The sequence below is a fragment of the Astatotilapia calliptera genome, chromosome 9 (genome assembly GCF_900246225.1).
Source record: "Astatotilapia calliptera chromosome 9, fAstCal1.2, whole genome shotgun sequence".
NCBI lineage: Eukaryota > Metazoa > Chordata > Actinopteri > Cichliformes > Cichlidae > Astatotilapia > Astatotilapia calliptera.
In genome coordinates, this window is record NC_039310.1 from 34,389,349 (window position 1) to 34,518,575 (window position 129,227).

General features: G+C 41.0%; 9 protein-coding genes and 2 pseudogenes across 10 annotated transcripts; 6 read left to right on the forward strand and 5 right to left on the reverse strand.

The window, feature by feature from the left end:
• Positions 1 to 25,036: 25,036 nt before the first annotated feature.
• Positions 25,037 to 26,167, reverse strand: LOC113029687 (GTPase IMAP family member 8-like). 2 transcript variants are annotated; one of them, XM_026180661.1, is made up of 3 exons: positions 26,064 to 26,167; positions 25,876 to 25,926; positions 25,037 to 25,746 (listed from the first exon to the last, which is right to left on the reverse strand). In XM_026180661.1, the coding sequence occupies exons 1-3, from the start codon at positions 26,095 to 26,097 to the stop codon at positions 25,175 to 25,177; spliced, it is 657 nt and encodes a 218-aa protein (XP_026036446.1). In that variant the 5' UTR covers positions 26,098 to 26,167; the 3' UTR covers positions 25,037 to 25,174. The 2 variants fall into 2 exon arrangements, with proteins under 2 accessions (XP_026036446.1, XP_026036445.1); XM_026180660.1 differs by having other exon boundaries at positions 25,876 to 26,167.
• Positions 26,168 to 31,717: 5,550 nt separating this feature from the next.
• Positions 31,718 to 33,622, reverse strand: LOC113028862 (GTPase IMAP family member 7-like). Its single transcript, XM_026179297.1, has 2 exons — positions 33,613 to 33,622; positions 31,718 to 32,301 (listed from the first exon to the last, which is right to left on the reverse strand). The coding sequence occupies exons 1-2, from the start codon at positions 33,620 to 33,622 to the stop codon at positions 31,718 to 31,720; spliced, it is 594 nt and encodes a 197-aa protein (XP_026035082.1).
• An 84-nt stretch (positions 33,623 to 33,706) lies between these two features.
• On the forward strand, positions 33,707 to 34,618 carry LOC113029685 (GTPase IMAP family member 4-like; annotated as a pseudogene).
• A 9,606-nt stretch (positions 34,619 to 44,224) lies between these two features.
• Positions 44,225 to 45,375, reverse strand: LOC113028863 (GTPase IMAP family member 7-like). The gene is made up of 2 exons (XM_026179298.1): positions 45,357 to 45,375; positions 44,225 to 45,062 (listed from the first exon to the last, which is right to left on the reverse strand). Exons 1-2 carry the CDS (start codon positions 45,373 to 45,375, stop codon positions 44,470 to 44,472), a joined length of 612 nt encoding a protein of 203 aa, XP_026035083.1. The 3' UTR covers positions 44,225 to 44,469.
• Positions 45,376 to 46,152: 777 nt separating this feature from the next.
• LOC113028864 (GTPase IMAP family member 7-like) lies at positions 46,153 to 46,994 on the forward strand. Its single transcript, XM_026179299.1, has 2 exons — positions 46,153 to 46,171; positions 46,271 to 46,994. The coding sequence occupies exons 1-2, from the start codon at positions 46,153 to 46,155 to the stop codon at positions 46,981 to 46,983; spliced, it is 732 nt and encodes a 243-aa protein (XP_026035084.1). The 3' UTR covers positions 46,984 to 46,994.
• A 9,211-nt stretch (positions 46,995 to 56,205) lies between these two features.
• LOC113029686 (GTPase IMAP family member 7-like) lies at positions 56,206 to 57,014 on the forward strand. The gene is made up of 2 exons (XM_026180659.1): positions 56,206 to 56,224; positions 56,317 to 57,014. Exons 1-2 carry the CDS (start codon positions 56,206 to 56,208, stop codon positions 57,012 to 57,014), a joined length of 717 nt encoding a protein of 238 aa, XP_026036444.1.
• Positions 57,015 to 70,803: 13,789 nt separating this feature from the next.
• LOC113028865 (NACHT, LRR and PYD domains-containing protein 1b allele 3-like) lies at positions 70,804 to 83,381 on the reverse strand. Its single transcript, XM_026179300.1, has 2 exons — positions 83,282 to 83,381; positions 70,804 to 72,002 (listed from the first exon to the last, which is right to left on the reverse strand). Exons 1-2 carry the CDS (start codon positions 83,379 to 83,381, stop codon positions 70,804 to 70,806), a joined length of 1,299 nt encoding a protein of 432 aa, XP_026035085.1.
• An 11,898-nt stretch (positions 83,382 to 95,279) lies between these two features.
• LOC113029400 (NACHT, LRR and PYD domains-containing protein 1a-like) lies at positions 95,280 to 97,554 on the forward strand. The gene is made up of 3 exons (XM_026180256.1): positions 95,280 to 95,297; positions 95,739 to 97,048; positions 97,158 to 97,554. The coding sequence occupies exons 2-3, from the start codon at positions 95,755 to 95,757 to the stop codon at positions 97,175 to 97,177; spliced, it is 1,314 nt and encodes a 437-aa protein (XP_026036041.1). The 5' UTR covers positions 95,280 to 95,297; positions 95,739 to 95,754; the 3' UTR covers positions 97,178 to 97,554.
• Positions 97,555 to 97,788: 234 nt separating this feature from the next.
• LOC113028866 (uncharacterized) lies at positions 97,789 to 98,960 on the forward strand. The gene is made up of 3 exons (XM_026179301.1): positions 97,789 to 97,840; positions 98,051 to 98,797; positions 98,929 to 98,960. The coding sequence occupies exons 1-3, from the start codon at positions 97,789 to 97,791 to the stop codon at positions 98,958 to 98,960; spliced, it is 831 nt and encodes a 276-aa protein (XP_026035086.1).
• Positions 98,961 to 112,680: 13,720 nt separating this feature from the next.
• Positions 112,681 to 114,175, reverse strand: LOC113028867 (uncharacterized; annotated as a pseudogene).
• A 5,329-nt stretch (positions 114,176 to 119,504) lies between these two features.
• On the forward strand, positions 119,505 to 120,748 carry LOC113028869 (NACHT, LRR and PYD domains-containing protein 1b allele 3-like). Its single transcript, XM_026179302.1, has one exon. The coding sequence runs from the start codon at positions 119,543 to 119,545 to the stop codon at positions 120,746 to 120,748; it is 1,206 nt and encodes a 401-aa protein (XP_026035087.1). The 5' UTR covers positions 119,505 to 119,542.
• Positions 120,749 to 129,227: the final 8,479 nt, after the last annotated feature.

The following is a 129,227-nucleotide window of genomic DNA, read 5'->3' on the forward strand; positions in this document are numbered from 1 at the left end:
CAGCAGCAACCAGCAGGAGCCCCAATGGAGCGAGTAGCTGTGGACGTCATGGGCCCATTTCCTCGCACAGACAGAGGAAACCGCTATGTTCTTGTGGCCATGGACTATTTTACCAAGTGGCCGGAAGCATACGCCATCCCAGATCAGGAGGCTGAGACTGTCACTGATGTATTAGTGGAGGGGATGTTCAGCCGCTTTGGAACAGCAGAGACCCTCCACAGTGACCAGGGGCGTAACTTTGAGTCCAAGGTATTTGCTGCCATGTGTGAACGCCTTGGGACTAAGAAAACCCGCACCACCCCACTTCACCCCCAAAGCGATGGGCTGGTGGAAAGGTTTAACAGGACGCTGGCCCAGCAGCTAGCCATCCTTACCTCAGAACACCAACGGGACTGGGATTACCATCTTCCCCTTACCCTCATGGCCTACAGGTCGGCAGTGCAGGACTCCACCCAATGTACGCCTGCCCTGCTCATGTTAGGGAGAGAGCTGAGAACTCCTGCAGAGTTGGCTTTTGGGAAATCCCCGGACGCGCCAGAGGCACCACCGGGCCGGGACTACGCAAGGAAGCTGCAGGACCGGCTGGATTCTGCACATTCCTACGCCCGAGAGCAGCTGGCGAAGGCAGGCCTGCGCCAAAAGAGGAATTACGACATCACCACTACGGGGAGGCACTTCCGTGCTGGGGAGCTGGTGTGGGTCTACAGCCCAAAGAGGAAGAAGGGACGGTGTCCTAAACTGGATAGCAGCTGGGTGGGGCCTTGCAGCGTCCTAGAGCGAGTGGGGGAGGTTGTTTACAGGGTGCAGTTGCCTCCTAGGGGGAGGATAGTAGCGCTGCACAGAGACCGGATGGCCCCCTACAGAGGACAGTCCCTCCCCTCCTTTCCAGAGGGACCGGGGCTGCGTTCCCCTCCCTCGGACTCTTCACCCCAAAGTCCCGAAGCTCCGCGTCCACCTCAGGGGCTCAGGAGGTCAAGGAGGGAACGTAGGCTACCACCCCGCCTCAGAGACTGTGTCGTTCCCTCGGGGACGAGGAACTTATTGCTGGGGGGGCAGTGTAACGATGTTTAAGTGTTGTTGGACAGTGACATGTTAGTTATCTCTGCACACTGTTGTTGTTCCTTTAAGATTCATGTTTGGTTGGGCTGCAGGAAGTAGTGAGGGTGGTGTACAGGAAGGGGTGGGGGGACCTGGTTGTTCTGTGTGTGTGCCAGGCTGAAGAGAGGTGTAATACGAGGGCGCTCTCCCCTGAGTTAGCAACCCGCTTGCTTATGTGCCAAATAAACGGACAAACTGAGACCCCAACCGTCTGGTTCTTGTGAATGTTACAATATATTAGAAAATCATTACTTGTTAGTTGAAATAAGAAATAAGAAAAATAAAGATGCAGTTTAAAACTATATTTGTGATCTACAAGCTTCATCATATTTCTATCTTTAGAAAGGAAATCACTTCTAAAGACTTTACTCCTCTGATCTGAGACATGAAATTATTTTATTTTCTTACTTCTTGGATCATCCTAATCATTAAGTTCATCCTCTGTTCTCATATGAGCTTGAGCTGCTGTTAAAAAACACACCTGCAGCCATGACTTTGAATTATTTCTTTAAGATCAGGTTGGTATCAGGTTATCTCCTCAGGTAAAGAGGGAGCTACTGATTTGTTGGATATATAAATGATTTTAAAATATATTTCACTAATTTTATTAATGCCAATTTTAGCTCTATATCAGCTTCCAATTAATGTTCTCAGAGAGGATGTTCCAGAAGTGCTTATTGCTTATTCCCCTTGCCAAGTTCAGATTTTATACATAAACGGCCCAGTAGATGGCGATATATCTCCACTTACTGACTGATGAAGTGACGCTGCATCTGGATACACATCTGGCTCTTTGATGGCCTAGGGCAAGCTGATGGCATAAGATGTAAGTACAACTCCTCCGGTTTCATATGCAAAAAAAAAATCTTTAGTCTGCTTCTTAAACCAGGCAAAGATCTTACACCCAAGCAGTTACCACACAATCTCACTCATAAATTCAAACCTTAAAATACTTTGTCAGAAGATTATTAAAAATCACCCCATACATAATCCATGCTGACCGAACAGGTGTGTAGACACTAAACCAACAATACATGCAGACTACTAAATGTAATAGATTATGGTTCCATCAACAAATTAAAAACCACAGTTGTCTCTTTAGATGCAGAGAGCGCATTTGAAACTAGAAATTTTCAGCAGCAGTTCTACACAAATTTAGATTTGGGGATGAATGTTGATTTGTGTTGATTGTTCCCAAACAAACACACACGCACATGAACTTTTGAAAATGTGATGACAAACAGCCACAACACCTTCTATGCCAGGTTTGACAGGCTGAATACAGACACTCCGTCATAGGCCCCTGTGACCCCTCTGAAAAAAGCTGTCGGACTGATGGAAAAACAAAAACACTGAAAACTTAAAAAAACACAGTACGACTTTACCTCATTTCGAATGTACAATGGGATAAATCACTCATTAATGTGCAATACTCACAGCTGGATAGTGTTGCAGCTGGATAGTTTAGTGGTAAGACTACACACCTCGGGAGTGGGGATCACAAGTTCAATTCCCACCTGTTATTCAGTAAGGGTCCTGTCTACACTCCCTATGCTAAAAACCAGCCCCAGAGTAGCAGCCTGTCCGCAGTTCAGGACACAAGCTGTTCACTGTATGTTGTACTGTGTATGTGACAAATAAAATTTGAATATACTCAGTGAAATGTGCGATGCTATTACACTATTTATATATAATATACAATTAGAAGTTTCACCAGCAAGTACTGTAAGAATCACCACCCTTAAGAGTTTTTTTTAATATCTTTTAAAATATCACACACACGTTTTTGTGTCACCAACGCAACAGCGTTTTATTTCTAAAGGCTGAATGTGTACTCTGTTTAAAAACTGACGTGCTCTGTCTACCTATTGATCACGATTCCGAAATTCAGATTTTTAAACTCTTATGAACATTCATGAAACACAAATTTTCCCATACAGAATAAAGTCATATTAGAACCGTTTATTTATTTATTTCTTAAAATAAAATGATCAAATCACCTAGAGATAGGAAACCCTCGTAGATCTGTAAAATGAGGTGTGGTTAAATTAAATCAATTAAATTTTTAAAATTAAATGACTGGTGAGACATTGTTACCAGCCAGGATTTGGAAACACATTTTTTTGACCAGTTGTAGATAAATGTAAAAAGTCATATCAGCATTTCAGGGTTGTCAAGGCATCGGTAAAACAACGCATTACTTTTAAGAGCACATATGCCTTAAGCACATAATAGACTACTCATGCGATAAAAACATCGAAACCATAATATTATCTCTAGATGCAGAAAAAGCATTTGACAGAGTTAACTGGAAATTTTTATTCGAAACTTTACACAAATTTGGTTTTGGAAACTCTTTCATAAACTGGATAAGAATATTATACAATTCCCCAACAGCTCGTATCAGAACAAATGACCAGACATCCTCCAGCTTCTGTCTCCTGAGGGGCACCAGACAGGGATGCCCACTCTCCCCTTCACTTTTTGCAATTTTTATCGAACCTCTAGCAGCAGCATTTAGACAGGCTACAACAATTAAGGGCATAAAATGTAAGAACATAGAACATAAAATCAGTCTCTATGCGGATGATGTGTTGCTTTTTCTGCAAAACACACAAACCAACCTCTCTGAGGTAATTACTTTAATAAACTGGTTTTCAAGAGTTTCAGATTACTCAATTAACTGGCCAAAATCTACAGTTCTCCCCATTAACTGCTCCTTCCATAATTCTTCCTCTGCCCCACTGCAATCCGGAAATATTAAATATTTAGGTATTAATGTCTCTCCTAAGCTTTCAGACTTAACTAAATTAAACCACATCCCACTTCTAAAGAAAGTAGAAGGCGATCTGACTAGATGGAAATCTTTACCCATATCACTCATGGGAAGGGTCGCCACTATAAAAATGATGATCTTGCCAAAAATAAATTACTTATTTTTGATGATCCCTAACAAACCATCACAAGATTGGTTCAGATCTCTGGATTCATATATTTCCAAATTCCTTTGGAAAGATAAACCCCCGCGTATCAGCTTAAAAACGCTACAAAGAACCAAGGATAGAGGAGGATTAGATCTGCCTAATTTCCACCAATACTTCTTAGCCAACAGGCTTCAGTTCATCTCAGAATGGTTAAAACATACCTTCTCAGTTGAGCCCTGGCTAGATGTTGAACAGGCACTATGCAAGGATCTAGAGATTTCAGACCTACCATTTATTAGCTCAAACATCAAAAGACATGAATGCTTTAAAAGTATCAACATCAGCTTTTCTCTGACAGCATGGTGGGAGTTTCTAAAAATAACGGAGTCTTCATTAATTCCATGCAAACGTACACCTATCTGGAATAACCCTGACATATTACAAAACAATAATATGATTAATTTCCCAGAATGGAGTTGTAAAGGAATTAAATACTTAGAACATATATTAGAGGGAACAGAATTTATTCCATTTGACAGACTAGTTACACAATATGGGATCAACAAGACAAGATTTTTAGAATATCAACAAATTAAATCCATAGTAAAAAAGAAATTTAACCTCAGTCAAGTTGAATTACAAACACCACTAAGTGCGGCACATTTTCTTACTCTTAAATCCCCCAAATTATTATCTAAAATATACAGAACACTTTCTAAATTAGATGAATCAATATCCCTTCCTACTGCAAAGTGGGAAGCAGATTTATCAGTCAGCTTAGACCAAAACGTCTGGTCTGAGATTTGCTTAAAAACCTTTAAATTAATTAAAAATCCCAGTCTGCAATTAATACAATACAAAATACTACATAGAGTGCACTATACAGGTCATCGGATGTTCAAGATGGGCTTTACATCTTCCAACAACTGCTCACACTGTCAAGGCAATACACCAGACAATTACATCCACGCTCTTTGGTTCTGTCCACCAGTTCAGAAGTTTTGGCGCGAGATATGTGAAGACTTATCAAAGTGTCTGAAATGTAACATTCCAACTTCCCCCTTAGTGTGTTTGTTGGGCAGCTTAGATAATGTCACTTCAGAAAAGAATATAGCCCATATGATTTTCACTGCCCTATGCATAGCCAAGAAAACAGTCCTCATGAACTGGAAAAATAAAAATAATCTTAATTCTAACCAATATATATCTATTAGATTACATTAGTCTTGATACAGCCTCTGCCACCACATCAGATCAATTGCTCTGGACTCCTTTTATCAGCTCCATCACCTAGTGGGGGTGGGGGGTCATAGTTTGGTCCCGCCTTCACTGTTGTGATTGGTGTGGGGGTAGGGACAGGCTTAGGGCGTCGGGGGGTTCCCCGGAGGCATGTTCCTTGGGGGGCTCAACCCGGGGTAGCGGTCATGTCCGGTTGGGGGCTCTGTTGGCTCTCAGGTGACTGTTTCCTCGCGGCTGCGTGCAGCGGGGCTAGGGGAGGGTATGTGCTGACGGACGTGGGTTACTGACCTGGTAGCCTGGCTGCCCCTGGGTGGGTCCGGGATGGGCGTGAGGTTCTGGGGGTGCTCCGTCTCCGGGCTGGGGCCCGGGCCGGGCCTCGGGGGCTTGGGTCCTGGTTGGTGTGTTGCCGGGGTTGTGGGCGGGTGGGTGCATGGGGGCCCAGCCCTGGAGCAGGGTGCCGCCGGTGCGTCGAGCCACCTGGGGGGCTCTTCAACTGGTGGGGGAGATGGTCACATCTTGCAGGAGCTTTCCTCTCTTTAGGGACTCTCTCTGCAGGAGGGGGAGATACAGGAGAGGTGGAGGAAGATCTCAGCCTGGGCGTTTACTGTCTTATGTAGTCTGGAAGATGAGTGGATGGTGGGGTGGGTGCAGTTTTCTCTGTGGTGGGGTTGGGTGAACTGTCCCGGGCTCTGAGGGGCCGGGAGGCGCTGCTGCACTGGGCCCCGGTCTGGATGGGCCTGGGCCCTCTTTCTCTGGCGGGTCGCGGAGTGTGGGAGTGCCTACTGGGGTCAGCGGGGGAGCTGGCCCCAGGGAGGGGTTACCTGCCCCTCCCTTCCTTCCCTCCCCATCTCCAGCTGCCTCCCTCTTCCCGCTCCACCACAACCACCCACACATGCAGGGCCTTGGAGTAGGGGTATGTCACCAGGGTGCAGAGGAGGCTACCCCCCCCCCCCCCCCCGCCTCTGTCCCCTTCTGGCTGCCTCTGCCTCAATTTTATCCCACAACTTAGACATTCACATTATTCACACTCTCATTAGACATACATATAGGATCTTAGGGGTGGGCACAATCACGGAGTCCATATTACCATCAGGGTGTACACCTCACCCCTGGCGTCGTTGCCCACCTCTCAATTTTAAATACACTTAGACATTGAGGGCTATCAGGAGGGACTATGCGCTTACCTGCTGCTCTCTGGCAGGTAGCTCCATGCCCTCCTGGGTTTTAATTGCACCTTAGAACACACATGCATCAACACTACAATGAGCGGGTGGAGGGAGGTTTGGAGTCTTCTCCCACCCCCATTCTCTGCGGCCTGCTGGAGCGGGAGGGCTAGGAGGAGTTGGCCGTCCGACTGCGGTCTGGAGTGTGGGGCCTCCCTGCTGCTACGGAGTCGGGGTGGTCTGCCTCTCCCCACCGCAGGGAAAAGGGTAACACCACCTGGGTCTGGGTGCAGTTCCCCCCTCCAGGGGCAAGGGTACCTAGACCCGGTTTGTAGAGTACGCTTGGGGAGTGTGATCGTGTGTACAGCGTCTCTTTATGTCTGTCTCCACGTTGGTTGAGTGTGGAGTAAGTGTATATGAGAGCATGAGGGGGGGAATGGATGTTTGTGTCTGTGTGTGCCTGTATGTCTGTGTCTATATGTCAGGTTGGGTATCAGACACCACCTCTCTGGGGACACCTCAGGCCCTCCAAGGTTTGGAGGCCTATCTCCACCCACCACCACTTCCCCTGCCGGTGGCGGACTCCCTCAGGTGTCGGTGCGTTGGTGGTTCTTTGTGTCTGGGGGTGGGCGCCCAGGTACACACCGGCTCACTCCTTGGCGGCCGCTTATCGGGGCCTGGAACCTGGGGCTCGCTCGGGCCACTTCGGAGGTGGGGTGCCCCCGGCCTCTCGGCCTGGGGCTCGGTCACTCAGGCACAGCTGGCTGCCGGCGGAGCTCACGGGCGCGTCACTGCAACTCCCCCTGGCTTCTGCTCCGCGGCTGCTGAGTGAACCCTCATCTGGGACTCTCCTCAGCTCTTGCTGGGACAGTGGCGCGGCTGCCCCTCTGTTGGTTTTCCATGGTCTCTTGTGTTCTGGGGGCCTCTGGATGTCTGGAGTTTTGATCTCCTCCATACCTGCTTCATACCCTGGAGGACGGGGCTGTGCCCCCCCCCCCACACTCCCTAGCAGATCGTTACATGGAGAAACCTTTGGAATACAAGCGCGCTGATCCACACAGGTATGCACACGGGTGTTCACTGCTCGTAGACTTAAATTACACCTTTCTTGGCTACTACTTCGAAGCACATCTGTCCTGCGTGCTGCACAACAACATTGAATATTTAGTATATACTGCTGTTTACACTTAGCTAGATTAATGCGATGGTGTTGTGTTTAGTATGTTGCTTTGTTTTTTTTGTCTTCTATTCTTCTCTCAACAGGTGATCCAGGAGATTTTTATTTTTTTTCTCCCCCCCTTTCTCAGTGTCCCTCTCCCCTTCTGTTTTTCTTTTCCTTCCTCTTTCTTTCTCCCTTTCCTATCCCTCACTGATGTCTGTCCCGTCTGTAACATCTGAAAATAAAATATAATAAATAATAAAAACAAAGATCGACCAAATGGACCAATACGGCAATGCCACGAAGATCCATTTGGCAAAGTAAATCCATTGGGTATCCTTGTTGGTCTTCAGACAACAATTCTGATGGCTAAAGAACCAAATGGGACAGGCAAAAAAAAAAAAAAAAAAAAAAAAAAGAGCACATATGCCTGTATAACTGTTGCAGAGACACATGCAGAATCCATAAAAAGTAGTTTCATTAAAACATGATTGATTGATTAAATTAATACATGGGTAAACCATATGAACCCTAGTGAACCCAGGGACTCACATGAACTAGCAAAAGTGCCTTGTACAGGGGTAGGTGCAGGCGTACACGGACGCACATGAACCCGCACCGCAACAAAAGTGCCTACATATTACTACTCACATTTTCTTAGAAAGGAACAACGATGTTGTTGTGAGACTTTTTTCACTGATACTTGTGTTGATAAGATCACGATGAATCACAAATGTTCAGGAAGGTTTGTTGGGAGGAAATATCCTAAATGTTTTATCAAAGAAATAACAGTGGTTTCTAATCTGTTGATGGAAGAGTACTACTACAGTAATATTACATGTACCAGTCTGTGTGTACTACTGGCTGAGTGTCTACCCTTTTTCTAGTTTTCTGGTAAGGACTCTTCTAATTATTTTTTAGGTCAGTGAAGCAGTAGCTGGATGGGAGTGTAGGGTCTTTGGCTGGTTTAGGTAATGCTGGCAGAGTTGACGTTTGGAATTGCTGTGTGATCACTCTGAATTTGAGTAATTGACCCTGTGCACGAGAAAATGCTAACTTCCTGGTTTGAGACTGTATGTGGGGTTGTACATTTCCGGTAGCTTTACTTTGCAGTCAATCACTACTGCGAAGATATCCTCCAAAATCATGTCCAAAACTCGAAAACGGAAAGATCGCGTTGAGTTGCAAAGAGAAGGTGGGAACACTCACCGCTGTTGTGTCATAAAAAATCTAATGATCAGTTTTGACATTTAAAGAGTTTAGATCGATCAGTTGTTTACATCACTCAACACAAGCAGAACTGCATCACTGCAGCAGAAGACACATCGTCCACACTCAGAAGCACATCTCTGTATAGTGACTGGTCTGATGATCTAAACAGGCAAATGTTCAGCATTCAAACTACAGGTGAAGAATAGTCAAACCAGATGTTTCCCCGTTATGTCGAGATCAGCTAGTCAAGTACACACCTACACAGCATGTTAACATGCTGTTAGCATGTTAAAAAACCCACACAAAAAATGAATGATTGCTGGTAACGGTTTCTATACGTTAGTATTTACGAAGGGTATGTTGTGACTGGGACAGCTGAGAAATATAACATTTGAATCCCTTTTCTCTTTTGCTCTGAGGCGCGGGGAAAAAATATCGACAAGTCGATGAACATCATTTACAGATATATTGGGTAAATGCCCGAGACATCTATAGAAATGTAAATCGCCGCTTGATTCATTCATTTGCTTAACTTGTTTTGGACCGTAAACAAGGTGCGAATAGGACACCGTAAACAAAGCTCCCCACAGGAGTTTCCGCACCGGAAGTAGCATATGCTAACGTGCACACAGTCAATTGTTCTGAAAAATAGCGGATGTTAGTGTTGGACACAATTCTTTACAAAAGTGCTGGAAAACCATCCGGACCTGGAACTTTATTAAAGCCAGGCCTGAAGATTGACGACAACAACTGAAGGAAAAAATATGAGAAGCAGAGGAGAAGCCTAAGTGGATGCAGAAAGTGAGTTTCTATTTTTATTTCATATTTTATGCAGAGTTGTAATACAGCTACGTCAGGTTGGAATGCGTTCAAATAAACTTGTTTTAAAGTAGTCTTGAAGTGAAGCAATGACTCAGAAGCACTGAGCTGTTGATTAAAAACAGGGAACTTCCTGCTTTCTTTTCTTTAAGAACATTTCCTTCTATCAAACCTTCCTGGATGTTTGTGATTCATTACAAGCTCATCAACACAAGTGTCACTGGAAACATGCACCGAAGACACCAGTGGATTTCAACCTACAAGTGTTACAGGTATTTCCACATCAGTATTCAACTTTCTGTCATATTTGTTCCAGCCTTACAGCAGCATCCTTGTTCCTTTTGGACTCTCATGATGGAGATAAGAGAGTGGTATTCAAAGATTAAAGATCTTACTTGGCTGAGCTGGCTGTTTACTCACAGGCTGATGTCCAACAGAGGCATCCAAAGCATCTCAGGGGAATATTTTCTTATTGAAAGGTGTGACAGCTTTACTTCCCGCTCAGTGATCTTGACACTATACCATTTTTTTCTGAATTCTTACTTAAATTTTCTGAACTAAAGTAAATTGTCAGAATAAATCAAACAGTAATTCCCACAACATGCAGTGCAGATAAAAAACATTTACTAAATGTTTTGTCTCATTATATTTTCTTATTTGAATGCAGAATCCATCGTTGAAGCTGCTGAGTGGACCCATTTTGGTTTTACTTTATACTTTTCTGCTTGTGTAGAGCTGTAAGATCACCACATGTCATTTTAAATGGTTGAACACCTCAAAACATTAAATTCAGGTCAATTCAGCTTTATTTATATTCCCCCAAAATCATACGAGTCAACTTAAAGTACTAGTCAACTGGCTCCTCTTACAATGTAAGTGAGCAGACTCATCATTTACATTTTTGCCAGACCATTTTCTACTAACATTTACATTTATAATAATAGATTACACAACGTTGGAGGATAAATTGCATTACAATGGTTGTCTTTCTGAAATTGCGAAGTCATTTAGAAGACTTTGGTTGGCATGGATAGTGCTATAAAAAAACCCTCTGTAAAGAAAGAACAATCCCTGACTCAGAGGTCTACTGAGCCAAGTATTCCGTTAGCTTTGACTATTACCGCTTTATGATTATGAATTTCTATCTTTAGACAGTAAATAATTTCTAACCACTTTATTGCTCTGATCTGAGACATGAAATTATAAATTCTGCCCTTCTTGGATCATCCTGGTCATTGTGTCCATCCTCATATGAGCCTGAGCTGCTGTTCAAAAACACACCTGCAGCCACGACTTTGAATTATTTCTTCAGGATCAGGTTGGGATCTTTCTGTCCAAGGATTGTGTTTCCACTGGCAGTCTTTCCACTCCCAGACATTCCCAGAAGAACAAGGTTCACTTTGATGCCAGTGTGCTTACTTGAATAACAAAAATTATGTTATACATATTATAATAGATGACAAGTTTAGGTGTAAGTTCAGATACATGAACACAGTTCTGAACAATGAGCGTTTAGTGAACTGTCTCTGAACATAAGGTGTTGTATGGATTATGATTTACTTGCTCCTCTCAGCTCAGTGTACGGTGTGTAAAAATGGGTAACAGGATCAGTGCACCTAAAGTACAAACAAAACCATATTTAGTTCTAGTGTTGAAGCAACCCTTCCCTTGTACACAATATTTACAACATACTGTAAAGCAGTGGTTCCCAAACTTTTTTTGCTGGGCCCCCCTTATGTTTTACAAGAAAAATGTTCGCGCGCACGCGCACACGCACACACACATCCTCCAACCACACACGCCCATATTTTGCTCCATTGCGGTTTATTTCACACCTCAAACATTTAGTAAACAATTAAGCAAATACAAGTAATCTGCAATAAATTACAGGTAGTATTAAAATAAACTACTAACTCTTTTACGCTGCGTCCACACCTACACGGGTATTTTTGAAAACGCAGCTGTTTCGTCCATGTAAACGGCTTTTCGAATCACCGAAAACTGAGATTTTTTTAAAAATCCTTTTTTGCGTTTACATGTGGACGAGGAATACAGAGTTCGTCACACAACGTCAAAGGTATGTGCCTTTTTCCACGTCACGCTGTGCGCCACGTTATTGTTTACATGAGATGAATTGCAGATAGATAGAGACAAAATACTGTTAATCTGGCTATCTGCAGGTTTTACACGCTTACATACACATACATAACTGCAGGTAACAACTTTACATGTGACAAATAAAGGATTGATTGATTGATTGATTGATTGATTGATTGATTGATTGATTGATTTTTTTTTATCACAGTTCACTGAAGCTGATAATGAACCTGATGTTTCAGAATATAATAAACCATATTATGCATAGCTTAAGAAAATAATTTACATTTAATCTCTGGCTGGTAATGACTCCATGTGACCAGTGATTTTGTAACAAAATCACCCCAACATCAGGAAATAACATTAAAAACAGTCTTTCTATTATTAAAGGCAAACGTTAGTCCAGTCATAATTATAAAGAAGCAACGTCATGTAAAAATAAAACAATATGATTTTTCATGCTTTAATATATAAAAATATTTACCCAGAGTTACAACAATAAATGTTTTATTCTTTTTTATTCTTTTTTTTCTGTTGTGTTTAAAGCTACCTTCACTGTGTGAATCAGCTTGTCCAGTCAGTGGTTTATTTAAAAAAAAAGATGTAAAACTGCTTCAAGTAACCATATTTTAAAAATGCATTTCTTCTTGTTTAAATGATAATGTAGTAAATGGCATATAGAAGGCAATTATTTTATTACTATCTTCCAGTTCAATATACAGAATAACTTTCAGACTCTAAATTATTTTTTTTTATAATTCAAGTATTTATTAGATTTTGCATTTTATAACAGCAAATACAAAGATGCAGCAACCGAAAGGAAGAAGCAAACAAACAAAAAAAACAAACAAACAAAAACCAACAACAACCCCCCCCCCCCCCCCCCCCAAAAAAAAAAACAAACCGAAAAAAAAAACCCCAAACAAAACAAAAACAGTGAGGTTTTAACATATGTTGTATTAAGCTCAAATGTCCAAGTCAGGTAGACATGTAGGTGCAAAAACTGTCCCACTGTTCCACCGCAGCTTCCGTCACATGATGTATTTTTCCCAGCATCTTTTCGCACGCAACATTCCCAATCATTCTTTCTTTCCACATTTTAAGCGTTGCAGTATGGGAGTCCTTCCAGATTTCCAAAATGACACAGGCACATGTTACCAATGGAGTACTTAACACTCTAAACTGGTGTTTATTTAATTGCGGCACCTCTCTTTTGTCTCCTAGTAGACATAATTTAGGTGATCTGGGTAGGTTACGAAGTGTCCACCCCTGCAAATAATTCAGTACAGTGTTCCAAACTAGAAAAACCAGCGGACATTCCCAGAGGGCATGTATCAGAGTACCTTTGGCTTGTTGGCATTTCCAACACAAGTCATCTCTACCAATCCCCATTCTATACAGCCTTGAAGGAGTATAATCATATCTGTTAAGAATTTTGTATTGAATAAATTTTCCCCTGGCTTCCCTAATGTATAATCCATTGTTCGACAATATAGAATCCCATTACTACCAGACTCTAAATTATTCATAGCTCTACAGAAAAAGGCCAAATGTCTAAGCACGTGATTTTAACTCATACATGAGGTAATGTTGTCTGTTATTCTAACAGCCCGGTCACTGTGTCAATCAGATTTTTCACTTGCTGTGAACTCGACTTTCTGTTCTCAAAGAGAACACACCTGTTTCCACACTGTTTAATAATTTCCCTCAGACCAGGATGGCCCTTATGCAAAAACTCCTCAAAGGTTATTTCTCCCTGCTGCAGGTCGTCTCCTCTGGTGAACAGTACCACTGTTTTTTCTTTAACTTTACTCCCAAAAGCTTTTTCTAATTTACCCACTATGTCTCTCTCACCATCTGTAAATCTGCTCACATGCATCACAACTAAATAGACACAAGGTTCTGACTTGCAGAGCTGTTTGCATTTTTTAACATGTTTGCTCTTAACTGATGATTTGATTTCATCATCAAAGATATCTGGAGTATCAATTACAAACAGGTGTAGGCCATTTCTCCTTGTTTCTGCCGCCTGGCACTCTGTGGTGATCGGCTTTGAACTCGGTTTAGAAATGAAGCTCTTCTTTCCAAGGATGGTGTTCCCACTGGCGCTCTTTCCACTCCCGGCCATGCCCAGAAGGACAACGTTCACTTTGGTCTCAGAGTGCTTTCCTGCATTGATGAATAACAAATCGAAAAAAGTACTTTTTCAGAGTTTGTATGTATCCTTAAATTTCATATTCAGTAATAAGCACCAAAATTAAAATTATAGAGAAAGACATGACATAAATTACTCCATTTCAAATATTATAAAGTCATTTTTGCCCCAGTACTGTGTAATCACTTATAGCAGCCTTTATATTTAAACTAACATATATGCTTTCCTAGCTTGTTCTTCTTCAGCAAGTTTGTGTAGTTCACTGAAAACCTGCTGCATGATGCAAGAATTGAAGAGGAAGAAATCTATTGAATTACACCTACACCAATCAAAGACACAGGCCTGAAGACAAACTGCTGTATAAGTTTGTGTCTCACCTTTAGTCTCAGGTTGATCTTGTAACTCAGGATTTTTATCAGAACTGTAACAGAAGTGTTGAACCTCATGAAGTGATTAGAAACTGTGTTTATATCATCAGCTGATCATCTTTTTAAATCAGTGAACATCATTAAAGAATATTTCTGTTCAGTGTGAACTTCACATAAAGTTTTGTCAAATCCAGAATCTAGAAGTCTCCATGTTCACATTTACCTGTTGTTCCTTTGTCCTGCTCCTTTAGTTTCATCCATGTTTTCTGGTGTGTCAGTCTTGTGATCAGTGTTGCTGGACTGGATCTGATTTTCTTCTTGATCAGGGTGGTCTGTCATGTCTGCTGAAGCTTTCTCTGTGTTCTCACTCAGATCTTCTTTCTGTGGCTGCACAGGTTCAGGTGAAGACTCGTCCTCTATGATCATTAAAGACATGTTGTGTTTTATTCTTTGATAAAAACTCTCTGAAGTCTGCTGCACATGTGACCTCATTTATTTCTACTTTGTAAATTATGTTCTTCAAATAAAGACCTCAGCTTGGCATTGTTCCCACACAAACACACACACTAACAGTTTGATGTAATCACTGCATAAACACACATAAACACATACACTTTTGAAAATATGGTGACAAACTACGTTTAAAGTTTGTGTCTCACCTTTAGTCTCAGGTTGATCTTTTAACTCAGGATTTTCAGCAGAACTGTAACATAAGAGTTGAACCTCGTGAAGTGATGCAGTAACTGTGTTTATATCATCAGCTGATCTTTTGTTATCACAGTAATAAAAAACATTTGTGTTCAGTGTGAATTTGAAACAAAGTTACATTAACTCCAGAATCTAGAAGTCTCCATGTTCACATTTACCTGTTGTTCCTTTGTCCTGCTTCTTTAGTTTCATCCATGTTTTCTGGTGTGTCAGTCTTGTGATCAGTGTTGCTGGACTGGATCTGATTTTCTTCTTGATCAGGGTGGTCTGTCATGTCTGCTGAAGCTTTCTCTGTGTTCTCACTCAGATCTTCTTTCTGTGGCTGCACAGGTTCAGGTGAAGACTCGTCCTCTATGATCATTAAAGACATGTTATGGTGTGATTCTTAGATAAAACCTCGTTTGTCATCACATTGTGTTTTAAAGTCTGCTGCACGTGTAAACCAATTTCTTTGAATCTCAACATTTGTGAATCATTTTCTTCACATAAGGATCTCAGTGTGGGATTTCTTCTGTGGTTCTAAATGTCGCAGAACAAAAAGTTCACATTTAAAATCTCACACAAACACACACATCCTGGTCCAAATTATTCACATATGGGTTTTCGGAGCCCTCCTTTTCACATTTTTGGCTCAGTTTGAACTTATGACTCCACACACACACACACACACACACACACACACACACACACACACACACACACACACACACACACCTGAAGTATGAAGACAAACTGCTGTATAAGTTTGTGTCTCACCTTTAGTCTCAGGTTGATCTTGTAACTCAGGATTTTTATCAGAACTGTAACAGAAGTGTTGAACCTCATGAAGTGATTAGAAACTGTGTTTATATCATCAGCTGATCATCTTTTTAAATCAGTGAACATCATTAAAGAATATTTCTGTTCAGTGTGAACTTCACATAAAGTTTTGTCAAATCCAGAATCTAGAAGTCTCCATGTTCACATTTACCTGTTGTTCCTTTGTCCTGCTTCTTTAGTTTCATCCATGTTTTCTGGTGTGTCAGTCTTGTGATCAGTGTTGTTGGACTGGATCTGATTTTCTTCTTGATCAGGGTGGTCTGTCATGTCTGCTGAAGCTTTCTCTGTGTTCTCACTCAGATCTTCTTTCTGTGGCTGCACAGGTTCAGGTGAAGACTCGTCCTCTATGATCATTAAAGACATGTTGTGTTTTATTCTTTGATAAAAACTCTCTGAAGTCTGCTGCACATGTGACCTCATTTATTTCTACTTTGTAAATTATGTTCTTCAAATAAAGACCTCAGCTTGGCATTGTTCCCACACAAACACACACACTAACAGTTTGATGTAATCACTGCATAAACACACATAAACACATACACTTTTGAAAATATGGTGACAAACTACGTTTAAAGTTTGTGTCTCACCTTTAGTCTCAGGTTGATCTTTTAACTCAGGATTTTCAGCAGAACTGTAACATAAGAGTTGAACCTCGTGAAGTGATGCAGTAACTGTGTTTATATCATCAGCTGATCTTTTGTTATCACAGTAATAAAAAACATTTGTGTTCAGTGTGAATTTGAAACAAAGTTACATTAACTCCAGAATCTAGAAGTCTCCATGTTCACATTTACCTGTTGTTCCTTTGTCCTGCTTCTTTAGTTTCATCCATGTTTTCTGGTGTGTCAGTCTTGTGATCAGTGTTGCTGGACTGGATCTGATTTTCTTCTTGATCAGGGTGGTCTGTCATGTCTGCTGAAGCTTTCTCTGTGTTCTCACTCAGATCTTCTTTCTGTAGCTGCACAGGTTCAGGTGAAGACTCGTCCTCTATGATCATTAAAGACATGTTATGGTGTGATTCTTAGATAAAACCTCGTTTGTCATCACATTGTGTTTTAAAGTCTGCTGCACGTGTAAACCAATTTCTTTGAATCTCAACATTTGTGAATCATTTTCTTCACATAAGGATTTCAGTGTGGGATTTCTTCTGTGGTTCTAAATGTCGCAGAACAAAAAGTTCACATTTAAAATCTCACACAAACACACACATCCTGGTCCAAATTATTCACATATGGGTTTTCGGAGCCCTCCTTTTCACATTTTTGGCTCAGTTTGAACTTATGACTCCACACACACACACACACACACACACACACACACACACACACACACACACACACACACACACACACACACCTGAAGTATGAAGACAAACTGCTGTATAAGTTTGTGTCTCACCTTTAGTCTCAGGTTGATCTTGTAACTCAGGATTTTTATCAGAACTGTAACAGAAGTGTTGAACCTCATGAAGTGATTAGAAACTGTGTTTATATCATCAGCTGATCATCTTTTTAAATCAGTGAACATCATTAAAGAATATTTCTGTTCAGTGTGAACTTCACATAAAGTTTTGTCAAATCCAGAATCTAGAAGTCTCCATGTTCACATTTACCTGTTGTTCCTTTGTCCTGCTCCTTTAGTTTCATCCATGTTTTCTGGTGTGTCAGTCTTGTGATCAGTGTTGCTGGACTGGATCTGATTTTCTTCTTGATCAGGGTGGTCTGTCATGTCTGCTGAAACTTTCTCTGTGTTCTCACTCAGATCTTCTTTCTGTGGCTGCACAGGTTCAGGTGAAGACTCGTCCTCTATGATCATTAAAGACATGTTGTGTTTTATTCTTTGATAAAAACTCTCTGAAGTCTGCTGCACATGTGACCTCATTTATTTCTACTTTGTAAATTATGTTCTTCAAATAAAGACCTCAGCTTGGCATTGTTCCCACACAAACACACACACTAACAGTTTGATGTAATCACTGCATAAACACACATAAACACATACACTTTTGAAAATATGGTGACAAACTACGTTTAAAGTTTGTGTCTCACCTTTAGTCTCAGGTTGATCTTTTAACTCAGGATTTTCAGCAGAACTGTAACATAAGAGTTGAACCTCGTGAAGTGATGCAGTAACTGTGTTTATATCATCAGCTGATCTTTTGTTATCACAGTAATAAAAAACATTTGTGTTCAGTGTGAATTTGAAACAAAGTTACATTAACTCCAGAATCTAGAAGTCTCCATGTTCACATTTACCTGTTGTTCCTTTGTCCTGCTTCTTTAGTTTCATCCATGTTTTCTGGTGTGTCAGTCTTGTGATCAGTGTTGCTGGACTGGATCTGATTTTCTTCTTGATCAGGGTGGTCTGTCATGTCTGCTGAAACTTTCTCTGTGTTCTCACTCAGATCTTCTTTCTGTAGCTGCACAGGTTCAGGTGAAGACTCGTCCTCTATGATCATTAAAGACATGTTATGGTGTGATTCTTAGATAAAACCTCGTTTGTCATCACATTGTGTTTTAAAGTCTGCTGCACGTGTAAACCAATTTCTATGAATCTCAACATTTGTGAATCATTTTCTTCACATAAGGATCTCAGTGTGGGATTTCTTCTGTGGTTCTAAATGTCGCAGAACAAAAAGTTCACATTTAAAATCTCACACAAACACACACATCCTGGTCCAAATTATTCACATATGGGTTTTCGGAGCCCTCCTTTTCACATTTTTGGCTCAGTTTGAACTTATGACTCCACACACACACACACACACACACACACACACACACACACACACACACACACACACACACACACACACACACACACACACCTGAAGTATGAAGACAAACTGCTGTATAAGTTTGTGTCTCACCTTTAGTCTCAGGTTGATCTTGTAACTCAGGATTTTTATCAGAACTGTAACAGAAGTGTTGAACCTCATGAAGTGATTAGAAACTGTGTTTATATCATCAGCTGATCATCTTTTTAAATCAGTGAACATCATTAAAGAATATTTCTGTTCAGTGTGAACTTCACATAAAGTTTTGTCAAATCCAGAATCTAGAAGTCTCCATGTTCACATTTACCTGTTGTTCCTTTGTCCTGCTCCTTTAGTTTCATCCATGTTTTCTGGTGTGTCAGTCTTGTGATCAGTGTTGCTGGACTGGATCTGATTTTCTTCTTGATCAGGGTGGTCTGTCATGTCTGCTGAAGCTTTCTCTGTGTTCTCACTCAGATCTTCTTTCTGTAGCTGCACAGGTTCAGGTGAAGACTCGTCCTCTATGATCATTAAAGACATGTTATGGTGTGATTCTTAGATAAAACTCATCACATTGTGTTTTAAAATCTGCTGTGGATGTAAGCAGATGTTTTCATGTCCTTAAGAAAAAGGTTTTCTTTTTCTTTTTACAGGAAATTCTTGACCCATGAGTCGAGCAAAGGTTAAAACTCAACATTACTTTTTTAAAATCTGAAATTCAATTATAAACCTTTACATTTAAAAATATTTTCCCGCTATTCACATACGTATTAATACAAAGCAAAGATTGTGATGTTAATGTGAATACAAACTTTTTATTACAACTCACTCTGAGACATGGTTCCTCAATCCAGAGACGGAAGACCTGTGCGGTGTCTCCAAGCTCTGCTGCTCTGTGTCTCTGTTATATGAACCTGTTATGCAAATACTGAAGGTGTGCCTATTGTAAAACCGCTCATAAAGAACGTTTTGAAAAGAGGCTCTAACATTCATCTCTCTCACCTGTGTAGTTAGAACAGTGAAAACAAAGTATGACATCATCTACATCAGGTATACATTATCTTTAAGCTTCTCTGTTTCTGATATTATATGAAAAGTCACATTGTCTTTATTTTCATTCATATGACATTTGAGAAATATTCAACCAAATTTTGGAATTGTGTTTCAGGGACATGTTCACGTTCATCACATGACTTGGTATTGTCACTATTTTACTAATATTATACCAGTTTAAAAACAGTCAAAATAATAACGATATTGAGAGTTAATTACACAGTACATTAAAAAACTGGAAACGATGTGTTCATGACATCCAACTCTAGCTTGTCCAATTCCACAGGGGTGTCTTACAACTCTAAAAAACCCACAAATTTTTGTTGTAAAAACAGAAACGTTCCCTCTCTTCAGTCTTCTTTCTATTTCCAAAGTGATGTTAATATGTAGTGTTTCTATATGTATTATGTATCTCATGGTAATTATTGTGCCATACTGTAATTTACTCAATGTTGGATTCAGAAAATGAAAGTTGTTTGTTTTGAAACTAGAAAAAACGCTGTTAAATCACTATGCAGGAAGTAAATTGGGAGGCTCAGCTGTCACACTTGTCATAAAGAGAAGAACGTACCTTGGATACTCTGGATGTTTTTTTGTTGTTGTTGTTGTTGTTGGTTTTTGGGGGCGGCGGGTTAACCAAAAACAACCAACTTCCCTGAGTAAAACCTACTGTGATCATCTAAAATTTGCCCCAATCAGTACTTAATCCTATCTCCAAGTAGTAAAATACAAAGAATCCACAGCATCTTAGAAAGGAACAAGGATGTTGCTCTGGGACTTTAGCAAATATGACAGAAAGTTGAATAGTGATGTGGAAAAACCTGTAACACCTAGGGGATTTCACCCCAAATATTTTTTAGTGACACTTGTGTTGATATGATCATAATGAAACACAAACATTCAGGAAGCTTTGTTAGGCAGAAATTCTTTCTGTCTTTCTGTCTTTCTTTCTTTCTGTCTTTCTTTTTTTTTATTTTTAAGAAATGTTGGCAGCCAGAAGCAGGCACTTCTCTGCAAAGATTTTAATCAACAAAGGTGCCATTGCTTGTTTTCAATTCATGTTGACTTTGTTTTTCACCATAGACAGTTCAGTACTTCTGAGTACAGTTTCACTTCAGTATTATTTATAGATTATTTAAAATCTAATTTAAATATTTTTTTCCCACTTTTGTGAAGATAGTTCTTGAAATCTTAAAGTGTTGAAGTATCTCCAAAAAATCATAAGTGATGTGCCATCGATTAAGAAAAGTGATAAAGTAGTGACTAATATTTAAGCATTTACACTTTGAATAATAGTTTTATTAGAGTATTGCACACTACTACATGTATAATATAAGATATGCACAACATAGAAGAGCCACCTCGACGGGACAAGACTTAGCGGTTCATCTGTGTCTAAAGGACAAAGGTCAATGTTTCGAGGATGTTTACATTTTGGACCGAGAGGACAGATGGTTTGAAAGAGGAGTGCAAGAAGCCATATATGTCCACTGTGAATGACCATCTTTGAACAGAGGCGGTGGGCTGCAACATCAACTGTCTGCAATCTTATAATCCAGTTTTGAGATCCCTTTCCAGACGCCTTAACGCCCACTAAAACCTTGGCCCTTTGACCTCAGTAAATGACGATATGGTGGGGCTAGGTTTCACAATGAATTGACTGGAAACCTTTGCTCTTTGTGACCCACACCCATTTTTACACCTTGACTCGTTTGATTCGATAGAGGATCATTAGGGGGTTCATGACCCTCTTGGGGACACTGCCATAGGGTTTAAAATCTGGGACTCTCCACCATTTGCGGTTAGAACGGAAGAAGCATCTCGGATGAGACGCAAAGCATCTTCAAGAAACCTAAAGAAGTCCAGACGCTTTTCTTTCCAATCTCCTTAGACTACGATGACCTGGATGACTGAGAACCTTCACAGACATTCTGAATAAGAGTTACCATTCTGAAAAATAGTGGTTTCTAGTGTAGGCCAAAATTATTTATAAAACTGTTGGAAAACCAGCTGGACCTGGAGTTTTATTAAAGCCTGCCTTGAAGATTGATGCCAACAATGGAAGAAAAAATATGAGAAGCAGAGGACTAAGATTCAGAACAATAATTTCTGAAAAGAAAATGAGCCACTACAGTAGACCATGTTGTTGTAAATGAAATGAGAAACCTTTTAAAAAAATGGAAACACTCTTATTATAACCCTTTTATGTGGCATAGGTAGGAGCTCAATTTCTATTTTTATTACAAAGTTGTAATGCAGCCACATGAGGTTGGAAAGTTTAAAGTATTAGTGAAGGGAAAGAATGACTCAGGAGTACTGAACTGTGTGGACCAAAGAACAAGATAAATATCAAGTGAAGCCAAGCAATGACAGTTTTATTGATTAAATCGTTTACAGGGTACTTCCTGCTTTTCTGACATTTCTTTCAGAGTATTTCCTTCTATCGAACCTTCCTGGATGTTTGTGATTCATTGTGTGCTCATCAACACAAGCGTCACTGAAAACATATACATAAGACACTAGTGGGTTTCCACCTACAAGTGTTACAGGTATTTCAACATCAGTATCCAACTTTCTGTCACATTTGTCCCAGCCTTATGGCAGCAGCCTTATTCCATTTGAGGAAGCTCTGGACTGTCATGATGGCGTTAAGAGAGTGTCAAGTCAAGTCAACTTTATTTATATAGCACAGTGCTGAACAGAGGGATAGTATGATCAAATTAAAAGAATTAAAATAGATAAGATAAAAAAAAACATTTTCAAATGTAATGTATAATGTATAAAACAAAATCCCTTCAAGCTTCAACCTCGGGTCCTCTACCAGAGGCCTGGGAGCTCGAGGGTCCTGTACAGTATCTTAGCTGTTCCCAGGACTGCGCTCTTCTGGACAGAGATCTCAGATGTTGTTCCCGGGATCTGCTGGAGCCACTCGCCTAACTTGGGGGTCACTGCATCGAGCGCTCCAATTACCTCTGGGTCACCCTCCAATTCTTCTCCAGCTCTTCTCTGAGCCCTTGGTACTTTTCCAGCTTCTCGTGTTCCTTCTTGCTGATGTTGCTGTCATTCAGTATCACTACATCGATCACTACGGCAGTCTTCTTCTGTTTGTCTACCACCACTATGTCCGGTGTGTTAGCCACCACCATTTTGTCCGTCTGTATCTGGAAGTCCCACAGGATCTTAGCTCGGTCATTCTCCACCACCCTTGGGTGCATCTCCCATTTTGACCTCGGGACTTCCAGGTTATACTCGGCACAGATGTTCCTGTACACTATGCCGGCCACTTGGTTATGGCGTTCCATGTATGCCTTGCCTGCTAGCATCTTGCACCCTGCTGTTATGTGCTGGATTGTCTCTGGGGCATCTTTACACAGCCTGCACCTGGGGTCTTGCCTGGTGTGATAGACCCCAGCCTCTATGGATCTTGTACTCAGAGCTTGTTCTTGTGCTGCCATGATTAGTGCCTCTGTGCTGTCTTTCAGTCCAGCTTTGTCCAGCCACTGGTAGGATTTCTGGATATCAGCCACCTCCTCTATCTGCCGGTGGTACATACCGTGCAGGGGCCTGTCCTTCCATGATGGTTCCTCGTCTCCCTCCTCTTTCTTGGGTTTCTGCTGCCTGAGGTATTCACTGAGCACTCGGTCATTTGGGGCCATCTTCGTGATGTATTCTTGGATGTTCGTTGTCTCATCCTGGACTGTGGTGCTGACACTCACTAGTCCCCGGCCTCCTTCCTTCCGCTTAGCATACAGCCTCAGGGTGCTGAACTTGGGGTGAAACCCTCCATGCATGGTAAGGAGCTTTCTTGTCTGTGTGCATGTCTGAAGTTTAGTCTCCGACAAGTGAAATGTTCAGCTGGGTTAAGATCAGGTGACTGATTTGGTCATTCTTTACTTTAATAAACTCCTGTGTTGCTTTGGCCATATGTTTTGGGTCTTTTTACATCTGCTTTATGAAATACCAGCCAATCAATTTGATTGCATTTAGCTGGATTTGAGCAGACAGTATGTCTCTGAACACCTCAGGAGTTCATTGTGTTGCTTCTGTCATGTGTCACATCATGAATAAACTTTAGCGTCCCAGTGCAACTGGCAGCCATGCGCGCCCAAGCCATCACACTGCCTGTGCTGTGTTTTACAGTTGATTTGGTATGCTTTGGATCATGAGCTGTTTCACACTTTCTCAGTACTTTTTTCTTGCCACATTTCTGGTAGAGGTTGATCTTGCGTTTATCTATCATGAGAATGTTTTTCCCAAACTGTACTGGCTTTTTTAGATTTTTTTGTTTTTAGCAAAGTCCAGTCTAGCCTGTCTATTCCTGAGTTTTATGAGTGGCTTTCAGCTTTCAGTGAACCGTCTTATTTACTTTCATGCAGTGTCGTCTTCATGGTAGACTTTCATATCCATACGCCTACCTCTTGGAGAGTGTTGTTCACTTGTTTGGCTGTCATGAAGGGGTTTCTTTTCATCATGGAAATGAGTCTGGGATCATCCACCACTGTTGTCTTCCGTGGACGTGCAGGTCTGAGTTTACCAGTGCCGTGTGTCTTTCTCAGGATGTTCCACACTGTAGATTTTGCCTCTCCTAATATTGTAGCAATTTCGCTGATGTTTTTTTTCTGCTTCAGGATGGCTTGTTTCACCTGCATGGAGAGCTTCTTGACTGTATGTTGTCTGTTCACAGCAAAATCATCCAAATGGAAGCACTACACCTCAGATCTACTCCCGACCTTTTGTCTGCTCAATTAATAATGAAGGAATTTCAAACACCTGCCCATGAAATAGCCTTTGTCAATTGTCCAATTACTTTTGTCCCTTTAAAAAGTGGGTGACACATGTTAATTAGCTGAAAATCCTAAACACAGTTTGAATGTGGATACCCTCAAATGAAAGCTGACATGGACACACTTAGTCCATGTCCATTATATAACTATAATTGGAAAATGTTTCGATAAATAGGTGAAAGATTTATGGTACTAACTTTACATACAACAAATTATTTGTGATTATTGTTATTATCAATTAAATGATTTATTTATTTAAATTTAACCAGGAACTGAGCTTTCAAAATATATAATCTCTCTGTCCTGGGCGGCCATGGTAAACATCCTGGGAAAACTATTTCAAGTATTAAGTATTAACTGTAAGGACAACATTTTTCCTTAATATTTGGTTACCTCTCTTTACATGAATACCTATTGTGTGTCAAAGCACTGAGTTTTGTGTAATATTTCAATATCTTAGTGTGTGATAGATCTGCCTGGTAAAAATATCGGAAAACAAAGAAACACTAGGTGCATGAAATAACTTGAGTTTAATAAATTCAGCATTTATTTGATTCTATTACACTCTAATGAGCAGAACTATGTGAGGAAGTCAGTAGTTTGTTTAACAAAAAATTGAAAAACTCTTTAAAGTAACCATATTTTAAAAAGGAAACTCTTCTTGTTTAAATGCTACTGTAGTAAATAAAATATAGAAGGCAACTGTTTTGTTATAATCTGTCACTTCAATTTGCAGAATAAACTTTCACCCTCTAAATTATTCATAGCTTTACAGAAAAAAGGCCAAATGTCTAAGCACATGATTTTATCTATATTGCCTGTTATTCTAACAGCCCGATCACCGTGTCAATCAGCTTTTCCACTTCCTGTGAACTTGACCTGCTGTTCTCAAAGAGAACACACCTGTTTCCACACTTTTCAACTATTTCTTTCAGACCGGGTTGGCAGGAGTGAAGGAAATCCTTCAAGGTGATTTCTGCCTGCTGCAGGTCGCCTCCTCGTGTGAACAGGATGATTGTTTTTTCTTTAACTTTACTCCCAAAATCTTTTTCTAACTTTTCCATGATGTCTCTCTCACCATCTGTAAATCTGCTCACATGCATCACGAGTACATACACACAGGGTTCTGACCCACAGAGCTGTTTACACTGTTTTACATGTTTGTCCCAAACTGATGCTTCAATGTCATCATCAAAGATATCTGGGCTATCAATCACACGTACACGTAAGTCATTCATCTCAGTTTCTGCCACCTGGAATTCTGTGGTGACCGGCTTTGAACTGGGTTTAGACATGAAGCTCTTCTTTCCGAGGATGGTGTTTCCACTTGCACTCTTTCCAGTTCCAGCCATTCCCAGTAGAACGAGGTTCACTGTGGTGATAGCACGCTTTCCTGTATTGATATGTACAAATAATAATGGAAAGAAATCAGTTGGTATCCTACCTTAAGAATGAATAAATGACAAAATAAACATGTATGGTTTCTTTAAATTCAGCTACGTTGTAAAAACATGCATCTTACTTTTTAAACTCTTCTTGGTGTGTGTAAATAATTCTTTGCTAAAACTGCCAACTGAATTAAAAGGGCATAAAAGAATTTTGTCAGTTTTTAATGACACATCTGGGATCATGTGAAATATTCTCATTCACGGAACAGCACAACTTTTTGTATTTGTTGGTAAGACGCTCCTGAGAGAGATGTGAGTTTACCTGGCTTTGTTATGTCACTGTGTGATCTGGACATTGTTTGTGATTCATAGTCAAACCTGTAATTTTGTTACAGAGCAATTATAAACTCAGCAGGCAGCTGTTTACTGTTTTATAAAAACTTAATTATTTTTATAACAATAATAAAAATGCAAACCTTCTCTATAAAATACAAACATTACATAGTATCTGTGTACAGAGCTAAAATAAAGAAAATACTTCAAATTGTGTTTGCATGAAGTTAACAGTCACAGTTCAACAAGTCTCAAATTTCACCTTTGCCTCTTAGAGCCTGGCACCAGTAGTCTGTGTTTAGCCAGTTTGTCCAGTTCACTGAAAAGCTGCTGGATGGTGCAGGATGTGAAACAGTAACCTGAGGGTTCACATGTCAGTGGCAGCACGACTGTGAACTCTTCTCTTGGTTTTCCAGTTTTCTTACTCAAATCTTCTATTTGCTTCCCCACATCTTCTGGTGAAAACCCATCCTCTACCACCAACAAGCACATGTCACTGTGGGAATTCTCAGAAAATAGTTCCTGTATGTCATCACAGAATAAGTACAAGTCAGGTGTACATGTGATCTCATATGTATAATTCTCATATATCTCGATGTTTTTGAGAATCTTTCTCGTGGGTAGCACAGACAAATCTTTCCCCAGGATGTTGGTTATTAGGGCTTTCTTCAAAGACTCTGTTTTTCCAAAGACAACAACTGAAATCTTGTCTGTAAAAATAGTGAATCACAGTTTTATTTTTTGATAGTAACAACACTATATATAAAATGTAAACATGTGATTTCAATAAATATTTAGTAGATATAAAAGTGTTGCTTTGACTTGGATTATGCTTTTTAAAAATATAACATTACAGAAACAGTGACAGTAAACTTACTATGAGACATGCTGCAGGCAGAGGCTGTGTGGATGTCTGCAGGCTGTGACACTCTCTGTTTGTTTTATATGAACCAGTTATGCAAATGCTGGAGGTGTGTCAAAGTCTGCAAATACTTTCTTAGCAGTGCAGCAACAAGACTGAAAAAAAATTAACACAGCCTTGAGATGACAACATCTGTGATATTGTGGGGAGAAAACCCCAGTTACATGACGCCCTATGAGCAAGCACTCTGTGACAATGGAAGTATTTACTTGTTTTGTAACAGGGGAAAAGAGTGTAATTCTGTTCAACGTGATAAGAAGAAGTCAAAGTTGAAATTATGAAAAGTGAAGTGAATTATGTTGTATAAATGTGACTATTGTAATAAAAAAAAAACCTTTTGCTACAGCGATGAAGGGAGGAGGGGGGGGAGGGAACAGTAAGATAAGCTCAAATCAGATGATGTCACAATAGATGATTGGATACTGGTAACGCTGGATGTTGGTTGTGTCAGAGGATGAACAGAGACCCTCTGCAGATAAAAATTAGTTTCATTGGGTCATCGCAGACGAGTCAAGGACTGGTTCACACAGTGCATTTTTGCAGTAAGAAACAGTGGATTTGGTCGTGTTTTTCCAACCCACTGTGGTTCTCTCTCTGTCTCACTAAAACCTAATAGAAACCATCTGTAGGTATTTAGCAACAGTTTAGATTTAATTATTTAAAATTTACTTAATAAAGTGTCCTATCTTCAATTAATTAAAGTCACAATTAAAAGTTTATTTTGTGGACATTTCCTGTTTTTGGTATGACTATTTGCAACCACCTTATTGAGGTTCTAATAGGTTATTATAGCTTCTAAAAATTCAGGTCCCTGGGGCTTATTTCCCAGGCCAAAAAAATTAATCCTTCAAAACATTTCCAAGTGCCATAGATCATTAGGGGGGGAGCTACCATCAGTTTCTGTTAATCAGTTGTGGTAAAACCCCATAGGTCAAAGACTCAGATCCTTTAAGCAGAGAGCCGGTCGAGACTTCTGTACAGAGGTTCTGCACAAATTCTACACAAAGACTTTAAAGTTCTTAGTGAGTTCATGGAGTAGTGTTTCCAGGCATCCCAAAGAAGGCATAAAAGGCCCTGGAAACAATGACGTGTCTATTTTCATTACCCTGAGGTTTGTTACATGGAATACATGGAGTTGGTTTCATTAAAAGACTTATTGATTAAATGACATTGTCTTTCTACAGGAAGCTCATATGTCCAAATCATCTGCACACACATCCACCTTACCAAAGTTCCCTCACACCTTTTACAGTATAGCTCAAGGAGGTGTAGCTATATTGACAGTGTTGGGGAGTAACAGAATACACGTTCTGGCGTTATGTATTTAAAATACAAAATATGAGTAACTGTTACAGTTACTGTTTTAACTTGCCTAAAGAAACATATTTAACATATTTCAACGATGTCTTCTCTGTGCGGTTAATGAATTGTGAAATAAAATATGTCATATAGCCTTTTACAAGTCAACAATTGCAAAAAAATAACTTAAAAGCCTCTGGAATTAAATAATGTTACAGAAATAATGCCTCATCTGCAGAAGAAAAATTACCAGTACTGGGTTGGTACGAGGGAAATTTATTTTCCAGTTCGTCTGAAAAGATGGACTTTCTTTTAGAGATCTTTTAAACATCATTAGGCGCGTTGCTGCATGCTTTCTGTCCCGTTTGTGAGCGCAAAACAAGCACTCACAAAGCATCAACTCGGGGATGACGTCACAAATATCTGTCGGAATATAGGGAAACCTGGGCATTTTTATCAAAACATGAAAAGAGGACATGTCCGGGGAAAAGACGACGGTTGGTCACCCTAGGTTGTCTGCTATCTATTTTTGGTAATTCCACACTGGTGGAAACCCAAATAAAACACACATTAAGAGGCTCTAAAGCCTGGGTCTCAATCTCGCGACCTCTACTTGCAGCCCGCCTAGTGACGTGAAGAAATATTTTTAAAAATTATTGTTCAAAACATTATTCAATATAAAGGCAACAGGCAGAGTGTTACAGGCATAGCCCTAAAGAATGTAGCCTCATGGGCAGTGTAGCCCAGTTGTAAGTAATCTATTGAGACTCGACTGTACACCGTGTTCGTGTTTTCCTCTGAAACAATAAGTTCCGTTGGAGCAGTCTTTCAACGCCTCTCTCTGTCTCTCGCTAGCAAAGTTGACCCAGACAACAAAGTAAAGCTAGTTTTTGGTTACGAGCCCGACATGAACCCGACGTAATAGCCAGAGGTCCCTTTACTACGGTTGGGAGCCGCGGACCTGTTTTAATTATGCGCGGAATAGTTTTCTATACATAGAATTTTCTATATGAAAGCTGAGACTCTACATTATATCCATGTCCATTATATAACTACAAATGGAATAGGTTTAAGTAGGTTTAAGTAGACAGGTAAAAAAGATTAAAAATAAATAACTAAATATGTATTTCCAAATACATATGGAACTAACTGTATGGACCAAATTGACAACGACTCGTCCTTTTTTCATCACTTCTTTTCTTCACTTTTGGATCACTCTGAAACCACACTTATAATAGGAGGAGACTTCAATCTGGTATTGAATCTAGAAATTGACAGGTTCAGTGAGTCAAAAGAAGTGCCAGACTGCAGACATTCTTAAACAACATGTGAGTGATTTAGGTCTTTGTGATGCTTGGTGTTCATGTCGCCTCTCAGGGATTACACATTCTTGTATAGACTACTTTTTAGTTAACAGATGGATTACAAGAGATATTACAGACACTATCAGCAATCATTCACTGAGTCGAACTCTCTGAGACAGAAAAGAGTCAAAATAATACCTTACTCTTCTCATAAGAAAAAGAACAAACACTTGTACTAAAAACAAAAATGTAATCTTTAGAATCTGCTTCCTCGCCACAAGAACATATAATTAACACCATGAGAAAACTAAAGCTAGAATTAAATGAAATGAAATAATTAACAGAAGAACATGGTTATTGTTGCAAATCTGCAATTGGAGAGCTTTGAACGTGGTAATAAATTTAGGAAATTCCTTGCTAATGGGTAATGATCAATAAATAAAAACACAACTGTTTATTCTATTAAAGAGTCAACTGGGAACATTACTCATGATCCACAACAAATAAATACATCTTTTTATGAGTTTTATGAAGCTTCACAGCATCACAGATTATTCCCTCCATCATTGCTTTTGAAGAATTTCTTAGCAATATAAATCTACAGAATTTAAATGATGAACAGATTGTAGCTCTGGATCCACCTGTGTCAATGTCTGACTTCCATGAAGCCATACAGCATCACCCAGACAATAAAGCCCCAGGTCCGGATGGTTTTCCAGCTGATTTTTATTTTAGCCCATGCTAGCTGGATATGCTGGTTTTAACAGGGAGCCAATGAAGGGAAGCCAATAGGAGAAACATGCTCTCTCTTTTTTGTTATGAGTGGCTGTGTGCAGACAGGAATAGGACCCAAGGTGCAGACTCAGGAGACAGTCGTGAACTCAAAACAGCTTTAATGTAAAACTCAAAATATAACATAACTGGAAAAAATCTAAATAAACTTAAACCGGAGGACTGACAGAACACACAGCTAGGTAAACGGTAGATCGCAACCCAGACACAGAGAAACACAGGGCTTTAATACACAGAGGGAGCAATCAGGGAATGAGTAACAGGAGGGAAACACAGCTGGGGCAAATCAGGCCTAACGAGACAAGGGGAAGCGAAACCAGATACATTAACATCAGACATGGACTTTCAAAATAAAACAGGAAACATGACACAGACTGAACTAAAGACACAGACTCGCACGCACTGTAACAGAGGGAACAGAGACGTGGGACCAGTGCAGACACAGACACTGACTGGACACGGGGATATAGCAACTGAGGATACACAGAGACGCGAACTAGACAAGGGGATACAGCTGACAGGGGAGACAGAGCAACTAGAGAAGACAGAGACATAAACCATAAGACAGAACTCAAAGAAACCAAAGACTAGAAATTATAAATAATATAATAAACTCAAAATCCTAACATTTCTAGTCTCTGCCAGTACTCTTGCTGCAGCATTTTGGAGAAACTGAAGGCTTTTAGGAAGTTTTTAGAGCATGCTGATAATAATGAATTACGGTCGTCCAGCCTAGAAGCAAGAAGTGCATGAACTAGATTTTGGGTGTCACTCTGAGTCAGGATATCTCATATTTTAGAGATATTTTGCAAATAGTAGAAAGAAGTCCTACATATTTGTTTAACATCTGCATATTTTAATTATTTAAATTTTCACTGAGTCTTTGCAAGTGTTCAATCCACAAACATCAAATGCTCATTTTTTTTTGCTATGATTACTGTATGTATTCTTATTACTAGTGCTATTATTGTTAGATATAGGTTTTTTCAAAGGTATGTTTGAATCATCAAAGGGTCTCTGTTACTTGAAAAACCTTTGGTCAACAATGAATATTTACCAAACTTCATTTTATTGGTGAATTTAACATGAATGATTTACATCAACAGGCTATAAACAGAAACACAATAAGAGACAAACTCCATGCACCAGTTTCAATAACAACCGAATTCATAATCAGTCGCTGATTAAAGGCTGATTTTGACGAAGGCAAATAAAAAGGGAAACAAAAGAAAACATTTCTAACTGAACAGTTCAGGCTAGTATTTCATGCTCTGTTTATATCTTTCTGTTTAACAACTTATCATATCCAAGCACTTCATAGTGTTATCATTGCTGCTGTTCTCGGATCATCCTGATCACTTTCTCCATTAAAATTGCCACTTGATGTGATGTTGGCCTGCTGTTCTCAAAAACAACACACCTGTTGTCACACTTCTGAATTATTTCTTTCAGACCAGGTTGGCAGGAGTGAAGAAAATCCTCCAGCTTAATGTTTGCACAGTGCAGGTCGTCTCCTCTGGTGAACAGGATGATTGTTTGTTTTCTAACTTTGCTTGCAAAAGCTTTTTCTAGCTTTTCTATTATGTTTCTCTCACCATCTGTAAATCTGCTTGCTTGCATCACAAGTAAATACACACATGGTTCTGACTCACAAAGCTGTTTGCACTTTTTTACATGTGTGTCCCAAACTCGTGGGTTGATGTCATCATCAAAGATGTCTGGGTTATCAATGACACGTACATGTATGCCATTTATCTTTGATTCTGCCCTTTGGCACTCTGTGGTGACCGGCTTTGTACTCGGCTTACACTTGAAGAATTTCTTTCCGAGGATGGTGTTTCCACTGGCACTCTTTCCCGTACCGGTCATTCCCAGAAGAACTAGGTTCACTTTGGTATCAAAGTGATTTTCTGTGTCAATGAAGAACAAAAATAAGTGACAGTGAAATAGAAATAAATATTCTTTCCAGATCTGAAGAATAATCATCTACAGCTAAAACACTTACAAGACTTTTATCTGAACAGTTAAATACGCATTTAAGTATACACATAATTATATCTGCATGCAGTTCGCATAATTACACCATGCTATTCCTGCACAAGAGACTCTTTATCTCAATATTTTAACTTCCTGATTAGATAAAAAGTAAAAAAAAAAATGTTAATAATAGAGATAAAAATTTCAAAAAATGTCCCACATTTGAAACTATGTACGGGGATAGTGTAGGGCTCTTTGTTACATCTGCCACTTTTATAAAAAGGCTAAAGAAATGTTTTTGACATACACATCCACACACAGAACACGACAATATTGTGAGATACTGCTGATAAAGCTGAGTCTTGCCTTCCATCCATTCATGTTTGCTTCTTAAACATGAATTTAAGCTGAGGTCTCCCAAAGCTGTCATAGATTGGGGATCTGCAGCAGACCTGTAATATAACAGAACTAAATTAACTCACCAGGAAACTTTGTTTTTTGGGCAAAAGATCTATTATGTTTGAAACATTACAATATATATATATATATAATAATAATAAACCTAATAACTAATGAATTAATATGATTACTCAGATTAAATAAAACACTGTTCTTCTTATGCAAACTTATGTGATATCATAAATATTCATTATATGTTACTGATTTTTTAGGTTTACCTCTTATGACTTAACCCCCGCTGTTTGTAAGGCAGTTCTCTGTAAAGCTGCTCCATGGTCATATTCTTGAATGGGTACTCTGTAGGTTTAGAACTCAAAGGCAGCACAACTGTGAATGTATCTGTAGGTGTTCCACTTTTCTTGCTCAGATATTCTATCTGATTCCACACATTTTCTACTGAAAAGTCACATCTTACCACCAACAAACACATGTCAGGGTCTGGATTCATAGCAAATTGTTGTTTTATGTCATCACATTGCACGTCCAAATCTGGCATGCATGTGAAAACATATGTCTCGTTTTCATATATCGTGGTTTTTGTTAGAATCTTTCTTGTGGATAGCACAGATATGTCATCTTCCAGGATGTTGGTTATTAACGCTTTCTTCAAAGACTTCCCATTTCCCAGGATGACGACTGAAATTTTGTCTGTGAACAAACACAAAATCCTTTTTCTCTGACACTGTTTAAGAGCAACATTTTCTCTCTACTGCTACAAAATTCAATCATTAAAACTGTTAAAAAAAACAGCTATAAAGCAAAGAAACCTTTTCAAATAAACTTACCTTCAGACATATTTCATTAGTCTGGTGTGTCAAAACTCTGCACGGTGTCTTCTGCAGGCTGTGCTGCGCTCTCTCTTTATTATATGTACCTGTTATGCAAATGCTGGAGGTGTGTCAGCTGTGGAGCTATAAATAAACCATGTGTTGAAAAGAAGCTTTAACATTCTTCTCGCTCACACGTGCAGTGAAAACAGTGACATTAAGATGGCTAAATTTCCAGCAGGTAAGACTCAAAGTTAATCTTCTGTCTGTATGATTGTTTTTTGTTGTGTATACAGGTTAAATCAAGGTTGTAATTTGTGTTTCAGGTCCTGATTTGAGGATTGTGATGCTTGGAAAGACCGGTGTGGGTAAGAGTGCTGTTGGAAACACCATTCTGGGAGACAGATATTTCAGATCTTCTCCTTTATCACGGTCAGTGACTGAGGTCTGTCAGAAAGGTGTGACTCAGTGGGGTAACAGGGTAGTTAGTGTTGTAGACACACCAGGGATCCTGGACACTGCAAAATCAAATGAGTTCATCAAAAGAGAAATTGTGCGTTGTGTTGAAGTCTCCTGTCCCGGTCCTCATGTGTTCCTGTTGGTCATCCAAGTCGGTCGATTCACCAAAGAAGAGAAAAACTCAGTAGAAGCCCTGCAGGAGCTGTTTGGCCAGGCTGCAAATCAGCACATGATCGTGCTGTTCACTCGCGGTGGTGATCTTGGAGGCATGACCATACAGGAGTACGTACGTGAAGCTGAGGAAGGACTTCGCCGCATCATCCAGTGCTGTGGAAATAGATTCCACGTCTTTGACAACATCAGCAAAGACACAACACAGGTGGTGGAGCTGGTCAAGAAGATTGGTGACATGATGGCAGCAAATGGGGGCAAGCACTACACAGATGCCATGTACAAGGAGGTGGAGGCTGCAGGTATCATGGGACTTAAGGCTGTTCAGTATGAGTTCCTTGAGGCCCTACTGAAGCGTATTCAAAATTTTTTTCTCATTCTTCACAGAGATTAAACTATTGTAATGAAGAATCTAGGCTCAGCATGTATCGATTAGGAGTCTCTGACACAGACCTACGATGTATATTGCTGTGTAGCATCAATAAACTTGGATGTATGAAAAAAATGTAAAAAAAATATTTTGATGATGTTGTTTTGCTTCTTGGTGTTTTGGTACAGACAAAAGCATTTTAAAATAAATAATAATCACAATATGAGCTCTGCTTCTAAAGTATATTTTGTCTTAGGTGGATCTGGTCCAATTTGTAGTGGATGTGTGATCATGACAGTTTATTGTGTATTTAAAACTTTGCACTATGTAAATTCATTAATTAATGTATTATGCATTAAATGTGAATTGTGTGTATTCATTATCACTGTAAACTTCATTAGAAATATAGTGCATATATTTAATGTTGACTTTTCATTAAGTTATACAATTAACCATTTATAAATGTTTTGAAAATATAGGGTTAAGGGTTAGGTTTTGGACAACATCATCATGATTATGTCAATAATAAAATTGATAAAATTGATATCTTTTTCTCTTAATATTTTTTTCTATTTTTCTATTTTTCACATTACAACATGGACAAACACATTTTTCAAAATATATACATGTACAAATACATGCAAATTCTATTCATTTAGTTCCTTTAACTGGAGCTCTGTTAGTTAAACAATGTTGAATTGAACAGCTCAAAATCAACATTTCATTTTCCATGAGAGATAAGGTGCAACTTATGAGTGAGTTTTTCCTCAAAAATTCTTTATTTTACTACATTTATATATTTGGGATGTTTAGTTATTTAGATTTTAATTTAAATTATTCATTGGGCTATGTACATATTTTTAAATGCCAAAAAGACAATACCACTGTGTTAATAAAAAGGAGAAAAAACTAATGAACTCAAAGAGAAGATATTACTGACTGTAAAAGTCAAATGTGGATTTCTCAAAGTGTAGTTCAGAATTAGGTTTTTCTATTATTCAGTATTTAGTTGATCTATTTTGAACTGACAAAATGACTCAATATTCTATGTAAATAAAAGAGAGGTGACATTTATAATTTAATGGTTTGGTCATTTAGTGTTTGAATCTTAATCATTTAAAATTTCTCTCCTGAGAAATAATTTCCTTACATCGTTTTTAATTTTAGAAACATCCTGGCTCAGATGACACTGAAAAACTAGTTCATGTATTTATTATTTCTAGACTGGACCACTGTAATTCTTTATTATCAGGATGTCCTAAAAATTCACTGAAAAGTCTTCAGGAAGAGTGATTATACTGGCTTCCCTTCATTCCCACTGTTGCCAAAGTGGTTGTTCATTGGGGTCATATGTTTGTTGAGTTTTTTTTCTGTCTTCTCAGTCTTCTTTGTATTGTAGAGTCTCTACCTTAAAATATAAAGCTCCTTGAGGTAACTGCTGTTATGATTTGGCACTGTATAAATAAAAATGAATTCAACTGAACTGAATAGGGACCATTTTCCTCATTCACACAAAAGTTTAGAAATAAGATTCAAGATTCAAAGCGTTTATTGTCATGTGTGCAAAGAAAAAGCTTTTCTCTAATGAAATTCTTTCCCTGCTGTCCACATGCAGATGCCCGTTAATATGTACAAATGGATAAAATACAAATAGGATTAATAAATAAGTGGAAACAAAAAAAAGAAAAGAAATTGAAGTGTTAAATAGATTCAATTGCAAAAGAGTTATGAGCTTAATATGCTGGTTTGATATGTGAGATAACCTGATGTGCAAAAATTAACATTAATGTTAAAATAGGTCAGCTATTCTAAAGTCAGTAAATAAGCTTAATGTAAAAAGCAGAGCTGGATTTTGGTTACTTAAGTACATGTGTGAAAGAATGCAAAACCTAGTCTTACTTGACCAAACAGCTGGCACTAGCAGTATAATGATGTCAGTGCAAAGTTTTCACTTTTTGAGGGCTTATTTTAATTTGAAGAAATGCGATTTTGTTCTGTATTTTAGTGTTGGACCTGAATAGGTCAGTTGAGGTTCGTTGATTGATCACATTTGTCAATCTTGAGCTTAATATATTTTAAAGGAGACAAATCTGAGATCTGTTATATAAAAAGTATTTACTTCCTTCACACAAGAAGGAAGTAAGACACCTTTTAAACCAAACAACAAGGTTTTCACACTTGAACACGTTTCTGTAAACAAGGAAACCAAAGTTTCCAGAGATTTCTGAGATCTCTATCAGGTTCTGTAAGATGTTCCGGTTGCATTTTCTTTTTTACATGAATTAGATATGCAAAATAATGACAAGGAAATGTAGTCCTGTCAGTTCCAACAGAGAACAGGATGTATGAATTTTTAGGATCTGATAAGATCAAAACAAAATTCTCTCTATCTTCCATGTCTAGTTTAATTGGATGCATTCCAAATGTGCCTTTTTAAGGGGAATTTTTTCTGTCTCTCACACCCTTGAAACCAGAAATATAAAAGGAATGTTTTAGATGCCAGGGTTTGGCAAAGATGTAAATGCAGGCCTCTCAGAAGGAAAGGACTTGATGAAAAGCAATATTTTACTGCTGATGTAGATCCAAAACCAAACAAAGTGCAAAAGAGAAATCCAGAGCACGAGGAACAGAAATGTAAAGTCCCAGGAAACGCGTGTTTTCATTTTCTTGAGGAACTCAAAAAGAGTAACTCAGGGAAGAACATGAGAGAAAATAAACAGATTTCTCAGTAAAGAGGAGACAAGACTATGAATAGACATAATATTGATTGGAGAAAAAGCTGATGAAACTGACGGCCTAGGGGTCAAGGTCCACCCAACCACTGCGTACCACCCGCAGGCCAACGGGATGTGCGAGCGTTTCCACCGTTCGCTTAAGGCTGTGTTCCGTGATTCTCTCACAGATGCCAACTGGGTTGACCGCCTTCCATGGGTTTTACTGGGGTTGCGCTGCGCGGTTAAAGAAGACCTCGGGGTTTCCTGGCTGAACTTGTCCTCGGTCAGCCTCCCCGGGTCCCCGAGGAATTCTTGCCCGAGAGTGCACCCCCCGTGCTTCGCTCCCTCTGTGCTGTCTCTCCGTCCCCCAAGAGACTCGTTTTCTGTTCCTGGCCCAGTGCACCATTGTCTGCCCGACACCTTTGTTCCGAGGTCGTTGGACTCTGCAGTTTGTTTTCGTCAGGCATGACGCTCATAGGCCTCCGCTGCGTCCACTGTATGACGGCCCCTTTAGGGTTATTCAACCGGCCGGAAGCATTTCCTTTTGGACTTTGGGAGTCAGCAGGAGGCTGTTTCTATTGACAGACTTAAACCAGCACATGTGCTTCTGGATGATCAGGTGGTGCCGGCTCAGGCCCCCTGCTGTGGCCGTCCGCCTTCCACTGGACTGGACAACTCTGCTTCTTCCTCTGGGAGCGCCCCCCACCTGGCGGGGCCCGAGCTATCTTCAGGTTTTCCTGACCGCCCATGCCAACCTGGTCCTCAGGCTCGTTTCTCCTCAGCCAGCTCTCCACCTCCCCGGTTCAGCCGTTCTGGACGCTTGATTAAAGCAAGGGTTCTGGACTAGGGGATGACCCTACTGGGTGTTCGGGGGGGGCATGTGTGGTTGACCACTGGAGGGCTCCACTCACACCCAGTTCTCAGGAAGTGTTGTTGCTATGTTTTGGAGGGAAAGGTATTCAGTTGTGTGGTGACGAGTAATAAACGAGGAGTGTTAATCGAGAGCTCTCGTGTCGTCTGTGTTTACTTCCACAATGTCAATATAGTACGAGGTTCAGTTAGCTTTGCACAAAAATAGAAAAGTCCTCCAACGACCTACTTTTTGCTTTCTTATTCTGAGCACATTTATGAAGCCTTTACATTTTTATTTTTACTTTAGCCAGGAATCACAATTTGAATCAGTACTTCAACTTTTATTGGACTATTTTTTAACAATGGTATTCTTACTTCTACTTAAGTGCAGTATGTCTGTACTTTTTCCACCTCTGTAAACTACTGAGAGACATGAAAACACATACAGTACTGTGCAAGAGTACAGATCCAGCCTCATTTTTGTATTTTGAAGTAATGAAATGTACAAACACAAATAGAACACGTTATATAATGCAAAAACTGATTGTTTTGCTGCCATTTGTTCAATTCATCGTCAAAATGATCCCACAAGATCTCCAACACCACTGGCTGAAATAAAGCTCTGAAACATGATGATTCTCTATCATGTTTCACAAATTGTTTGTAGATACTCACTGTTGTACCTCGCTCCTGACCCCTGACATACTGATGACTGGAATCAGAGATTTTCTGATTCACAGATTTTCAGTTCAGTTTTTGTTTACTTTGTTTTACCTCAGCCTTTCTAATAGTTTCCTTCCACTTCTGATGAAGCATCACAAACCAGTAGATTAATCAACTCAAGGGTCAGATGCATCTCTGACATTCTCTGTGTGGTTATTGTGTCTTAAGGGCATGGCTTTTAGTTTCTGATAATAGACTGTAGGACAAGCTAGAGGTGATAGGGCTGAAGATGTTAATATTCTCATTGGGAGGAACAGAATGTACAGGATTAGAAATGAGGACATCAGAGGGACAGCTCAGGTTAAACAGTTTGGAGACAAAGTTGAAGAGGCAGGGCTGAGATGGACTGGACATGTGCAGAGGAGGGATTGGGTTTATTCTGGACAAGGATGGTAACTGTGGAGCTTAATGTCAATCTCCCAGGCAGGAGGAAAATGGAAGACCACATAGAAAAGTGATGGATGTAGTGAAGGAGCCAATGAACAGAGTTGGTCCCAGACTAGGGCATTTGCAAACACAATCCTTGGAGACTTCTTCCTGACCTCATCTGTCAACGTATCACCATTGTAAACATGATGGGGCTCAAAACATATCTCTGATGTAATCCTACCCCACCTTGAACCCATCTGTCATTCCTAAACCTCACCATTGCTGCGTTGTTCTCATACACATCCTGCTCCACCCTCACATACTTCTCTGTCACTATTAACTTCCTCATACATACCACAGTCCCTTTCCTGGTACCTTATCATATGTGTTTTTAGATCCACAAAGGCACAGTGCAGGTCCTTCTGGCCTCTATACTTCTCCATCAACACTCTCAAAGAAAATATTTAATTTTCAATTTCAATTCAGGGAGGAACGGCCATCTGCCACCACTGGTTAGAGAAGGAAGACAAGATAAAAGACATGCTGTGGAGCGAGCCAGAGATTAATCACAAGTATGATTCAATGCAGAGAGGTGCATGGACACACAATGAGTGAGAAAAGTGACTGAAGAACAAATAGTCAGTGTATCACATCTCTTTTGCTCTTTCTTGGCATGAAACAATAATGCTGCTCACTGATCATCCACTTCAACAATTCTTTCCCATTACCTTCATTGTAGTTTAATGATATGACTGAGAAGGTACTGAAGATTAGCTTCTTGGATGTGGGAAGATTCCCGGTGCCTACGACCAATTCATCTACTGTCACCTGGTGCCGACGCTACACTTCAGTTCCCAACCCGGAATCTATGGTCCGATGGCCCCATGTTCACCTTGCGTCCCTCGTTCGACCGCAGTTTTGATGGCAGATGTGACGTACCACTAAGGATATTAGCTTCAGCTAGCCCTGAAGTCACCGCCTGGTGTAACAGGTGCACACAGGTGTTTAATTCAAGTGCCACTGCAGTCAGCTGTTGAGTGCACCAACCAAACGTCATCAATCAGGTTTGCCCTGCTCAACACTCGCTCAATCACAAACAAATCGTTTATTTTAAACGATCTTTTTATAAAGAAATCTCTCAACGTCATGTGTTTAACTGAGACGTGGCAACAAAACGTGGATTATATACATCTGAAGGAAATTTGTTCGACTGGCTGCTCCGTCATCGGAACTCCACGTCTTTCGGGACGTGGCGGAGGTCTCGCTGTTGTGCACCAGGACAGATTCACATGCAGACTGATGAACTCGGATTCCTTTACCTCATCTGAACTGCAGATGATCAAGGTCGGCTCTTTGCTCACCTTATATTGTATTTTAATCTACTGACCTCCTGGCCCTGCCGGAGTCTTTTTAACTGAATTTAATGACCTCCTGTCATCCATTATTAAATTAGAGAAGGTGGTAATGTTGGGAGATTTTAACCTTCATATTGATGATACATCCTGTAATATGGCTGCTGACTTCATGACTATCACAGAGTCTTTTAATTTTATGCAGCATGTTTCTGGCCCTACACATGTAAAGGGTCACACATTGGACCTTGTTTTCTCCTTGGGTTTAAATATAAATGACATTCGTGTGGAAGATGTCCATGTGAGTGACCATAGCTGCATATATTTTAACTTAACTTTAACCCAAAATAACGATTGAAAGGCGAATCATAAACCTGAACGCCGGCAAAAGGTTCTCTGTCATGTTTGACGCTGAAATGACTTACAATGATTTGGACTCTCTTGTCTCATCCTTTAATAACCAGTGTAATTCTATTTTAGACATAGTGGCACCTCTGAAAAAAAGTAATGTCCTACGTTTGAAATCTCATCCTTGGCTAAATGAAAACATTCGTAATTTCAGGAGATACTGTCGCAAGCTGGAACGTTTGTGGAAGGCTTCCAAGCTTGAGGTTTATAAGTTACACCTTAAAGAATCTATCGTCTTACTAAATGACATGTGGAAAAATGCTAGAACAGAGTATTTTTCACACTTCATAGCTTCAAAAAAGAAATACCCCAAATTCTTGTTTAAAACAATTAAGAGCATTGTTTCTCCTGATGCTCCTTGTGCACCAGTTCACTCAACGTCCGAATGCAATGAGTTTATGAACTATTTCAGAAATAAGGTCATTGCCATCAGGTCTAATATCTGTCCATCATCTTCTCAATATCAGACTTTCAACTTGCCCTCCTCTGATACTTGGTCCTCTTTTTCTCCTGTTACATTACAAGACATCAGAGGCCTGCTTTGTCATATAAAACAGACTTCAAGCCCCCTTGATGTCCTTCCATCTTCACTTTTCACTAGTGTGTTTGATTCCATTGGCCCCTGTATTGTGGAAATGATAAATACTTCTCTTCATACTGGCTCAGTTCCCAGCTTCTATAAAAACAAGCTATCGTCGAGCCAATATTAAAGAAACCCCAGCTGGATCCATCTCTTCCTAACAGTTATAGGAAAATATCCAAATTGTCTTTTATATCGAAAATTTTAGAAAAAGTAGTAGTAGAACAACTTAACTATCTCCTGGATAAAAATGCTGTTATGGATACTTTCCAGTCTGGTTTTCGTAAATTGCATTCCACTGAAACGGCCTTACTTAGAGTATCTAGTGATATCTTGATGGCAGCAGACTCTGGAGAACACCGTGCTGGTCCTGTTGGATCTCAGCTCTGCTTTTGACACTGTAGATCACAGTATCATGATAAACAGACTCGAGAACTTGTTTGGGATTACTGGTGTTGTTTTAAAATGGTTTATATCATATCTGTCTGAGAGATCTTTTACTGTTTGCATGAATCATGTCACATCAGAATCAACAGTTTTGCCGTGTGGGGTACCTCAGGGATCTGTTCTGGGTCCAATTCTATTTCTACTTTATGTATTTCCCCTAGGCCAAATTATTAAGCACTATAAATATATCTCCTATCATCGCTATGCTGATGACATCCAACTATACTGTTCCTTCAAAATGTCTGAGTTTTATAAATTGTCTAATTTAAGTAATTGCCTGACAGAAATCAACCAATGGTTAAATGACAATTTTCTCCAACTAAACTCTGATAAAACAGAAACTCTAATTATTGCTCCAGACCACATGGTCCCAGAAATCAGGCAGCATATCAGCTTCTTAGACCCCTATGTAAAATCGAGCCTTAGAAACCTCGGTGTTGCTCGAGCAGCACTCTAAGCAGCTGGTCCGAAACTGTTTTTATCATTTACGGAATATTTCTAAACTCAGACTAACGGTATCAAAGCTTGAACTTCAGATGATTACATGCTTTTATTTCTTCTCGTTTAGACTACTCTAATGGCCTTTTTACTTGTTTTAACAAATCAGCCTTAAATCGTCTTCAGACTGTGCAGAACGCTGCAGCACATCTCTTAACAGGCACCAAGAGAAGATCGCATATCACTCCAGTTTTAGCCTCCCTTCACTGGTTGCCTGTAAGTTTTAGGTTTCATTTTAAAATTTTAGCTCTAACCTTTAGGGCCCTACATGGTCAGGCTCCTCAATATTTATCTGACCTGCTGAAACCACATACATCTTCTCGGGCTTTAAGGTCATTAGATCAGAGACTGCTGGTGGTACCGCGCACTCGTTTTAAAACTCGTGGTGATCGGGCCTTTCAGACGGTGGCACCACGGTTGTGGAATTCTCTTCCACTGTCTCTTCGCTGCACGGACTCCATTGATTCTTTTAAGAAACAGCTGAAGACATTTTTATTTAGAAAAGCATTTGATTAATTTCCTCTTATGCTGTTTTGATAGTTTTATTATATTACATTGTTTTATTTGCTGTTTTATTTACTGTTATATTGTTTTATATTTCCATTTTCTGTGTTGTAAAGCACTTTGTGATTTTTTTATCTGTGAAAAGTGCTATAAAAATAAATTTTACTTACTTACTTACTTACTTAGTTCTTGGTAACAAATTGCTGTCACTGGCTCTTCACTCTGAACTGGCTTTCATGTGTATTATGTAAAGTTATTTAAAATTAGAGTTTAGTGAACAGCTCATGCCCTCCCTTTGGATGCAACTCCTGACCACATTGCACTTTATACTGTTATACGACAGAACACAAATTCATTTTCAGAACATCACAGAAATATGTATTCAGCTGTTATGTTGTTATCTTTGAGATTTTTTTGAACATCTATGTCACGGTCCTGGGTCTTATGACCCAGTGTTTTGAGTTTTAGTTCATTTTGATGTTTATAGTTTATGTTAAGCCCTTCAGGTTTTCTAAGTTCATTTGTTACCATGCCTAGGTGATTTTAGTTCTTATTAATTCCCCCTCGTGTTTCCAACCCATGTTAAGTCTCCCCTGCTCTTCATGTGTTTCATGTCTGTGTCTTACGTTGTCAAGTTCTGGTTGTCATGTCTGCGTTTCATTATGTTTCCTGTTTTATTTTGGAAGGAGTCGTGTGTTCTTGGTTCTTTGTATTTAGCTTCACTGCTCCTGTCATTAGGTTCATGTTAGTCAGCTGTTTCCTCATGTGTCTCCACTTCCCCTGATCACCTCATGTGTGTATTTAAGTCCTCTGTTTTTGCATGTCATTTGTCAGGTCGTCTGCTCATCCATACCCTCACTTCAGCATTCTATGTCAGTTCACCACGTTTAAGGTTTTTCATGTTTAGCTTTAGTTCACCCAGTTTAGGCTATGGTTTAGTGTTCACCTGTGTCCTGCTGTTGTACTCCCTTTTTGCTGGCCTCAATAAACGGCTTATTTTCTGTTAAATCTACGCCACGTTCAGTTTATGGAGTTGGGTTTGGGTCCTTTTGCCAACACCTACGGTCTGCCCCAGCCAGACCGTTACAATCTAGCTGCTTTGTCTTTTCTCTGTGTTTGTCTGAATCAGTGTGGTGGAAAACAGAGACACTTTATGTACTGACAAGTTTATTTTTATTGAATTTCAGATTATTATTTTACAGTTTACAAAAGATGACAAACTTTCACTGATTTGTTAGATAAAAGTGTATAAAAACGTTTAAATAGTTCAGAAATAATTCCTTGTTTCCTTGTTTGAATGCTGATTAATATGAAATCAAGAAGAAAACACACAAAAAAATGCAGTTTATAACTGTGTTCATGCCCTTATGTGTGTCTTTGCACACACCAAAATAAAAAATCCCACTTCCAATTACTTTATTTCCTGACCTAATACAGCAACGTCTGCTGGTTTTGGATTAGGTTCATCCCTGTCTCCAGTAGCTTCTGTACCTGACTGTCATTTTGCCTGCTGTTCTCAAAGAGAACACACCTGTTGTCACATTTCTGAATTATTGCTTTCAGCTCAGGTTGACAGGTACGTAGGAAATCCTCAAACTTCATTTCTGCCTGCCGCAGGTCGTCTCCTCTGGTGAACAGGATAATTGTTTGTTTTCTAACTTTGCTTGCAAAAGCTTTTTCTAGCTTTTCTATTATGTTTCTCTCACCATCTGTAAATCTGCTTGCTTGCATCACAAGTACATACACACAAGGTCCTGACTCACAAAGCTGTTTGCACTTTTTTACATGTTTGTCCCTAACTGACGGTGCAATGTCATCATCAAAGATGTCAGGAGTATCGATCACACATACATGGAAATCATTCACTTTAGTTTCTGCCACTTGGCACTCTGAGGTGATCGGCTTGGAGCTGGGTCTAGATATGAAGGGTTTCTCTCTGAGGATGCTGTTCCCACTCGCACTCTTTCCACTCCCAGACATTCCCAAAAGGACAATGTTCCATATGGCTGGAGTGCGTCTTCCTGAATAAGTTTATAATGATGATAATGTCAGCGAAATCCCTCATTGCATTACATTCAAAATCTATAAATAATGAAAACGTAAACTCCCACAGTTGCACTAAAATACACAAAAGAGCTTATTTAACATTAGTAAATCCAGTCTTACTATTTGAAGTCTTTCTTGGATCATGAAGGACTCTTTGCTTATAACAACCGTCTGCATAATCCCTATTTAATAACCCATTTTTTAATATGAACTTCTAAAATGCTGCTTAGAAGCATTGGGGTTCACCTGCTTGTGGCTCAGTAGTGTACGGTCCAGTTTGTGATCCATAGTCAGGCCTACAATTTAATAACAGAGAAAAAATAAACCCACCTCAGCTCAAAAACTCTTTTTTTGTTTTATAAACACTTATTTGTTGTTTCTAACAATATATATATAAAAAAAATCAGAGCCCCTTGTAAAATACATTACCAGAGTTTTTCATAGCATATGTGCACATGGTTAAAGAGAATATGTTTTTCATTTTTATTTAAATAAGGTAAGCCCTAATGCTAGCTCAACAGTTCTGCACTTTCAGCTTTACCTGGCATTGGTTGTTATGAGTTGTTCCGGTTCACATCTCCTTGAATTACTGCTCTGCCGGCAACCCATACTGCAGAAACTGAATGAGTGATCTGTGGGTTCATAAGTCAGAAGCAGCAAAACTCTGAACTCTTCACTTTTGCTGAAGTACATTCATTAAGTATTTTACATTTTAAATTATAAATCATAGACTGCAGGACTTGAGAGATTGTGAAAATAAAGCGTGATGTGATATGAAATCAGAAAGGTTTTCTTTCTCTTTTTATCTGCAATACCTTTAATAACTGTCCTTTTATTTTATTGCTACAAAGCAAAGAAAAGTTTACAAGCAAAACTCACTGTGAGTGGTGGCTCTTCAATCAGGTGCAGCACAGTCTGTGCAGTGAGTGCAGACTGTGCTGCCCTCTATACCTGTCAGCTACAGGAGGAGGTGTGTCCTCTGTGGAGCTATAAATAAAAGATGTGTTTAACAGAAGCTTTATCATTCATCCCTCTCACCTGTGCAGTGACAACAGTGACATTAAGATGGATTTGTTTCCAGCAGGTAAGACCTAAAGTTAATCTTTAGGTTGGTTTGTTACCTTGGAAAGTTTTCACTGAGGTTCTTGTTACACCCTTGTGTATATGGGTTAAATCAAATTAGTTAATTGTGTTTCAGGTCCTGACTTGAGGATTGTGCTGATTGGAAAAACTGGTGTGGGCAAGAGTGCAGTTGGGAACACCATCCTGGGAAACAAACGTTTCAGATCTTGCCCTTTATCTGGGTCAGTGACTGAGGTCTGTCAAAAAGGTGTGACTCAGTGGGGTAATAGAGTAGTTAGTGTTGTAGACACACCAGGGATCCTGGACACTGCAAAATCAGATGAGCTCATCAAAAGAGAAATTGTGCGTTGTGTTGAAGTCTCGTGTCCCGGTCCTCATGTGTTCCTGTTGGTCATCCAAGTCGGTCGATTCACCAAAGAAGAGAAAGACTCCGTGGAAGACTTGCAGGAGCTGTTTGGCCCAGAGGCAAACAAGTACATGATTGTGCTCTTCACCCGTGGTGGTGATCTTGGAGGCATGACCATAGAGCAGTACGTACGTGAAGCTGAGCCTGGGCTAAAGCACATCATTGAAAGCTGTGGAAACAGGTACCACGTCTTTGACAACACCAGCAGCGACAAAAAGCAGGTGGTGGAGCTGGTCAAGAAGATTGATAACATGATGGCAGAAAATAGAGGCACACACTACACAGACGCCATGTACAAGGAGGTGGAGGAAGCACACAGACTGGGATTGACACTGCAGCAGTATAGGTTCACTGAGCCGCTGCTTAAGCGTGTCAGACTTTTTCGTATTCTTCTTGGGAGAGATTAAACTGTTGTGATAAATAGTACACGATCCAGACTGAACTGGACAGTTTTTGTACATACACATGAAAGCATGAAGTCTGTTTAGAATGACACAGTGTAGAAAGCTGTTTAGGATCATTTTATTTGAGTTATCACAAAAAATAATGAAGATATCGGTTGCTGATTGTTTGACATTGTATTAAAGTGAAATACTAATCATAATACAAGCTGTGCTTTCAAAGTGTTTCTTGTCTCTGCTTCATCTGCTCCAGCTTGTAGCGAGTTTATAATCAGGGTGGTTTGTGATATCTGAACTGAACTGTATTTTGTATTTTTGTGTGATTTTGAAATGATGAATTATGACTTCTAAGAGGAGAAGTTTGAATTTTATTTGTTTGTTTTTTAATAATAATAATGGATACTTTATTGATCCCCATGGGGAAATTACTTGTTTTTCTCTGCATTTGACCCATTTACTCAGTGAAGCAGTGGGCAGCCCACTAAGCAGGCGCCCGGGGAGCAGTGTGTAGGGACGGTACCTTGCTCAGGGGTACCTCAGGGTAGCCGTTAAGTGGATTCGAACCGCCGACCTTCCGATCATGGGGTGACCACTTTACCTACTGAGCTATCCCTGCCCCTTTTCTGGTTGTTTAAATGAAATTATTGTGAAGAAAAATTTCCTTTGGGTTCATGATTGTTAATTGTTGCTTCAACATTGTCCATTTTGATGTTTTACCTAAATAAATAATTTAAATACATCACTGTCATCAGTCATGTCTAAGTATAAAACCCCACTTTCACAATCTGAATCAGAATCAGCTTTATTTACTAAATATATGTTTTAACATCCAGGTATTTCCACGTCACATTGCATATCCAATTTTATGTCATCTTTGTTTGTCTCATGACAGCACACAGATGGCATGATAGTGTAGCTTTGTGTTGGAAAGGATCCTGGTTAACTAAGTCGCACTGGCATAGTCTCAAGGACATCCTACTGATGTATTCTGACCTTAGACTACTCTCACCAACGGTAATACTGTCCAAATGCTTTTTTTTTTGAGTGTTAATTTCTTTAAGTAAATGTGAGTATGAATAAAAAAATGGTTTAAATGAAATATCCACTGAAGTGAGTTCACTCCATTTATGTTTAAACAGTTTCACCTTTCACAAGAATGTACGCTGATTTTGTTGATTGTACTTTTAACAAATCCACAAAGCTTTCTCACTGTGAGTAATGGTAATGTAGAAGTTAAATTATATTTAATGGCATTCACAACGTATAATTTTCCAGAAATATATAAAAGACATATGTGGGTAAGTTGTATCGTCCTCTTCTCTCTAAACAGAACATACACTGTATAAGATCAATAAAAAATATTTGAAACCTATACTGGGGTATCCACTTGTGTCTGGAATAAAGTCTCTTACAGATAATATTTATCTGTCCATTTACGTATTTGACCAGCATTGACCCAGTTATCTTCTTTTTTGGGAAGACTGTGAGTTTTTGGATCTATGTACGTCAGTAACTTTTGTATCAGAATCAGAATCAGAATCAGAAAGGGTTTTACTGCCAAATGTTGAGCAGGTTTACAACATTAGGAAATTGCTGCGGTGCTTCAGTGCAAACATACTGTCATAAATTACGCTTAAATAGACATGAAATAAAAATAAGAATAAGAATTAAAAGTGCTAAATAGATAAATATATACATGATATATACATGAGTGCAGGTGGTGATCAGTGCCAAACATGGAATGATGCAGTGAACACAGCGTAGGGTCATGTGTTAGTGGCGGGAACAGTCATACGGTTATTGTTCATGTGTCCGACAGCAGAGGGGAAGAAACTGTTCTATTGGCGAGAGGTTCTGGTGCGAATGGACCGGAGCCTCCTGCCTGAGGGGAGCAGGTCAAACAGACTGTGTCCAGGGTGAGAAGGGTCAGCTGAGATCCGAGCTGCACGCCCCAGTGTCCTGGAGGTGTACAGGTCCTGCAGAGATGGGAGTCTGCAGCCAATCACCTTCTCAGCAGAGCGCACAACACGCTGCAGTCTCTGTTTGTCTGTTGTTACATTTCCTCTGCTTATTAATGATTTGCGTCATTGTGTTTACCACAGATTAGATCTAGAAGCTAAGCATGTCATGTTTTTATTTAGAAAACTCTGGGAAGGCCAAACCTTGACTCATGGTGTTTTTCCAGCCAGGTATGATTTTATTGCAGTGTCAGTGTGTTTGAGATCATTCTCATGAAGAGAATTAAGCCACTGCCAGTCACATTCTTTCCAGATGATATCACATTGTGCATCGAAATCTAACCTTACTTTTCTGCCTCAAAAGCTGATTCAGTATATCTGGACGTAATGTTTTCAGCGGGAGAAACGTTTCGTTACCTCCGGATGAAGTGAATTTTGGGATGCCCTTACTTGGATGAATGAGCATGCATCAAGATACTTACTTTTCTTGTTTTCAAATTTTTTATCAGATTTGACAAGATCTCCAACACCAAACCATGACAGAGCCTACACCCTGTTTTACAGATGGCTGTAAAAACTCTCTATAGTACCTCTCTCCAGAGCTCCTCGGTACATGTTGATGATTTGAACCAAAATTTTCAAATTCAGGTTAATTACTCTTTAAGACCTAATTTCTTGTTGTTCCTCAGCCTTTTCTCCCAGTGTCCCTTCATTAAGAATGGCTTCTTTACAGCCACCATTCTGAGATTCTTAAGAACATCATCTATTATGAACAGTTTTTCCACTTTTTAGAAGTCAAAAGTATCGCTGTCATACTTTTCATTCAGAGAATAATCTATCTGAGGTGTTCTGGATATTTTTGTTGGACACAATGAGCCAACACGAAGTTGTGCTGTGATCTTTTAACATTTGGTCCAACACTACTTTCCTATGATTAAAATCATTAATGGGCGTTCATAGCCTCTTGAAAAGGAACAAGGATTTTGGTGAGAGGATGGAACAAATTTGACAGGAAGTTGTCACAGAAGTTGGTGATGTGAAAAAAAAACTTTTAAACTGTAGGTGCAAACCCACAGACAATCTCATAATCATACAGAAAGATTCAGGAAGGTTTTCGTGAGGAAATACTTTTCTTAAAGACATGTGGTCAGAGAGAAAACCAGGAAGTTCCTTGTAACATGTAAATTTAAAAAAAAAGGCACCAAAAAGAAAACAATGCAATCATCAGCACTCAGAAAACAAATAAGCAATTATTCTATTGTTTTCAGGAGCTGGAAGAAAGATTTGTGTCTTTTAAAGTAGTTACAGTTGAAGCCACTATGACGACATTTTCTGATTTTCTAACAGAGAATCATTAGTAATCACAAAAATGTGGTTTGTGCTCAGCCAAGTCATCTTTATAAGGAGACAGAACTACATCTTCAGATGATTACTATTGCGCTCTACCATCATACATCCAGTGTGCTGATAAATTCACTGGTTGCCTTAATGCACTTTTCTACTCTATTTGAGTAGTGCTTAAAAAAAATCCTCATTCAGTAATTCATATAAGCACTTTTTTTTCTACATCTTAGTGCTTTCTAGCTAACATCTAATCTGACTTTATGCTAGTGACAGAGACTGGCCAGTTGCTTTCTGTACTTAAAATATATGTCTATGTGCTTTATTTGTTTCCTCAAAACAAATCTAACAAGGAAAAAAAGAGAACCGTCCAGTTATTTTCAAATAAGAAAAATGAAAAAAAAGAAAACACGAAATGAATCCTTTTGTCATATATGTTTTTCTCATGAGTATGATTACTGTTATTTACTTAGAATTAGGTTTAGAAAGGGATTTAGTTTTATAGAAATTCAGATAAAATCTGTAATGTGGCTAGATTACTATGTAGGAAGTACAGTGGAAACCACAGCTGTTACTTTTCATTAAGAAACTACTGGCCTATCTACAAGTAATAAATTGTTCAAGGCTTCTTAGAAAAAAACAGGGATGTTGTTGTAGGACCTGAACAAATGTGACAGAAAGTTTGATAATGATGTGGAAAAACCTGTAACACCTGTTGGATTCCACCCAGAGTGTTTTCACTGACACCTGAAGAAGCTCATAATGAAACACAAACATTCAGGAAGGTTTGCTGTGAGGAAATCACTTCCTTAAAGCCATGCCATGAGGAAGAAAAGCAGGATGTTCCTTGTATACATATTAATCAGCAAAACTGTCATTGCCTGGTTTCAGCTGATGCTTATCTTGTTCTCTCAGGCAGTTATGAGCCTTTATTTGTCACTTGCAGTTGCCTGCAGCGAAATTGAACGTTTTCTGACCATACATACATTACACAAACATCACATCAGGGAGAACGGTCAGAAGAGGTTGCGTAAAGAAAAACAAGGAAATCCATCCATTGTGTCCTGGAGGAAACGTTCCTCCAGGACACGGTGGCGAGGTTTATTAAACTCCACCGAGACAGCTGGTGACGCAAATCTGAAGGCCAATTTCACAGCTGCTCACTTCCGGCCTACCCGGCCTTCGGAGGACTCGGCCCACATAGACTGCGAAGGCCGGGTCCTCAGGGGGATGCAGCCTCTGAATTTGGACACAGCTTATAACCCATGTCACTAAAATGTTACTCTGTAGCTGAATGTGTCTTAGTTTAAGTGAAATGAGATTATTTTGACTAGAAATAAGACAAATATATGTTTTAAGATTTTGAGTTTTTGCAGTGTAGACAGTTTTTTTGTACCCTAAATATTCTTTACCCATTCAGATGAAGACAATCTTAGAAACCTGAAGAAAAATCCAATGTGTTGAAGCATGTCTACTAACTATAAATGTGATACACCACCCAATTTGAACGTTCACAGAAATAACTGATTAACATGACCTATGAATATAAAACAATCTACAACTGGAACCAGCTTCAGAGTGATATATTTTTGAATGTATGGGTATTTCTGAAAATATTTAAATACATTCCCAAAAACTGTGTCTAAATTTCTAAAAACTTGACACAAAGTAAAAAACGTTAGAACTTTTTTGTTAAAATTTTACATCAAATAAAATTCAAAATCATGTTCTCTTTTCTAAAAGCCGACATTCGTGCTCTGGTTGTATTGAAGTTCTGCCACCCTGTGGCAAAACTTTATGACTCACAAGAGAATCACGGCGCAATGTGTGTTTGTAAGAAAGACGATGTATTGTTTTGAAATATGTGTGTTAATGTCTTCATTTCATTTAATAAAATATAGGCAGTCTGTGAAACTATCATAAAAAAACTACCATGAAAAATCACTTTTTTGTAGTTTAATTAAAAAAGGTAACTTTTTATATATTCTATTTTGATTACTTTCTGTTTTTATTTTTTGTGTTTTTGGCTTATAGCTAAAGACAATCAAATAATTCTTATCTGGCTCTTACAATTGTAGTTGTGAAACTCTCATTAGTGATACAATGTACATTCAGATTACTACAGATGTGTGTCTTACAGACCATTATATAAAAACAGAACAAAACACTGTGACAAACATGATTTATCACAGTGATAGTCATTCAAAACATGACTATCAAATGTGATCATGTGAAACACGAATTCCAGAAAAGTTGGGACATTCTTTGAATTTTAACAAAATGTAAACTAAAAGACTTTCAAATCACATGACCTAATATTTTCTCTATAACAGAATGTAAATGACACAACAAATGATTAAACCATGAAATTTTACTTTTTTATACAATTTTATTTAATTTTTGTGCATAAAAAATTCTTAGTTTGAACATTCATGTGATTCATAATGTGATTTTCAAGTATTTTAGTTGCTCAAACTTTAAGAACGACGCATTTTTTCTGGAATTTAGGTTGCATGTTTTGGCTTGATATTATCCATACAAAAAAGTTTCATTAATAGTGATTTACAATTGACTAGTTTGTTTGGATGCATTCCAGATATGCTTCATTATGCTGGGATCATTCTGTCGTTCACAGCCTTAGATGAAACCAGAAGGTGAAATGTAAAAAGAATATTTTAGAAGTGACAAATTCTTCAACCACACGCTGTCCTTTAAATTCACCAGCAATGAATGCACTTGATAAATAACTGCACTGTTACAAAAAACATCGTAAAACAATGGTAATCTTCCGGCAGCTGGGGTGCCATAATACGACCGTGAAATAACAGAAAATAACTGTCCCATAAAAATATGGTTATTTTCAGTAATGAAAATAGAGTTTGTTGCGCTAATTTGACATGGGATTCTGCCTTTTCCAAGTGCTTTTAGACATTAAATTAGGAACATTTTTACACGATCAAACAATGAAATTACCTATAAACAAGGTCACTGAATGTGGAAATATGAATCATAATAAGTAAATGTACAGAAATATACAGTTAACAGTTGGTTCGAATAATAATTGATTGGATGTCCAGGGACAGACTGACAGAGGCGAGGCTGCCATATCGCACCATCGGCCCCTTTGGCCATCACTAGTAGGCGGTAGATGAAGAGTCTTGACCACGGACACAACGACGGAGAGTGTCCGAGCCGGGGCGCGAACCGGCAATCTTTTGATCACAAGGCGAACTGCCAACCCTTGAGCCACGAACGGCCTAACTAGCAATGATAATAATACTTATGTGATGCAACACAAGCTTATAGGGATCATGTTATTACTTTTCCATAGCATTACATTTGAATTCGATCTTTCAAATAACGGACAGATATTTGTGAGATCATGATACATTTGTATCATTTGTATTTTAACAATCTAAATATGCATATGTACAGACAGATACATTTTAATTCAATTTAATTATGTTGTATTACTGATAGGTTTTGTATTGTTGATTGTCATTTATGCTTAGAAACATTTACTCATATATGCTTAGAAGTGTATAATCATTTGTAGATTGAAAGAATGTTTTATCTTAAAGGAGGTCTGTATTAACTCTGTGTAGAAGGAAGTGCATTCATTCGTCTAGAGTGTATCCTTGGTATAAATCACATACTCCCTAGGAGAGTTTCTTTGATTTATGGTATAGCAAGCATACGTATATCTGTTTAAGTATAAACACATACACAGGCAAGGTACTCTTTGTGTGAATGTAGACGTCATATGTTAATGAACTTATGCATATTCATGTAACCTCAATAAAAGAACAGTGGTACGGGAGAACGGACGAGAGCAACCGGGTCAGGCGAGGGAACGGCGCCTCTTCGGTCTCTCCCGTGCACGAGTAACATGAAGAACTTGCCTACTTTGTGTCTTGCTTTGCGGTGTAATTATATTGTCTTCAACGTTCCAGCGAATAGGTTTATGCTACAAACCTATCAATTACATTAGGCAAGGCAAGGCAAGTTTATTTGTATAGCACAATTCAACAACAAGGTGATTCAAAGTGCTTTACAGAGACATTAGAAACAAAAACAAATAAAAAGCATGATTTAAAATTGATTAAAACAAGCAAACAAACAAACTAACTAATTAACAAACAAACAAACAAACAAAACAGTATATAAAATCAAAACAGATAAAATCAAAACAGATAAAATCAGTAGTTAAAATGTTAGTTTTGAAATTTAAGCTTAAAAGTGTGGATTTGGTGCTTTATTCAAATGCAGCTGAGAACAGGTGAGTCTTCAACCTGGATTTAAATAAACTGAGTGTTTCAGCTGATCTGAGGCTTTCTGGGAGTTTGTTCCAGATATAAGGAGCATAAAAGCTGAATGCAGCTTCTCCGTGTCTGGTTCTGACTCTGGGAACTGATAAAAGACCGGATCCAGATGACCTGAGGGATCTGGAAGGTTCATGCTGGGTCAGGAGGTCGCTGATGTATTTTGGTCCTAAACCATTCAGAGCTTTATAGACCAGCATCAGAACTTTAAAGTCTATCCTCTGACGGACAGGCAGCCAGTGTAAAGACCTCAGAGCTGGACTGATGTGGTCCACTTTTTTGGTCTTAGTGAGGACTCGAGCAGCAGAGTTCTGAATGAGCTGTAGTTGTCTGACTGATTTTTTAGGTTACAGTGATTACAGTGATTTAACGTTAATTTACATTCAAAATGTGAAGTCAAAGTCTATTTACGTAACTTTAATGATATTCTAGAGGAACAGAACATTACTGTAAAATGCACAGTAAAATACCTTCATATTAGGGTTTTTTCCTACGGTCGCAGCGTTACCCGCGACCGTGTTGTTAGTTCACATTCATTGGCCGATGCTTAGCGTCATGTTATTTATATTAATTGCAATTCCTACCTCTACATTTCTTTTTCAAAATATATAATTAGCACAGTGTGTCCGTGCAATGTTTTACATTGTGGCATGCAATCTTAACAACGAAGCTCACAGAGAGAGATTGAGCTTGTTGTTTAACCCCAAGCTGGTAGGGGGAGCTCTTTATTAAAACACTTGCTGTGCTACAATGTGCCTCAAGGTTCAACAACAGCACAACAGAAGTCACTCATGGTACAGCACTCTCTCTACAAAACAACAACTGTCAGTGACGCTGCACCACGGCGTAAACACAACATTCAAGATAATGAATAATGGCAGAAATGAACTTTCTCCAAAGGGTGGCGGGTGTCTAACTTAGAGATAGGTTGAAGAGTTCGGCCGTCCATGAATGGCTCAGAGTCGAGCCGCTACTCCTCCACATTATAAGGAACCAGTTGGGGTGGTTCCGGCATCTGACAAGGATGCCTCCTGGGTGAGGTATTGCAGGCATTTCCCATTATATGTTACAATGGGTAGGACTAGACATCACCTCAGATGTAATGTTGAAGAAAAAGAGGGGGGAGAATGGTGACCAGGTACAAAAGTTTCATGCAGAAGAGATAAGCTGCATTTTCTTCTTTTTTCTATGTTTTACTTTAACATGATTTATCAGCAGCTCCATCACACAAATATTGATTTCAACATGATTTTTTTCACTCAGTTACATAATGTAGGAATGTGTTGATCAAAAATGTATTTTGATAAATATTTATATTTTTAACGAAGAATTAAAAATGATTTAATATTAGCAAAAGCACACATAAATAAACTCTTCTTCTGTATCACTTTACCCATGGAAAGACTAGTTATTATTTCCTTTTACCCTCAAACAATGTCCAAAAGGTAAAACAGAAATCCAAAACTGGAAGAACCAGTTTGAACCCACAGCTCTGTCACTGTCAAATGCCAGAGGCATGCCAGCTGTAAAGCTATAAAAGCACTGTGTTGAACAGAGGCTTTAACATTCATCTCTCTCACCTGCGCAGTGACAACAGTGAAGTTAAGATGGCTTCATTTCCACTATGTAAGATTTATAGTTAATCTTCATCAAATAAAAGTAGTGAATTGTGTTTGAGGTCCTGTGAAGTGAATTGTGAATTGTGAATTGTGTTTCAGGGCCTGATTTGAGCATTGTGATGATTGGGAAAACTGGTGTGGGTAAGAGCGCTGTTGGAAACACCATCCTGGGAAAAACAAATTTCAGCTCTTGTCCCTTACTGGGGTCAGTGACCGAGGTCTGTGAAAAAGGTGTGGCACAGATGGGTAACAGGTCAGTTAGTGTTGTAGACACACCAGGGATCATGGACGTTGCGAATTCAGATGAGTTCATCAAAAAAGAAATCAAGAAATGTGTTGAAGACTCCTCTCCCGGTCCTCATGTGTTCCTGTTGGTCTTCCAAGTGGGTCGATTCACTAAGGAGGAGAAAAACTCAGTGAAAGCCCTGCAGGAGCTGTTTGGCCCAGAGATAAACCAGCACATGATTGTGCTGTTCACCCGTGGCGGCGATCTTGAAGACATGACCATAGAGGAGTATGTAAATGAAGCTGATCTTGGACTTCAGCACATCATTGAAAGCTGTGGAAACAGGTTCCACGTCTTTGACAACACCAGCAGTGACAGAAAGCAGGTGGAGCAGCTGGTCAAGAAGATTGATGACATGGTGGCAGCAAATGGAGGCATACGCTACACAAACGCCATGTATAGACAGGTGGAGGAAGCACACAGTAAGGGATTGGCCGTGGATGAGTGTAAATTCACTGAGTCGCTGTTTCAGCGTATCAAAATGTTTCGTACTGTTCTTCATGGAGATTAAATTATTGTAATAAATAGTGATGAATCTAGTCTAAACAGGACAGTTTCTGTACCCATTTGTAAGTCTAGTCTGACACAGACTTACAGTGTAGACAGCTGTCTACATTATTTAACTTTATCTTTTGGTATTCAAGAGAAAAGCATTATAAAGTGAAATAATAATCATAGTACGAGCTTTTCTCTACTGCATCTGCTCCAATTTGTAGTGAGTTTGCAACCCTGATGGTTTGGTGTTAAATTTATTTTAAATAGTGTGTTTTATGCATATTTTCAGTCAATGACTTGTTTTTAAATGATGGCATGAAGTTTGAAATGTATTTTCTTTTCTTTGCCATTTTTGTCTGAAAATATTGTGAAAAGCATTTAATTTTGTCAATGATTGTTTATTGTTGCTTCAGTGTAATTCTTTTAAATGTTATATCTCAATAAATAATTTCAATGCATCGCTGTCATCATTTCTTTCTAATTCTAAAACACTGCTTTCTTTTTTTTTTTTTTTTTTGTCCCGTTTGGATCTATAGCCATCAGAATTGTTGTCTTGAGGCCAAGAAAGATGCCAAGCGGATTTATTTTACCAAGTGGATCATCATGGCCTTGCCATATTGGTCCATTTGATTGACCTTTATTATAATTATGAATTTATTTTATTTTCAGTTGCAAACGGGACGGACATAACTGTGGGATAGGACAGGGGGAAAGAATGAAAGAAAGAGGGGGAGAGAAAGAAAGAAAACCAAAGGGGAGAAGAGACGGTGAGAAGGGGGGGAAGAGAGAAAAAAAAAAAAAAAAAAAAAAAAAAAAGGTATGGAGGAGATCAAAACTCCAGACATCCAGAGGCCCCCAGAACACAAGAGACCAAGGAAGACCCACAGAGGGGCAGCTGCGCCACTGTCCCAGTAAGAGCTGAGGAGAGTCCCAGATGAGGGCTCACTCAGCAGCCGCGGAGCAGAAGCCAGGGTGAGTTGCAGTGACGCGCCCGTGAGCTCCGCCGGCAGCCAGCTGTGCCTGAGTGACCGAGCCCCAGGCCGAGAGGTCGGGGGCACCCCACCTCCGAAGTGGCCCGAGCGAGCCCCAGGCTCCAGGCCCCGATAAGCGGCCGCCAAGGAGTGAGCCGGTGTGTACCCGGACGCCCACCCCCAGACACAAAGAACCACCAACGCACCGACACCTGAGGGAGTCCGCCACTGGCAGGGGAAGTGGTGGTGGGTGGAGATAGGCCTCCAAACCTTGGAGGGCCTGAGATGTCCCCAGAGAGGTGGCGTCTGATACCCAACCTGACATATAGACACAGACATACAGGCACACACAGACACAAACATCCATTCCCACCCTCATGCTCTCATATGCACTTACTCCACACTCAACCAACGTGGAGACAGACATAAAGAGACGCTGTACACACTATCACACTCCCCAAGCATACTCTACGAACCGGGTCTAGGTACTCTTGCCCCTGGAGGGGGGAACTGCACCCAGACCCTGGTGTTTCCAGTCTACATAAACATGGCTATCAAAATTGCCCATGTATGTTTTTTTCTTAATGATGCTATTTTATGCATATGTATAAAAATATATGGAAATAAGCTGCCTTCTTCCTGTTTCGTGCAATGTGTTGGTTTTTTTGTGTGTCATATGTCATTTACTCAGTTATTACATTACTTACTAATATCGTCATGTACTGTATGTACAGTGAGTATAGTACTGGGGTTGTATTTATCAGAATGCAGACAAATAATGTTGGTCAGTAAACAGTAAAGCTGTATTTGGTTTCCTTACTTTTTAACTCAGACATGGGCCGAGTATGTGTTCCCAGTTTATTTGATGTATTTTTGAATCCCTTCAGTAGCCATTTTCAGAATAGAGTATTTTCTACAGTTTCCCAATAACTGAGAAATGTGAATGAAATTAAAGTTTTGGAACTAAAAATATGAAAATACCTAAAAGTCAGAGGTTAGGAAAATTAAAAAGATTCCCAACAACATCACACTGCATCTGGATCATAACAAAGTGAGCTCTTCCTTATGACTGCCCTCTACAGCAAGTCCAGGTGTAACTACAGACTTTATGTCAACCAGTCAGTTGCACATTAATAATGGAATAAAGTGAATTAATAAAAATGTTATTTACTATACACTGTTCCAAAAAATAGTAATGTCAAATTATTTTACTGTGTAGTTTACAGTCGTGTACTGTTTTTCTAGAATATCATTACATTTACATAAGTAGACTGATCTGACACGTCAAATGTAAAATAACATAACATCACTGTAAATGTAATAAAAAACAATTTACTTGTTTTTTAAATATACTTTTTTGTACATATGCATATTTAGATTGTAAAAATGCATCCAGAAATGTCTCCCATCATGCCTTGGGACATGTGTTGCTGTTTAGATGTTCTTGTTCTATTGTTTATGGTTACGTTACTTTTAACTGTTATCTTGAATGTTGTGTTTACGCCTGTCATGAGTCGCTGTGTGGCAGGCAGGAGTTGGATGCAAAATGCAGGCACTCAGGCATGAGGTTTAAACACAAACAAACTCAGCTTTATTTGCTGGCAGGGGCAAGTCATAAAAAAGGCAAACTAAACTAAACTAAACTGGAAACTCATAAACAAAACTCAGTGAGACACAGGGAGATCCAAACAGCATGAGGGACGACGCGACACGGACACAGAGAAACACAAGGCTTAAATACACAGAGGGAGCAATCAGGGAATGAGTAACAGGGGGGAAACACAGCTGGGGCAAATCAGGCCTAACGAGACAAAGGAAGCACAACCAGACGCATTTACATGAGAACACGGACTTTCAAAGTAAAACAGGAAACATAACACAGACTGAACTTTAGACACACAGACAGGCACTACAGAGGGAACAGAGACGTGGGACCAGGGCAGACACGAAACAAATGAAACACAACGAGCCAGAAACCAAAACACAGGGAACAAAGTCCAAAACAACAGCACTGAGGCCCAGGAACAGTCCAAAAGCAAACAAACAAAAGAGCCCACGAAAGGCGCAGAGGCCCAGGCAACAGTCTCGAAAAGTTCAGGGGGCCGGCCCGGAGGCTGACGGCACAACAGTCCAAACCGGGGCAGTTCAGGGGGGCGGCCCGGAGGCTGACGGCCCAAGAGCCCAGAAAACAATTCAGGAGGCCGGGCAGGCGGGAAGCACCGGCGGCGACGGAACAGATCAGGAGGGTGGCCGGGCAGGAGGCACCGGCGGCGACGTAGTTCAGGGGGCCGTCCATGATGGCGGCGTAGTTCAGGGAGCCGTCCATGATGGCAACGACGTCCAGACATCGGCCGAACAGGAAGTGCAGGACGAGCAGGCCGGACGGGACGTGCTGGCCGGACTGGACATGCAGGACGAACAGGACCAGACGGCATGGGGACCTCAGGCGCAGACGAAGCTAGACGGAGCGAGGCAGGACCAGGCGACGCCAAAGGCGAAGACACGGAGGCTGGGCCAGGCGACGCCGAAGGCGAAGACACGGAGGCTGGACCAGGCGGAGCTGAAGACACGGAGTCTGGACCAGGCGAAGGTGGTGGCGCTGCAGGCGACGGCGTGGGAGCCGCAAGTGGTTGCTGAACGGGCCCCTCGGACCCTCCAGCGGAGGCAGGAGGCTGGACGGGCCCCTCGGACCCTCCAGCGGGAACAGACGGCTGAAGCGGTCCCTCGGACCCTCCAGCGGGAACAGACGGCTGAAGCGGTTCCTCGGACCCTCAAGCGGAAGCAGGTTGCTGGACGGGCCCCTCGGACCCTCCAGCGGGAACAAACGGCTGAGCAGCCAAGTGACCCTGTGGCTGAGCAGCTGATGCAAAAAATATAGCCCCAGAATAAATAGTCCCATGGCCCGAAGAAAGAGAAAAAGTGTCCTTTTCACTCACCACAGCCGGCTGTTTTGACATCCGGCTGTGGGGTGACACGTCCGGCTGTGGGGTGACACGCCGGTGGCGTGGCCACCGCTTCCTCCTCGGTGATGGCTCCAATGGGCCGGGCAACTCCAAGTCCGGCGGGCTGGGCAGCACATCTTTCTCCGAGTTGGGTAGGTGAGCGGTAGCAACAGGGGGATGCAGAAGAAGCTCATTAAGGAAAAACTCCTGTATGAGTGGGTGAAGTGAGTCCAAAAGCCAGGGGAGACCAGAAACCAGTCGCTGTAGCCGGTTCGCTACAGCACGCTGAAATTCCTCCCCAGGATGATTCAGCCACAGGTCACATAATTTATCCACTGAATAAATTATATCCTCCCTGAGCTCTTCAGACGGGGCAAGTGCTGCTGGGTCCATGTACTGGTCGCGTCATTCTGTCATGAGTCGCTGTATGGCAGGCAGGAGTTGGACGCAAAATGAAGGCACTCAGGCATCAGGTTTAAATACAAACAAACTCAGCTTTATTTGCTGGCAGGGGAAAGTAATAAAAAAGGCAAACTGATTTGCCATTCCCATTGATCTTGTACAATTCTAGGCATTCCAGTATCCAGCTGTGGGGCATTGAGTCATAGGCCTTCTTGTAATCAATCCAGGCAGTGCACAGGTTGGTCAGGCTGGTCTTGCAGTCTCGGCTGACTGTTCTGTCTACCAGTAGCTGGTGTTTTGCACCTCTGGTATTCTTGCCAATTCCTTTCTGTGTCCCGCTCATGTATTGACCCATGTGCCTGTTCATCTTAGCCGATATGATGCCTGACAGGAGCTTCCATGTAGTACTGAGGCAGGTTATTGGTCGGTAGTTGGAGGGGACCGGTCCCTTCTTGGGGTCCTTGGGGATCAGGACCGTCCGACCTTCGGTTAGCCATTCCGGGTGTCTCTCGTTAATTAGCAGCTGGTTCATTTGTGCTGCCAGACGCTCGTGGAGTGCAGTCAGCTTCTTTAGCCAGTAGGTGTGAACCATGTCGGGCCCTGGTGCTGTCCAACTCTTCATACTGGAGACCCTTTCTTGGATATCTGCCACTGTGATGGTTACTGGACCCTGTTCAGGGAGGTCGCTGTGGTCTGCCCTCAGATCCACTAGCCACTGAGCATTGCCGTTATGGGTTGCGTCCTTCTCCCATATGCTCTTCCAGTATTGCTCCGTCTCCAGCCTTGGTGGTGCTGTTCTCTTATTATTGTTCCCTTGCCACTGAGAGTACATATATATATACATATATATCTACATATATCTACATATATATATATATATGTATATAAAACACCCAGCACGCCCCTGCGGGCGGTTTATCCTTCAAGCTCGGGTCCTCTACCAGAGGCCTGGGAGCTTGAGGGTCCTGCGCAGTATCTTAGCTGTTCCCAGGACTGCGCTCTTCTGGACAGAGATCTCCGATGTTGTTCCCGGGATCTGCTGGAGCCACTCACCTATCTTGGGAGTCACCGCACCTAGTGCTCCGATTACCACGGGGACCACCGTTACCTTCACCCTCCACATCCTCTCGAGCTCTTCTCTGAGCCCTTGGTATTTCTCCAGCTTCTCGTGTTCCTTCTTCCTGATATTGCTGTCATTCGGAACCGCTACATCGATCACTACGGCCGTCTTCTTCTGTTTGTCTACCACCACTATGTCCGGTTGGTTAGCCACCACCATTTTGTCCGTCTGTATCTGGAAGTCCCACAGGATCTTAGCTCGGTCATTCTCCACCACCCTTGGGGGCATCTCCCATTTTGACCTCGGGACTTCCAGGTTATACTCCGCACAGATGTTCCTGTACACTATGCCGGCCACTTGGTTATGGCGTTCCATGTATGCCTTGCCTGCTAGCATCTTGCACCCTGCTGTTATGTGCTGGATTGTCTCTGGGGCATCTTTACACAGCCTGCACCTGGGGTCTTGCCTGGTGTGATAGACCCCAGCCTCTATGGATCTTGTGCTCAGAGCTTGTTCTTGTGCTGCCATGATTAGTGCCTCTGTGCTGTCTTTCAGTCCAGCTTTGTCCAGCCACTGGTAGGATTTCTGGATATCAGCCACCTCCTCTATCTGCCGGTGGTACATACCGTGCAGGGTCCTGTCCTTCCATGATAGTTCCTCGTCTCCCTCCTCTTTCTTGGGTTTCTGCTGCCTGAGGTATTCACTGAGCACTCGGTCAGTTGGGGCCATCTTCCCAATGTATTCTTGGATGTTCGTTGTCTCATCCTGGACTGTGGTGCTGACACTCACCAGTCCCCGGCCCCCTTCCTTCCGCTTAGCGTACAGCCTCAGGGTGCTGGACTTGGGGTGAAACCCTCCATGCATGGTAAGGAGCTTTCTTGTCTTTATGTCAGTGGCTTCTATCTCCTCCTTTGGCCAGCCTATTACCCCAGCAGGGTACCTGATCACGGGCAGGGCGTACGTGTTGATGGCCCGGATCTTGTTCTTACCATTCAGCTGACTCCTCAGGACTTGCCTGACCCTCTGCAGGTACTTGGTGGTTGCAGCTTTTCTAGCGGCCTCTTCATGGTTCCCATTTGCCTGCGGGATCCCCAAGTACTTGTAACTGTCCTCTATGTCTGCAATGTTGCCTTCTGGTAGTTCAATCCCCTCAGTTCTGACTACCTTCCCTCTCTTTGTTACCATCCGACTACACTTCTCCAGTCCGAACGACATTCCAATGTCATTGCTGTATAGCCTGGTAGTGTGGATCAGTGAATCGATGTCTCGTTCACTCTTGGCATACAGCTTGATGTCATCCATGTACAGGAGGTGGCTGACAACTGCTCCGTTCCGTAGTCGGTATCCGTAGCCAGTCTTGTTAATGATCTCACTGAGGGGGTTCAGGCCTATGCAGAACAGCAGTGGGGACAGAGCATCTCCTTGGTAGATCCCGCACTTGATGGTGACTTGTGCTATGGGCTTGGAGTTGGCCTCTAGTGTTGTACGCCACATCCCCATTGAGTTCCTGATGAAGGCTCTTAGGGTCCCATTGATCTTGTACAATTCTAGGCATTCCAGTATCCAGCTGTGGGGCATTGAGTCATAGGCCTTCTTGTAATCAATCCAGGCAGTGCACAGGTTGGTCAGTCTGGTCTTGCAGTCTCGGCTGATTGTTCTGTCTACCAGTAGCTGGTGTTTTGCGCCTCTGGTATTCTTGCCAATTCCTTTCTGTGTCCCGCTCATGTATTGACCCATGTGCCTGTTCATCTTAGCCGATATGATGCCTGACAGGAGCTTCCATGTAGTACTGAGGCAGGTTATTGGTCGGTAGTTGGAGGGGACCGGTCCCTTCTTGGGGTCCTTGGGGATCAGGACCGTCCGGCCTTCAGTTAGCCATTCCGGGTGTCTCTCGTTAACTAGCAGCTGGTTCATTTGTGCTGCCAGACGCTCGTGGAGTGCAGTCAGCTTCTTCAGCCAGTAGGCGTGAACCATGTCGGGCCCTGGTGCTGTCCAACTCTTCATACTGGAGACCCTTTCTTGGATATCTGCCACTGTGATGGTTACTGGACCCTGTTCAGGGAGGTCGCTGTGGTCTGCCCTCAGCTCCTCTAGCCACTGAGCATTGCCGTTATGGGTTGCATCCTTCTCCCATATGCTCTTCCAGTATTGCTCCGTCTCCAGCCTTGGTGGTGCTGTTCTCTTATTGTTCCCTTGCCACTGAGAGTACACCTTTGCTGGTTCTGTGGAGAACAGCTGGTTTATTCTCCTGCCTTCTATCTCTCTGGTGTACCTCCTCAAGCGGCTGGCCAAGGCTGTGAGTCTTTGCTTGGCAGTTTCCAAGGCCTCAGGTATGGACAGCTTGCTGTATTTCTTAGGCACCTTATTCGTCGCACCTTTCTGCAACTCCGTTAGTTGGCTAACCTCTCTCCGTGCTACTTTGATCTTGCCCTCTAGCCTCCTTCTCCATGGAGGGTACTGCCCCTTGTGGCTGTTCAACTTGTAGCCAAGCATCTCACTGATCACTGCTGCCGTAATGTAGATCAGCTTGTTAGTGTCGGTAATCGTGGTTGTAGGTATTGCCCGTAGTGCTGCATTAACATCATCTAGCAGACCTTCTGAGGGTACTTCACGTAATCTTGGTAACCGGCTACGGGGGATCCAGGTTTCAAGCTTGGCCATGATCCTATTTTTCAGGTCAGTTCCTCTCGCACTCAACGATCCTTCTCCTATCACACTTGGGGCTATGTACCCAATCTCGGGTGGGGGTGATGATATCTCCCCCCTGACCTGGCGTCCTGACTCCTCCTTGCCGTAGCATTTGTGTTGTACCTCGTCAATCTCTAGCTGTGAGAGCAGTCCCTTCTTTCGAATGTTGGAACACTGAGCTACTAGTTGTTTCGCCGTCATTGTGGATGTTGGGTATCGAAGAATCCATAGGTCCCTCATCCTATTCATGTAGCCCCTTCCGCCGGGGTTACTTGCGTAGTAGCATTCCAACAACGCCCTGTTTTCGTCCCTTGCCCACCGATGCCTTCTTGTTCCAGTAGCCCACTTTTCGTCAGGGTGCCCTGGTTCCTCAACACCTGACGCGGACCTTGTTGATCCGGGCGACGTCCGAGCCGGCATGCCTTCATATTTATCTGTCTCGCTCATGTCTGCGGTAGGCTTGCTTAGCATAGGGGGTCTAGCCTTAGGACCCTTACTGGATACAGACGCCCCAGGCAGGAATCGAACTTGCGATCCTCTGTTCCAAAGGCGTGTAGTCTAACCACTATGCTATCCAGCTATGCTATATATATATATATATATATATCTACATATATATAAAAAAAAAAACCACCCAGCACGCCCCTGCGGGCGGTTTATCCTTCAAGCTCGGGTCCTCTACCAGAGGCCTGGGAGCTTGAGGGTCCTGCAGTATCTTAGCTGTTCCCAGGACTGCGCTCTTCTGGACAGAGATCTCCGATGTTATTCCCGGGATCTGCTGGAGCCACTCGCCTAGCTTGGGAGTCACCGCACCTAGTGCTCCGATTACCACGGGGACCACCGTTACCTTCACCCTCCACATCCTCTCGAGCTCTTCTCTGAGCCCTTGGTATTTCTCCAGCTTCTCGTGTTCCTTCTTCCTGATATTGCTGTCATTCGGAACCGCTACATCGATCACTACGGCCGTCTTCTTCTGTTTGTCTACCACCACTATGTCCGGTTGGTTAGCCACCACCATTTTGTCCGTCTGTATCTGGAAGTCCCACAGGATCTTAGCTTGGTCATTCTCCACCACCCTTGGGGGCATCTCCCATTTTGACCTCGGGACTTCCAGGTTATACTCGGCACAGATGTTCCTGTACACTATGCCGGCCACTTGGTTATGGCGTTCCATGTATGCCTTGCCTGCTAGCATCTTGCACCCTGCTGTTATGTGCTGGATTGTCTCTGGGGCATCTTTACACAGCCTGCACCTGGGGTCTTGCCTGGTGTGATAGACCCCAGCCTCTATGGATCTTGTGCTCAGAGCTTGTTCTTGTGCTGCCATGATTAGTGCCTCTGTGCTGTCTTTCAGTCCAGCTTTGTCCAGCCACTGGTAGGATTTCTGGATATCAGCCACCTCCTCTATCTGCCGGTTTTACATACCGTGCAGGGGCCTGTCCTTCCATGATGGTTCCTCGTCTCCCTCCTCTTTCTTGGGTTTCTGCTGCCTGAGGTATTCACTGAGCACTCGGTCAGTTGGGGCCATCTTCCCAATGTATTCTTGGATGTCACGAGAAGCTGGAGAAATACCAAGGGCTCAGAGAAGAGCTCGAGAGGATGTGGAGGGTGAAGGTAACGGTGGTCCCCGTGGTAATCGGAGCACTAGGTGCGGTGACTCCCAAGCTAGGCGAGTGGCTCCAGCAGATCCCGGGAATAACATCAGAGATCTCTGTCCAGAAGAGCGCAGTCCTGGGAACAGCTAAGATACTGCGCAGGACCCTCAAGCTCCCAGGCCTCTGGTAGAGGACCCGAGCTTGAAGGATAAAGCGCCCGCAGGGGCGTGCTGGGTGTTATATATACACATATATATATATATATATATACACATATATACATATATCACTGACTTTCAGCTTGTGTTTGTGGATATATGACTGACTTTAATTATTAAACATTCCCACATAAATAAGTGACGTCATATTCAGTACTTTTGACAGTTCACTCTTCGGCCGCTCCATCGCTTCCAGGGAAATTCCATATACATAAATGTAAATTTCAAAACTCAACCCCATCATTTAATTTGTTTTTGATTGAAATTGAATATTACTTAAACTCTCTTAAATTAACTTCCAATAAAAAAGGTTTATCATTGATTGAAATTCATTCAGAAATGTTTAATGAATGAGCTGTCACAACTTTCAAGTACAAAGTTGTTATGAAGTCTGTCACATTCCCCCCCTTTTTTTCTTTTTTTTCCCTTTATTTATTTATCCTTCTTATTTCATTGTACTGTATATTGTTACTCTTATTTGCCTTGTATGTCTACTGTGCAAACTGAACTGGAATGACTGACTGTTCGCTTTATATTTTCAATAAAGTTTGGAAACAAAAAAAACCCCTCTTCGGCCGCTCCCTTCTGCCGTATTTTGCGGCAAAATTATCCACACCCACCGCCTCGCTATGAATTGTGGGATATATTGGACCACGAAGCGTGCACCGGACCACACTTGATATTTGGGGAAATCGACGGTGCATTTGGAGTATGCATTTGAAGTACACTTCGAATTGGGACAGCCGTCATCGCGTGGCGGTGACGTAACCGCACTTAAAATGAGTACTTCAAGCGTGCAGACCCTGAATTGGGACACAGACCTTGAGTGACTTCTGTTGTGCTGTTGTTGAACCTTGAGGCACATTGTAGCACCGGCAAGTGTTTTAATAAAGAGCTCCCCCTACCAGCTTGGGGTTAAACAACAAGCTCAATCTCTCTCTGTGAGCTTCGTTGTTAAGATTTCTCTGCATGCCACAATGTAAAACATTGCACGGACACACTGTGCTAATTATATATTTTGAAAAAGAAATGTAGAGGTAGGAATTGCAATTAATATAAATAACATGACGCTAAGCATCGGCCAATGAATGTGAACTAACAACACGGTCGCGGGTATGGCTGCGACCGTAGGAAAAAACCCTAATATGAAGGTATTTTACTGTGCATTTTACAGTAATGTTCTGTTCTTCTAGAATATCATTAAAGTTACGTAAATAGACTTTGACTTCACATTTTGAATGTAAATTAACGTTAAATCACTGTAATGTAATACAACATAATTGTCATGATTATTAAATGTATCTGTCCGTACATGTGCATATTTAAATACATTCACAAATGTATCATGATTTCACAAATATCTGTCCGTTATTTGAAAAATTGAACTGTTGAATTCAAATGTAATGCTATGGAAAAGTATATAATATGATCCCTATAAGCTTGTGTTGCATCACATAAGTATTATTATCATTGCTAGTTAGGCCGTTCATGGCTCAAGGTTTGGCAGCTTGCCTTGTGATCAGAAGATTGCCGGTTTGTGCCCCGGTTCGGACACTCTCTGGCCAAAGGGTGCGATATGGCAGCCTCGCCTCTGTCAGTATTTAAACCAACTGTATATTTCTGTACATTTACTTATTATGATTCATATTTCCACAATCAGTGACCTTGTTTATAGGTAATTTCATTGTTTGATCACGTAAAAATGTTCCTAATTTAATGTCTAAAAGCACTTGGAAAAGGCAGAATCCCATGTCAAATTAGCGCAACAAATTCTATTTTCATTACTGAAAATAACCGTATTTTTATGGGACAGTTATTTTCTGTTATTTTACCGTCGTATTTTGGCGCCCCAGCTGCCGGAATATTACCATTTTTTCAAGATGCTTTTTCTAACAGTGTAGACTCTGCACAAATCCATTAACCTCCTTCAAAAGAAAACCAAGTTTGTTAGCTGACAGTTAAGTAAGAGGGTAACCAGCTGTTCTCCATTTTATCCACCTGACATGTCATCCATAAGTAATTGACCTTTGTTTGAGTTGTGTCATTTATACTCGCCCCGGGGGATTGTTGTTATCGCAGGTCAAATGTGGCCAACTGAAGCTGCAGATGTGGACCACATTTGGGCCTGTTAGTCATTTGGGAACAGCTGGATCAGGTGATGTCAGAATAGTGTATTGGGAGGAACTGATGTTGCATTAAACAAACTCAAAAGGGACCTTGAGTGTGTGTGTGTGTGTGTGTGAATCTTTCCGGCCTATTGCTTCGCCAAAAGGCAGATCACATGATGCCCCGTTTAACAGCTCATTTGGAAGTATTGACAACTGCTGGTCATTTGATGTGTAGCAGCCCTGCTGTGATAATACACATGAGCGCCATACCAATGCATATGTAAATGTAATGATGTATCAATTGCACAATGCCCACATGACATCCTGTACACTTTATCTATGTATCTATACCTCTAGCTAGTGATGTTATGTCTGACACTGAAGGCCACAAAACCTCTATACAGGAAGTCTGGTTCGGCTCTTTGTAGAAGACATCTTAACCCCTGATCCTATGAGTTTTATCCAATAGATAATGCAAAGATCTGGAGCCGATGTAGGTGAGGCGACTCACCCAGCCTGACTGCCCTGATGTGATGAAACCTGACTAGTCTTGCAGGTCAAATCTTATCAGTCACATCTGTCATTTCAGCTCCACTCTTGATGGTGTCACTTGTTAACCAGGGATGGTTTTATAAGCCAGGAGTGCAGACTCCAATGGAAGAAACTGCTTGGAAAGGCTAGAGAAACCAATTAGAGAAATTTGGACTGATAAAGATTAATACTCAGATTTATACCTTTATTGTTTCACAAAGGGTTAACAAGTGAATGTCCACAGTTTACACTTTATTATCAGATTTTGTTAAAGCAGTTTGGCAGGAACAAAGCAAAAAGTAAAATAAGAACAATCAAATCACATCAATTCTACTCATTTAATGAACCCATCCTAACCTAATGCTGATTGTGTTCTTATCTTTGGTGGTGATAAGAAGGTTGGTGGTGACATAAACACTTGCAGCACTGAAAATGCGTTCCACGTCTGTGCTCTGTGCTAATGGAAATAATTGGGAAAGCAGGCTTCCTTGATAGATCTCACATTTACTTATATTTATAATCCACAGGGAAAATCTGAAGTGTCAAGGAGCTGCAAGCCACCTGGGAAATAATGGAAGTCCAAAGCTTTCTCAGAGTTATAATTCAACACTGTGATGATAATGACGATGATGAGCAGAAACAGAGCCAAATCCAAATCCACAATGATGCCTTTCTTTCAAAAGCACCAGATTAATGCAACCACATACTATCATATCATATGTTGCACTATACAAACGTACTGTCCTCACAGTTTTGGTCACTTACACATGTCACTGGAAAATGCATGAAATCTATCAGAACTTGCTAATAGGACCACAATTAGTTAATTTTCTGTTGTTTGGAAGATTGACTTTATCACCATGTTGTCTTCCTTCAACCCTCTGGCAGTTACCCTTAACAAACACGAGACTTCACAACAAACCAACATAACTACAGCACAAAATACAGATTTAGCAATTTAATCATTTTATATTATGTCTGAAAAATAAACAGTTTGTGTTTTACTGTGTTACTACCAAAGAGTCACGCTGAACATGGATGAAGTGTTAAGAAAACTATAAATATCTTCAAAAGCATCAGGCTTATTCTGAATATTTTTTAAAATGGGAGTTTTTTCCTTCCTCCTTCTCCTGTTTCATTTCCTCCATCTCTAGCTAATCATGGCAGGTGAAACAGCTCATTATGTTAAACTGTTTTCCATCATTCATTATATCAATGAAAACCAGATGAAATCTGAAGTGAAGTGTGATTTACTGTCTCCTCAAATGCAGCAACATTTACATGGATGCTTCAGACCAACCCAAGATGTTCACAGAGTAAGAGGTCAAGCTCACTGAGAAACTCAATCATCTGTGAACTGGCAGCTTCACCTTTCTTCCTCACAGTGTCGATAACACAACGAGCTCTGTTGCTTCTGTTTTGCATGGCGTCTGCTTCCTCCCTCTCAGCATCAGTTATCACCTTTTTCTCCAGCAGTCTGTCCAGCAGGCTGTTGAGAACAGGTGGTGATATCCCATCGATGAAGCAGCTCCGTACATTTAACAGCCTCTCATTGGGAGAGAGATTCAAAGGCATTTGCCCACAGAACGATTTTACTCTAGAAGGCAAAAGATAAACTTGTCTTTGCCACATGCTGGTGGAACTGATGCTTTCTCTAATAAATAACTGAATATTGTTCATGTTTCTTTCCAAAATCACCTGGAAGGATGGGAAGTAGTTGTCATAGGACTCTTCATCAAATTCGGCCTCTATTGGCTGAACTAGAACTGAGTCATCTTCAGGAACAGTGGACAGAGTGTAAACCTGCTTTGGATGCAGTTTACAGTGAGGAGATGTCTCTATGTACCTCTCATCTCCAACTAGTTTCTTCCTGGTGTGCAGCACATCTCTCAGAGCAACATTTTTAGGCAACAACAGCACGCTGAGGAAGGATGTGAGATCAGGATCAACTGGAGGTTTGTAGAAGAGCAGAACCAACGCTCGGACTGGGTCACAGGGAGAGTTTTCATCCCTGACATTACCGTAACCAGAAAACCCTGTGATGTTTATAACAACATGAGTTTCTGTTATCTGGTGAGGGGTAATAAACTCTATGCCAACATCATTCACATGAGCGACCTGCAAGAACTGACCTCCACCTGTGGAGATGAGCTCACAGTGTGGGAGATGAAGCTGACACACTGACTGCTGCTGACATTTGATGTCAAACAGGGGTCCTGCAGGCTTCTTGTGGTGTTGGGCCAGCAGCCTCCTGTTCCAAGGGACAGTCCTGTAAACCACGTCTCCTTCTGCCTTCATGTCAAACACCAGGCCAGTCACACTGCACTGGTACAGGCCTGCACTGGAGCACTGGAACAGGTAGGTTTCATCATCAGAGTCATCAGCAGCGATGATAGGTGAAAACTCCTTTAACTTCATGTCAGGTGAGCTTGCTGCTTGTGTTGAGTTGTTCTTTGGTATTTTGTTCAGTGAAGGAACGCTGTAGCAATCTGTGGAGGAGAGCTGGAGATCAGAATTATATGGCAGAGTTGTGGTACGTAGGATGTCTTCAGTTATGACAGGTGGATCTGCTTTTCCTGGTTTGTCTTCTGTCCATGAAACTGAAACTCTGCTTGTATCTTCTTCTAGTATTTCTTCTTGGCTGCATTCAGCTGAACAAGCAACAGTTGGGATATTGGACTGGGTGCAAGAAGGAAATGTGGAAAAATCATATATTTTACTGCCATTAGTGCACAAAGCAGAGTCCTGTAAGGTGGAGAAGCTGTGATACAGCAGTAAAGTAGTACTGTATTGCTGCATCTTTATGCTGCCTGGTTTCATCCAGGTGGATTGTGAGGAAATCCTTTTAAGGCAACGAAAATCAGGGGACGAAATAGTAGTGGAGGTGGAGTCGCCTTTAACTGATGCAAAAGAAAAAAACAAGTGTGTGTAAAGATGCCTAACAGGAGAAACAGATGAAAAGGTAGTGGAGGTGGAGTCTGGAGTCTTTAGCTCAGGCAACTGTAATTGATTTAGAACAATTCTGTCATTCGTGGAACAAGCAGAGTCCTGTGAGGTGCAGAGACTGTGACACAACAAGGGTAAAGGCTTCCTGTCTTGTTCCACAGTTGTGCTGCTGGGTTTTGCTGAGGTTGACTGTGGGGGGAAAGGATCAAACTTTGGAAGAGTACAGAGTGAAGAGTTAATGAAGGTGGAAGCTGGAGTTTGTTCAGTTTTACGTGATGATAGAAACGGTGCATTGTGCCGCCTTGACATACAAAAGTTTGGATTATGAATTGAATTGATTATGGTTGGTATATTTAGCTTGAGAAACTGTCTGTAAAAGGTAGAGATAGTGGTGAAAAGCTTGAGCACTCTAACAGTAGATGTGTCAGAGGTCTCATTTCTCTCATTTTCTGTTTCTTTGTGGCTTTTTAGATCCATCTCTGTCCTTTGGTGAGTCTGAGCTTTCTTTGAATGCATTTCTTGTCTTGTTTCCGTGTTTCATCTTTAACTGTAATACTGCTTTTTCTTCATTGCTTGATTTGCACTTCAGTGGTCTTCATCAGCTGAGACTGGAAATCAAGAAACAATTGTCATCAGTGATCAGTAGATGCATTATCGCTTGATATCTGATTTCAGATAACACAAGGTTTACATTTTTAAAAAGACATTGTTTTCAAATTTGACCTTGAGTAAGTTTTGTGCGTTTTTAAATGTCATAATTTTATTGCACAGTTCTTTTGACTGTGATGATGCTTCTGTCTTTTCCATGGACTTTCAAAAAACAGCTATGCTTTATGGTTTAAAAGGTCCAAGTAACTCAACATTTTTTATCATGCATTAGAATAAATGACATGATATTGTATACTTTAATTAAATTTTTGATATTTTTGATTTTTATTCTTCCTTCTCCATGTAAATCCAGATGTTAAAGCCATCATGTTTCTGGATAGTGCTGCCCCTTAATAATCCTCTTCATTCTTATTCCTCTCATTCTCATTTTCTTCATTCATCGGCTTCTCAGGTTTCTCTCTGTCTTCTCACCACCCTCTCTTCACTTGTTAGTTCCTTTATTAACCGAACCTCCCTGAGTCGATCTCTCCCTCCTCTCAGAAGGCTGGTATCTTTCTACTGCCTAACTTAGGTTTTCTTTCTGCTTTGGTTTTTGGATGTCTTGTAGTTTTTTTTTAATTTCATTTACATGTGGGTTATAGGTTAGAACTTTTGTCCTCTTTCTTCTCAATTTTATACTTTATAGGGGAGACCGGGGATAGTTGTAACATTTTTGACATTTCTGTCTGTAAATTGGAGCTCTTTTAAGGTAGTGGATTCAAAATGTAATGCAAAGTATTTACATGTCTCGGCTATTAAATAGTGCAGCTATTTTCTCTGCAGCACAATTCCCCATTGCATGGTATGGTCTCAAACACGAAGAGTGAAATGTTACAATTAACCCCATAGTCTGGGTTAGTTGTAACACATCCTGGGGTGAAATGTAACACAATGAAATAAGGGTACTAACAAAACATTAACATGTAATCTTTGTTTATTCAACACATGAATGCACTTACATCCATTCATGTAGCTGTGTGTGTGTGTGTGACAGAATGCAGAAATCTAACTTTTGAACATATTCCAACCCCCCAAAAAAGACAAATTATGGAATTTTCTGCAACTGAATATTTCATTAATTTTGGTTGGTCTTCCTTGAGTTTGGCCTCATTGGCTCAGTGGGAATTATAACCGACAACTCTTGCACCAATTTTGAACATAACAATGAAGCTGAAAAAATGTAGTTGTTCACCAGCATCGCAATTCCATTACTTTTTATCATGGCTTACCTTGGTGTGGTTTGCAAAGTGCTTCAGAAAGATGAGGAAATCTGTTTCGTGCACCCATCCTGATTTATTTCCACTACCAGTACTTCCTACTGGTCCATCTCTGACACAGTGGTCTGCATAATGTATGTGTGGGAACACAAACAGTGAAGTAATTGTGTTGCCAATGGCATTAACCGCATATACAAGAGCGACCAGTGAAGCTCTCTCTGCTGATGTCGTTGCCCCAACTTGTTTAATATAAGTTAAAGTAATAGTGTGGTAAGTTTTAACATCTGCATTATTGTTACAACTAACCCAGACTGTTGCTGTTACAACTGACCCAGACTCCTATAGCCATGAACTAGCTAACATTACAGCCAACGGCTAAAACATTAGCACTAAAGACCTACACAGAATATATCCCCATAGACATACAAATAACACAATTTAGGTTTGATGAGTTTAACTGCAAAGCAGATAATGCTATTAGAAATTGAAATAAAGTAGAAAAACTTACTTTTTGGCATACAAATTACTTTTTTTCATGTTAAATTGTCTGTGTTTGACAAAATGTGCTGATTTTTCACATGTGATAGCAGAACTGAGTTGGGCATGCACAGGATGAGTCGCATCATTTGAAACTTAGCCCTGATTGGAGAAATTAGAAGTGTTACAACTGACCCACGTTACAACTATCCCCGGTCTCCCCTACTCAATGTGTGAATCCAGTATCATTCATATATTAATAAAATTACTTTTTTGTGTTTTTATGCATGAATCTACAAGTTTCTGTTTTTCTGCAGGTATTTCTAAAAGCGAACATTAACTTGTAACACTCGGACATCCAGGGTGATGACTCAGAGAAGTGTTACAGCCCGCACCCAAAGCTTCACTGCACTCAAACCTTTGTGCCAGCTGTTGCAGCAAACACCGCAGTGATGGCCGCAACATCCGCCCAGCATATCGTGCCTCACTTGCTCTCTTTCAGCGGGCAACTCGCAGTTGTTTTGCAAAACTTCAAAGAAAGCGAGCGCTGAGAAGTAGTGGATTGTGTGCAATGAATTAAAGAAATGAATAGCGTGACGAAAGTGTGCTTGTAGTCGACCCGCAAGTGAATATGAGGGTAGCACTTCTACACGTATCTACAAAAATGCTGCTTTTTAGGGAACGGATTAGCGGCATTTCAATTTTCTTCAGTTGGGAAAATTAATTTGAAATACGAATAATTTGAGTTATGAGCTCCGTCACGGAACAAATTAAACTCATAAGTCAAGGCACCACAACACAATGCAAACGCTTTGCAGGGATGTTACCCAAGACTGAGACGTCTCCGTCAACTATGAGTTATTTCTTAGCCTCCTTAATCTGTCCCTATAAATACCACCCATATTAAAATAATCAGAAATGCTGAAACTAATAAATATTAAACGAATAATAAATGAAAATAAACTCACCAACTGAAACTAGACTGAAAATAAAACTTTAGTAATAACAAAAATATGCAAAGCTCAATTATGTCCTTGTCCAGTGTGATCCCTCTGTTGACGTTCAGACTTCAACTTATTATGTTTTTAAAGTGAATTACTGACTAAGTTTGATTGACCACAACACGGATAATGCAGATTACTTCTGAAAGTCGGCACTGATACCTTTTCTCTTCATTATAAACTCCTGTCTGTCATACCGTCTTGCATGCGGAAAGTGTCCGTAACTTCCTTATTGCCATTAAAACATTGCCATTAAAACAGGAAGCTGTCAGTAACTTCCTGTTGTATTGTCAGTGTCAGCGATGCCAATGATGAGCACTTCTGGAGAAACAAGCAGACAGTTCACTTGTTAAGTTAAAAGAATTCACAGGAGCCAAACATTTTGTCAGTCTAATAGTTTAACCACTTTGTTGTTAAATTTAGCGCTCGTCTTATTTAGCACCCCAACAACACAAATACTAACACAAACAGGAAATACTCCTGTGCTGTTTTTTCTAGCACTGAATACAAACCTGAGCCGTCATTTGTAAAATACAAAGTATGAACATGTATTTAAGTTGAACTTGTGTTTTAATCCTGGAGCTTCAGCTGCAATCAACCTCCTATGTTGTTCAATTCAGACATTTTAATATATTCAATTATTTTATTTTTTATTTTATTTTTTAATTTACTGGTTATTTTATTAAAGTATTTATTTTAATATTATTTTAATTTGATTATTGGTTACTATTATGCAGGAAAAGTAGTGTAAACTTAATTAGTAAAAACAAATATGCATCCATTTCGTTTTATTTCGATAACAACAACAACCTTAGTTCTCAAACACGAGAAGACTTAATGAGTGTTGTGGGTTTGGACTAATAAAATAAGTGTAGGGAGTTGAAGAGAGTCTGTAACCATAACTCTAGAAAGGTTATTTTGTTTTTTCATATTTAAAATTATATGTTATTTGTAGCCGTGGTTTAGATAATATTTAATGCTGATGTACCGAAAAACTGTTTCAACACTGAATATTCGAATGTAGATTCTGGCTCCTGGTGCATCAGTAAAAACTTGCGAATACTCAGTCAAACACACGTCAGTTAATTAAGACAGCTCAGATGCATAATTATATTCAAGCATTATGCAAGGATGTAAATTATAAACAGCTTTGGGGAAGTTAAAACAGGCTGTAAAGTGTTTTTAACAGACTGACATGCCTCATGGCTGCATTTCACCTTTCCTCAGACAGTCGCAGTGCTCCCGATCAGGCCAGAGTCTCGTTGTCTGTTTTCATTTTTATTGGTGTTCGTGACGATCGGCTCCCGGGCCCTGTTTCAGGAAGCCGGTTTAGTGGAAAAACTGAGTAAGTATACCCTGAGTTAACGAAAACTCTGGGTTTTCGGTTTCACAAAGCGAGTTCAGCTGCAGCCTGAGTGAGTCACTATGACGACACACGCCGTGAAGCTAACCTGCCCCCTAGCAGGTTTACCACAACTAACCCTGACTGTCTCCGCCCCTTTGTCGGAAACCTGACAGTAGGAAGTCTCAGACATGGCGTGTCCCTTCCTTGAAGAGCCAGTAGATATCGAAGCCCAAATTCTCCGCAGAGCTCTCCGCCGGGAGAGAGTGATTCGAGCGCGTCTGGACATCTTATCATTACCTGATGATTTCCTGTGCGAACGTTACCGTTTCTCAGCACAATCTATAATTCATTTGAATAACATCCTCAGGCCATATATTACGCATGTGACACATCGCGGACATGCTCTCAGTTCTGTACATATTATTTGTATTGCACTTCGGTTTTTTGCAAACGGGAGCTTTCTGTATAATATTGGTGACGCTGAGCACGTTTCCAAGGCTACCGTCTGTCGGGCAGTCAGGAATGTTACAGTTGCACTGAAACGTCTCCTGTACTCGTCTGTGGTGTTCCCCGGTCACAGACCCACAAGATTCATCAAAGAGGGATGCCACAAAGTTGCAGGTATCAGGATGAACAAAACTTAATTTATGATGTGGTGATACTTGGACTACTACTTAAATTTTACATTTATTTTCAGGGTTCCCAGGCGTGATTGGCTGTATAGATGGTACTCACATTCCAATTATTGCTCCTTCAGTAAATGAAGGAGACTATGTGAACAGGAAGTCTTTCCACAGCATTAATGTACAGGTACATAGTTCCCTGTAGCATTTCAAACTAACAAATTATTTCATCATAGTAATGGATGCTAATTTGTGTTCTCTGCACTGTGAAGATCATATATGATGCTGCCAACATTATCACAAATGTGGAAGCCAAGTGGCCAGGCTCTGTCCATGACTCACAAATATTCCGTGAATGTACACTGAGCACAAAATTTGGACATGGTGAGTTGAAAATACTTTAAAATATATAAAGACCAATTGCTTCAGGGACATTTGAACTGAAGTGTATCCTTCTGTCTTAGGAGAGTTCACTGGCTACTTGCTTGGTGATAGGGGGTATCCATGTTTACCCTATTTGCTTACCCCTTACCCTGACCCTGAACCGGGCCCACAGCAGCGATATAATCTGGCTAATTGCAGGACAAGAGCCAGAGTTGAAATGACTATCGGAATGCTTAAGGCCCGGTTCCAGTGCCTGCAAAGACTCAGGGTCACCCCAGAAAGGGCATGTGACATTATTGTGGCATGTGTGATTCTTCACAACATTGCCACAATTAGAGGAGAACACTGTCCTTCTGAACCAAACATCAGCAGTGATCCAAACCATGAACATCCTGACCCTCCCACGGACATACAAGATGGAAGCGCAGTCAGAGACACCATATGTCACAATCATTTCCTTTGACCCATCACCTCAACATGTTGAAAGAAGAATAAACAGATTTTTTGTTCAACTGGCTTTATTGGTCGCCTGTATTTTCTGTACACAAAGTATTAAAAGATGTAAACCTCATAAAGTGTCTCTGTTGCTTCCTCCTCTGTAACAGCTGTCAATGTTTCTTCATTATTTTCCTCTAGTAAAGAAATAGACAACATTGCTGTTCTACTGTAAACTCATATAATCTGTGGAGTATTACTCACAACTGCATGTTGGTCTGGCTCAACAGGAGGCTGCACCAGATGCAGTACACCATCACCATCAACTGATAGAATATGAGGTTTATACAGGTCACTTATAACTTACAAGGGACCAAATGGCAATTAACAAACATACCAAGCACCTTACACTTCATTGTCATTATGCTCTCAAAGACAACCAAGACTGAGGGAAGGCAAAATCAGTAGGAAAATAACTTCACTACAAAATAATCCATTATGGTAAAGAGTTTATCAAATGAATGAGCAGCACTGCAAAGGTGACTGTGAAGAAAGGATGTATGCACATCATGTATTATTTTGAATTTACCCCCTATGTAGGCACTTGTGTCTTGCGGGGTTATTGACTCAGAGGATGTCCCCGCAGAGATGCCTTCGGCCACAGGGCGCCCACTGTTTTGGCTGAGGGCCAACTGCTCAGCCTCTGTGAGTGGTGGAGGACCCCCACCTGTTTTTCGGGCCTCCGCTTTTTTTCTGTTGGCTATAACGGGTCACATTTGAGCATACAGAGTAAGCAAATATGTACTTGTAATGTGCTCAGATAATTTCAATAAGTGCTTACAGACAGAAAATTAATGTAACCTCTAACTGCAATTGATTTACATGGGACAAACAGACCAAGCACTATGGCTCATAATACAATTACACCTTACCTGTTTGGACTATATTTTTATATTTCATTTTTACTTGCTGCCAGGCACGTTTGGGGCCTGTTGGGTTGCACCTGCGCTCACATCACGTCACAAAATAAAATGTATAAAATAACAAATAAAATAACATATGATAAAATAACGTGTTAAATGGGTGGAAATCCCTAGATCAATGTTTATATTAACACTCACGCATTGACTCTGTCGGCTATGTTTTGCCATGCATGCTCACTTTCTTTTGCAGCTGTCGCTGTGTTACTTTTTTCCGCGGAATTTGCATGTTATCGGCATATGCTGCCATCAGCATTTCGGCCTCAAGCGCTGTGAAATACATTGACCGCGCCTTCTTTCCCTCCGTCTCCATGGTGACTCGCTTAATCTGTGCTCCGCTTATCAGGGCTTTATGTATCCTCGTCCGCGCGCTTCACTTGGGGTTAAAGCAACTCCGCCTTGATTGAACTAATTGTTATCAGCCTTTCTGAAACGGAATATTCCGAGTTGGACAGTTCGGGGTTACTCAACCGTGAGTGTCGTTTTTCACTCTGAGTTTTCCAAACCGGCTTCCTGAAACAGGGCCCCGGAGTGTCAGACACGCCCTCTGTTTAGGTGTGCTCACGAAACCTGACGCTATCAGAGAAATTATATCAATTATCAATGAGAGGTTTCTTATTTCAATCCACTGAGCATATATCTTTAGTCTTTTTATTTGTTTATTAACTTTTTATATATATATAAAAAAAAAGATTCAGAACTTTTTAAAATCCTCATTCGTTCTCATCATTTACAACAATAAGACTCTGATGTTCTCCAGCAGGTTTATGTTTCACATTTTTAATTTCAAAGAGATTATTATACCTTCAGGCTTATTAAGAAATGAGTCTGGAGGAAGAGTAGCGGTTTTAGATACGGGGCGGCATCACGGGCATCAGCAAAAAAATAATAATTGCTCGTACTCATGCTGCCCCGGCGTCAGCCAGCGCATATTGGGAATGTCATACGCACCGATCGGTTTTCTATCGCCCATTTGCTGGGAGTAAGGGCGTCCCCCGTTTGCGAGGTGCGCCTGCTGCTTGCGGCGCAGAGAGGAGAGGGCGGGGCGGCGGGGGATTCTCTGACCGGCTGTAGCAGCATCTAATAACCAACTCGCAAAATAAAAACAAAATAAAAACAAATCAACAAACACGAAAACACCAGACATCATGATACAGACTTATAATTTGCACCCATGTTTTTCCTCGGTGCTCCTGCTCGCTGCTGAAGTCAAAGTAAACTTTATTGTCATCTCCGCTACAGACAGTCCAGAGAGACGAGACGACGAGGCTCCAGTTACAGCAGTGCAAGTAAACAAACAATAAATATAAGAAGAGTAAGAAAATAAATATACACATTAGGACTCGGGGTAAAGGATCAATAACAATTTAAAATGTATAATTTACAGTTTGATGATTTAAAGTCTCACACACAACCTGTCGAAAGGGGCGGGGCCGGCTGCTTCCAGATAGAGCACATTTCATTCATAATGATGTAAATTCAAGCCTATTATGGATTCATAACTTGAATCCTGGGTTGTGTGAAATCCCAGAAATAAAACCTACACAAAGTGAACCTGTGAACTAAGGTGTAGGTCTGTTAGGTTATGTTGTGGTGATCCTCGAGTTGAGGAATGGGTGTTCATACTGCAGTGCAAAATTAAAACCAATGGAAGATGGACAAGAAAAGTTCAAAGCCATCAGGTGCTCAGTTTAGAAAAAATAGAAAAGAAGAGGAGGAGAAACGAGCAAAAGATACAGGTAAGCAGACGTGTGATTGGATAATGGCAGCTCATCCTGAAACAATCAGAGTCAGAATACTTTATTAATCCCTAAGGAAATAATGTGGGTTCCAGTTGCTCCAAGAAGAAATGGTAAAAATAGCAACAGTAATGGACTAAACTCAAAACAATACATTATGTTACAGATTTTAATATTAATTAGTCAGTGTCACTTGTTGATTTGTCCTGTTCTCATTGTATGACGAATGATGATGGCTGTTTGGTAGCTGTTTGCATACAATGTATACTCTCTCTCTCTTCATATGTGTGTGTACAACAGTTTTATGTTAATGTACAATCCTTAATATGTTTTGTGCGTGTGTGTGGGGGAGGGGGGGGGGCACTGTGTGTGTTCACCCGGGGCGCCAAACAGGCTAGGACCGCCACTGAATGAGGTATGAGGTCACCATTTAGAAAAGTATTGGCTGTGAGACCAGAACTCACACATGTTTATTCAGACAAAGTGTTTGTCAGAAAGAGCCAATCAGAAGAAAGGTGGCTTTAAGCAAACGGCTTCAGCCAGAGCATGCGCTAAGGGGGGTGGGGGATGTCCTGCAGCAACAATAAATGTGTGATATAAGAAATTGAGAGGAAATTGTCAAAGATCATGTGTCTTTGAGTTATTCAGTGTCCTACTCATTTTTTAATGAAAAAAAATGTGTAAAAATATTATAATATTGTAGAGGCTAAGCCTACGCTTGAAGCCACTGAGGTGGTCGTTAACGGGGGTGACGCGATGTCACTGGTATGCATGAATTAAGTTCACAGTCCAATAAATCCAGCAGTATGTATCTTGTCCTTTTTGGTCTTTATTCCGTATCGACATAGCATAACAGCGCAACGTTCACAAACTGTTTGCCTTCTCAATGACACACCTGACGCCGATTACGTGCGTCTACCTTAAATACCTTTACATTACATAATCAAAACAGAAAAAGGTGACCTCTAGTGACCACATAAGGTATTAACCCAAGAATGGCTCCTACACCCCGGCCCCTAATTGAAATGGCTATCAGACATGGCAATTCTAATCACAAAGAAAATAAGGAGCCACTAATACAGTCTTCTTTAGACCTATACATTCACATAGATAAACATAAGTAACACACTTTTAGATTACAGTCTCATGTAACAAGCAAAGTTTAGTTACAGGTCTTTCCAGAATATTAGTCTTTGTTTTTAAACGTGCAGATCGCACAAGTCCTTTTTTGTCACAAATGGCTTCCAGAACTCTTCCAAGTGGCCAGGAACCACACGGTGCAGAAGAATCCCTTATAATGACTATATCTCCAGGTTTTAGATTCTTCTTCTTTTGGTTCCATTTTTGTCTCTCCTGTAACAAAGGCAGGTATTCGCGTATCCATCGCTTCCAAAAAAGATCTGAGATGTACTGAGCCTGTTTCCATCTTCTCTTCAGATACATATCCTGAGGGTCAAATAGTCCGGGTGGTAAAGATGGTTTTCCTTTCATCAGGAGGATGTGATTTGGTGTAAGTGGCTCTAGGTCTTTTGGATCATCAGAAAGCTTTGTGATGGGTCTGTCATTTAAAATTGCTTCAATTTCACATAGAACCGTATTTAATCCATCGTCGTCCAACTGTTGTTGCTGAAGAACGGATCTCAGAATCTTTCTGATCATACGAATTATCTGTTCCCAAATTCCACCATGATGTGATGCTCCGGGCGGATTAAAACTCCATCTTATTCCAATGTGTCGCAAAGCATCCGCTATTTGGGTATGTTTCACCGATTCAAGAGCCTCCCTTAACTCTCTGTCTGCTCCGACAAAGTCGGTTCCATTGTCCGATTGGATGTGAGCGACTTGACCTCTTCGACTCACGAAACGGCGCAAAGCATTAATGCAGGCATCTGTGTTTAGAGAGCTAGCCACTTCCAAGTGCACTGCTCGGCTGGCTAAACAGGTGAAAATGACTCCATAGCGTTTAGCTGTACCTCGTCCTCTTTTCACTTCAATAGGTCCGAAGTAATCAACTCCGACATTGGTGAATGGTGGGTTATCTGGCAAGATTCTTTCCTTGGGTAAATCTGCCATCTTTTGCTCCAAGGCTTTTCCATGATATTTTCTGCAAAAATTACATTCTGCGATAACCTTCCTTACAGCCGAGTTGGCCTTTGTGATCCAGTATTTTCTCCTTAGTGTGGATAAGGTGTGGTTACGACCGCTATGACCAAGCTGTTGATGAATGTGCTTTAGGATGAGATTTGCTACATGTTGATCTTTTGCAAGAACAAAGGGATGCTTCGTTTCTTCTGGTAAGGAGCCCTTTGTCAGTCGTCCCCCAACTCTTAAGAGGCCTTCATCGTCAAGATAAGGATCTAATCTATAAATTGAGCTGTGCCTGCTCACAGAACCTTTCCCACTTGACAACGTTGCAATCTCCTCTCCAAATCGTTGTTGCTGGCAAAATCTAATAATGGCAAGCTCAGCTTCCAGAAGATCCTTTGAAGATAGTCTGTACAGTTGCGTTTTCTTTACTTTCTCCTTTGTAGTACCTTTACAAATTGGGTTATCTGAGTAAGGTTGCGGTCCTTTCTTCTTATTTCTCATTGAACGAAGGATTGCCTTCAGTCTAAGGAACCAAGCAACAGCAACCTTGAGCCTTCTCCAGTCTGAGAAGTACACCATCAATTGACATGTAGCATCAAGCAAGTCTTTTACCTGAGTAACATTTACTGTGGCCTCACCTTTGACTTCAGGGTCCTCTGGTTCTAAGGAGCATTCCATTAAATTGGTTGGCCAATCACTTTCTGGCTTCTGCAGAAAGCTTGGTCCTTCGATCCAGCGGCTGCTATGAACAACGTTCCCAGCCTTGAGCCCTCTTGTAGCATCATCTGCTGGATTTTCCTTTGAGCTTACATGTCTCCATTGTGATTGTTTAGTTGCAGTTGTAATGAATGAGACTCTGTTTGCCACAAAGGTAAGGAATCGTTTATCCTCATTCATTATATATTTGAGTACAGATGTACTATCTGTCCAAAATATAGATTGCTCGAGTCTCATTCTCAAATGAGCCCTTAACATGAGATCCACTCGGACGGCAACTACAGCAGCTGTTAGTTCCAGACGTGGAATAGTGACAGGTTTTAGAGGTGTTACTCTTGCCTTGCCCATCAAGAATGCGACGTGGATGGATTTCCTATTATTTTGCATACGCAGATATGACACGGTTCCATATCCAGATTCACCAGCATCTGAAAAATGGTGTAGCTGTGCATGTGAGAGAGGTCCAAACTCTCTTGGTTGTATACACCTTTTAACCTTGAAATGGGAAAGCATTTGCAAATCACTGAGCCAACCTTTCCACCTTTGCAACATGGTTTGGGGTATTGGTTCCTTTTGCAAAGCTCCTGCTGCATTCCTTTGGCAGGCAGCAGGACTGGTGCAAGAAATCCCAATGGATCGTAAATGGAACTTGATATTGATAACATTCCACGCCTAGTACAGGATTTTTGAGGGATATCCATTTTGAAGTTGAATGTATCAGTTTCCACGCACCACTGCAAGCCCAGAGCTCTTTCTACCGGAAGTTTGTCTCTGTCAAGATTTAATTCTTTCAAGTCTTTAGCCCTTTGCTCCTCAGAGATACTTTGCAACAGGGTGCGATTGTTACTGACCCACTTGGTCAGTGTAAATCCTCCCCTTTGACAGAGTGCTGAAAGATCTTTGACCAAATCGACAGCATCTGAGGTGGAGGCCACACTCTTTAAACAGTCGTCCACATAGAAGTTCTCTTTCAGCGTTTCACATACCTTGTCTAGGAATTCAGTTTGATTGTCCTCGGCCGTTTTTCTCAAAGCAAAACTGGCGCAGCTCGGGGAAGATACTACACCGAACAGATGAACAGTCATGCGAAACTCAATTATGTCCTTGCTCAGATCTCCATCTGGCCACCATAAAAAACGCAGAAAGTCTCTGTCCTCTTTGGCAACTTTAACTTGATAAAACATTGCCTTTATGTCACCCATAAATGCGACTGGATCCTGTCGAAATCTAAGCAAAACCCCAAGCAATGTGCTTGTGAGATTAGGACCTTGTAAGAGCTGTTTGTTTAATGATGTCCCCTGGAATGATGCCCCACAGTCAAATACAATTCTTATAGATCGTTTTCTGGGATGGTAAACTGCGTGATGAGGAATGTACCACTTCTTTCCATTTTCGCAAGACAGCTGCTGTGAAGGTATTTGCTCTGCATATCCATTACTTATCATCTCGTCCATAAAGTTTTTATATTCTTTATGCAACTGTTCATTGTTGAGAAGTTTTCGTTGTAGACTTTGCAATCTTTGTTTAACTATGGAGAAATTGTTTGGCATCTTTATGTTATCCTTTTTAAAAGGTAACTTCAAACAGTAGTGTCCATCTTCCATTGTTGCAGATTTTTCCATGATCTTCATGAACTTAAGGTCCTCCCTTGACAAACCCTTTTCCTCTGTAACCCTTTCATTAAAGTCATAGTTATATTGACTTTTCAACATCTCCTCCAGCTTACAAACAGATATCCTATTTACAACTGTTGGTGGGTGCTCGCTGTCCAAGTTGCTTTTACCATCTTCCATGGGCCCATTTATGACCCAGCCCAATGCTGATCTTATAGCATATGGGCCATTCCCCTGGCTATGAATGACCTCCCATGGTTCCAATAACTTGGGAGCGTTGCATCCAATCAACAGGTCAACATTAGCCATTATGTGGGGAATTTGAACCTTTGACAGATATGGCCACCTGATCAGATCTTCTTCCTTTACAAAGTTATCCGTGGTGACAGGCATCCTTTCCTGTGTTAGGATTTCTGGAAGTTCATAGAAGGCATTGCTGCCTAAACCAGAAACTTCAAGACCAGTAAGTGAGTGGGCAGAGACTACCTTTTCTTGACCCATCGTTTGTAACAGGAAGTGAGTTCTTTTGCCCACAAGATTTAGCTTTTGCATGAGGTGCTCTGAACAGAAGCTAGCTGAACTGCCAGGATCTAAAAAAAAAAAAAAAGCATATGTCTGTATGACATGACTACCTTTATCAGACTTTATTTGAACTGGCAGAATGGAAAGCAAACCGCTTTCTCTTCCGGCCCCTGTATGACCACAATAACCCAAGAATGGCTCCTACAAATATCATATAACATCTGTAGGACTCTGCACAGCATGGAGGCTGCATCACATGAAAAACCTGACAGGAACAAATGTTTACAATATAAAAGCAGAAAGGTCAGTGAGAGAGCAGTTACTTACAAAGGTATCACCTGTTAATAGTTTTATTATTTAATTATTGAATTTAATTGCATCTATGCAATAAACATATTGTCTTTATATCACCAGATAGCTTATCTCTCTCTCTCTCTCTCATTTTTTTTAATTTCCTGTAAATGATTCACTCTCACCTGTGCTTTCACACATTTAATCTAATATTGTTATTGTTAGTCCTGGTTTAGGATAGAGATGGCACGATACCACTTTTTTATGTCCGATACGATATCATAAATTTGGATATCTGCCGATACCGATATGAATCCGATATAGTGTTTTTTAATCAATAAAACGTTTTTTTTTTAATATCTTGCTACATTTTGTATAAGTTTATATTCAAGTTTAAATGAATAACAACACTAAAGCTATTCTGTTATACCTGTATGTAAAAAATACACTGGGCCCAAAATATTTCATAGTTCAGCAACACTGATCAATCTAACAACCTTAAACCTACTCCATCCTCCGTATTCTGGTATTTTAAAGAGTACTTAGCAGAAAGATTAAGCAACCTAACTAATAGGGTTGCAAACCCTATGATGCTTAATCGACGTAATCAAATTTAATTTGATGCAGTGTGGAAAATGCACAGAAATCAATTAGTTTTCAAGAATATTTAAATAGATTCAACATCTTTCTTCAACAGAACTGCAGACTGCACAGATGGTACCTTCCCAAAGGAAAAAGTACTGTAGCTTACTAGGGTATATTAGACTTAATAGTTACTATATACAGTAATGGACTTCTATACATTTTACATCAGATTAAAACTTTGGGTGTAAGATTCAGATAATTATTTATTAAAAGCTCGACATTTTAAATGAGAATAAGAAAGAAAAGTATGTCTTTGTGCCCCCTTTTCCCTGTTAATGCCCTATCGGCCCCCCTGGCTAAACTTTGCTAGATCCGCCCCTGCACAGTTACCAGCAGTCAGCTGCGTAGAAAAAGATCCTCGAGTAGAAAGTAATAAAATAAAATCTAACAACAGCTTATCAAGCTTAAACGTGCTGCTGTTGTTCAGCCGCTGGTTTCCTCTTTCTGGTGCAAAGTGGGCAAAAAACAAAGAAGAGAGACGGACTCACGACACAAAAGCCGATCAGCTGATCATTTAAGCAGTTTCATGATTGAAGTAGCAGCAAGAAGAGGCAGTCGCTTCATATATCGGTTGTTAAGCTTAACGCTGGAATGCTTTACAAACATTCAGAGATGAACTTACACACTTGCTTTACTTCTCTCTGGGAAAACTTCCTCGGAGATGAAATGCTGGTTTGGTAGCGAGGTTTCAAATGCACACAGCCGCTCTATCATGTAATGCACACTGCTGCAAGTGCTACAGTTATGAGCCGAGTTACGCCGTGTAGCAAGTTTTGTGAGGTGCTTTTTTGATATTTAATGGATTGGATTACATTTTTTATTTCTCGCCGATATCCGATCCAGTAATTTGGGTCAGTATCGGACTGATACAGATACGTAATATCGGATCGGTCCATCTCTAGTTTAGGACTACAGCTGAAAAAACTGTGACTACATTTTTGAAGGTATGTTTTGGCGCATCAGTAAAAACCTCAGTATGGAAACATCAGGTTTTACAAATCCACGATCAAGACACACGAAGCAGACGATGTCCGACCTGCTTTTCAGCTTCGCTCCTGACCTGGACAGAGCCACAGTCTCTACTTTCATTTTTACACCCGTGCGTGACAATCAGCGCCCGAAATCTCTCTGAATGTTCGAAAAATGTTCGGCGTGGCCGACCTGTACACGTCACCAGTATCTCACCCTTTTAGTTCATTTCGATTTATTGTTTTTTGCTTTTTTGTTTAATAAACTTTCAGATCTCATTTAAATCCTTTGCAAACTATTTTGCTTCTAACAAAGGAACATGCTGCTTTCAACAAGCATAGATTAGAAGTGGGCAGAGATTTATAGTTAAAGAAAGTGAAACAAAAAGTAATGTATAAAAACAAACGCTGAGCTGTCTGACCGCTCCAGTAATTATGTAACAACAAATGCAGTTCCTGCTTTCTTGTTTTTCCTTTTTCCAGGATTTTGATTAAATTAACCTAAATGAATCCAAAATGTCTTGGAAAGCTCAAACACACTGATGCACACACAGTCTTTCTGAGTTTTATTCTAAACTGTTATTAACTGAATATTTCAGACATTTTCTGGTCCAAATGATTGGACCCAGCACTAATCTCTTTAGAGCCATGAGTTCAGTTTGCTTTTCCATTTTTCAAAGCATACAGTGTATGTGCTATGGTGGCCCTGAAAGGTCAAACGGATTGCAACTTAAGGAAAACACCAGTAAATTGGTTTCTGTCACCTCTGCAGCTGTTCCTTCAGATACTTGTGTTGCCACAGACACTGCAGTTTTTTTTTTAAGTAAGCAGCATTTATTCAGTTTGTCTTTTGTGTGTTTTTGCATCATTTTTCTCATTGCTGGTTTTTTCTTAAGTTGTACTCCATTTCCATCCACTTCTCAGACCCACCATAATGTCCTCTATAGGGCAGCAATATAGAAGCAAGAGCTCTATATTGAAATCAGGCTGTGAGAATGAATCAGGAAGCAGGAAGCTGTGAAGGAGAGCTGGAGGTCAGAATTACATGTCAGGGTTTTGGTAGCTGGCAGTCAGTCCTGATCACCTTCACTAAATCCCTGTCCAACAAAGCAGTATTGAGGCCTTATTGATTTAACTTGAGCTCCAGTCCTGAGTTTTATGTTTATGAAGGTGGTTCAGGTTTTTCTGGGATACATTGCCATGGTAACCTATGGTCAAAATAAGAGATCCGTATAAATGCCCAGGGACCAATCGAATTTGTAAAAAAAATAGCATCACCTGGATTAGTGAGAGGCAAGATCCCTCAAACCTCAGTGGGTGGATGGTGTCTAATGCTTTTAAGAGCATCAGAAGTTTCTGTATTCACCCAAAAAACATCAGGAAAAAATATCAGTTCTTAGAAGCAACATAATACTCACAAATTTAAATTAAGTTATTGTTTATACATATCAATATAGCTGACCTTTTATTAGGTTTGGTAGTAGACCAAGTCTGTGTGTGACTTGTGTTTTGTGTCGTACAGATAAGCATTCATCTGATGGAATCGCAGGTTAGAACAATGTAGCTTTAATACTGAGATTTCCACAGTCAGCGTTTTTGAAGAGCAACGGTGAATGCATGTCATTCTAAAAGTACCGTAGCAAAGTTTAAGGCTATAATTTATTCAATGTTATGTGCCAACTAAGCAAACAGCAGCTGCTGCTACTCCCTCAACAGTTGATTGTCCTGTTTATTCTGGTTCATCCTCCACGCAAACATCACAAGACGCTCATTCTCGAGTTACTTAAAGTTTTGCGGGTGACAGTCTGTACTTCTGCGTGACAATGTATACATGTGTGGTCTGTTCATCAGGGATTCCCAAACGCTGACACTGTCTGCACCACAAATGGGTAAATGCCATCGCCTCAAAAAAAGAGGACGTGGTTTAAATAAGTAAAGAAATGTTCAGGCCACAAATAACCACAACATAAACACTTGTTTGTTTAAAACTCAGATGTTAATCAAAAAGAAGAAAAATCTAAATACAAATAAAAGTTTTTGTTTGTGAACTGTACATTTGAAATTATTGTTTTCCAGGGTGCAGCACCGTTGTTCTTTGAAGTCTCTCCCTCTTTCCTCCACCTTTAATCTTCTTGTGTTCTCCATTCGATCATCCAACTAAATAAATCATCAGAGAAGCAGAACGACGTCCTGCAGGACCCTGCGTGTGCAATGCAATTAGCTTTGAGCCCCAGAAACAATCAACAGATGCTGAAAGATGCTGATCGTAGTGAGTTTCATGCAAACAACATGAGACACTCATTCTCTACTTAAAGTTTACCAGCTACACCTGTCTTATCTATGACCTATGACACCTTTCTCTGTAAGATCTTTAACAAAGTCTTAATAAAAAAGTCCTTTAAAAAAAGTTTCACTTACTCTCCTGCAGTGGCTCTGATGGATCCAAGATGGTCGTTCCGCTATTTTGCAAGCGGTGGGCGTGGTGAGGAGAACCTGATGTGGTCCCTCCCACCTGGGTGCGCTCCAGTTTTTCCTTTGGAGCACCCTGATCAGAACCCAGTCACCGGGCTGTAATCTGCAAGACACTTGATAGACATCATTACATTCTTCGTTATTTACAATCATCTCTTTGTTTTCTAACAGCTTAGACATCCATTTTGCTACTGAAATTGCATCTGCCTTTTTCACTGGGTAGATTTCTGGCCACTTTGAGAATACATCTATAACCACTAGGGCGTATTTTTACCCTTGGCATTCATTTAGCTCAATAAAGTTCATATGGATTGTGTGAAAAAGATAAGGTGGTGTGGGAAAACGGCCTCTTTTTGGTCTCAGGTTTTCCTGAGCATTATATTTTTGACACGTCATGCACGTTCTGACAAATTGTTTTGCTGAGGTTTCAAAAGTTACAGTGTAGAATTTACAGTGTAGAAATGAGAGTTGACAATACTGGTCAGTCCCCCCGTTGACAAATGCGGCCGTTTTGTGGAGGGATTTTGGCAACACTGGCTTGCCATAACACATCATTAAGTCGTTTGTCAGAACTGCACCGTGTTTTAGCCATTTTGTCTGTTCGGCTGTGCTCACTGCTTTTTGTTCATTTTTCAACACATCCAGTGGAATCTGATGTGTGTTTACTGCCATCAATGTGATGTTTGTCATTTGTGCCGCCTGTTTTGCTGCTCTGTCAGCAAAGTTGTTGCCTGTAGTAATGAGTCAGTAGGCGTTGTAAGAGGTTGGCATGCTGCAAATGAGTCTCTTAGTCTATTGTCAACACGTCAGCCTTATTTTTAAGTTACAGAATGCTTCTTCTTTTTTTTTTCTTTTTTTTTTGGTTTGGGAGAATAGATGCAACACTACATTTTCACTTAAGGCATTTTTAGATAATTTCTAGTTTTTCAAACAATTCATGCATCTCACACATTTCAAACTTTGAAGTTAGGGTTGTTTCCCATTTATACATATAAATATATATATTTAACTTTGCATTGCTCACAGCTCATAGCTCACAGCTCTAAACCTAGGCATTTTCCAATCATATGCCTAATCACTATGTGTCACTGTGATTCTCAAGTATTGTCACAAGTTCGTTTAAATTCGTTTCCAAAACCAACAAAATATCAAACAAAAACAAAAAACATACACGTGTCAGGACACAAAAGAAAAAAGAAAAAAATGCTGCCACCCGAACAAGGCAGAAGTCTGCATATGTTGGCTTTTAATAGCATGAAGCTTCTGCTCGAAAAGAAACAAATAAATAAAAAGAAAAGAAAATGTGTAACATGCTCATCAGCTTAGCAGTGTCTACATATTTAATTCAGCTTCTCAATCCTGTAGTTTTAGCTGTTGTCTACAGGGTTTTGCTTATTGGTTGTTATTATAGGTGTCATGGTCCTGGGCCATGTTGGCCCAGTGTTCTTAGTTTCCTTGTATGTTTGTATTTTGTTCCTTGCTTAGGCCATGTTTTCTGAGTTGCCCTGTTGTGTTGTTCCCTAAGTGTTTTCCCTTCATGGCTTTTACCCCCTGTGTGCCCCTCTGTGTATCTGTGAGCCCTCGTCTCTCCTTATGTTTTATTCCATGCTTCCCCTGCCCATTATGTCTAAGTTCTCCCCGTGCTCTCTCTTCCCCCTGTGTGCCCTCTATGTATTTATGAGCCCTCGTCTCCCTTTGTGGTTGTTTCATGTTTCCCCAGCCCGTTATGTCTGTGTTTTCCCCGTGCTCTCTCTCCTCCTGTCTGAACCTCTGTGCACTTCCTGTTTACCTTGTGACTCTCACGCCCGTACATGTCATGTTCAGTTCACCCCGCCCTGTCTCGTTATGATTATCAGTGTCACCTGTGTTCCCCGTGTGTTCCCACTTTCCTCGTTAACCCTCTGTGTATTTCTGTCTGCGTCTCCCTCTGTTCAGCGTGACGTCGTCCCTCATGCTGCGTGGATTTCCCTGTGTCGCTCTCTCCGAGTGTTAGTTTACTTTTCCCAGTTTAGTTTTGTATTTCCTATGTCCTGCCTCTTCAGCAATAAAGCTGCCTTTTTGAGTTCATTCCCTCGTGCCTGTGAGTCCTGCATTTTGGGTCCTCCTCCTGCCTGCCACACAGCCGAGCCTTGACAATAGGTGTGCTCTATATCTCAGCAATGTGTCATTCTAGAATGATAGGTTTGAAGCTGGTCAAGTGCCTCTATGCACTTCATTAGTTTAGTTATTCTCTGTATTGTCTTCATCTCACATGTCATTACACTGAGTTTCAGCAAACCTTAAACTTGATGCAGACTACTGTTTAACAATTATCCACCTCACATCATAACCGACTAAGGTGCCTCTTCATATTAATATTATGTCATTGTTAATATTATCCTCTTTGTCTTATATAACAGCAATAGCATATTATAATATTTTATTAGTGTGTACCATTATACTACTACTGAGCCAATTTGTTAGTTAGGATCATCTTATTCAGCAAACAGATAATTTAGAATTCATCCAATCTGCGGTCACATTTGTTCTCTCTGTTGCATGGCGGACCAGGCAGTTCTATTATAATATATTATTTATATTTTATTTTGTATCCATCAAGGGCTTCAGATGACCTGCAGAATCATCCTTTTCCCAGGGTGGAGACAGTTACCTTTTCACACACTGTCCTTGGCTGAACAGTGACACAGCCTTAATATACCTTATTTATTTTATTAAAATATTTTCGTGTGAATTATTTGCTTTATATCCATTTTATACATTGTGGGCATGGTCATCATGCCAACTGTGTTTCATTGTTAATATCACTTTACAGGTTGTTATCCTTGCTATTATTAATTTCAAATACTCTAAAGATAATTTCTACTGTAATTTTGCCTTTGTTTAGCTTTATTTCGTACTTTTTATATTTATATCTACTCAGTGGGGTCTGTTTTCAACCCTGTTAAACTACTTCAAACTACTTTGATCTCTAGTTTTCACTTAATAAGGGATTATTATGTTCTTCCTGATATGGGTGGTGCTGCAGATGCGGCTGCAGGAATGGGTCATGGCTTTCTAAAAGGATTGTGGGGACTGCACAGTGTCTCGTCTTCTGGTTTTACTAAAACTGGCAGTTGAGTTCTGTTCTTCTGACTGTTTATATTTTGTTTTCTTAAATCTCTCAGTTTACAGACTTTTTTGTCCGGCGCCTGGACTTTTCTTTTCTCACCACTGCTCGTCAGCAGGAGTGAGTTTTAATTTCACTTGCTTGATTACCCATCTTATTTATGTATTTACTTATTTTTTGTTTAAGTAATATATACACGATACAGCTGCTATCACCTTCGCTGGTATTAGAAATGAGAGTGGTTGCTCACACGCCCTTCGACTTTCGGACTATTTCCAAAAGCGGTGTGAACTTTACGAGGCGGAACTCGACCGTTCTCTCAAATCACCAGCACGTCAGTGAATAGCAGTAAAAGAAAAACACAGTAGGAGCAGCTCAGTCTCTTATTGGACCGCGAAAATTCAGCTTGCTCCGTTGATTAAAACAATACACACACACACACACACACACATTCACATTCACAGCTTCGACGCGCGCGACTGGAACCCTTATGATAAGGGGAGCTCCCAGAGCTACTTACTCCCTAGACCCAGTCTAGACCCAGCTGGGGGAGCTACCCAGAGCTCCAAAGCTACCAGTCGACGAGCTCCCAGAGCTACCAGTCGACGAGCTATGCTACCAGTCGACGAGCTCCCAGAGCTACCAGTCGACGAGCCACTTCCGCTATTTTAAATTCCCTGAATTTAAAATACGTTTTTACGCAAGATTGTGTCAGTGTGTCTGTATCTACCTGGTCAGTGTCGCCGGGTCTGGTCCACCTCGATCGGGCCCCACCACCGTGGGTCGCTTTCTAAGACGTTGGCCAAGACCTGAATGTAATGCCCTTGGACTTTTATCACACACCTAGTGTGTGAGCTGTCGACAGTCATTCAACGTGGACTGGTCACGGAGATGGGACACGATGGAGGTGCTCCGGCTCCGAAGGACCAAGAAATGTTGGGAGAGAACTCTGTAAAAAACCCAGGAGAAATAAAGACACAATGAGACAAAGTTACTTTCTTTGCTAAACGTGTACACGGGTGAGCTGCTGAGAACAACTCACACCATGAACAGAGGCTTGGCACTTTTTATAGGAGAGACAGTGAGAACAGGATAAGAAAATAATAAACAGATAAAATAAACAACTCCATATGTGGTGCTAGTCTCGTCAGCAGAGAGCTGGGAGAAAGCTGTGAGAGATAAAACAATCTAAAACAATATGTCCCAAAACAATGTCTTCGCTGGGAAAGTCTAAAAGGATAATTCTAAACTAATCTAACCATAGGCAAAGGGCAGACAAAAGGCATCTTTGTACATTTAAAAGAAGGTAAAGAAGCATAGAATCATTTTCCTGTAACATTGTCGAAACACCATCAGCTGAAAATCACATTTTAAAATCTCTGCACTTATTGGCAGTTATTTAGTTTTGCACACTTAATCACTGTGGTAGGCTGCCACTTATGAAACCCCTAAATGACATCACAGTCGGCTGGGAAAGAGGAAGGAGTCACACGACAGATTGGAATAAAAAGACATGACAACCTGTCTAAAAGATTCAGTTATAAGAAAACGACGGACAAGTTACTGGGTAGGTGAGATCTCTTTTTTTTCTGTCTTTAATGCATGTAGGTTTATGTAAAACTAGATAAGTTTACATAGTTTATCCAGTTTATTCTGATGTCAGTTTTCATAAGAAAAGGTCAAATTAGAAATGCAATACAGCACTGCTAGTCTCCAGCCTAGATAGAAAACAGACCTATTAATTGCACTTGTGTGAATACTATGCATTTAATTTTTGCTGAAAGCGTTTAACTTGTAATAATCTTGTGATTATTATTATTATTTGCCAAATTCCTTTACTTAAAAAAGTTACATACGCTGAGAACAAACTAGCAGCACACAGAGTTTTTAATAATTTCTGTCATGATTTCTTTTAAAACAAATCTGAGATCACACTGTTTCAAAATGTTTTATAAGAGTTGAGAGTGAAAAGTGTTGCAATGAAGAGTTTATTTTTAATGTTTCACAGATGCAAACAAGACAGGATGAAACTCAGACAGAAACATCCACACTGCTTTGATGCAGGAGACGCACCACTGAAGAAAAAGAAAAAGCTTAATGGACAGACTTCTGTACCAATGAACACACAATCTAACAGTCAGAGTGTTAATGGGAAGGAAAGCCTAGAAGGAATCAAACATACTGGTGCTATTACATATAATGCAATGATCCAGAACAAAGGTCGGCGTCAGTCACTGACCACAACACAACGAAGGACGGATTTAACACAAGCAACCTGTTCACCTGACATGAAGCCACAAAGCTGCTTTGAAGAGTTTACACCTATCATCACTGCTGATGAGTCTGATGATGAAACCTACACGTTCCAGTGCTCCAGTGCAGGTCTGCACCAGTGCAGTGTGACCGGCCTGGTGTTTGTCATGCAGGCAGAAGGAGACGTGGTTTACAGGACTGTCCCTTGGAACCGGAGGCTGCACAAGAAGCCTGCAGGACCCCTGTTTGACATCAAATGTCAGCAGCAGTCTGTGTGTCAGCTTCATCTCCCACACTGTGAGCTCATCTCCACAGGTGGAGGTCAGTTCTTGCAGGTCGCTCATGTGAAGGAGGAGGGCATCGAGTTTATTAATCCTCACAAGATAACAGAAAGTCACGTTGTTATAAACCTCACAGGGTTTTCTGGTTACGGTATTGTCAGTGATAAAGACTCTCCTCCTGACCCAGTCCAAGCTTTGGTTCTGCTCTTCTACAAACCCCCAGTTGATCCTGATCCCAGCTCTAAGCTCAGTGTGTTGTTGCTTCCAAGGAACATCGTGATCCGTGATGTACAGCGCACCAGGAGGAAACTAAATGGAGATGAGAGGTACATAGATACATCTCCTCACTGCAAACTGCATCCAAAGCAGGTTTACACTCTGTCCACTGTTCCTGAGGATGATCTGATTACAGTTGAACCAAATGAAGCTGATTTTGATGATGAGTACTACGACAGTTACTTTACGACATTCCTTGTGTCTTTAGGAAGAATCCTCACAGATGTTAACCTCAGTCTGAAAGACAAGAGCAGCTCCACCTGTGTTTGGGAAAGAAAATTGTGTCTTTTCTCCCCTACAGTGGGAACTTTGAATCATCCTCCTTCTGAGAGGCTTTTAAACACACGAAGCTGCTTCGTTGAAGGGATATCGGAACCTAATCTCAACAGCCTGATCGACAAACTGCTGGAGAAAAAGGTGATAACTGATGCAGAGAGGGAGGCAGCGGATGCGAAGCAAGACAAAAGGGAAAAGGCTCGTTTTGTTATCGACACTGTGAGGAAGAAAGGTGATGCTGCCAGTTCAGAGTTTATTAACTTTCTCCGTGAGCTTGACAAAATTTTTTGCGGGCATCTTGGTTTAAACTGAACAGATATTCTATGACTTTGTTTTTGCAGAACTCGTGGGGAGAAAGTGAAGCAATTACCTGTATGTTTGTGTATATATAGGGTCAGCAGGGAAAGGGCTGGGAAAAATCCAAAAACAGTATGTTGGTCTTAAAAGTATCTGATAAAACACTTTAAATATATACTGTCAGTCAATAGTTTTGACAGTCTCATTTAATGGTGTTTCTTTAGTTTTACTACTTTCTACATTGTGGGTAAAAACTGAAGACATCTGATATTTTTAAGCAAAATTTCTATAACATAAAAAGGGCAAATTGGCCAGTGTGAACACAGTACTGTGCATTAACATTGATTTAAAAAAACAAATGTGTGGTTACTACTTCAATTAGAATTTTAAACATGCTTTTGTGCGATGCATCTATTTTTAGTTATGTTTTGTTTTCTAAGAATATAATAAAATGAATGGGAAAAGTAAATAAAAACAATGCACATTACGACCAGTTTCAGAGTTTAACCCTGTCACTTGTACATTAATTCATAGAAGATACTTAAAATTTTAAACAATGGTTTTCCAAGTGCATGATTTCAAGGACCTCATCCTTGTTAATTTTCCATTATAAAATGTTCGTAAAGACAAATTGCATTAGCACGCTTCCTGTAAGAGGACAATGAAAAAGGAGACATGACTGTATTTTATCTTTCCCATTCAGACTTCTCCCCTCAAATATTTGCAAGTATCTTTAAAAGTCTGTAAAATGTGATTCTTTAATGGTGCTAAAGTCTTCTTTTTTTTTTAAATGTTTCTTTGATGAGTGAAGAACACATTTTCCTGTGATTCTGAAATCATACAGTTTCAACGTTTCATGAAATATTGCAGCTGCATATATATATTTTTTTATTCTGTGTGTTTTATGAGTGCTGTTTTAAAATTTGCACCTGTGGAGGTCAGTTCTTGAAGGTCGCTCATGTGGATAAGCTTGAAGATATCGAGTTTATCACCCCTCTGCAGATAACAGAAACTCATGTTGTTATAAACATCACAGGGTTTTCTGGTTTTGGTAATGTGAAGGATGAAGACTCTCCCCCTGAACCAGTCCAAGCTTTGGTTCTGCTCTTCTACAAACCTCCAGAAGAACTTAATCTCAGATCCTTCCTCAACGTATTGTTGTTGCCAAGGAACATCATGATCCATGATGTTAAAAACAAGAGGAGGGAATTAGTTGGTGAAGAGATGTACATAGATGTACCCTCAAAATGTATTCTGTATCCAAAGCAGGTTTACACTCTGTCCACTGTTCATGACGATGACCTGATTGTAGTTCAACCAAATGAGGCAGAGTTTAATGAGGAGCATCTTAACTACTCCATCACAACCTTCCAGGTGATTTTAGAAACAATCATTACAGATATTAACCTGAGTGTGATACACCAGGGTAGCTCCAGCTGTATCTGGGAAAGAGAGGTTTGTCTTTTGCCCAACAGAGTTAGAGACATGACTGCTTCTCCAAAAAAGAGGCTTTTAAATGTAAGGAGCTCATTCATTGATAGGATATCAGGACCTGTTCTCAGCAGTCTGATCGACAAACTCCTGGAGAAAGGGTTGATGGTTGATGGTGACAGGGAGGAAGCAGACGCAATGCAAAGCAGGAGCGATAGAGCTCGTTTTGTTATCGACACTGTGAGAAGGAAAGGTGAAGCTGCCAGTTCACAGATGATTGCGTTTCTGCGTGAGCTTGACGCCTTCCTCCACAGAAATCTTTTTTTGATTTGACGCATCTGGCAAATTTTGTTATGTTTGCCTAGATCTGATATCGTCTTTCAGGCTTCAGCTACAACATCAATAACCACGAGTGATCCAGTGTCGCCCATGCATCATTGTGTTGGAGGTTGATTTTAGTTTAATTTGTCCAAATAGGACTAATGCAGCTTTTTTTTTTATCTTTAAGCAAAGTTTAATCCAGACCTTTATCTTCAGACTGAAATCTGGTTTGTACCTTGTGGTGAATCCTCTTGGGGATTTTTGTTTCTTTGTTTTGTGTTTTTGTTTGTTTATGATACGTACACATAGACCATTGTTGTGAGTGCGCACGCCAGGGGCTGACACATTAATACAGCCATATTTCACACATGACTGTGAAAGGCGGAAGAGGAAGTAGTTCCTTCCAATGCAGACAATCCGAATGTTATAGTTTCTATCCACTGTGTTCCTGTTAATCATAAACTACAAATTTACCATAAATTACTAAAATATCGATATTTTAATATGAGAATCGATTCTAGAACATAAATGATTGGTATCGGAGGAATCGATATTTCAGGCATTTCAGAATTATGCTGCATTTTTCTGACTTTTTCTTTCAACTCTCTCCATCTCTCCTCCACCTTTAACCTTCTTCCGTTACCCTATTTCATCAGCCAACTTAAGTTGTCATCGGAGAAGCAGGGAGACCTCCTATAAGACCCTGCAAACAATTAATAGGTGCTTAAAGAAGAGCATGGAGGAATCCTGAGAACTGCGTGGGGTTGTTCCTCTCATTTAATTCATAATGTTGTTGATGGTTCATGTAAATCCACTGGTGAACAACACGAGACGGTTATTGTCATGTTACTTAAAGTTTTGCTGACAGTTGTGGTAGTCTGTACATCTGCGCCACAATGTATGCATGTGCGGTCTGTTCAAAACTAGTTAATGCCATCAATTCAAAAAAAGCGGATGTGGTAAAGAAAAGCACATTTCACAGACAACCACCCAAACCCCGATTTTAACCAGAGAAAAGAAAAAAATAAATGTAAAAGTAAGGATTTGAACTGTACATTTGAGAAGCTATTTTAAAAACATTTAGACTATATTTGTAATTATTGCTCTCCGCTAATACTTTTAAATTCTCCATAATTATGCTTTGGGTAAAGCTTTAATTTGACTTGATTTCCCAGCTGCACTTGTCCAAGTTATGACTTCAACTTTGCTCTTTAAGGTTTGTTGAAAATAGTAAAGAATAATAATAAAGGCCTTCAGGAAAAAAAGTTATTTTTAATCATCCATCTTTATCCCATGTACAAGTCAGTTATTGTGAAAAGTTTCTGTTTAGTGTAAACTTAAACATATGTTCCTACCATCGCCATCATCGCCAACATGATGCATTTTTGGAGTTTGACAGGTTTTTTTGTTCCATGAATAAGAACAAACAAAAAATAATAAAAGTTTTACAAACACTTTTATCATTTCGTTTGACAAAATAACAGAAAATAAAGAAGCACAATATTAACATATATTTTCCTCTTTTTTCACAGTGAAAATAAAAACAAAATTGTAATCACGGGAATGAAACTGAAAGAAAAACCATGACGTCTGCTGTTACGTATAATCATATTGTTGGTGAAACACTTTCGTGTTCTCCACTTTTTGGATATTTCACTCAATTCATTGAAATTCTCATATAAACATTATGAATATTTCAGAAACTTTTACATACACAGGAAGCTGCATCATGTTTGTGTTTACATAAAATATTATATCTCTTACATAAAACCGCTGAGTTATGTGCATCTCTGTAATGAGAAGGGGTGTGGTCTAATGACATCAACACCCTATATCAGGTGTGCATAATTATTAGGCAACGTCCTTTCCTTTGGCAAAATGGGTCAAAAGAAGGACTTGACAGGCTCAGAAAAGTCAAAAATAGTGAGATATCTTGCAGAGGGATGCAGCAGTCTCAAAACTGCAAAGCTTCTGAAGCGTGATCATCGAACAATCAAGCGTTTTATTCAAAATAGTCAACAGGGTCGCAAGAAGCGTGTGGAAAAACCAAGGAGCAAAATAACTGCCCATGAACTGAGAAAAGTCAAGCGTGCAGCTGCCAAGATGCCACTTACCACCAGTTTGGCCATATTTCAGAGCTGCAACATCACTGGAGTGCCCAAAAGCACAAGGTGTGCAATACTCAGAGACATGGCCAAGGTAAGAAAGGCTGAAAGACGACCACCACTGAACAAGACACACAAGCTGAAACGTCAAGACTGGGCCAAGAAATATCTCAAGACTGGTTTTTCTAAGGTTTTATGGACTGATGAAATGAGAGTGAGTCTTGATGGGCCAGATGGATGGGCCCGTGGCTGGATTGGTAAAGGGCAGAGAGCTCCAGTCCCACTCAGACGCCAGCAAGGTGGAGGTGGAGTACTGGTTTGGGCTGGTATCATCAAAGATGAGCTTGTGGGGCCTTTTCGGGTTGAGGATGGAGTCAAGCTCAACTCCCAGTCCTACTGCCAGTTTCTGGAAGACACCTTCTTCAAGCAGTGGTACAGGAAGAAGTCTGCATCCTTCAAGAAAAACATGATTTTCATGCAGGACAATGCTCCATCACACGCGTCCAAGTACTCCACAGCGTGGCTGGCAAGAAAGGGTATAAAAGAAGAAAAACTAATGACATGGCCACCTTGTTCACCTGATCTGGACCCCACTGAGAACCTGTGGTCCATCATCAAATGTGAGATTTACAAGGAGGGAAAACAGTACACCTCTCTGAACAGTGTCTGGGAGGCTGTGGTTGCTGCTGCACGCAATGTTGATGGTGAACAGATCAAAACACTGACAGAATAACACGAAGAAGAAGGCTAGGCAGAGAGACGCGGAGGGACACTAAATGACACGGGGAAACACAGAGTCATGTGGAGAAACGCAGATGATGCGATGAGTAGCACAGGCAGACACACACAATAAATACACACACCAGGTAATCAGGAAATGGCACACAGGAGGGGACACAGTGGGAGAGAAAACCGGGAGAGGACACAGGTTGCGAAAACAGAAACACTAAACACACGACTAAGAACAAATACAAAACAGCAGAAACTGGAAAAATAAAACAATAAACTCAGAACACTGGGTCAACGACCCAGGACCATGACAGTTCTTAGTATCAGACCAGTTTGATTCATGCTACAGAGCAAAGAGTCGCAATCCTTCAGACACACACACACACACTGTAGTTTTCTGTCAGAGTTTCACGTGTCGCTTTTTTTCACCCATTAAAATAAATTCTATTAAATAGATTTGCTGTTGTATTTGTTTTTGCTGCAAGCCTCTGCTCACACCTTAAAAATCTTTTCACCCTGCTCACTATTGATATTTGACTTTTAATTTAGTTATTTATTTAATAACTTATTTATTATTTATTTAATAGTTAAGTATAAACTTAGTGACTTCTTTGGTTTATTAATTGAACTAATAACTTATCCAGCTTTCCCAGCCGTTTTGATTATTTTTAATTAACTGTGAACCAATAATGAAAATGAAAGATACTAGCGGAGTTTTTCCTTTGTAGACAGAACAATGAAGTAATTTCAACATACCAAGGACATCTTGTCCTTATCAGCAATTCACTTACTGGAAACCAGATAAGCCATTTATCCCATACCTGACATCAGCAGTCAGGGTAAGCAGTCTCACAAAAGCTTTTGTCAACATTGTCAGCCTGGCGTTTGAAATTATACTGTTAAATTTACTGTAAATGTGTGTGTGTCCTGCATAATCTCTTTGGTCAGTCTACAAAAGTGCTCATATTTTTGGCGTGTTTGGCCTATTTAAAAGGAAAGCTAGCAAAAATGTTCAAAAACCTCTCAGTACTCAACTTCTGTTCTCATACATGCTCCATTAAATTCATATTTACATATGCCGAATACTCTTAGTTATTTACTGAGCTGTAGCCCTGACCTTGTTAACAGTCTTAACAATTTCAATAAGTTAACAATAAGTAGAAAAATAAAAGTCAAAGGTGGGATCAGAATAATTGTAAATTAAACTAATTAACTAGCTAACTAACTGTAAATTGAAGGTCAACAAGTAATACTCCATTACTACTCTACTCCACTGTATGCAACAAACTTTTTTAGATGGTAAGGAATAATGCTTTGTTCATTAATCAATATTTATTAATTTATTTGTTTTTTGCTAATCTATATAAAATGGAAACTTTAACACTGACACTCCTATTGTGTGCGAACCACGGTCTCAGGAGTCTTCAGTGCTCAAGAAACCCGGCTGATCAGCAGGTGTTGGTTTAATCAATTGTTTAACATAAGTTACTAAACAATGTACCCAGGTGTGAGGCGAGCATCATCATAACACTAAAACTTAACACTTAAGTTAACTTAACGAGCTCCCAGTTTCACTTTGTTGTTCAGGCCTCAGGTTTGAAGTAGTTTTTCCTTATGAAATCAGAAAGTAGTGGAGGTCAGTCCTTGATTCAGTGATGAGGACAGTGAGTTCACATGCCCTCAAAAGACAAGGCAAAGTCAAGTTGCTGACCTAGTATGAGTAATGGTCTTGTACTTCTAAAGACAATGAAAACATTCCAGTTACAATGTGACTCTTACAGATCACATCAGGGCTTCATTCCATGGTGTTAGTAAGGTATGAAGGTTATGAGTCTGTAGGTTCTCAGTCTGACTCACTGCAGCCCTGCTCATTCTTTACATTATCATCAGTGTCTGTCTGCCCAACTGTCTGACACCAGCTGATAAGAATGCCTTTCTAAATATTTAGCCTCTGTTTTCTATCATTATTATTACACTGAAATTCAATCCGATTCAATATAAATTGTATAGCGCCAAATCAAAAGTGCTCTGAAGGTGCTTTATATTGTAAGGTAGACCCTACAATGACACAATGATCTCCCTTGAGTTCATGCATGGGGTTAAAAAATGCCTCCAGATGTAGACACCACAGTTACTGATCAACACACATTTTATCTGCTTAATTCATTTTTCCTGTAAATGGTTAATTACAGTGAAATAAAGGACTCTCCATACAAATTTTTCCCTGCAGTTAATCCAAGCATACAGTGTCTGTGCGCTATGGTGGCCCTGAAAGTAAGCAGCAATTATTCCAATTTTCTTTTATGTGTTTTTGCATCTTTTTTCTCATTGCTGGTTTTTTCTTAAGTTGTACTCCATTTCACTGCTTGGGGCCACCATAATGTCATCTAAAAGGCAGCAATATAGAAGCAAGAGCTCACATTTATCATGGGTCAGACCAACCACATGTCCCGTATATGATAACCAGTTTGTTTCTTTCCGTTCAGTTTACTCACAAACTCTGTGTTTTATTCTCTGTCAGACTCCTGTTACGTTGCTCTTTGGTGTTTTGCTCAGTGAAGGCAGGCTGTGAGAATGAATCAGGAAGCAGGAAGCTGTGAAGGAGAGCTGGAGGTCAGAATTACATGTCAGGGTTTTGGTAGCTGGCAGTCAGTCCTGATCACCTTCACTAAATCCCTGTCCAACAAAGCAGTATTGAGGCCTTATTGATTTAACTTGAGCTCCAGTCCTGAGTTTTATGTTTATGTGGGTGGTTCAGTTTTTTCTGGGATACATTGCCATGGTAACCTATGGTCAAAATAAGAGATCCGTATAAATGCCCAGGGACCAATCGAATTTGTAAAAAAAATAGCATCACCTGGATTAGTGAGAGGCAAGATCCCTCAGACCTCAGTGGGTGGATGGTGTCTAATGTTTTTAAGAGCATCAGAAGTTTCTGTATTCACCCAAAAAACATCAGGAAAAAATATCAGTTCTTAGAAGCAACATAATACTCACAAATTTATTGTTTATACATATCAATATAGGTGACCTTTTATTAGGTTTGGTAGTAGACCAAGTCTGTGTGTGACTTGTGTTTTGTGTCGTACAGATAAGCATTCGTCTGATGGAATCGCAGGTTAGAACAATGTAGCTTTAACACTGAGATTTCCACAGTCAGCGTTTTTGAAGAGCAACGGTGAATGCATGTCATTCTAAAAGTACCGTAGCAAAGTTTAAGGCTATCATTTATTCAATGTTATGTGCCAACTAAGCAAACAGCAGCTGCTGCTACTCCCTCAACAGTCGATTGTCCTGTTTATTCTGGTTCATCCTGCACGCAAACATCACAAGACGCTCATTCTCGAGTTACTTAAAGTTTTGCGGGTGACAGTCTGTACTTCTGCGTGACAATCAAGGCTGGACTGGGACAAAAAATCGGCCCGGGCATTTTGACTAGAGACCGGCCCACCAGGATAAAGATTGACAATGTGACGTCATTCAGGTGTAAAACCGCAAAGGATTCTGGGAACTTGTGGCAAGAGGTACTAGCGCACGCAGGCTTTCAATTGAACTCAGTTACACAGCGATAAAAATAAACCCAAAAAATGGCAAGAAGCTGTTGTATTATTAACTTCAATAGCCGGTCGCATGACAGCCACGGGAAGCCGACGGGTAAAGAGATCGTTTTTTTTTTTTAATCGGATTACGTCGTTGAAGAGAAATTTTTTAAGCCATGTTTCCGAAGTAAGAGCCGACGGATGGTCTGGATATACCAAATATAACGTCCCAGAACACTCCAGCTCACAGGTTAGTCTGCTCCAAGCATTCCCACAAAGGTCAGAGTTTTGTAGTAGTTAATGCGTCATTTTCATAACATAATTGGTGATATAGGTTACAAGCAAGTCTGGCGCTGAACAGAAATTGTCGCGCTATGCTTCTTTGTTTATTGTGCATAAATAGTAAATTGTCCTGACACAATATTGCGTTTCGCTTCTGTTATTACCATGGTACACTGACAAAAACATATACTTTTATTCACAGGATAAAACAGTTGTTTTGTATCACTAATTGCCCAGTACGATTACAGCATACAATATTATTGTCACTGCTACATTTCTGTAATGCTACCAGAAATTATTTCCACTACTAATTAATTGAGCTCAAAGGTCCTATTAATAAACGGTTAACGAATGTGTATTTATGACGACGATTTGTGAGACTGGTAAATTTACCTTTGTTCGTACGATGGTCTTTCGTTCTACACAGTGCATTTCAAGGTCCTGCACCCATCCGTCGGTAAACTGTACCTGGGCTTCTTGCAGTGACCTGAAGTTACTAAACTTCATGAGTGTATGCACTCACTCCAAGAACCGTATAATTATAAATATGAGCGTGGTGAAAGTTGGGCAGCACGCTGACGTCTTTTGTCCCTCTGTGTGCTCGTAAGGGTCTGACCCTTTCACTCCTTTGATTTTTTCCTCGTATCTTTTCTTTGTCTTTTCGTCGAGTCTGTCTTTGTACGGACCGTCATTCTTCCATTCTTCTCCTTTTGTTTTGTACATTCCTTTGTTGTGCGGCAAAGAAAAAACAAGAAGGTATTGGAACCGGAGAATGAACGTTTTGCGGTGCTGCAAATGCTTGCATTTGATGCGGTACTTGGATTGTTTTGCCACGAGTTCCCGGCATGCAATGTGCGAAAATCACGTGATTGCTAAACAAGGGGGAGGGTGCATCCGGCCTCCTCGGCTGTAATTGGTCCAGCCCAGAGTCGATCATGACCAATTGGCCAATCCAACACCTTTCATTATATATACCCTAAAAAAAAAACTAAAAAAAAACAACCCATCGGCCCATAAAAACAAAAAATCGCCAGCGGCCCACCGGGCAAATGCCCGGTATGCCCAATGGCCAGTCCAGCTATGGTGACAATGTATACATGTGTGGTCTGTTCATCAGGGATTCCCAAACGCTGACACTGTCCACAACACAACGGGTAAATGGCATCGCCTCAAAAAAAGAGGACGTGGTTTAAATAAGTAAAGAAATGTTCAGGCCACAAATAACCACAACATAAACACTTGTTTGTTTAAAACTCAGATGTTAATCAAAAAGAAGAAAAATATGAATACATTTAAAAGTTAGTTTTTGATCTGTAAATTAGAAAATTGTTTTGTTCCGGGTGCAGCACCGTTTTCCTTTGAAGTGTCTCCCTCTTTCCTCCACCTTTAATCTTCTTTGAAATATTTGAAATATTATCATCAGAGATGCAGAAAGACCCTGCGTGTGCAATGCGTGTAGCTTTGAGCCCCAGAAACAATCAACAGATGCTGATCGTATTGAGTTTCATGCAAACAACCATAGACACTCATTCTCCTCTTAAAGTTTCGCATGTAACACTCTTGTTTCTGCGTGACAATGTATACACGTGTGGTCTATTCATCAGGGATTTCCAAAAGTCACACTGGTCACATCAAAATGGGTTAATCTATCACTTAAGAAAAAGGTGATAAATTGAGTACACAACCACAAACTATGTACACACTTATTTAAAACTCAGATTTTAATCAAAGAGGAATAGGAATACGATTAAAAGTAAAAATTTGAACTCTAAATTCAGGAAGCTATTTTAAAAAAAACAAAAAAAACTATATTTATATATATATATATATATATATATATATATATTAGGGGTGCAACGATATTCGTAGCGATATTGAACCGTTCGATACAGTGCTTTCGGTTCGGTACGCATATGTATCGAACAATACAATTTTTTTCAATTTTTTTTTTTTTTTTTTTTTTTGTGTCCCGTTTGGATCTATAGCCATCAGAATTGTTGTCTTGAGGCCAAGAAAGATGCCAAGAGGATTTATTTTAAGTGGATCATCATATTGGTCCATTTGATTGACCTTTATTATAATTATGAATTTATTTTATTTTCAGTTGCAAACGGGACAGACATGACTGTGGGATAGGACAGGGGGAAAGAATGAAAGAAAACCAAAGGGGAGAAAAAAAAAGAACAATACAAAATTTGTAATTTATTTTATCAACTTTCCTTCTGACGATGCTGTCTGTGTTGAGCGCTCAGTGAATCTGCATTTGACTACTCCGCCTAGGCTCGAGAGTGCAGCCTAGGCGGAGTAGTCGAACGCAGATTCACTGAGCACTCAACACAGACAGCATGGTCAGAAGGAAGAGCGCAGGGCAAGCTAGCGAGACAGAAGTAGACCTCCCCACCCTCATTCAGATCTGGCGTTTGGAATTATTTTGGTTTTCATGTGACGTATGACCCTGAAGGTAAGCGAGTCATGGACTAAAGTAAAACAGTATGTTGGATGTGCCATGCAATGCTCAATTACATGGGTGGGAGCTAGTGTGTTAGCGCAGTTAGCTCGTTAACGTGTTGGCCGTCTAGCCCCTCTGTATAGGGTAGCTCGTTAACGGAGATTTGCCGTGTTGTGGCGTTAAGGTCATTTCAACGAGATTAACCTGAAAGCACTAGTGGGAACACAACGAATATGACTGCACATTTACACCGACATCATCCTAGTGCAAAGACAAAAACAACAAGCATGCATGCTACAAACTTTAGCCGAGTCATTTAGACAGCTGTTAGCACATGATTCTCCTTATGGAGACCTGATATGTTTAATATGCTGCTGAGAATATAGCCCAGAAGAAGCGAATAGTATAGCTTTTATTTTGGAAAGAGACATTTCTCTGTAATAAACTCTCTTTTCCAAAGATGAGTGATTCCTCAATCAGATACAGGGCTCGCAATATCGCTAGACCGACGTCCCGGGGCTATCTCTGCCCTGCCTGTGGGGCTATTGTAGGAAGGAAAAATATATGTCAATGCTTTTGCATTCTTTCGGAAATGTAGCTGGGTAATTATGTCATTGGCATCGGTGAGCCACTGTCAATATGTGACATATTGAAATCGCGTTTGAATTTGCGCTTGTTTTTTTGCTTTCACTTTGCAATCGTGCGAACTGTGTATAGAGAGCGACAGCACTGATCTGTGAGTGATGATAATTTGTGCACCAATTCCTCTGACATCGTCTTATTAATTGTTAGCTTACTATGCAAACATGACAAGTGAAATCTCCCGCAGCTTAAACATGTGAGAGGTTGATCGCGCAGAGAATCGCTGAGCTTATGTGAGTGCGGCAGGATATATATTTCACTACGATGACCTGGATGACTGAGAACCTTCACAGACAGATATATATTTTAGTTCTGCTGAGCCAAATAAGACAGGTCAGGGTGAAGAAGTGACAGCCAAAGAAAAGCTTACCACAAAACGGAGAAGTTATGACAAATCAGACTATAAGGCAAAAAGAAAGTGCAGCTTTATGGTTTCATGGACAAAAGAATTTCTGTGGCTGCAATATGACGAGCTAAAAAACAACACGCACAAGGGTTAGGGTTAAATTTAAAAACTGTACTTTTGTGTTAAAATATATATTTATAATTTTAATAAATGACAAATTAAAAAGGCATGAACATTTTTTTTTGTATCGAAAAAATATCGAACCATGACACCAAAGTATCGAACCGAACCGTGAATTTTGTGTATCGTTGCACCCCTAATATATATATATATATATATATATATATATATATATATATATATATATATATATATATATATATGTATCAAAGAGAGGGAAGGTAGTCAGAACTGAGGGGATTGAACTACCAGAAGGCAACATTGCAGACATAGAGGACAGTTACAAATACTTGGGGATCCCGCAGGCAAATGGGAACCATGAAGAGGCCACTAGAAAAGCTGCAACCACCAAGTACCTGCAGAGGGTCAGGCAAGTCCTGAGGAGTCAGCTGAATGGTAAGAACAAGATCCGGGCCATCAACACGTACGCCCTGCCCGTGATCAGGTACCCTGCTGGGGTAATAGGCTGGCCAAAGGAGGAGATAGAAGCCACTGACATAAAGACAAGAAAGCTCCTGACCATGCATGGAGGGTTTCACCCCAAATCCAGCACCCTGAGGCTGTACACTAAGCGGAAGGAAGGGGGCCGGGGACTGGTGAGTGTCAGCACCACAGTCCAGGATGAGACAAGGAACATCCAAGAATACATTGGGAAGATGGCCCCAACTGACCGAGTGCTCAGTGAATACCTCAGGCAGCAGAAACCCAAGAAAGAGGAGGGAGACAAGGAACCATCATGGAAGGACAGGCCCCTGCACGGTATGTACCACCGGCAGATAGAGGAGGTGGCTGATATCCAGAAATCCTACCAGTGGCTGGACAAAGCTGGACTGAAAGACAGCACAGAAGCACTAATCATGGCAGCACAAGAACAAGCTCTGAGCACAAGATCCATAGAGGCTGGGGTCTATCACACCAGGCAAGACCCCAGGTGCAGGCTGTGTAAAGATGCCCCAGAGACAATCCAGCACATAACAGCAGGGTGCAAGATGCTAGCAGGCAAGGCATACATGGAACGCCATAACCAAGTGGCCGGCATAGTGTACAGGAACATCTGTGCGGAGTATAACCTGGAAGTCCCGAGGTCAAAATGGGAGATGCCCCCAAGGGTGGTGGAGAATGACCGAGCTAAGATCCTGTGGGACTTCCAGATACAGACGGACAAAATGGTGGTGGCTAACCAACCGGACATAGTGGTGGTAGACAAACAGAAGAAGACGGCTGTAGTGATCGATGTAGCGGTTCCGAATGACAGCAATATCAGGAAGAAGGAACACGAGAAGCTGGAGAAATACCAAGGGCTCAGAGAAGAGCTCGAGAGGATGTGGAGGGTGAAGGTAACGGTGGTCCCCGTGGTAATCGGAGCACTAGGTGCGGTGACTCCCAAGCTAGGCGAGTGGCTCCAGCAGATCCCGGGAACAACATCGGAGATCTCTGTCCAGAAGAGCGCAGTCCTGGGAACAGCTAAGATACTGCAGGACCCTCAAGCTCCCAGGCCTCTGGTAGAGGACCCGAGCTTGAAGGATAAACCGCCCGCAGGGGCGTGCTGGGTGTTTTTTATATATATATATATTAGGGGTGCAACGATACACAAAATTCACGGTTCGATATTTTTTCGATACAAAAAAAATGTTCATGCCTTTTTAATTTGTCATTTATTAAATTTTCACGGCACATTCTGCACCACATCTCTGTGCGTGCATCATTTGTTTGAAGCCAGCTCACCTCCTGCAACTACTTTTCTGAGAATACGCGCTTCTTTTGTGGTTCGGACTTCTGACATTTCTTTGGAGGTGGAGGAACATCACAGTAATTGCTTAAAGGAGCTTCTTCGACATCTTTAAGAGTTCTAAACAAATGTCTGTCCTCCTCCTGAAAATCTTATGTACGCAAACACGTTGTTGCAACTTCATATCTTGTGCGCGTTTTTTATTTTGACAGCGAATGCGCACCTGCGGACCACTTATGTGCAGCCCTGGTTATTTAGCTCGTCATATTGCAGCCACAGAAATTCTTTTGTCCATGAAACCATAAAGCTGCACTTTCTTTTTGCCTCATAGTCTGATTTGTCATAACTTCTCCGTTTTGTGGTAAGCTTTTCTTTGGCTGTCACTTCTTCACCCTGACCTGTCTTGTTTGGCTCAGCAGAACTAAAATATATATCCTGCTGCTTTTACACACGCACTCACATAAGCGCAGCGATTCTCTGCGCAATCAACCTCTCACATGTTTAAGCTGTGGGAGATTTCACTTGTCATGTTTGCATAGTAAGCTAACGATTAATAAGACGATGTCAGAGGAATTGGTGCACAAATTATCATCACTCACAGATCAGTGCTGTCGCTCTCTATACACAGTTCGCACGATTGCAAAGTGAAAGCAAAAACCAAGCGCAAATTCAAACGCGATTTCAATATGTCACATATTGACAGTGGCTCACCGATGCCAATGACATAATTACCCAGCTACATTTCCGAAAGAATGCAAAAGCATTGACATAGATTTTTCCTTCCTATGACAGCCCGACGGGCAGGGAAGAGATAGATTTTGGTAGCCCGACTGAAAAAATCGCTAGCCCAACGTCCCGGGGCTTGACAAATTGGTCTCCCTGTGTGAGTTTTTTGGCTGCAAGAGGGAGAAAGGAGAATTGGAAAGGCTCCTCACAGATTTGCTGTCAGATACCAGAACTGCAGACAACTCACGCTCACAGAAGGCCTTCAAAATGAAGGTAAGCAGAGCCTGTGTCATTACCGAAATTTAAATGTGAGCAGTGAGCGCTCAAAGTTTTCGCAGTCAAGCTGATAGAGCATCTATATGATATGATATAAAGCACAAAAAATTGAATTACAAGTTGATTATATAAGATTTAAAAAGGGGTTTGTGCAAGGTTTTAAGGTTGAATAAATAAAAATGAATGACAAATTGAACACGGCAGTAGTGGGTGCATAATTTTCATAGAGCTGTTTATATATTCATAAGTCACATTTGGCATCACTGTTTTATCAGAGCTGCAGAAATGCACTGAGGAACTCGGGAGAAAAAATAAGATGAGACATTGCATCTTTTAGATTTTTCAAACAAAGAAAAAAACCGTAGAAATTAGTCCACAATGAAAAGTACAAGAAAACTCATGGTGAAATAAATACCTGACAGAAAAAACTGATTCACATTCAATCATAAAAAAAAATCCTTATGTTTTAAACAGCTCTGTATATACAAAAAAATAAAAGCAAATAATTAAAGACAAAGCAACATGCTGCTGTTTGTCTTCATGAAAAATTCTGAAACACATATACATGAGACATATCCATACAGATACTTCTGTATGGATTCATCTGTATGCATGTAATAATAATTAATAATAACTATTCATGAAAAAGTACTGAAATCAGTTCACAAGCTGTTAGAGTTTCATACTTTAAGTTACATTAAAATCCATTCAGACAATGGTAATAAAAATAATTTAAAAAAAGGTTGCATGACACACACTAGAGAAATGCGTCATAAATGTAATTATTCTTACTGTCTGTTCACATGGATGCGTCAGACTAACCCAAGATATTCACAGAGGAAGGGGTCAAGCTCACACAGAAACTCAATCATCTGTGAACTGGCAGCTTCACCTTTCTTCCTCACAGTGTCGATAACAAAGCGAGCTCTGTCACTTCTGTTTTGTATGACGTCTGCTTCCTCCATCTCAGCATCAGTTATCACCTTTTCATCCAGCAGTTTGTCCATCAGACTGCTGAGAACAGGTCCTGATATACTTTTGATGAAGCAGCTCCGTAGAGCTGATAGTCTCTTTATTGGATCAGTGTCCAAAGTATCAGTTTTCCCTCCGCTGGGCAACAGACAAACCTCTCTTTCCCAAACACAGCTGGAGCTGCTCTTGTCTCCCAGACTCAGGTTAATATCTGTGAGGATTTTTTTTTAAGACTACCTGAAATGATGGGAAGTAGCTTTCATGGTGCTCCTCATCAAAATCAGCTTCTTTGGGTTGAACTTTAATCAGGTCATGCTCAAGATCAGTGACCAGAGTGTAAACCTGCTTTGGGTGCAGTTTACAGTGAGATGATGTCTCTATGTATCTCTCAGTTTTGTCTGACGTCTTCCTGTTACGCAGAATTTTGCTGAACACAATATTTCGTGGCAGCATGAACACAGTGAGGACAGATCTGAGATCAGGATCAACTGGGGATTTGTAGAAGAGCAGAACCAAAGCTTGGACTGGGTCAGGGGGAGAGTCTTCATCCTTCACATTACCATAACCAGAAAACCCTGTGATGTTTATAAAAGCATGACTTTCTGTTATCTTGTGGGGGTTAATAAACTCGATACCCTCATCATTCACATGAGCGACCTGCAAGAACTGACCTCCACCTGTGGAGATGAGCTCACAGTGTGGGAGATGAAGCTGACACACAGACTGCTGCTGACATTTGATGTCAAACAGGGGTCCTGCAGGCTTCTTGTGGTGTTGGGCCAGCAGCCTCCTGTTCCAAGGGACAGTCCTGTAAACCACGTCTCCTTCTGCCTGCATGACAAACACCAGGCCGGTCACACTGCACTGGTACAGGCCTGCACTGGAGCACTGGAACAGGTAGGTTTCATCATCAAACTCATCAGCAGTAATGCCAGGTGTAAACCCCTTTAACCTCATTTCAGGTGAGCTTGCTGCTTGTATCAAGTTCTTGATTGGTGTTTTGGTCAGTGAAGACAGGCTGTGAGAACGAGTCAAGTAGCAGGAATCTGTGGAGGAGAGCTGTACATGAGAACTCTGTGAAAGCGTATTGGTTGATGACATGTTCTTAGTCATGACAGGAGGATCTGCTTCTCTTGACTTGTTTTTTATCCATGGAGAAGAAACTCTGCAACCATCTTCTTCAATTGTTCCTTCACTTATATATTTAGGCAACCCAGTGGATTTACAGGGTGATGAAGTCTTGCCCATCAGGTCTGTGGAGCCAAACTTAATTTCACCACATTTACCTTCAGTATACTGGTGAGATGTGTTTTGTTCCTCTTGCGAATCTTCCATCTCATGCAAAACAACAGTAAAAGAGCCAGACAAATTAAACTGTCTAAAATCACTGTCTTCCACTTTGAGCTCCTTACAAACAATTGCCGGCTCCCGTGATGGGGAAGGATTGTGGCTTAAAGGTTTACGTTTCTCCTTTCTGTCTGACTTCTTCCACTTAAAACGTAAACTCTGGAATCCACGTTTATAAGCTGAAATCTTTTTTTCTTTAGGTAGTGAAATACTCCTGTAGCAGACACCATCATCATCATTGTCGTCGTCTGTGTTCAGCTCTGTTCTGATGTTTTCATCACTGATGCAGTATGTCCTACAGGAGGGCCTTCTGAGAAAGAAGCACCAACCTGCTCTTACATCCTCCTCACCTTCTTCATCATGTGACTTAAATGCATAATTTGTGTCTTCTTCTGTTTTTCCTTCACTTATTGGATCATCTCTAACTTTAGTGATTTCTCTCTTTTTCTCCTTTAAGTGTCTGTTCTTAAATAAACACTTCATCTTTTCTTCTTTAAATGTCTCTTGTTTAAAGAAGCTGCTTCAGTCTTCTTTTTGGCTCTGATGGTATCCGTCACTTTCTTGAACCTGGAAAACCAATTGTAGACTTTGTTTTATTCTGTAAGAATCATTCAGTAGCTGGTGTGTATACAGAATAAATACAAATCATTATTTACGCCTACACATTCAATTTTATTTATAGAGTGCAAAATCACAACAACAGTCGCCTCAACGCACTTTATATTGTAAAGTAGACCCTACAATAATACATACAGAGAAAAACTCAACAATCATAAGACCCCCCTATGAGCAAGCACTTTGGTGACAGTGGGGACGAAAAACTCCCTTTTAACAGGAAGAAACCTCCGGCAGAACCAGGCTCAGGGAGGGGCATCTTGTCTAATGTAAACAAGATGCAATCCCGGATTGAAAATGCTGATTTGAGATGGTTTGTAGTGGACCTGTGTGGTTAAGATTTGGAATTGCAAATAAATAACACAGAATTGAATAAATAAAAAAATCCAAAATTGAATTCAAAATCCTGCTCCTCACATACAAGGTCTTAAATAATCATCTTTTACTCCAGCAGAGTTCATTCGAGTTCGTTAATTAAACAAATGTATACAAATATTATAATATCATATAACATCTGTAGGGCTCTGCACAGCATGGAGGCTGCATCACATGAAAGTACCTGGCTGGAAAAAAATGTTCAGTGAGAGAGAAGTTACTTACAAAGGCTACACAGCAGTACACTGAAGTCACTCCACTTTGTCACCAACACTTGTGACCAGACAAAAAATATGAGCACACGTTTTCCCCACACACCAGCTGGTGCTTATACAGGAAGTAAAAAGAACACAAAAGTGTCAGAACGCATCAGAGCCTGATTAAGTGACGCTAAAAGAAAAAGGCAAGAAAGAATTTAACATAACATAAACCAATGAACAAGATGTGTTTCACTCGGACATTTCAGCTTAAACTATATTTTCATTTTTCGTTAATAGTTATATTATTTAATCATTGAATTTCATTGAATAAGTGCAATGAATATATTGTCCTATTTGAGCCAAGTAGCTTATTTGTCTCTCTCTTATTTATTTTTCTTTTCCGGCTCATGTGTTTTCACACATTTAAACTGATGTTGTTATTTTACTCCTGTAGAGAACTACTGTTGACATCAGTTTTTACAAATCCATAATCAAGAAACACGAAGCAATTAATTATTTTTCTTTGTTTTGTTTTTTAAGCGAGCGATACAAAGTTATCTCGGTTGTTTGGATGATTATATTCCAGCTTGATCCAAAAGTATGCAAAAAGAAATATGCGCATATTCAGTGAAACTGGAACAGGACGCAACGCTGTAAACAGCCTGGGTGTGTTTAACAGACCGAGGATGTCCAACCTGCATTTCAGCTTCGCTCCTGATCTGGACAGAGCCACGTTTTTACACTCGTACGTGACAATCAGGGCCCGAAATCTCTCTGGATGTGCGCTCTGTACAAAAATGTTCATGCCACAACTAAAAATAAAAATAAAAATAAAAATAAACCCTTCTTTAATTAACAGAGAAATGTTAATCGTTACAGACAAACACGGCCCGCTGACGCCGGGGTGCAAACGGGAGTTCTAAAAAGTTTGTAAGAAAGAATTTGTTTCTGTAAGCTCTTCTTTTCTTAACTTTCATATTTTTAAAATGTTCTCTACAAATGTTTTAAAATGTTTCTCTGCAGATAACCCAAATGTTCACGGTCTACATTACCTGAAGCTTCCTTAACGTTTCAGCCTTGATTTCCTTTTTCGGTGTGATCCACCGACTGCACCTGCCAAGATCTGACTTTACCTTCGACCAGTAAGTTTTAAGAATATATAAACGAAAACGGCTTAAAATCACTTTACCACCTATCGACCTTGATCCCATGTACACCTCAGCTATTAGAAATGTTTTTGTTCATTTCAAAGTCCAGCAGGGCGCGGCGACCTGTACACGTCACCAGTATCTCACCCTTTTAGTTTAATTCGATTTATTGTTTTTTGCTTTGTGTTTAATAAACTTTCAGATCTCATTTAAATCCAATCTAAACTATTTTGCTTGTAAGAAAGGAACATGCTGCTTTCAAAAAGCATAGATTAGAAGTGGGCAGAGATTTATAGTTAAAGAAAGTGAAACAAAAAGTAATGTATAAAAACAAACGCTGAGCTGTCTGACCGCTCCAGTAATTATGTAACAACAAATGCAGTTCCTGCTTTCTTGTTTTTCACTTTTTCCAGGATTTTGATTAAATTAACCTAAATGAATCCAAAATGTCTTGGAAAGCTCAGAATTACATGTCAGGGTTTTGGTAGCTGGCAGTCAGTCCTGATCACCTTCACTAAATCCCTGTCCAACAAAGCAGTATTGAGGCCTTATTGATTTAACTTGAGCTCCAGTCCTGAGTTTTATGTTTATGAAGGTGGTTCAGTTTTTTCTGGGATACATTGCCATGGTAACCTATGGTCAAAATAAGAGATCCGTATAAATGCCCAGGGACCAATCGAATTTGTAAAAAAATAGCATCACCTGGATTAGTGAGAGGCAAGATCCCTCAGACCTCAGTGGGTGGATGGTGTCTAATGCTTTTAAGAGCATCAGAAGTTTCTGTATTCACCCAAGAAACATCAGGAAAAATATCAGTTCTTAGAAGCAACATAATACTCACAAATTTAAATTAAGTTATTGTTTATACATATCAATATAGCTGACCTTTTATTAGGTTTGGTAGTAGACCAAGTCTGTGTGTGACTTGTGTTTTGTGTCGTACAGATAAGCATTCATCTGATGGAATCGCAGGTTAGAACAATGTAGCTTTAACACTGAGATTTCCACAGTCAGCGTTTTTGAAGAGCAACGGTGAATGCATGTCATTCTAAAAGTACCGTAGCAAAGTTTAAGGCTATCATTTATTCAATGTTATGTGCCAACTAAGCAAACAGCAGCTGCTGCTACTCCCTCAACAGTCGATTGTCCTGTTTATTCTGGTTCATCCTGCACGCAAACATCACAAGACGCTCATTCTCGAGTTACTTAAAGTTTTGCGGGTGACAGTCTGTACTTCTGCGTGACAATGTATACATGTGTGGTCTGTTCATCAGGGATTCCCAAACGCTGACACTGTCCAAAACACAACGGGTAAATGGCATCACCTCAAAAAAAGAGGACGTGGTTTAAATAAGTAAAGAAATGTTCAGGCCACAAATAACCACAACATAAACACTTGTTTGTTTAAAACTCAGATGTTAATCAAAAAGAAGAAAAATCTAAATACAAATAAAAGTTTTTGTTTTTGAACTGTACATTTGAAATTATTGTTTTCCAGGGTGCAGCACCGTTTTTCTTTGAAGTCTCTCCCTCTTTCCTCCACCTTTAATCTTCTTGTGTTCTCCATTCGATCATCCAACTAAATAAATCATCAGAGAAGCAGAACGACGTCCTGCAGGACCCTGCGTGTGCAATGCGTGTAGCTTTGAGCCCCAGAAACAATCAACAGATGCTGAAAGATGCTGATCGTATTGAGTTTCATGCAAACAACATGAGACACTCATTCTCTACTTAAAGTTTACCAGCTACACCTGTCTTATCTATGACCTATGACACCTTTCTCTGTAAGATCTTTAACAAAGTCTTAATAATAAAGTCCTTTAAAAAAAGTTTCAGTTTTTAATGAGCAATTATAGAGAAGCTATATCAGATTCCCTTATGAGAGAAATGAGTAATATAACATTGCTGCCTTCATCGGTCCATTACAGGGACATTATTGTAGATTATTTGAGTGCTTGGACTCGTGGGAGAACCCCAAGTTCGATTCCAGCTGCAGGAATCACTCGGCTGTAGTAGGTTTTCTGAGCACACAGACTGTGATCAGATGACCTGCTGTGGATGGTTCTAAGGTTTACTGCTTTTTGTGGATTTAGCCATCATATTGTATAAGCACCTGTCACGTTAGAGATGCTTTCAAACCCCTGGTCATTGTCTAAACACCATCAGCTGAAAATCACATTTTAAAATCTCTGCACTTATTGGCAGTTATTTAGTTTTGCACACTTAATCACTGTGGTAGGCTGCCACTTATGAAACCCCTAAATGACATCACAGTCGACTGGGAAAGAGGAAGGAGTCACATGACAGATTGGAATAAAAAGACATGACAACCTGTCTAAAAGATTCAATTATAAGAAAACGACGGACAAGTTACTGGGTAGGTGAGATCTCTTTTTTTTCTGTCTTTAATGCATGTAGGTTTATGTAAAACTAGATAAGTTTACATAGTTTATCCAGTTTATCCAGTTTATTCTGATGTCAGTTTTCATAAGAAAAGGTCAAATTAGAAATGCAATACAGCACTGCTAGTCCCCAGCCTAGATAGAAAACAGACCTATTAATTGCACTTGTGTGAATACTATGCATTTAATTTTTGCTGAAAGCGTTTAACTTGTAATAATCTTGTGATTATTATTATTATTTGCCAAATTCCTTTATTTAAAAAAGTTACATATGCTGAGAACAAACTAGCAGCACACAGAGTTTTTAATAATTTCTGTCATGATCTCTTTTAAAACAAATCTGAGATCACACTGTTTCAAAATGTTTTATAAGAGTTGAGAGTGAAAAGTGTTGCAATGAAGAGTTTATTTTTAATGTTTCACAGATGCAAACAAGACAGGATGAAACTCAGACAGAAACATCCGCACTGCTTTGATGCAGGAGACGCACCACTGAAGAAAAAGCTTAATGGACAGACTTCTGTACCAATGAACACACAATCTAACAGTCAGAGTGTTAATGGGCAGGAAAGCCTAGAAGGAATCAAACATACTGGTGCTATTACATATAATGCAATGATCCAGAACAAAGGTCGGCGTCAGTCACTGATCACAACACAACGAAGGACGGATTTAACACAAGCAACCTGTTCACCTGACATGAAGCCACAAAGCTGCTTTGAAGAGTTTACACCTATCATCACTGCTGATGAGTCTGAAGATGAAACCTACACGTTCCAGTGCTCCAGTGCAGGCCTGTACCAGTGCAGTGTGACCGGCCTGGTGTTTGACATGAAGGCAGAAGGAGACGTGGTTTACAGGACTGTCCCTTGGAACCTGAGGCTGCTGGCCCAACACCACAAGAAGCCTGCAGGACCCCTGTTTGACATCAAATGTCAGCAGCAGTCTGTGTGTCAGCTTCATCTCCCACACTGTGAGCTCATCTCCACAGGTGGAGGTCAGTTCTTGCAGGTCGCTCATGTGAAGGATGAGAGCATTGAGTTCATCCGCCCTCATCAGATAACAGAAACTCATGTTGTTATAAACATCACAGGGTTTTCTCGTTTTGGTAATGTGAAGGATGAAGACTCTCCCACTGAACCAGTCCAAGCTTTGGTTCTGCTCTTCTACAAACCCCCAGAAGAACTTAATCTCAGATCCTTCCTCAATGTATTGTTGTTGCCAAGGAACATCATGATCCATGATGTTAAAAACAAGAGGAGGGAATTAGTTGGTGAAGAGATGTACATAGATGTACCCTCAAAATGTATTCTGTATCCAAAACAAGTTTACAGTCTGTCCACTGTTCCTGACGATGACCTGATTGTAGTTCAACCAAATGAGGCAGAGTTTGATGAGGAGCATCTTAACTACTCCATCACAACCTTCCAGGTGATTTTAAAAACAATCATTACAGATATTAACCTGAGTGTGACACACCAGGGTAGCTCCAGCTGTATCTGGGAAAGAGAGGTTTGTCTTTTGCCCAACAGAGTTAGAGACATGACTGCTTCTCCAAAAAAGAGGCTTTTAAATGTAAGGAGCTCATTCATTGATAGGATATCAGGACCTGTTCTCAGCAGTCTGATGGACAAACTCCTGGAGAAAGGGTTGATGGTTGATGGTGACAGGGAGGAAGCAGACACAATGCAAACCAGGAGCGATAGAGCTCGTTTTGTTATCGACACTGTGAGAAGGAAAGGTGAAGCTGCCAGTTCACAGATGATTGAGTTTCTGCGTGAGCTTGACGCCTTCCTCCACAGAAATCTTTTTTTGATTTGACGCATCTGGCAAATTTTGTTATGTTTGCCTAGATCTGATATCGTCTTTCAGGCTTCAGCTACAAAATCAATAACCACGAGTGATCCAGTGTCGCCCATGCATCATTGTGTTGGAGGTTGATTTTAGTTTAATTTGTCCAAATAGGACTAATGCAGCTTTTTTTGATCTTTAAGCAAAGTTTAATCCTGACCTTTATCTTCAGACTGAAATCTGATTTGTACCTTGTGGTGAATCCTCTTGGGGTTTTTTGTTTCTTTGTTTTGTTTGTTTTGTGAAGGCTCCTGTTTATGATACGTACACATAGACCACCCAGATAGCAAGGAAACATTGAAACACTGTTGAGTCAATATCAGGCTGTGTCATTGAATCAATGTTGAAGTGTGACGTTGACCTAACGTCACTCTTGCACCCTTTTTTAACGTTGAAACAACGTCAGGTTTTGATATTGAATCAATGTTGAAACCTGACATTGATTCGACGTTATATTTTCTAATACTGTTGACATTAAAACAATGTCAGATTCTGATATTGAAACACTGTTGAGCTATGGTGTTGATTTTCCACCTCTTTCGCACAGTTGCTTTTTATTAAAACAACAGTTAAATCATGACTGGAAATCTACCTTTCTTTATAGGTATTTTAACCAATACTAAACTACTGCATGTTTCCATCAATACTTCAACCACCTAAACACATAATTGTACTTATTCCTCAAATTGGACACCCTTTATAAAAAAATGTCTCACAATGTATCATGTCAATATTAATATCCTAAAATAAGAAAGCATTGCATGTGATGTAACAGAGAAAAAAAACTAAACAATAAAAGGTCAATAGACATGTTTCGTTTGCTAAATACTTTATTAAAAGACAGTTTCCTATTTACATTTATATGTTTCACAGAAGTTTGTAATTTTTACTCTGGGATGGGGATGGATGGTGTGGTCCTGCGCCACCCAAACGATCTGGGGCGTATCGGAGCCATCTCTGGACTGCTTATGCAAAGACAAACTCGGACATAGAATTATGCTGCATTTTTCTGACTTTTTCTTTCAAGTCTCTCCATCTCTCCTCCACCTTTAACCTTCTTCCGTTACCCTATTTCATCAGCCAACTTAAGTTGTCATCGGAGAAGCAGGGAGACCTCCTATAAGACCCTGCAAACAATTAATAGGTGCTTAAAGAAGAGCATGGAGGAATCCTGAGAACTGCGTGGGGTTGTTCCTCTCATTTAATTCATAATGTTGTTGATGGTTCATGCAAATCCACTGGTGAACAACACGAGACGGTTATTGTCACGTTACTTAAAGTTTTGCTGACAGTTGTGGTAGTCTGTACATCTGCGCCACAATGTATGCATGTGCGGTCTGTGCAAAACTAGTTAATGCCATCAATTCCAAAAAAAAGAGGATGTGGTAAAGAAAAGCACATTTCACAGACAACCACCCAAACCCCGATTTTAACCAGAGAAAAGAAAAAAACAATAAATGTAAAAGTAAGGATTTGAACTGTACATTTGAGAAGCTATTTTAAAAACATTTAGACTATATTTGTAATTATTGCTCTCCGCTAATACTTTTAAATTCTCCATAATTATGCTTTGGGTAAAGCTTTAATTTGACTTGATTTCCCAGCTGCACTTGTCCAAGTTATGACTCCAACTTTGCTCTGTAAGGTTTGTTGAAAATAGTAAAGAATAATAATAAAGGCCTTCAGGAAAAAAAGTTATTTTTAATCATCCATCTTTATCCCATGTACAAGTCAGTTATTGTGAAAAGTTTCTGTTTAGTGTAAACTTAAACATATGTTCCTACCATCGCCATCATCGCCAACATGATGCATTTTTGGAGTTTGACAGGTTTTTTTGTTCCATGAATAAGAACAAACAAAAAATAATAAAAGTTTTACAAACACTTTTATCATTTCAGTTTTGGGAAAATAACAGAAAATAAAGAAGCACAATATTAACATATATTTTCCTCTTTTTTCACAGTGAAAATAAAAACAAAATTGTAATCATGTGACGTATGAATGAAACTGAAAGAAAAACCATGACGTCTGCTGTTACGTATAATCATATTGTTGGTGAAACACTTTCGTGTTCTCCACTTTTTGGATATTTCACTCAATTCATTGAAATTCTCATATAAACATTATGAATATTTCAGAAACTTTTACGTACACAGGAAGCTGCATCATGTTTGTGTTTACATAAAATATTATATGTCTTACATAAAACCCCTGAGTTATGTGCATCTCTGTAATGAGAAGGGGTGTGGTCTAATGACATCAACACCCTATATCAGGTGTGCATAATTATTAGGCAACTTCCTTTCCTTTGGCAAAATGGGTCAAAAGAAGGACTTGACAGGCTCAGAAAAGTCAAAAATAGTGAGATATCTTGCAGAGGGATGCAGCAGTCTCAAAATTGCAAAGCTTCTGAAGCGTGATCATCGAACAATCAAGCGTTTCATTCAAAATAGTCAACAGGGTCGCAAGAAGCGTGTGGAAAAACCAAGGCGCCAAATAACTGCCCATGAACTGAGAAAAGTCAAGCGTGCAGCTGCCAAGATGCCACTTGCCACCAGTTTGGCCATATTTCAGAGCTGCAACATCACTGGAGTGCCCAAAAGCACAAGGTGTGCAATACTCAGAGATATGGCCAAGGTAAGAAAGGCTGAAAGATGACCACCACTGAACAAGACACACAAGCTGAAACGTCAAGACTGGGCCAAGAAATATCTCAAGACTGATTTTTCTAAGGTTTTATGGACTGATGAAATGAGAGTGAGTCTTGATGGGCCAGATGGATGGGCCCGTGGCTGGATTGGTAAAGGGCAGAGAGCTCCAGTCCGACTCAGACGCCAGCAAGGTGGAGGTGGAGTACTGGTTTGGGCTGGTATCATCAAAGATGAGCTTGTGGGGCCTTTTCGGGTTGAGGATGGAGTCAAGCTCAACTCCCAGTCCTACTGCCAGTTTCTGGAAGACACCTTCTTCAAGCAGTGGTACAGGAAGAAGTCTGCATCCTTCAAGAAAAACATGATTTTCATGCAGGACAATGCTCCATCACACGCGTCCAAGTACTCCACAGCGTGGCTGGCAAGAAAGGGTATAAAAGAAGAAAAACTAATGACATGGCCTCCTTGTTCACCTGATCTGAACCCCATTGAGAACCTGTGGTCCATCATCAAATGTGAGATTTACAAGGAGGGAAAACAGTACACCTCTCTGAACAGTGTCTGGGAGGCTGTGGTTGCTGCTGCACGCAATGTTGATGGTGAACAGATCAAAACACTGACAGAATAACACGAAGAAGAAGGCTAGGCAGAGAGACGCGGAGGGACACTAAATGACACGGGGAAACACAGAGTCATGTGGAGAAACGCAGATGATGCGATGAGTAGCACAGGCAGACACACACAATAAATACACACACCAGGTAATCAGGAAATGGCACACAGGAGGGGACACAGCGGGAGAGAAAACCGGGAGAGGACACAGGTTGCGAAAACAGAAACACTAAACACACGACTAAGAACAAATACAAAACAGCAGAAACTGGAAAAATAAAACAATAAACTCAGAACACTGGGTCAACGACCCAGGACCATGACAGTTCTTAGTATCAGACCAGTTTGATTCATGCTACAGAGCAAAGAGTCGCAATCCTTCAGACACACACACACACACACTGTAGTTTTCTGTCAGAGTTTCACGTGTCGCTTTTTTTCACCCATTAAAATAAATTCTATTAAATAGATTTGCTGTTGTATTTGTTTTTGCTGCAAGCCTCTGCTCACACCTTAAAAATCTTTTCACCCTGCTCACTATTGATATTTGACTTTTAATTTAGTTATTTATTTAATAACTTATTTATTATTTATTTAATAGTTAAGTATAAACTTAGTGACTTCTTTGGTTTATTAATTGAACTAATAACTTATCCAGCTTTCCCAGCCGTTTTGATTATTTTTAATTAACTGTGAACCAATAATGAAAATGAAAGATACTAGCGGAGTTTTTCCTTTGTAGACAGAACAATGAAGTAATTTCAACATACCAAGGACATCTTGTCCTTATCAGCAATTCACTTACTGGAAACCAGATAAACCATCAGCAGTCAGGGTAAGCAGTCTCACAAAAGCTTTTGTCAACATTGTCAGCCTGGCGTTTGAAATTATACTGTTAAATTTACTGTAAATGTGTGTGTGTCCTGTATAATCTCTTTGGTCAGTCTACAAAAGTGCTCATATTTTTGGCGTGTTTGGCCTATTTAAAAGGAAAGCTAGCAAAAATGTTCAAAAACCTCTCAGTACTCAACTTCTGTTCTCATACATGCTCCATTAAATTCATATTTACATATGCCGAATACTCTTAGTTATTTACTGAGCTGTAGCCCTGACCTTGTTAACAGTCTTAACAATTTCAATAAGTTAACAATAAGTAGAACAATAAAAGTCAAAGGTGGTGTCAGCCGGTGATCGGCTGTGATCAGCTGATCACGGGGCCGGGGTTAAAAGAGAGACGCCACCCACCTGTTCGCCGCTCAGACATCAGTATCCTCGTGTCAGGAGCTCCGAAACTCTGCCGACGTCAGTCTCCGCCTGATTCAGCAACTGTGAGTTACAATCCCTTTCAATCCTTTTTCTCTTCCCGGCTCCGCTCGCTCTCTGTCTGTAACGACCGTTCCGAAGCCACGCTTCGTGCTCAGGTCATTACTAGAATAACTGCGTGTCTGCTTCAAACCCACCGCTAGCCTTCGCCGCGCTTGGGTCTAGCCAGAACGCCACACGGGCACGCCGAATTACTGTGTGCGATCCGCCCGGCCGTGACAGGATGTCTGAGCCGCATATAGACCCAGCGGAATTCGAACGGCTGAAAGCCGAAGTGTTATATCTTCGCGGTGTGGTGGATCGGATGAGCACAAAGATGGAGTCTCTCACCGAAACTGTCCTCCAGCTTTCCTCTTCCGTCACCTCGCTGCAACGTCAGCCAGCGCTGGTGAGCGCTGAACCCCGGATCGGACTACCCGACAAGTGGAACGGAGTAGACGGCCGGCCTGATGGATTGCTCGCCACCTTAGACATGATGTTTGAATGTCAACCCACTAAATACGCCACTGCCCGTGCAAAAGTGGCGATGCTCACCTCTCTCTTGTCTGGCCAGGCTCAGGAATGGGCCGCGGCTCTCTACAACAATAAGTCTGCAGCGTGTAATGACTATGCTCTGTTTGTGGAGGAGTTAAAAAAGACTTTCGTTCCCCCCAGCAGTGAAGTGGAAGTGGAGTCACAGCTGCTTCATCTACGCCAGGGCAGCCGACCAGTCTGTTACTTCGCCTCCCAATTCCGCACCCTGGCTGCTAAGCTTCAATGGGGAGAAGCTTCTCTGCGCTCCATCTTTCTAGAGGGGCTGGCTGATTACATCAGAGACGAGATGGCCGGCCGTGAGGCCCCAAAGACCTTGGATGAGGCCGTGGACCTTGCCCTGAAGATCGACCAACGCGTGATGTCGCGGCCTCGCCATGCCCCTCGGGCCTTAAGACCCTTCCAGCCTCAGCGGACCACGTCGTCGCGACCTCCTCCCCCCTCTGATGGAGCCACGGCTAGCCCAAGCAGCACATCCAGCGAGGAGCCCATGCAGCTGGGTGGACTCCCCAAAGAGGAGAAAGAGAGACGCTGGCGTGAGGGCCTCTGCGCCTACTGTGGATCAGCTCGACACCGTCGTCCCCAGTGCCCGCTACGGCCGGGAAACGACGACGCCAGGTAGACTGCGGGGGTGTCCCACCTGGCCCTTCCCACTCCTCCGATCCCTCTCGTTTTCTGTTACCGGTCACATTTCACCTGAAACACCAACAGCTTTCATCCGAAGCCCTCCTGGACACCGGAGCCGCCGAGAACTTCATCGACCAAAAACTAGCCTCTCGGCTCCGCATCCCATTGACTTCCGTCGACCGATTTCTCCCGGTGACCTCAGTAGACGGGCGACCACTCCAACCCTACCCGGTCCAGTTCCAGACCCAGCCAGTCCGCATGTCTGTCGGGGACCATCAGGAGGAGATCCGGTTTCTAGTAGTCTCGGCCTCTTCCTCTCCTCTCATCCTCGGATACCCCTGGTTCCGTCGACATGACCCCCACGTCTCCTGGTCTTCCTGCCAGATCCTGGACTGGGGTCCCCGGTGTTCACGCCGCTGCCTTCTCCTCCGGACTGGACAGGACTCAAAGCCAGAAGAGGCGTCACCCCCGGAGCCCGTCGATCTGGATAGGATCCCTCCGGCTTACCATGACCTGTCCGAGGTCTTCAGTAAGAGGCGAGCCTCCGCTCTCCCTCCTCGTCGCTCCTACGACATGGCCATCGAGCTCCTCCCGGGAGCAGTCCCTCCTCGTGGTCGCCTGTTCTCGCTGTCAACCGCAGAGAACAAAGCCATGGAGGAGTACGTCACTGAGGCTCTCCAACAGGGCTTCATTCGCCCTTCTACCTCCCCTGCAGCTGCGGGTTTCTTCTTTGTAAAGAAGAAAGACGGCGGGCTTCGCCCCTGTATAGACTACCGAGGCTTGAATAAAATCACCGTTAAGAACCGCCATCCTCTTCCTCTGCTATCCACCGTGCTCGATTCCCTCTCCCAGGCCTGCATCTTCACCAAACTAGACCTACGCAGCGCTTACAATTTGGTGCGGATTAGAGAAGGGGACGAATGGAAGACGGCCTTCATCACCCCTAACGGGCACTGGGAGTATCTGGTGATGCCCTTCGGCCTCTGCAACAGCCCTGCTGTCTTCCAACACCTGATCAACGATGTCTTGCGGGACATGCTGGGCCGATGGGTGTTTGCCTATCTGGATGACATCCTGATCTACTCCCGCACCGAAGTGGACCATATTCGCCATGTGCGGGCCGTGCTAAGCAGGCTGCTCGAGTACCAGCTGTTCTGCAAACTGGAAAAGTGTGCCTTCCATCAACGGTCCACTACCTTCCTGGGCTTCACCATCTCCTCCAATGGCCTGACCATGGACCCGCAAAAGCTCCAAGCCGTGACCCAGTGGCCTCAGCCTTCCAGCCTTAAGCAGCTACAGAGCTTCCTGGGCTTTGCCAATTTTTATCGGCGCTTTATCCGCAATTTCAGCACCATTGTCGCGCCACTGACATCCCTCACTAAACCAGCTAACCTGCCCAGGCCCTTCTGCCTCCCCCCTGGTGCGAAACTGGCCTTCCGAGATCTTATCCGTCGGTTTGCTACAGCTCCCGTCCTGCTCCACCCTGATCCTGCCGGAGATTTTGTGGTGGAGGTGGATGCCTCCGATGTTGGCGCTGGCGCCGTCCTCTCTCAACATGGCCCGGATGGAAAACTTCACCCGTGCTGCTATTTTTCAAGGAAGTTCTCGACACGCAGCGACGGTATGGTGTCGGCGACCGGGAACTCCTGGCCATCAAGTGGGCCTTGGAAGAATGGCGGCATTGGCTCCTGGGAGCGAAAGAACCATTTCTGATCTGGACTGATCACCAGAACCTGATCCACATTCGTTCTGCCAAGCAGCTCAACCCAAGGCAGGCCCGTTGGGCCTTATTCTTCGAACCGTACAACTTCCACCTCGCCTACCGCCCTGGCTCCAAGAACACCAAGGCAGACGCCCTCTCCAGGCAGTTCGCCCAGGACGACTTCATGTCAGACCCTGGACCTATCCTACCGTCTCATTGTTTCGCTGCCCCCCTTCGGTGGCCCTTGGAGGACTCTATCCGGGACGCCCTGACCGCCGAACCGCCTCCGCCGGAGACCCCAGCTGGGCGGCTCTATGTGCCATCCCGGTGCCGTCAGGAGGCCTTGCTCTGGGCTCACTCCTCCCCGCTCTCTGGTCACCCAGGGCCCGACAGAACCCTCCAGCTCCTCCGTCATGCCTTCTGGTGGCCCTCCATGACTCGGGACGTCCGTGACTTCGTTTCCGCCTGTGACACCTGTGCTCGGGCCAAGTCCTCCACCCAGCCGCCCGCTGGCGACCTTCACCCTCTCCCGGTGCCGAGACGTCCCTGGTCCCATGTCGGCCTTGACTTTGTTACCGGCCTTCCATCTGTGGACGGTCTTGACACCATCCTCACCTTTGTGGACCGGTTTTCTAAGGCGGTGCACCTGGTCGCCCTGGCCGGCCTCCCCTCCGCCAAACGGACGGCCGAGCTCCTCCTGGACCATGTCGTCCGGCTTCACGGATTCCCCAAGGACATAGTCTCTGATCGGGGGCCACAGTTCACCGCCAGGTTCTGGAAGGCCTTCTGCCGCCTGATAGGAGCATCTCCCAGCCTCTCGTCCGGCTATCACCCTCAGACCAATGGGCAGGTTGAACGGACCAATCAACAGTTGGGGCGCTTCTTACGGTGCTTCGTCTCCGCCCAACCGTCGCTATGGCCTCGTTACCTGGTGTGGGCTGAGTTGTCTCATAACCTTCACATCTCTTCCGCCACCGGTCTCTCGCCCTTTGAGGTCTGTCATGGA

Bases quoted from the DNA above. Each gene is read 5' to 3' on its own strand.
- LOC113028869 (XM_026179302.1), top strand. From the start codon at position 119,543: ATGATCCAGAACAAAGGTCGGCGTCAGTCACTGATCACAACACAACGA.
- LOC113029687 (XM_026180660.1), bottom strand. From the start codon at position 25,999: ATGAGAATATTTCACATGATCCCAGATGTGTCATTAAAAACTGACAAA. The intron at 25,747-25,875 runs GTAAGATGCATG...ATATCAATACAG, and splicing joins CACCAAGAAGAGTTTAAAAA to GAAAGCGTGCTATCACCACA.
- LOC113028865 (XM_026179300.1), bottom strand. From the start codon at position 83,381: ATGGCAGATTTACCCAAGGAAAGAATCTTGCCAGATAACCCACCATTC. The intron at 72,003-83,281 runs GTACAGCTAAAC...TCTCCTCCACAG, and splicing joins TGAAGTGAAAAGAGGACGAG to ATTGCTACAGCGTTCCTTCA.
- LOC113029400 (XM_026180256.1), top strand. From the start codon at position 95,755: ATGAAACTCAGACAGAAACATCCACACTGCTTTGATGCAGGAGACGCA. The intron at 97,049-97,157 runs GTGATGCTGCCA...TTGTTTTTGCAG, and splicing joins CGACACTGTGAGGAAGAAAG to AACTCGTGGGGAGAAAGTGA.
- LOC113028866 (XM_026179301.1), top strand. From the start codon at position 97,789: ATGACTGTATTTTATCTTTCCCATTCAGACTTCTCCCCTCAAATATTT. The intron at 97,841-98,050 runs GTATCTTTAAAA...GCACCTGTGGAG, and splicing joins CTCCCCTCAAATATTTGCAA to GTCAGTTCTTGAAGGTCGCT. The intron at 98,798-98,928 runs GTGAAGCTGCCA...ATCGTCTTTCAG, and splicing joins CGACACTGTGAGAAGGAAAG to GCTTCAGCTACAACATCAAT.